Below are 144179 nucleotides of genomic sequence, written 5' to 3'. Positions count from 1 at the left end.
TATGTTGGAGGAAAAAGCTAAAAAATGTAAGTACTAAAACATTGATCTACCCAGGACCGCGTTTATAAATGGGCCTGGGCCCAGGGGCGCAAGAGGTTTTTTTTGTTGGGGGTGCAAGATACAGAAGAGTTTTTTGGATTTTGCCGCAATCATGGCTTTTGCTGAAATAAATTAACATGGTGATGTAATGGTGAGGGGGGGGGGGCGCCATCTACATGTACACTGCGAGGAGGGGGGGGGAGGGTCACTGCTCGATGTACGTACACCACTGCTCAAATAGAGTGTGCAGGGCCTCTTTAAAGTCATTTCGATAATACGGATAGTTTGATAATTTGGATGGGGTCCAGTCCCATTTTTAATCCCGATTATTGATGTTCTGCTTTGCCACTGAATAAGCACTTGCAACAGCTTGCCTCATCAGCTCAGGCAAGTATCATTACTGTACAACCACAGATTTGCTATTTTAATGTTAAAAGTAATGGTTCCAAAATAAATCTAGCTGAGTGCACATTATCTTTCCAGGATTATATATATCACCTAAATGTTGTTTTTTGAGCCCAAGAAGATGTAAAATCAATACGAATAACTGAGAGAAATAAAATTTGAATGTATTTTGAGACTAACATGGGATGTAAGTTATGCTTAATGGGATGGATTTTTGCTGCTGCCATATGAACTATCATTATCTCACCGCAGTCGAGAAACATTTTTACTACGAAATATTAAAGATTATTGTAGGGTTTCATTAAAACATCTCTTTGTGTTAGATTTTGAAATAGGTACATTCAGCTACAACATTCCTCTATATTATTATACTTTCAGGTAAGGAACTGAAAGATGTTATGGTAAAGGACAGAGAAGATATGGTGAGTGAAATTCAAAGTTTAGCATTTAAAAATGAGGAAATGCTTGTTAAATGTAAAGATATACAGGAAGAAATTGAGAAAATGAAACAAAACAAAATTCATTTAATAGAATCCTACAACTCAACCCTCAAGGAATATAAACAGGTAAGCTATTTTGCATGTAATATTTTTCTGACACTGATACTGTCTCAAAGATTTCTAGATCTATAAAAAATGTGACTAACCTTGGAGGAGATGTGACTTAAAAGTGTGAACTAGTTAGTAGCCAATAAATGGTAGAGTTATTTGGTCTTTGTTCATTTGTTTACAGCTTAATGAAGGTGTATCAATGATCTATCAAGAGTTAAATGAGTCAAAGAAAGTCAACGCTTCCCGTATACAGCAGTTAAAACTCAAGATAAACACAGAGGAAAATATGTAAGTGTGAAAATATTGCTTGCACTGCTGAATCATTTCTCAAGTATCATAATTGTATTTAACGAAGACATGACTGTAGTTATAACTTATAAACCTAAGATTTAAATTTTTTTCAATATAGGGACATATTTATTATTGAAGACATTATAGACAGTATAGTTAAAGGACATTTTAGGACATTTAGTAAGGACATTTAGTTAAAGGACATTTGCCTAAGATAACTATGTAATACCCCCGCCGCAGCAAACCTGCAGACTAAGCGAATTTCTATCTACTTGGCTGGAACTCCACAAAATTATTCCCTTAAAATTGTCAGATTTATTTACTATTTAAATACTGTATCATTAATTATAAGGAGTACTTAGGTTTGCTGCTACAGGGAAGGCAATAAGGTGTGTTTTAGCGAATTTCCCTATAGGGAAGTAGCTATTACCGTAGGTGGCACGGTAAAACCTAGGCCCGGGACCGATTTACTTTTTCATTTTGATGTCCCCAGAGGCCAAAAACACCATTCGTTCAAATTTTTATATATGTATATATATATATATATATATATATATATATATATATATATTAAATATTTAAGTAAATAAGTACAACTGAGCACCCTGTATATTATATTTTATAAAAAGAAGTGACATGTTTCGGACATTAGTCCATTTTCAAACTTCAAAATACATTAAACACTTAACTGTTGTTTATATTGTTTTTGTTTGTAAATAAATATAATTTATATATACAGATGATTAATAGAACTAGACAGGATTTGGAAAATCATTTTTGTTACTGATTTGATATACATATTTGATATATACACTCCACAAAATTATTCCCTTATAATCGTCAGATTTATTTACTATATATATATATATATAGATTTATATATATATGTGTCCGTGAACGCGATAACTTGAGTAATTTTTGTCCGATTTTGATGAAATTTGGTTTAAAGGTGTAATGCAAGATAAACTTGAATGAGTTCGCGAACCAGCATGATCGGACCATGGGAACGGGGTTTTCCGGTGGGTTTTATGGGGTAAAAATTGGTTTTTCTCATTTTTGACCCCCAAAACACAAAATTTCCCAATTTATCTCCAGACAATGTTAAAGAGCTTAAAAAAACAAATAATTTAGTATATCAAAGTGTTTTTGTACGGTTATTGGTAACGGAGAAAATTCAAAAAATTTTAAATTTAAAATTCCCATGTTATTCTTAAGGAGAATATTGAAAATGTTGTAGTTTGTTTGTTTATGGATATATTTTGATCAAACTTGGCAAATTTATTTATTTTATACTAAGCTATTAATATTTTACTAAAACACACTTTATTAGTTTCAGTTTCCTTGTGGCAGCAAACCTAGGTACTCGTTAAACGTAAATAGATTCAATTGAAAAATGAAATGGAAATTTGCTTAGTCGACAGGCTTGCTGCGACGGGGGTATTTTTATTAAAATATTGAAAGCTTAAGTATGAAGTCAAAATATTTTCCAAATTTCGTTATGTCCATAGACAAGCAAACTATAACAGTTTATTTATTCTCCATAAGAATAACATGGTAATTTAAAATTTACACTTTTTTGGAATTGTATCCATTACCGTTGGGCATACAACAATGCCTCAATATACTAAATTATTTGTTTTTATGAGCTCTACAAAATAATTTTGAAAGAAATTGAACATTTTTTATTTTTAGTGTGAAAAATGGGAAACCCCCATTTTTACCCCGTAAAACCCTGTTCCCATTGTCCTATACCTGCTGTTTGCCAACTCGTTTGAATGAATGTAGGTTTACTTGTTTATACCAAATTTCATCATAATCAGATTATTTTTGCTCGAGTTATCGTGCTAATGTACACTTATATAAATATATATGAATTTGACCAGATGGTGTTTTTGGCCTCTGGGGACCTCAAAACGAAAAAATAAATCGGTCCCGGGTCTAGGTCTTACCATGAGACCTACGGTAATAGCTACTTCCGTATATAGGGAATTTCGCTAAAAAGCAGCTGGAAATGTTGTGCTGCAATGTGAGTACTTATTAAACTTTAACAGAATAAATAACTTAGTAAATAATCTTGAGTTTTACAGTGAAGTTAACTATTTTAAGATCAGTTTATTGAATTTGAATACAGTACCTCCAAACTAAATAAATCACAATAGGTGTGTTTGAATCCAAGTACGATTGGGGATGAGTGTGTATTGGGTGAGATAATTTATTATATTGGGTAGTAATGCAATTTTTCACACAAACGTTTGATTTCAGAAACTGCAATCTTAAAATCAGACTGGAGAAAAAAAAGGATTCGATGCATGGCTTGACATCAAAAAGGAATGAGCTAACTAATTTGTCAAAGCAGCTGAAAGAAACTGTAGATGAAGCTGAGAAACGTGTTGAGAAAAAAGTTAGGGTGGGTAGTTTTAATCACTACTTAAAATGTGAACTTGTCTACATTTGCAACTAGCATATGTTTATTTGTAAACAAAATGAAGTAATTATTATAACTATAGACAGTGCTTGATTTGCGGAATGGCGTTCCGGTACCTCACTTTCGGAATGATAAAAATATTGGCATAAATAGGTATTAATCACCTTTAATAGGTTACAGTTCCGGCACCAAATTACAAATCGAGCACTGACCATAGTGTGAAAAAATCACAGAATCATTATTACAACTAATTTGTTAAGGGCTTCCTGCACAACGGTGCTGCCAGAAAGTTTTACCGGGGTGGGGGGGGGGGGGGGGGGGGGTGACATAGGTGGACATACCAGGGGCCAGAGGCCCTGTTGTACTCATTCTCATTACCCTGAAATTTTATTTACCAATATAAAAAAAAACTCTGGGGGGGGGGGCACGGCTACCACCTACATCTCTCTGCTGGAGCCCTTGCTCCTGCAAGAAATTTTGTTTGGGGAAGGAAGCAAACCGATAGCTTGGTTCAGAGTATGGGGAAATGCCCTTCCTACAAACAGTTTTTATAAATACTAGTGTACCCGTTGCTTGATAAGTACACACGCATATTAGAACAGAAACGGGGTGGATGATAAACATAAACAAATTATTTCACCAGCCCAACATGTTAATATTATTTGTATAAGATTCGGACTAGTTGCGTCATTTGTTTATGTGTATTATCCATACCAGCTTCTGTTCTAATATTCGTGGTATTACAGAAGTTATTTAAAATCTAAGTGAATTCAAAATAAATAACTCTCACAATACTCTTAGATTAATTTATAAGATATGACTTATTGAATATTAAGTTAAGTATGCTCTGGATGTACTCACTCTGATAGAAAAGCTCTTTTTAAACAATACTTAGGCTGTTGTAAATATTTTATAACGTTTTAGGAGCTGACCTTGTTTATTAGGGCTTTACAAAAATAAATGAAGCAGAAAGAAATTAGAGAAGATCTTCAATTAGTTTTTCCAAATTTAGAGATAGCATTAATGATATTTGTAAGCACAGCTTTAACCAACTGCTCGACAGAAAGATCGTTCATGCCTTTAAAAGACAACAAATTATTTAAAAAGGCAATCTTCTGAATAAGGACTTTTTTAACTAGCAGTCTTGAATATTGAAGGAGAACTGCTGAACTCAACTCCCTGGACTTAACTTGATCAGTTATTGTATAATTTGCTAGGTTAAAATCAAGGAGGAAAGTGTGAATTTAATTACTAACTTATCCCGTGCAAAATTGTATGTTATTCTGTAAAGAAGAATGTGTCATGGACATAATGCTTATAACGCTTTTCATTGAACACTTTTAATCAGATCTCCAGTACTTATCTTTTTAATACTTAATTTTTGTCGTTTTGATTAATTTAATTTTAAAATAAAAACAGATTTGTAAATAAAAGAATTTGTGATTCTTGTATTTCTGATCTGACTATATGTGTTATAAGAACCCTTGTATACTGACGTTTTTGTGTGCCATTTTCGCACAGCAAAACGTGATTATGCGTCTTATGATATGATACAACAACGTTGCATTCCATGTATCCACAACAAATCGCGTTTTGCATGATAACGGCAAAACAAAAACATCTGTAAAAAGGGCTCAACATTTTATTAGATTTGTTGATGCAGCACGCAATTGCCGATTACTATTCTACCAAATCAGCCGCCTGGGCATGTATTGGGGTAATCTTAGGTCGGGGAGCGTGTTGATGAGTGGTGGGGGAGGGGGCAGCAAACTTAGATAGTTAAATACGCCCCTGGTTTGGGTATCAGAGTTCGTTGCTTAGGCCTACTTGAGGAACCAGTCAGAACCTCACAGTTCATTATGCTGTTGCACACAAATTTACATGTTATTACGTTGCAAATCAGTTTGATATGCTTAAAAATGTCTCACAAACACTACCCCTTAATTGTTTTTTTATTAGCCGATGTGGTGGCAGTTCACTTAGACAACAGACAATCTTACTAATATTATAAATGTGAAAGTTTGTGTGATTGTTTGTTTATTTGTTTGTTTGTATGTTTGTTTGTTTGAAGTTCAATCACGCATAAACCACTGGACGGAATGGGATGAAATTTGGCATGATGATAGCTTACATTCCCGATTAATCTTACTAATATTATAAATGTGAAAGTTTGTGTGTTTGTTTGTTTGTTTGAAGTTCAATCACGCATAAACCACTGGATGGAATGGGATGAAATTTGGCATGATGATAGCTTACATTCCCGATTAACATATAGGTATATTTATTATCTCAAAAATCCTTTTGGGCTCCGCCCCAGTGGCTCTGCAGTTCCCCATGTTAACCTTATGAGTATTCATACTTTAAGGGAATTAAAGTATTTAGTCAGCTGTTTCAACTAAAAAAGTTGGTTCTATGACATACAAAAGATTTACCAACAGGGTGCAGCACTATAATTATTTTTGCATTTATGTAAACAGCTAATTTGAACCATAGACAAATAGAATAAATATAGACTGTCAAAGGAAGGTTCCGGTGCCCACCGCTAGGGTTTGCCGTGTGGTCACGGTGCACACCGCTGCAGGCGGGGAGCGCAGGAGCCGTAATTAACCCTTGCCAACAGACCGCCACTGCCCACCTGATCCACCACGGCTCGAGCGAACACCATTACCGCAACGATACTTGGATAGCCGCAGGTCTCGGTGGTGTAGTGGATAGCGCATCAAGCTGATAATACGGAGGTAGCCGGTTCGAAACCCACCGGAGGCATTAACTTTTTGACTCGATTTTTTTCATTATCAGCAAGTTTGGTTGGTTAGGTTAGGTTAAGCTAGTTTAATTTTATAATTTAAAAAATATATAATTGATTTTGAGACATTTAAAATTTTATTTTATGAACAGAGCTATTTTTGTTATTAGTAAACATTCATTCGAAATTTTCATTATCAGCAAGTTTGGTTAGTTTGGTTAGGTTATGACAGTTAAATTAATTTAAATTTAACCTACAAACGATACGTTTTGACAGCGACAGTGACAGTGATAGAGATAACAATTTCCCTATGCACGGTATGATGCGCTCTGCACGGCGCGGTGGTGGGCGGTGGCGGTCTGATGGCAAGGCTCGTGGAGCCGTATGCGACCAGCAGACGCTGCAGCGGTGTGCGCCGTAACTACACGGCAAACCTAGCGGTGGACGCCAAAACTTCTGCTAACCGCAGCACAGCTGACGGTCTATATTTATTCTATTTGTCTATGTTTGAACTAAGCAGCAATAACAAACTGTGATACACAATGAGAACTGTCAAAGTAGGATTGTTTACAGTTATTTTTTTATGTCATGAATAATTTGTAATTTTTTGTGAATTTTTAATAATTTATTTTTCTTTATTGTTTAAGTGTGAAGTGGTAGAACATTATGGTTGGTAGATGTGTAATACTATATAGTATACCGTTAATTTAAAGAAGCAAATTTGATCAAACTGTGTCCTCCCCCATTGCAAATGCAAAGCTTGAGGATAACTGCACTACGCATTTTAAACTTATATGCCAACCCCGTACGAAGGACGGGTACTCTGCTAGTATAACATATTAGTACAAACTATTTAATATTCTACTGAGTCCCCTAATGGCCATGGCATTAGGCAAGTAATTTTTATTGAGTTTTAATAATGTAATGTTCTAGCTGTGTGAATTGTTTCTTGGTTGGAGCTACAGGAGAAAATAAGTTAGTATCTCTAGTTTGAAGGTGCAAACCATTTTGGTCATTTTGGCAGCAGCACAGTCTTGCAAATAAAACTCGAGAGCCTGTTTTTATGAGAGCTATATTTTAATTTCCTAAAATTTTTGTTATAAATTATTATTTGTTTTTTATTTTTATTTAATAATGTGCTTATTGTTTGATTCCATAACCATAATAGGAGATTAAAATGTATAAAGACAAGAAACCAGTTCTTAGTGATCAAGCAAGAACTTTACGTGAAACGTTGAAGAGATATGAAAATGTTGAAACTGAAAATGAACATTACAAGAAAAGTATTTTGTATTTAGAGGAAGATATTAAACTTAACATCAGCAAATTGACCGAGAAAGAAAATAATGTTTGTGAGCTTAAGAAGGAAATGAAAGCTTTAGAGGATAAATTAAGTATATTGAAAGAGAACAATTCTGATGTTGAGAAAAAAATTGAAAATCTCAACTTGACCAAGAGGAATATTTTGGTTCGTGTAGAAGAAAATAAAGTTTTGTGTAAGCAAGAAAGGTAAATCCAATAACCTTTTAGTTGTTTACACACCTTTTTGTGTTTTGACATATAAAAAAAAAATTAATGGGAGTAAGCTAAGAAAGTATGTTTTATCTATGGCTAAAGTTATAGTTATTGACAATGATAACATTTATAAAAATAAATACAAAAAGCAGTTAGATAAGGGAATAACGATGTACATATTGTTGAACACTCATTAGGAATTTTAGCAGATTGTTTATACAAATCAAACATCATCGTCATATACAATAAATTATCATACAAACAAATTGCCCAAAACCTTTATATATTGTTTTTGTCAAACATTGTGGCCACAATTAAATCAAAGAATTGTAACACTGAGTGACAGGAGTACATATAAAACTGTAATAAATTAGGGGAAAAGGATGTGTATATTTTTATGTATTTAATTTCTTATACAGGGTGTTTTTTTTAAAACTTGCATCTTTATTTATGTAAAAACCGCAATAGATAGAAATATGCAGTTTGCGGGAATCATCTATTGACGTAGGGGGACCAATTGTTTTGAATTCAACGTTACATTCACATTCCCCCCTTTCCCCCCTGCCACCAACATATTTTTTTTTAAATAGCAAGGTACCCCTTGTGACATATCAAATAAAAGAGCATAAAAAAAGAAAATGTTTGATGAAAAAAAATTGAAAATCGGTTCATAAATTTGTGAGATATTCCCCCCCTCACCCCCCCGGAACTTAATTTTTTTTTAATAGCAAAGTACCCCTTGTGACATATCAAATGAAAGAGCATGAAAAAAAGAAAGTTTTTGGTGAAAAAAAATTTAAAATCGGCTCATGAATTTGTGAGATAATCACCCCCCTTTTCCCCTACCCATAACTTGTTTTTTAATAGCAAGGTACCCGCCCTTGTGACATATCAAATGAAAAATAAATTTCGCCAAAATTTTTCTTTTTTCATGCTCTTTCATTTGATATGTCACAAGGGGTACTTTGCTATTAAAAAAAAATTAAGTTCCGGGGGGGTGAGGGGGGAAATATCTCACAAATTTATGAACCGATTTTCAATTTTTTTTCATCAAAAATTTTCTTTTTTCATGCTCTTTTATTTGATATGTTACAAGGGGTACCTTGCTATTTAAAAAAAATAAGTTGGGGGCAGGGGGGGGAAAGGGGGGAATGTGAATGTAACGTTGAATTCAAAACAATTGGTCCCCCTACTTCAATAGATGATTCCCGCAAACTGCATATTTCTATCTATTGCGGTTTTTACATAAATAAAGATGCAAGTTTTTAAAAAAACACCCTGTATGATAAAGTTTATAATTTTTGTTATTTGCTTGAAAAAGTTTGATTCAGTAGTCAAACGGTTAAGACATTGTAAACCATTATCTCATATGGTTTAACCTGAAACCAGTGTCTGCATGAATCAAAACTCTTATTACCACCAAACAAGTTGTAGATACGTGGATACACGAGAAGAATATATACCCCTGCCGCAGCAAACCTGCCGTTCAGTAATTTGTATTGTAAAATCAGTAATTTATATTGTGTCAGTATTTACTTATACAGGGTGTCCCGAAGGTGAATCCAAACTCTGGTAAATGGTTCTTGGAGTAAAATAAAGATAAAATGAAGAACTTTATTTTTTTGTATTTTTACATTACATAAACAGTTTTATCTGTGTATTTTTCCAACCAATCTTGATGAAATTTTGAATTTAATATGGAAGAGCCCCCATGTTAAAATATCATCTTGGTCTAATTATTCATAACTATTTTTATTTTTGATGCCATTTCAGTTTTTAAAATTTAAATTATTAAAAAATGTCGTATCATATGAAATGATTTCAAGAATACTTTTTTTGCATTATAGTTGAAATATCTCAAATTTAGTTGTCAAATAAGGCAAAATAGGTGCAGCCAGTCTAGTTTAGCCTTTTTCTACCTGTTTTTTTAATCAGCAGTTTTCAATAAAAAAAAATTACAGAAAAAAATTTAAATTACTAAAAAGTAAATTAAATTTAAAAATTAAAATGGCCGCCTTATTGAATTGGTATAAGTGAATTTTTTCCACCATTAGTCTCTTTTACTTTAACATACATATAAAGTTTCATTAAGATCGGTTGGAACAATCCAAAGATAAAAATATCATTCCAACACTTACCATAAGTTTAACATGGGAATAAAATAAATCTAGTTTTATCAACAGTAAAATGTGATACTATACGTCAATGGCTAAACTAATTCCATCCGACTGTCTTGTACATTGCAGAGAGAGCAAGCTTAAGGAAAATGAAACTCTAAAACAGATCAATGAAAACTTGTCTGCTGAAATAGAGCAGCTCACATTGAAACTTACAGAACTACACAGTTTTAATGAAAATTCTCAAGTGAAAGAGGAAGAAATCAAACAACTAATCAAAAGCTGTAAGGAAGCTGTGAGAATAAATGAAGACAAGGTACAATTTATACATTTTAAAATCCAATTTTTTTTTATCTTCATAAAAGTTGGTAATAGTTTAGAAAAGTGTAAGTTGATAGTTATTTTAACGTAAATCAAATGTTAATTTGTTACCATTAAAATCATATCACAGATCTTAAAAAAGTTCTAAAGGTTTTGTTTAGGACTTTGGAAGTTTGATTTTTTAAACTTACTGTATGGTACTTTTTTTAGATACCGGTAAATTGTAAAATTGTATAGTGATGTAAGACGAGATAAAAACACCACTACCAAGAATTTCTAAGTTTTTACCTCTGTTTACAAAAGAGAAGTTAAAGATATTAAACAATTTTACTTTGCCTATTATATGGTCCAGGTTTTGTCATACAATGTTTTTTCTTTAAAAATGCTGTGATACTGTAGTAGGTAGTCTTATTGTTCCAAGTTTTAGAATTTGTAACTGATTGTTGTTTCTAAAGTAAGGCACAATGTTTAATGTGCAATACTTTATCAAATTTTTTACTTTATAGTTGTTAAAGAGCAAAGAAGACCAGATTAAGACAAATGAAGAATATAAAAGAACTATTGATGAAATGAAATCCTACATGGAAAAGCATGATTTTTTAATTATAGAAGGAAAGCCCATGCAGGAAGAACTCATGGAAACGCTAGAGAAGAAACAATGTCTGGAACAGTCAATCAAACTTCTTGATGAAAGTCATAATCAGACGATAAATAATATGAAAAATAGCCACATGGCAAAAATGCAGGTATAGTTATTTAAGTAGCTAGTGGGCGAAGTGGCACTTTGCTGCACACGAGAGAAATGTTTACGCACAAGCCGTAGGCGAGTGTGGAAAGTTTCTCGAGTGCAGCAAAGGCAGTTTACACTTGTGTTACACATTATGTTTTTTCTACAGTTACTATAAGGCTAAGCTCACACATTTGATTTTTTGATCGACCAATAAAGAAATCGGCAAAAAATAAATCGCCCTTGATTTATGTCTAGGTGCACAGGTGGTGATTTTTTAGTTGAGAAATTATTTTTTTTCGAGTGTGTTACAGCTATCCTAAAATGGACTTTGTTGAATTAACCTGTGTTTTTGCTCTTCTAATTAGATCAAAGATAAAAATGAGACCGTAAATATTGGGTTCAAGTAAGTCGGATACTTTACATAAACTAGACTGTTTTATAAACTGTACACTTGTTTACGTCATTACAGAGAAAAGTTCATTAACCTTTCCCGGACAGGCGAAATCGTGACATAGAACGGGAAAAAGTTATAGGAAAAAATAAAAATTAATTTTCCTTATTTGTGTTTTGTTATAGAAGTATATATAAAATAAACACAATGGAACACTTCTTACTGTCAAAATAATTTTTTACTTGTTTTTAACTATGCGGATATACCCGTTACCTGTGCGTGAATGAGTAGAAAAGCAGCGGATATATCCGCCACCCGTCTTTGATGATATGACCATGACAACGTTAGGCAATAAACAAAGAACAACATTTAAACAATAAATAAAGACAACGTAGTGTTGAGCGCGAAATGTCGAGGGAGGGTGCGTAGAAGAGGTGGGTGGAGCGCGGGAGAGGGGGAGGTGCGGGAGAGGGTAGGCACGGGAGAGAGGGAGCAGTGCGGGGAGGTTGCAACCATGGAGAGAGCAGGAAAGTGGCGTCTTGGTACCACGAAACATCTGATTACTGTTCAAGCACCTGCCAGTCTGTCTGAAGAGAAGGCGTATATATTCGCTTCCTGTCCGGATTATCAAAAACCATAAGCGGATATATCCCCCACTCGTCCTTTATCGCCAAAGACTTAGGCGGATATATCCTTCACCTGTCCGTGAAGAATTAATTACTATAGAATGTATGTTGAAAGTTTTGATAAACTGTTACTATTAGTTAAGACAACGGATCTTTAAACAATCTTTTTACAAAAATTCCTGTTAATAATATATGCTAATCCAGCTTTGATTTTGATTGAATAGGGGTAGGCCTAAACTCGGAAATAAAACTTACAAAAGTTTGAGTAAACATTAACATGTTTTAATGGTAGTAAAGATCTTATAGTTATTAAAATACAATGGAATATCAGTGACAGGCCGATTTTTTTGTAGACCGTGTGCGCAGACAGGTAACAACCTGTACGTTACAGATTCCCGGCCGACAATCACCTCGCCTACGAATCTGTAGCATTTTGCAGATTTTAAAATCAGCAAAATTTTTGATCGCCTAATACATGATGCACGGATTGGCCGATGAAATAACGCCTCAAAAATCGCTCGTGTGCGCCTAGCCTAAACCATATAAATAATTTGTCTTTCAAACACTGCGCAACATGTTTTTAGGTTAGGCTAAATCCAAACATTGAATGAAATGGGGAAAGCTGCACCGCGATCGTAGTCCTAATATCTTTAAGTGTTGCCAAATTATTTTTAAGCGTACACGGATTAAGTGCATAGTAAAATCACGCTGTTTCGTGTTGTTTGGTCGGAATGCTGGTGTGAGGAAAAAAAAACCTTTGGAAATGAAAAACTGAAAATAGAAATATGGTCTACAGTTTGGACTTCCTACTTACTTAAATTTTTTATCTTTATGATTCTTTTAGTTATTTGTTATTGTTATCAGTATATAAGTCATTGCTATTTGACTAATGTGTTTCCTCAAAGAGACTATTAGGGTTATATAAACTAATTATACCATACAAATAGCCATGCTTTGAATTTAATTTTACTCGGTTTGAATATCTGTGAGTTTAGTTCCATCAGCAAATTTCCCAAATAGGCCTAGGGAACAAGCTATTTTTACGTATTATCAATCTTGTGTTTTGAAAATTCTAGGAAATGGATAGTGAAATGGAAAAACACACATCCATAATGAAAGACATCCAAAAAGGCCAAGAGGAATCAACTAATAAGCTGAAAGAAGAATTAAAGGTAGAAGAAAAAGTAAAAACCGACTATGAAAATGAATTACGAGGTCTTAAAAAACAACTGAAGACATTAAAGAATGAGGAGGTAAGAGTACTCATCCTGAAAGTCAGAAATTAGATAGTGCAGGACCTTGTAAACAATCAAAGCGAGCCCCTACTACTTACTAAAAGTTTCCCCCCCCCCAACCACCATAATGTTGCTCATGCTCATAGGATGATACATTTCTGTGATCACAGCAACATCCGTGGTCATCTCTCATAACACGACAACAATGGTAATGATTTTTCAAATTGCAGCGACACTCGTGAGTAGGGCAGTATCTTGATCAGAGTTCAGTTCAGCAATCATGATTTTTTAATTGACACGACAACAGAAAAATAGAACAAGCAATAGGATTATTTGGGATTATTCCAAATCAAAATTTGGAAAGACTTAAAATATGTTTTCTGTATTTTTGCCCCTTTCGCACATGCCTAAGGCCGTCTCTGGTCCTAACATCCAAATAATTTCAATAAACTCCACAAATTGTTGAAGAAATTTTGGTTCACTGTCATAAAATATGTGTATCTATTCATGTACAGTATGTGTGAATAACTATTCCAAACTGATTTTTGTACCAAAGACCTTTGCAACCCTGTAAAACTGGTTATCTTTAGCTCAGATAGTTTTCTGTGAGTGGAGAGGAAAATGTTAATAGTTTAAACAGCAGAATTTAATCTTGGAACATTTGGAACTTCTTTATCCTCATAAAGAACGAAAACAAAAATGATTACCTTTTTGAGTTGTTGTAGTAAATTATTATATACCTATTATTAATACTCTACTAAAAAAGTTGTGATCTGTATGTTATTTTGTTTGAAAGAGCACTGCCTTTTATTTTGTATGCTAAATTCAGTAACCAGAAAGATAATAATAAGGTGATGACAGAGAATTTGTCCTCCAAAAAGAGGTTTAAAAAAATTAACAAAACAACAACAGATATCACCTAATAACATTTCCCCAGTAATGACATCTTTTTACAATAAGAACCCATTTCCAAACATTTGGTCTGTTCTTTATACACCAACTACTGTTGTTACAATGTAAAATGTTGCCAACCCGGGTAATGCTGACAGCTGGTCCTCAATTACTGTGCTTCCTTTAAAACAATCCTTAATGTTGGCTTCACTGGACGGAAGTTTGCTCTGTCTAAGCATAGATGTGTTTATTTGGACAACAAACTTTCACAGTAAGTTTTATGTTGTACATATAGGTTACTGTGATATCAAAGTACAATTCTAAGAAGAGTGGTATGTGATTAAGGTTATTTTTAAATAAATATACTGCGTAAAGAAATAATACATTATCAATTATTGGTTGCAGCTTATGAAACGAAGCAAAATAGCTAAAATGGAGAAAAGACAGCAAGCAATAATTCAAGAAATTAACGTCACTCGTGAGGATATTGCCCAAGCTGTTGCTGGAAAATCTCAGGTAATGTTTCTCGCCATTATGACTACATTTGTTTTTCCCATACCAACGTTTTCTTTCTAGTTCTAGTTTAAATTAATATTTAATACATTTACCGTACCTAAATCGTCACAATATTACCGCGATATTATTATCTCCGATAGGCAATAGCAGGATCGGATAATGCAAGGAGTCATATAAGCCAAGGTCATATTAGCAAAGTTCTACTGTTTATTATTCAGTGTCTAATTATACTGTTACGGACTTAACGGGTTCTCTACAATAAAAACTTGGCGATTTTATAATAACCATTTATTTACACTAAATATTCTCTATTTACAATAATTACAATTTCCCAACACCTAACTAACCCTACCTAACCTAGCTAAAGCCGAGATTATTCTAATTTACAATGATCTACTTACACCTAACCTCTACAGGAGTTATCTATATCTCTGTCACTACACTGTCACTGTCACTGCCACTGATCACTCACACCGGCTGGCGGTCGCTGCGATGATCCTCGGACTTGACCCGCTAGACTCAACTCAACTCAACTGCCGTGTGCCGGAAGACGGTCCCTTAGATAAGCTTGCCGTGGAACATTCTAGAGGGATCATGCCCCTTCGGACAAAGCTGTTTACAGATTGCCGTGGAAGCTGTAGAAGGTTCTGGGCCTTCTATTCACGTAGTCCGTTGACATGGGTCTATTGTCTATCACTGGTGCGTTCGGAGAATCCATGTTGACAAACAACCCTTTTGAGACGGTGCCTGGCTATTGTTGCGCGGGGCTCCTGACTTGTAACAATACTTATTATTTTCCCCTCAGAATTATATTTCAAACAAGTTTTTCATGACACACAGGATAGCTAAAAAGTCTAATTTGAGGTGCAGCTACTAAAGATTCTAACCGAGCCGTCCACTGTAGGCTTCCGCCACCCTTTGTTCTATAGAGATGTCTGCTCAGCCACTGAACCTAAACCCTAGAGTAGAAAGTTTAAACTTGACTACCAGGTTGCAGCACAAGTCCGCTATAGCTTTCAGCTGGTGTGTTGACTTACTTGCAAGGAGAGGTTTGGTTTGGTCATACTAATCTTGTATACCTGAAAGGGTTATTACAACATGTTTTTTACGTTTGCAGGACAGCACCAGAAGGTGGGTGGAGTCTGTGCCTCAGGATGAGTTTGAATTCAGCGAAGTTTAAAGAGTGTTTAGTTACAACTGTGATAGTGCTATTTAGAATAAGAATAATGTCATGGGTGCTTTAAGCAAAGTGCCTATTTTGCATGGATGTTAATATATAACTAATAGATTTATGGGTTAATAAGATATTAGAGAAGTTTCACTAGTTTAATTTAAAATATAGTCTATTATCTTAAAACTAAGAAGTGATATCATACAATTTGTTTTTGTTTTCTCTTTTGTAAGATTAGTTATGTAAGACTATTTATTTGTCATTCTAGCAATAGATTTGAAGGAAAAACTATAAATTAGTATGTCTTTGCAGTAAGATTAGTTTTTCTTTTAAATTACGTACTTTAACTTACTTTGTTTTGAAATATTTTTTAATATAATTTTTTGTTTTGTTTATGTAACTAAATGCTTTGGTCTGAACTCAAGAAACTAATTTGTGTTACATAGACCCAGTTGAAAATAACTAAGCATTAAAATTCTGTCTTTGAAATTTCTGTTTTTCATTTATATTTAATTACTAGCTGTACTTGCGGGCTTTGCCCCGTTTAACTTCGCTTTAAATTCGCTCTTTAACATAAGTATTCGCATAGCTCATTCACGTCCTGGTTGAAGTTCGTTCGCTACGCTCACTCACCTTTAGGTTGGAACTCGTTCACTGCGCTCACTTGCCTTCAGGTTAGCTCGTTCGCTACGCTAACTCGCCTCCAGGTTGAAGTTCGTTCGCTACGCTCACTCACCTTTTTGTTGCAAATTAGCTGTTGTCATAAATTTAAAAAAATATAATCGTGCTGCACCCTGTTGGTAATCCTTGTAACTTTTATGCTATTGAACATCATAGAACAGAACCAACTTGATTAATTAAAACAGCTGTTAAGATTCATTAATTCCTTTTAAATATGAAAAATCATAAGGTTAACATGGGGAAACTACAGAGCCACTGGGGCGGAGCCCGAAAGGATTTTTGAGATAAGAATATGCTTTAATGTTAATCGGGAATGTGAGCTATCATCATGCCAAATTTCAGCCCAATCCGTCCAGTAGTTTATGCGTGATTGAGCAACACACACACAAACACACACACAAACTCACTGTTAAAAGTCAAAAATGGAAAGAGAAATAGACTAGATAATGAGCAGAAAATAATTTGATTATTCACAAAAGAAAAGTTACTCAATCATAGTAAAATGCTACCAAACTATATTCCTGTAATCACAACATAACAATTCATTCAAAAATCATATGTCTCAAAATTATAAAAGTTCATATTTTCATAGCAGCTGGAAAAGACAATACAAAATATAAACCATAGATTATTTAAATGAAATGTTTGTATACTATATCCAACATTCTCCCACCTTTTGACTTGCAAAGTCAAAATATTAATTATTAATTCAGGTATCTTTGTGGGGGTATAATTTTTCTTCCTCTTTGTGTGTAAACAGGTTGATCCTGTTCACGATCAACACCTTCGGCTACTTGTTCATCTTCCATTTCGAATGTTTCATTACCATCTTGATTAATCCACAAAAAACGAAGAAAATCTCTTATCGCCCCTATGTACACCAATCTGCAGAAAAGCCTTCTCGATGTTGGCAACAACTCCATATCTGTGTAGTCTAAAACGATTTAATATGGACGGAATCAATTCAATTAGATTGTCACCTTTTTCTAGACAACTCGTTCAACGAGGGCTGATTCTTTTCTTTAGCAGATGCATCAAATACAGGTCTCAATTTCGTGGTAAGACTGTTTTCTTTTATCACATGTCGATGCGGTAGGTAGTGACCAATTTCCAAATCAGCATCGTTAACTTTCTCTATGATACCTAATTCCTCCCAGTCAGACAACACCTGTTGATATGAACTAAGATATCCACTAGAATTAAGTTTATTTGTAAGATTACTGAGTCTCTTCTGTGCTACTTTCAAATTAGTAGGTAACGGTGGGTGATCTTCAACCCATGGCAATTTGACCTGATATCTGCCATCATTTTCCACTGAAACAGATTCTACAAAATGTTCCATTGTTCTACTTTTAACTGAAGATTCACTCTTTACCTCCACTGGATCCTTGATTCCTAAAACATCCAAACTCCACAAATCTGAAATGGATTTATTATCAATAGGAGAAAGTAAAGAAATTACTGCCATAGAACTGGACCTGTCATTCCCTTCAACTGTAGTTCTTCCCATTAAAGTCCAGCCCAACAAAGTGTGCATCGCAACTAACCCGTTGGAAAGCAGATATCGTTTCTCAGTGTATAGTTTCCCGGCAACGTCTGCACCTATCAGAACTTCAATAGGCCCGTCTCCATCTGTTACATTAATTCCCAGTGTTCCAAGCTCAATGGACCAAGGACCAGGCTTAACTGCTGTAACATCGTTACAAATTATATCTTGATCAAAAACGTCAAAATTGCAGGCATAACTGTTATTTAAGTCACTTAGTCTAACCTTATAACACGCATGTTGAATTGCTTCAGTACTAGTGCCACCAAATAAAGCATGAACTAGCTTCTCCTTTCTGACTATGTCGTAGCCAAATTCCTTTGCTGTATTTTTCAAAATATAAGATCGTTGTGATCCCGTATCTATTAAAGCACGTGCTGTTCGCTCTCGATTTTGGTTTCTAATTTTTACTAAAAAGGTTTGTAAAAACACTTCTGTGTGAACATTGTTTGCTAGAGAACTTTCTTTGCTTGGTTGTTCACTCAATGAACTTCCTTCTGCAGCAGATGCCCTACACATAACAGCAGTGTGCCTCCTTCCACAATTGGGACATTTTACTCTAACTTTACATTGCGCACTCCTATGACCATACTTCAAGCAAGTAAAGCAACAACCATTTTTTCCAACGATTTTCACCTTCTCGTCTACTGTCAATTTACTGTCTTTACAGTTTTCAGCTAAGTGGTTAGAACCACAAAACATACATTTAGCGTCTTTAGTATTTAACTTATCAAACTTCGTTGGGTTAACTAAACCAGCAGCTGTCGGCATCATTTCAGTATGTCTGGCGTAACTAGGCTTAGGTCGAAATACAGTAGATTTACTTACTTTAGGCTGTAGTTTAGGTCGCTTACTATTTTCAAAACCAGATGCGGCTAGAGTAATCTTTTCTTCGTTAGCAACCTCCTTTTGCAGAAACTTCATCAAACCATCAAGTCTATCCTTAAGTTCAGCATCAACTTCATAGCCGGAGTGACGCTGCCAAGCTCTCAACAGTTCCTCGGGCAAACAAGACTCTATAAGAGGATATAACATAGCAGAAAATTTGTCAGTTGTTACTCCTAATGTCTCCAATGCTCTTAGTTGGGTTTCCAGTTTATCGTAAATGCAAGAAACTTCTACCTTACTGTTTAAATTACTCAGCACTAACTTCAAAAGTTCTCTAATATACACTTCTATGAGAAGGTCATCTCTACCAAAACGACTTTTAAGACTTTGCAAAGCTTTTGAATAGTTCCCAGCGGTAGCAGGATAACTTTTGACCAGCTGACGAGCCCTAGAATTAGCTAAAGTAGCCTGCACAAGATAATGATATTTATCAATATCGTCGATATTCTCGTCATCATCTATTCTTTTGAATTGTGCCCAAAAAGGTAGCCAATCCTTCAAATCCCCGCTAAACTTTGTGAATTCAATAGTAGGTAGCCTCAGCTTAGTCCTAACAGCAGTAGATTTACTCTTTACAGACCCATCGGAATTAGGTGAAGTGGCCCTAGACTTAATCAATCTACTCTGTACAGCTAAACTAATTCGATTAAACTTCTCTACATATTCATCTGCTATCCTAACTTCTTCATTTAACTCTTCTTCATCTGCTTCAGAATCAAGCAAGAAATCTAAAATTTCCCTGTCCAAAGTTTTTAGTTCTTCTATCTTACCTTCCAGAGAACTCAATTTACCCTGTATATTGTGTAGGTCTTGCTCATCTTTGCATAGCTCCTCATTTATCCCATTATAAATTCTGGTAAATGCTGTTCTGAAGGTTTTTCTTAGTTTCCTATTTCTTTCCATTATCTCAATAGTGACTATCTGGTTAAGAACTCATACAGTCCTGTCTAGGTCGCCAAATGTTAAAAGTCAAAAATGGAAAGAGAAATAGACTAGATAATGAGCAGAAAATAATTTGATTATTCACAAAAGAAAAGTTACTCAATCATAGTAAAATGCTACCAAACTATATTCCTGTAATCACAACATAACAATTCATTCAAAAATCATATGTCTCAAAATTATAAAAGTTCATATTTTCATAGCAGCTGGAAAAGACAATACAAAATATAAACCATAGATTATTTAAATGAAATGTTTGTATACTATATCCAACATTTGGTTCCCATGCCGGGAATCGAACCCGGGCCTTCTGGGTGAAAGCCAGATATCCTTATATATATAGATATCTGCTCATTATCTAGTCTATTTCTCTTTCCATTTTTGACTTTTAACACTCACAAACTTTCAGATTTATAATATTAGTAAGACAGTACTGATAATTGATGACATATATGTTAAATGAAAGTAGGTTGTAAATCAATTTATAAAGAGGAATTTATTCAAGATTCTATTTTGGATTCGGCACTTTACCCATCAATCCCACAATCTACGGCTAGCACAACATGTAGTTGTTACATCAATAAGAGATGGGGACGCCACCTCTGACTATTCATACAACTACTGTAGACATTCCATCCCCATGTAAAAGTTGTTGCCTGCTTTTTAATCAAAACCACCAACAGATTGATACACAAACCTGTTCAACAAGTCAAACTAATGGAATGACTTATTGTGAGCTATAGCAACTGTTATGACCTGTCAACGTAGTCGGTAAAAGAAATAAGGTACAAAATATAATTTTAGCACTCACACCGGAAAAATCAGATTTTCTCGAAAATGGCCCGATCGATTTTGATAAAAATTTAGTATGTTGTACTGAACAAAATTGTACTAATCCCATTTCCGTATATTTACTCTCACCGCTGATAAAGGTTGTTGACAAACTTATGGGAGGAAGTACGTGTCAGAATGCTGATACCGTTTATTTTATTAATGGTCTGTTCAGAGATAGCTATTTCCACTAGTTAAGCAGTATGATCAGAGAGCCCTGGTTGTAATATCCGGGTATTTTTGACAGAACAATTTGTTATTATATGATCAATACAAGTTTGCAAATTTTTAGCTATTCTAGTTGGTACATTGAAACATAAATGCAAGCCATAAGCACCAACTATATCACTTAACATTTTTTAATACTTGTCATTTTCCAATATATTTACATTCAAGTCTCCACCTAAAATTATATGTTGCTTTAATTTTTCCTACTTGCCAAACTTTCTAGTAATAATTCTAATTGGGTGCAAAATATTTCAAAATTATGTTTATCTGGAACTCTGTAAATGGATAGAATGAAATAGGTGGAGTATTTCAGGGTAAGCTCTATTACACTAAATTCAAAAATGTAAATCATAGCCAGATTTTCATAATCTAAAACAACTTATTTAGCTTTATCTAATAACGCTTTGCTAACCAATATACAAGAGCCTCCTTTCTCACCTTCCTTTCTAAAATAACCCGATACATATGACAATCCTGAGTTGTTTAGGAGTTCTTTATTGTCATCTCCTAACCAATGCTCAGACAATAGTAATATTTTATATTGACTATGGTACTTTGACAAAAAATATTTAACTCTTCTAACTTTTTGGCACAACCCTGGATGTTGTAATGAAAAATAAGCATGTTTATTTCCCCCCAAAAAAAACCGTTATCATTGAGATTACTGCATCCCTTGCTTACATTTATTTGCTTATCTCCCCTATTACTAATATTTACAAAAGCTTTTCCTGCTGTATCTATACATCCATCAACTACTCCCAGCACACCTTCTGGAATGTCCCTATGCACAACACATGACACTTTCACCTGGTAGATGTAGCCCCGGAGCTGAAGAAGGAGACTGGGCTGTGCACACCTCTGATGTGTTGCGCTCCATCGCCTGTTGTGGGTTGCTGTCGCTGCCATCAGTTGATCTTGACAGAGAACCATTCACTTCACTACACTGCTGTTGCTTGTGCAGTAGTGGCTCTGGCAGAGGAGGGAAGTTAGACAAGTCTTGAAGTGATAACTGGGTGGGTTGCATGATGTCTTTGGCTGCTTCCTCTGGGATTGGTGATCTAGTGACTTTGGAGCTATCATTCAAGGTAGGTTCGGCTTCACTCATATTCTGGTGAAAGGTTACTGCTGGGCTAGATGGGTCAGCATTGTAATATTTTGGTGAGTTTGATTTAGTTAGAGTAAGAGAGCTCTTAATTTAACTCTTAATTTGTTTTTTAAGTGACCCAGTTCATTGTTAAGGATTCTGACCGAATATTGACCGTGGTGGGCGATTAGGGATGGGTCACTAACAGCTATGATATCCAGCAGTGTGTGAGCAGTGGCAGTGTGATGTGTGGCAAGTTAAGGCGAGACGGTAATGTTGCAGGAGAAAAACACATTTGTAAGTATAGTTTGGTCATAAGTAAGTGGTCCCAGTAGATCAGTGTTAAAATCACCCATCACAATGACATGACTATAGCGAGGCAGCATAGACCCACCAAATGCTGTCCAAACTCCGCCAAGAACCCTATGTGAGGTGCTCTGTAACAAACACAAATCAAAAAATGTGTTTTAACACAAAATTCCAAAAAACAAATATTCAGGTCTACCCACTGTTTCTGAGCTTTAAAAGTACAAAGTGAGACTTAACATAAACAGCAACTCCTCCACCACACTTATGGAGACGGTCATTTATAAAAATGTGGTAGCCAGATAATTCAACACATTTGTCATTTAACAAACGTTTGAGCCAAGTTTCAGAAATTAAAATTATGTCTATTGAGGAATTTTGAAAGATTGTACGAAATTTGTCCATGTGACAAAAAAGAGATTTTGCATTTACATGAGCTGCCTTTAAGAAGTTGGGGAATGGAGACAGAGTTTGGCAGAGACGCTGAGATAACGGAGGACATAGAGAAGGACCAAGGTCGGGGCAGGTATCAATTACTGAACTGATAAGCATTGATGAGCAGGCTAGAGGCGGCACATGACAATGGCAGAAGGGAAGCAGCCGACACACTCGTACAACATTTGCACACACGCACACAATATGCCTAGACAATAGCATCTTAAAAGTTTCCTAGTAAAATAAAAAAAATAACATTCTTGTACAGAAAAAAACATCACCACTAATAAATAACAAAAATTTAAAATCCCTTTAAATCAACTAAATATACTCAAGTATTGTGTGTCTCTGAACGTGATAACTTGAGTAATTTTTGTTTGATTTTGATGAAATTTGGTTTGAAGGTGTAATACGGGATAAACTTGAATGAGTTTGTTAACCAGCGTGATCGGATGATGAGAATGGGGTTTTACAGGGTAAAAAATGGTTTTTCTCATTTTTTACCATAAAAACACAAAATTTCAAAATTTTCTCTCTAGACTATTTTAAAGAGTTTAAAAATACAAATAATTCAGTATATTGAAGTGTTTTTGTGTTGTTATTGGTTACGGAGTAAATACAAAAAATTGTAAATTTAAAATTCCCATGTTATTCTTATGGATAATTTTGTAAAATGTTGTAGTTTGCTTGTTTATGGACATATTTTGATCAAACTTGGCAAATTTATTTATTAGCAAATTTCCCCTAGGCTATAAGGAATAAGCTATTACCGTGGTACTCATGGTAAGACCTGGACCCGGGACCGATTTACTTTTTCGTTTTAAGGTCCCTAGAGACCAAAAACACCATCCGTTCAAATTCATATATATATATTTATATATGTGTCCGTTAGCGCAATAACTCGAGCAGAATTCATCTGATTTTGATGAAATTTGGTACAAACGTGTAAACCTACGTTTATTTAAACAAGTTCGCGAACCAGCTTGATCGGACTATGAAAACAGGGGTTTATGGGGGGTTTTATGGGGCAAAAATTGGGTTTTCCCATTTTTGACCCTAAAAACTTAAAATTTAGCATTTTCTTTCCAAACCATTTTGTAAAGCTTAAAAAAAACAAATAATTTAGTGTATTGAAGCGTTATTGTGCGCCTAATGGTTACGGAGAAAATTCAAAAAAACTGTAAATTTAAAATTTCTATGTTATTCTTATGGAGAATAAGTAAACTGTTATACTTTGCTTGTTTATGATCACATTTTGATCAAAATTGGAAAATGCATTCATTTCATACTAAACTATTAACATTTTACAAAAAAAAAAACACCTTTTTACCCTCCCTGTTGCAGCAAACCTAAGTACTCGTTAAACTAATGTTATTTACATAGGGAATAAATGTGATATTTTTAAGGAGACATTTTAGTGTAAATCCAATCAGGCAAATGGAAATTCGCTTGGTCTGCAGGTTTGCTGTGGCGGGTTTTTTTTAAATACTAAACTATTAATACCTATTTTATAAAAAAAACACACTTTATTAGCCTTTCTGTAGCAGCAAACAGGTGCTCATTTAACTAATATTATTTAAGTAGATTTAATTGTCCATATTTCAATTCAGGCAAATGAAAATTTGCTTAGTCTGCAGGTTTGCTGCGGCGGGGGTATTTTACAAATTACTCATAGGTCAGTATGGTTTATAACAATTCATTTTCCTCATAAGTGCTGTGGAGCTCCAGCTGACAATATTAGTTAACAATAAAAATAATAATCCATCTGTTATAACAAAAAAACTGTGTTTTTCCAATTCAAATTATCTGTCCAAAATAAATGTTTATAAACAAAATTAGATATTAATTGTCTATTAATAGTGTTCTAAAGATATATATATATATTAAAAATCATTCGGACAGGTTCAGGATGGCCTATTTAAAGGAAAGGATCAATGCTTTTGTGGGCCAACCTGTTGAGAAAAAGCGCAGTGATCATCGGTTGAAGAAAGCAGACTCATGCGAAGACCATCGAGCATGGGCACTAGATGAAGAGTTTAGGAGGCAACACTTCTTAAATGTAGTGAACAATGTGAGCATTTATACCAATAAATTAAAAAATGTTTGTGTAGTCTCAAATTACACAAATAAGAGGTCATAGGTTAGGTTGATTTAGTCTAGTGGTTTCCTCCTCAAAGGGTAGATGATGATCATTTTGGCAAGTATATCTTCAATTTTTCAGTTGTAAAGCTTATTGTGAAGTATTCAATTTCTTATTATTGCCTAATTTTAATTTTATTTTCCAGGCAGGTGCAGGAGAAGGAATCCAACCTGATGGTAATGAAGACGAGGAAAAATATAATCTTTTAGGCACAAGCCCCCCTGCCACTGAGGTTTAACCAGTATTATTTTTAGTTTATTACCTAAAGATAAAATATATATTTAAGTGCGCTAAGTTGCTATACTTTGCCAAAGTTTGAATTTTTGACACCTTATCATTATAACTTCGGTAGGAAAACTGATTTTTGGACAACTTAAATGAAGTTCATTTAAAAAAAAAGAAATTACTCCAAAACTTGATCTTTTTAAATTTTTTTTTAACTTAAATAGTTATGATATCAGTTAGGCTACATTGGATGAAAACTGACCAGGAATCAACATGAACAATGTATCATTTTAACACCAAATGTAGTAATTTGAATTCCACCTCAATATTCCCTCAGATTTTAAATATTTATTATCCCTTAAATGAGTCAGAACTATCGAACTATATAACACAACTGGAACACCAGGTAGATAGGAGATTTGGGATAAAAATCGCGCCGTTTCAGCAACCTTCCCCCACCACAAAGGGGGACTCGACGCAGATATGTCAGTTCCTCAAGCCGTGCACGAGGTTGTTAATACCCTCCTGGCCGTGCATAATAGGTTGACTACAATTAAAGTTATATATTCGGAATCTGCATTAACTGCAGAATCTGACAGTATAAATATAATCTTAGTTAAATGGTAATTCGAATTTTAACAACTAAAAATGTTAAACAAATATCACACCTTGACATGAAAAAGTTACTAAGCGAGGATTTTTTTAATTTTTTGGTCAGAAGCAAACTTTAAGTGACAAAATTGTAGCTAAAGAGATGATCTTCAGCATATAACCAAGCAATTTCAAATAAAATTTTCTAGTCGTGTGTAATGGAGTAATTAGTAATGCAAAGAGGTTATTTATATATCGCGCCGCGGGCCGTCCTCCCTGGTTCCGCTGATCTTTTTGTTAACGGTACTCCCAGAAACGTTTTGAGTACAATCAATAGTCATACTAAATACATTTTTAATACAGGTAACACATAAGTACATATGTGTTAGAACTGTGAACTGTGTTACAACTAAACTGTGTTACAACTAACCTCCTTTGTTTAGTTGTAACAAGGGATCTTTTAATATCCTGGTTTGTTGGGTAATTAATGAGAAATTTCAAATATTAAGGTTCAGAGCAATTAATTAATAAGGTCATAAATACTAAACCTATAAAGTATTTAATGTAAAGGCAATCATTGAAAAATAAATAAATAAACAACAATTGAATAGTAAATTTAAAAATCAAATTGTTGGGCTCGTTCCTTTGACAATAGGAGTATTTGTATAATATTGCAAAGACACGATTAGTAAAAAAAAATGTTTTTAGTGTTATTGCTATTCTGTATATGTTTTAAAATTCATATCATCACACATAAGAGAAAAGTGGTTGGTTAATAATACTAAACTGAACTTCTAAGAATATTATGTCCACAATCGTGCTTAAATACATTACACGTTGTGAAACAAAACTAATTTCTTAAAAATCTCTGTCTTGCACCTAATTTATTTTTATTACATTCATTCATAATGTTTCTCGTATTGGAGAAACAAACTGTTTTATAAAATAGTGTCCATATCAGTTTCATTAGTTTCAAAGCGTGACTTTCGTCAGAAATGTCATTGCTTGAAACATGGTTTGTACACAAATTTCCTTGAAATTTCGTGTATGCTGATAAAATGCATCTATTATTAAAAATTATTATTATTATAGGGAGGAATTAGTACACAATTGTAAATTGTATTACATTGAGTATTTCATTCAATGGAGCGGAAAAGTCGGTTTCATAGGGTTTCTTCAACTCAGCTGCAGCCCATATATTACCGGTATTAATATTTATCTTCTGCAAATAAATAAAATATATTATCACATCCATAGAATAGTTAAATTCTTTAACTTTTATCAAATATTAATAAGGTTACAATTTATTTAGCTTTACAATGATCGAGTAGCAAAAACATAAAGAGTTGCTGGAGTGAGGAGGTTGGTGCGACATAAAGTCAACCTCGTCGCGCTATTAATCACTCTACTAAAAACAAACTGCACACTTAATTGTAAATTGCTCGATCACATGTTAAAAATCAACTCTTAAACTACAACTTTGTCGCTTAAAGTTTTCTTCTGGCCCAAAAATAAAATACTTCCTCGCATACTAACTTTTTCATGTCACAATGAAGAAATTTTTGACTCTTTTTAACTATGGAAATTCTATTTCAAATCAAAAGTAAAAATTATTTATACCATTACATCCTGCATTTGATGCACATTACAAATATATAAACATTATTGTACTTAATCTTTGTTATTGAAGGCTAGGAGCGAGTTAACAACTTCGCGCACTATTCGATGAATTGGCTAAAATCCGCTGGGTCCCCCATGGTGATGGGGGAAGGCTGCCACAACGGCGCGCTTTCGTGAACACGTACCTAGCATTCCAGTTGTTTTATATACTTCGATGGTCAGAACCCTAGCCTATAGATACATTTTAGCAAGTTATCTATTCCAAAAGGCAACCGTCCAGCATTCAAGTGGGCCTTCTTTGGACTAACTATAAAATAGGATGATAGCTGTAAGCTGAGCTTATTTATGACAAAAACTTTGTGGCAAGCTAGAGATTGTCACTGAAGATAATTTACAACCCAAGTTTTAGCTAAAACCACACAATCATAAGACTGGAAAATCTCATAGCATTTGTTCTGGGGTGTCTAAATTTATGAAGTTATCCTACGTAGTAGTTGAATCTAGGTAGGTAAAATGCTTAACACAAACAACCTTCATATTTGTGTTCAAATTATAAAAATAATAACATCATAGTTTTGTTTTAGCTCGAAAAACAAATCGAAAAGCTTCAAGAAGAAAATGAAATACTGAAAAATATTGTAGCTGATAAAGAAAATGAAATTGATAATCTGCTAACACGAATCCACACAATGTCTGATGTAAGTATCCGGTTCACAATACCTATGTAAAATATCTTCAGCAGTTGAAATTTTTTACGCTGATATATTTGGTGCAAACTAATTGATGAAGAAACATGTCATAACATATCAGGTCCTTTCATATCAATTTAATTGGATCAGCTGATTATATTTATTTCACTCAAGCAATGAAGTAGGTTTTACTGTATTCAATTTTTTTTCTACAGTTGCAAGACAAACTGGACTTACTTGCACTGATTATAGGATGAAAAGTAGTTGATTCCTGTATTTACTTACTTTGCTGCACTCATTTTACTTTTTCACACTCCAGTATTTAAACTAAACAACACAAAATAGTGTGCTTTTATTAGGCAAGTAATAGGTACCGTAGGCAGGTATGCTTGAAAACAAGATGGCAACAGTGCAAAATCAATTAGCTGGTGCAGTGTTTATTGTCTTTCCTTTTGACTATTGATACAAGACTGAACTTAACCTATAAACCTATTGTTGTGTGTTAGCATAAACATTACAAACTACCAATTATATTCAGATGAGACAATTTCATTTAGGTTTGAATTTGTTAATTTGTGAAACTTCATTGTAAAAGTTAACCTGCATAACAAAATGTTTAAGACACTGGTTATTAAAAATTGGTTAAAAAAATGAAGAGGCGGGGTTATTATTGGTATGGTTTTTTTTATTAAATGATGGCGAATAAGTATTTATAGATTTTGAGTTTAAACGTTTAAAAACAATGTTATAGCTACCTGAATTGATATGTATTCCTGAATTGTTTCTTTATCATATGTTCGTCTGCTTGATAATAATATGGTGTTTTTCTAATTAGCCAAAAGAGCAGATCAGTGATCTGGAAAGAGACAAGAACTTATTGAAGAATATAATTGCAGACAAAGAAAACGAAATAGAACGGTTACTTTTCCGCATTCATGCCATGCCTGAGGTAAGTTGTATTGGAAAAAGATTCTGACTAAAGAATGGATTAAGACAAGACAAATGTAGAACCAGTTTATGATAGTAGTGCTAGTTTAAAATAGTATTATTAATATACAACTGAACTGTTGAACTATTTGTAATAATTTAAACTTTTCCAAAAACTGTAAACTATTTTTGTAGAGTAATGAAAAGTTGAAAACTAAACGGTTATTATGGTTTTAACTAAAAGAATAAAACTATTTAACTTAAGAAAAATAGGGTCATTTAAACATTTGTTCCATGTTTGATTCTTAATCAAGTATCTTCAATTCCAGGTTCAAGAAGTAAAAGACAATAATAATCAGAATATTATCGCCGACAAAGAAAATGAAATAGAGAATTTGCTGACTCGCATCAATTTTATGGCAGAGGTCAGTTTTTAACTCATTACATACAAAAAAACATTTTTTCTTTTGTCCTTCAAAGAAACAATTTTACTCTGAAAAATTAACTTTGTAGTAAAATAAATTGTAGTATTTATTATTATTTTATCAACTATAAAATGAGATGGGGACGCCACCTAAGTGCGTATTTTAACCCCAATATGATTGAAAGATAAGTGTAGAATGGAGTGAAAATGATCTGTGTATAGCTTTGTTACTGACTAAGATCAGCTGTTTCATTTGTCAGGATAATTTTTAATCCCCAATGATTATAAACAGCTTGGTCCAGGTTTTAACCATCAAAAAGCTACAGACTTTTCTCAAGATCGATCCGGCAATTTTTTGATTGCTAGGCGAGCACTATAACCACTCAGCTATCCAGGCAGTTTATTGAATGTAAACATGATTTGTTTGTACAATGTGTGATGCCTTTCACATCTCAAATCAGATTTTCAATGTAGGCTAATCAATTAAACTCTTGAATTTGAATCAATAAACTGTAAATATTTTCAGCTTGGCCTTGAGTTTAACGATAATAGAGCAGTACCTTATAAAGTGTTATTTAACTGCTAATTTTTCTCTCATCTGAATCCATTCCTTAACTTTTTTGCCTCCATAGGAGTCAAGTAACTTGATTCGCAGAGAAATAACCAATTGGTGCAACCTTGGGATAGGGATAAGCTCCTCTTCTGAGGAAATTAATATCCTCAATTTTCTACAAAATAAAAGACATCAGCTACTCGGTGGAGATTTTCATAGATCAATGATTATTTGCAAATCTGAAAATGTAATCAGAACTCTAACACAACTATACAAATAAATTGTTACAATTATATTAATTCATTATATAGTCGATATTAGCTTCCTAATTAAACTATTTTCAAATATATATTTCCTATTGACATATTTCTGTCATTTGATCATGAAAATAGTTTGCTAGTCTAAATGATGTTCTATATCTGTTATATTGTTAGACTATTTTCTTTCTTATTATGTTTGCATTCAACTTAAGGCACAGGAGGAGCCGAAGGTCTTGCAAACCCAGCTGGATGATTTGTTGGAGCAGCTCAACAAAAAGGACAAAGAATTGAAGAAAACAAAAGAAATGTTAAAAAATACTGAAAACATGCTAAGAGATTTACAAAATATTATTCAAAGTGTTAATGATGATCCTGAAAAGCAAAACAATGAACTAGATGATGTGATGAAAAATCTTTACTCAGAAATGCAAGACGAGAATAATAAATTACAAAATCGGGTTTTAGAGCTTGAAAACGCCTTACAAAATGCTAATTTAGAAAATGATAACTGTAAAAAATACTTAGAAGCAGCTCAAAATGAAATAAAAGCTTTGGCTAGTGGAGATAAAAAAGAGTACAACAAAATTATTAATGATTTAAGATTTGACCTAGCGCAGAAAGAGGATGAAATAAAAAATCTGAAAGACCTTATAAATATGCAAGAAAAGCAAGCCCAAGAAGAAGTTTCTGTCTCTCCAAGTAAAGTGTCAGAAATCAACAAACTAAAGAATTTGCTTGAAAATCACGACAAGGAAGTGGCTGTCTTACAAAAAGACTTGGCAGAAGAAAAGAAGAAAAGCAATTTACTACAGGACCAATTAAACCAGTTAATTGATGGAAATAGTAGTGACTTAGCAAACCTAATAAAAGAGTTGAACAACGAGAGAGAACTCAACAGTAAGCTACAGATAGATTTAGAACAAGAACAAAACAAAGCTAATGCATTACTCAATGAACTTGAAAAAGCCAAAAATGATCTCAAGGAATATCAAATGAAACTACCGGTTCTTAATGATGATCTTGATTCTGATAAGTTATCAAACTTACCTCTTTGTAGTGAGTGGGAATCCAAAGTAAGAGAATTGGAAATCATGCTGAATAATGAGAGGCAACTTAATGATAAACTTACAAAAGATTTGCAGAATGAAAAAAGTAAATTGCTGAACGCAGCCCCAACAGATGGCAATGAACAGAAGTCGAGTTTAGCTGTTACTGATAAAGAAAGTAATTTGCAAGATAAACCTGGCGATGATTTGACAACAATATTAGAAGATAAGGTCAAAGAAAATGCCGCACTTAAGGAGGAAAGTGAAAAATTAAAGGAAGCTAAAGATAATGACAATAAGTTAATAAAACTTCTCTATGACGAAATAGAAAAGCTGAAAAAAGATAATAATGACCTTAAGGTTTTAATTGAGGATTTTGAAAAACAACCCCTTCCTAAACAGGATGTGGCTGCTGAGTTCCAAGAACTAATTCAGCAATTGGATGATTTGAAAAAAGAAAACAAGTCTCTTAAAAGTAAAATAATGGCTGTAGGAGTTGGACAAGAAGAAAACAATTTAGGGCAAGATGAACCTAAGAGTCTAAATGATGAAACTATCAATGGTTTAAGAAACAAACTTAATGATTTGTTGGCAGAAAATGATGCTCTTAAAGGCAAAATAAAATCTTTAGAGGATCAGACCTTACCAATTTTAGAATCAAAAACATCAAAAGATGAGATTATAGCGAATTTACAAAACAAGCTAATGGCTTTAGAAGATGGAAATAGGAAACATCCTAGAGAAGAAAATACAAGTTTAGAAGAAGAAATTAATAAGTTAAAACTTAATGCTGATATTGAGAAAAAAAAATGTGAAGAACAAGTCTTAAACAAAGACAAAATCATCGAAAACTTGGAAAAAGATTTGAAAAAATTACAGGAAGACAAAAATATATCACCGTCTGAGAAAACTGCCATCATACCTTTTTCAACTATTGATGAAGGAGGAACCAATGAGAAAGAAGCTCAAATCAAAGAACTTAAAGATGAAATAGACATGCTCAAAAAGAACTTAAATCAAATCAAAGAAGAAAATAATAAACTATCAAAAGACAATAATGAGCTAAAAGATAAAATTGCAAAGTTAACTGATAAGGAAGATACAGATTTACTTCCCTCCCCAAGCCCATCTGTAGATAACAAACAATACGAAAAAGAAAATTACAATCTCAAAAAAGAAATACAGAACTTAAGAGACCAAATTGAAAAGCTAGAGAAAGAAGTTAAAGACAATGAAACACTCTGTCAAGAGACAATGAAATTTATTGAGGATAACTCTAAATTACTAACTCAGGAAAACTTAGATCTAAAAAATTCAAATATGAAACTGGAAGATAAAATACAAGTTCTGGAAAATCAAGCCAAAAATTTACTATCAGGAAATGATAAATCTGTCTTTGAAGAACTTTCTCAAGAAAACAAAGATGTTCGGGATGAAAATGAAAATCTTAAAAATAAAATCAAGTATTTAGAGGATGAGCTGAAGGATTTCAAAGATGAAGTAAAACAACCAGAACTCGACAAACTGGTTTCAGAAAACACTAATCTTCAGAATGAAATAAAAAAGTTAAATAATGAAATCAAATCTCTTGGTGGTGAAATAATTAACTTAAAATCAAAGGAAGAAAAGCATGGTCCTTTGGAACCTGATAGTTTAAATACCCTACAAGATGAAAATAATAAGTTGAAAGGTACGATTGAAACCCTTGAAGACAAAATGAAGGATTTGAAAATTAAAGAAGATGAACTAAGTAAGCTTGCTGCAGAAAATGCTGGGTTACAGGACGAAAATTTGAATTTAAAAGGAAAAATCAAATCACTTGAAGACAGTATTGACAGTTTGTTAGCAGGGAAAGAAGAAGATTGGAAAATAAATCTTACTGAAGAAAAAAACAATCTTCAAAATGAAAATGAAGGGCTTAACAAAAAAATAAAAACCCTACAGGATGAAATAAGAGATTTAAAGGCAAAAGAAAACCAACCTGGGCCTGATCAATCTGAAGATATTATTAAATGTAAGAATGAGGTCATGGATTTGAATAGTCAAATCAATTATCTTGAAAACGAACTAAAAATGTTGAAGGCAGATCGAGAAATACCTGATGCTCAGGAACTTAGCAAGCAAAATGCAGACCTCAAAGAAGAAATTGCTCAATTAAAAGGTAAAGTCACATCACTTGAAAATCAAGTGAAGGATTATCCACAGGGACAAAATGAAATTTTGACTGAAAATCTTTCTAAAGAAAATGCTGATTTGAAGGGTGAAAACAAAGAGTTGAAAGATAAAATTATATCCCTTGAGGATGAAGTCAAGGATTTGTTATCAGGAAACAATAAGCTTGAGAACATACTGAAGGACAATAAATCATTACAAGATCAGAATAAAAATCTTGAAAATGAAATAGCAAAACTGAACAACCAAATTGCATCTTTAGAGAATCAAGCCAAGGACAAATCGCTAGATAAACATGAAGAAGAACTTTCCAAGGAGAACAAAGCTCTAAAAGACGAAATAAAGTCATTAAAAGATAAAATAGAAGATTTAAAAACCGAAGCTCAAAAACCTATTTCCGATAATCTTATTAATGAAAATGCTGATTTGAAGGACAAAAACAAAATTTTAATGGGTGAAATTAAATCACTAGAAGATAAATTAAAAGATTTGTTGTCAGGAAAAGATGAAAGTATATTTGAGAATCTATCAAAGGAGAATACGGAATTACAAGATGAGAATAAAAAACTTAATGCCAAAATCAAATCCTTAGCAGACGAAGTAAGAGATTTTAAAGCTCAAGAAAAGAAAAATGAAATATTAGTCGATGAAAACGCTAGCCTTCAAGATGAAAATAAAATGTTAAGAGAACAAATAAGTTCTTTGGAGGGTAAAATACAAGCTTCAACATCTAAGGAGAGAGTACCTGTACCAGAGAAATTTAAAGACATTTCTGAACTTCAGATTGAAAACAATAATTTAAAAGACGCTTTAAATACTCTTAAGGGCCAAATGAACAGTTCCCTTCCAGAAAAAGATAATGCTTTGTATGAAGATCTCACTAAGGAAAATACTGCTTTACTGAGTGAAAATACTAAATTAAAAGCTTCTATTGATTTACAAAGAGATCAAATTAAATCTCTTGAAGATGAATTAAAAAATCAGAAACCTGTGATCAGTAAACTCGAAAAAGAAAATAATGAGCTACGTAAAGAAAATGACCAATTAAATGATAAAACAAAAGCTCTTGAAGATAAACTGAAGAGTTTGCCGTCAAAATCTGATGAACTCACATCTGAAGCACTTTTGCAAGAAAATGAAGTCCTGAAGAAAGAAAACAAGAAACTGAAAGAAGATATCCAGAATTCAAATGACAAAATTAAGTCTTTAGAAAATAAAGTCACAGAATTAGAAATTGGAGGAAGAAATCTGGAAACAAAAAATTCTGAGCTATTGGACGAAAACAAGAAACTATATGAAAAAATTAAATCTTTAGAAAACCAAATCAAGGAATTACTATCAGGGCAGGATAAAACCATGTTTGAAGCACTTTTAAAGGAAAATGCTGAGCTTCAGAATGAAAACAAGAAACTAAAAGATGACATTAAATCCTTTTTGGATAAAATAAAATCCCTAGAAGAAGAATCAAAGAGTCCCAAGATAGAAATTCAGAACTCCAATCTTGACAAACTGGTAAAAGAAAATAATGATCTTCAAACTGAAAACAAGAAACTAAATGATAAAGTAAAATCTCTTGAAAGTGAAATAAAGAGTTTATTATCAGGCCCGGATAAAGCTATATTTGACTCGATATCCAAGGAGAAAAATGAATTACAGAAGGAAAACAATGAACTTAAAGATCAGATTAAAAGTCTAATCGACAAAATAAAAAACATGGAATCAGATCAATCAAATGATATAAGACAATTAAAATCTGAGTGTAAAAAGCTTTCCAAAGAAAATGAAGAATTGAAAAATAAAATTAAAGAATTGGAAAAGAAAATATCAGAATGTGAAACACAGAGCACTGATGGGGAAAATAGTGAAGCTATAAAGAGCAAGTTGAAGTCTATAGAAAAGGAAAAAGAATCTTTGAATAGCAAAGTAAATGATCTCAAAAAAGCATTGGCTAGTGAAAAAAGTGAGAGAAAATATTGTGAAGATGAAAATAATAGACTTTTAGATATGTTGAAAAATTCCAACAACAATAGCTCAGAAAATGAAATACTAAAATTTCATAGGATAAATAATGACAAATTGAAAAAAGAAAATGAAAAGCTGAAAGAAAAAATTCAGGACTTGGAAGATAAGTTTATAGAAAAATCCAAAGCACCAAAAAAAACTAAACAATCCAAACAAAAGCAGAAAACTGAGCCGTCAGATTCCGATAGGAAATTAAGAGAAACTGAGAAAGATGTTGATGAAAAAGAAGTTCTTGACTTGAGAAAGAAATTGAAAGAAGCAAATGAGAGAAACGGTGAACTAAATGAGCTTAGAAATAAGCTAGTTGAGTCTGAAAAACTTATCGATGCTCTGAACAAGCAGATTTCAAGACTAAACAAGGAAAATCAAGAGCTGAGCAAACTGAGACCATCCCTTGAAGGTAAAAATGTAACAGTAATTTTTATTTTGTTTGTATTGTAAAAATATTAAAACAAAAATGTTAATGTTAATGTTAATGTTTTTATAAAGAAAAGGGAAGCAAAATAATTAAGATTGTCTTTAGTTCTGAAAAGTAGTCAATGGATTAATTACTAGTTTCTTATCATATGAAACATTATGAAACCCGACTTAAATTCATGACTATCTATTTCTTGGAGTTATTTTTTTTGTTGTTTGAATGTTTTTATGTACTAAAAATAGGCAGAGGCCGCAAAGGCAAAATTGTTTGACATCTTACTACTTACTAACAAATTATTTTTAGAGGTCCCTTTATAGTTTATTTGACCTCTTTTACGCACATGGCGTTACGATTTATCTAATTTCCACACATTTACTATGTATTTGGGTGCATGTCAAAGCTTGGTGAGTTTAAAATTTTTCATTATAAGGTGGAGCCCTCCCTTTAAACGCCTTAAAGTGTTTTCCCTACAGTACCCCACTGTAGTTAATTACGTAGTTATTATTATTTTATGGTTACTCATCTAGGGAAAGTATTGTCCCAGGTTCACAAAATGTAACTAATACAACTAAACCTAAAACATATTCATACATTAATTACAGAGAACAAAAAGTATGAGGTATACCAAAGATATCTTGATGAAGATACAAAGAAGTTGAACCGGATTTTACAAAAAGCAATTCAGTTGGGATTAAAGGTAAGGAATACTTGGTAAGTACACTCATGTATTGGTGAGCCCTAAATACAAATTGAGTGAATTTTCAATGTTTTGTGAGTATTTAATAATAAAATTGTTTATTTTGTTTGAATCTATAACTAAGCCAGCAGCGCTGGAGAAACTGGATAATGAAAGTATCATAATCAAAGTTTGTAAGACAAGTTCATACAGTAACACATACTAGTATACCTGTTGCTCGAATTCGAGCAATTGCGAAGTATTACAGATGTTATTTTAAAACGAATAGCAGTAATAATTTCTGATGACTTTAAACGAGTCGACTGAAAGATTATGGAAATACTTAGGATGTACATAACAGATTGATATAATCAACATTTCTTGTAAATATCTTCATTTTTCAAAAGCTGATCTTTGTTTTTTTTTACGTGTTTTCTACAAATATTTCCCACTCATAGCCGCATTAGGCTGTCCATAATAACGATTATAAATTATAAATTAAAAAAAACATTGTTTCTATTTTTTCTACATGGTGGTGGTGTTCTATGACTTTCCTATGTTTCCATAGTTTGCAAATCGGCTCTTTCAATGATTGCTCAAGAAATGCAGCACAGTGTTAATTCAGTTTATTTTTAGTATATCAAAATGTCCAGGCTTTCTCGTTTCTTTTCATTTTAATATTTACGCCAACCCAAATTCAAATAGTAAATAAATATCTCATTTCAACGAAGTCAGTAAATGTTTGTAGCACATGTTTCCATTGCAACTAAGACATTAACAGCAATTAAATTATCTAGCTGATCATAATCTAAACAAATATATTCTTCATAAGGATAACATGGGAACGTTAAAAGCCACTGGGACAGAGCCCAAGGTTTTTGACAAATTTAAGGCCAGTTTGCAAATCTACACACCAAAGACGAACATTTTGGTATAAAATATGTGAGGTTAAATCTTAAAACAAAAAAGCAAAAAAAAAAACAAAAATATATGAGTCAACATGTTTTATGTTAATTTTATATTGTAAGTTAAATGCCATTGTTTATTATGTTATTTTGATGTAACCAATACATGTAAATATGTCTATATTTTGTTCAATAAACGAATTATTGAGTTATAGGGTCGAGTTTGCTTAAATATTTATTATGGACTTTTTCTTGTCACTTGTAAACCTAAATACCTGTTATGTTTGGAATTTACCAATAATTTTAAATTATGAGAAAAAAACTAATTGGTTTGATTATATAGCAAGCTAAATCTCGAAATAATTAAAAACTTGCCGGGTTACAAACCTAATTACAGCCTAAGCCTTTTAGTCAAGATAGTTTATTCTTGGTTCCCACCACTGATAAAATTATTTGAATTTTAGTCTTTGTATCTTGAAGAGCTGGAATATGTCCATGACGCTTTGAATAAATCAATGTCTGAGCGGAAAAACAAACCTTCTAGTCCGTGCAAAAAATCACCTGAAGAGATGGCCAGCAAAAGTATGTTTTCTGAGAGGTCTACCTTACATTTACAGTGTATTTTTAGAATATTTTTATCAACAGGTTTTGAGCAATTACTTACAAATTCATGGATGTATTACATAATATGTTTAACACAAAAGGTTTACCTTCATTTTTACTATAGCATTGAGTGTTTAGTTATGAGGGTTAATGTAAAGAACATTTTAGCATAAAGACCTAAGATATCAATACCAAACTTTATTTACAAAACCACAGCACTTCATTCTACATTTCTATGTAATTCCCATTGTTGTTGATACACTTTTTGTAACGTAGGACCAGTTTCTCTATTCCGATGTTATACACATCAGCCTGGAAAGATTTGTCACCGCATCTTTAAGTTGATCGTCATTTCCAAACCGTTTTCCACCCAAAATTCTTTCAACTTTAGAACAGATGAAAATCACTACACTGTCAGGGAAAAAATTTAGACACTCGAGTTTGGAGCTCTACAGAAAAGTAATCAACTACTTAGAAAAAGACAGAGTATATCTAAATTTCCGTTGTTTTATTCTACGTATCCCTGTGAAAACAACATTTTTTTAGCTAGTTTAGAATTTTTTTTATGACAGACAGAATGTAAAAAACAAAAACCCCCTTTTTTAGAGTATCAAAAACCATCTTATGACTTTGAAAATTCGCACAATACAAACTGAACGTCAGAACCTCATCAAACTTTAATACAATATAGATATATATAAAGACTATGGTTTCAGAACTTTTACTTCATGCAAAAAGTTTTTGCTGTTAATTTTCTAAGTTAACTTTTTCTCAAAAACGGCAAACGCTAGAAAAAAGTTGAAAAAGCTTGTTTTGAAGGTGATAGTTTTGGTATTTGGAATATTCATAAGGTTCCACCACATTGTTACGCATATTATTTATATCAATTAACATTCAATTTGGATGATGTAGCGGCCGATTAGGTCACTTCCAGACTACCACCGCCTCTGACCGGGCGCTTACCCCGTACGTTGCTTTATTGAACACCTGGACACTGGGCAGGGGATGGGCTGTTAACTGAATATTTACTATGATCTTCCCAAACACTCGTGCACTTCTTGATGTACTGGATATCACTTCTCCCTCACTTCTAAAAAAACATATAGCACTCACTGACTATCATAGCATATTCCGAAACTGACAATTTACATTTGGCACCTATTTCTAGCGATGTGATCACAACTAGAATCGGGGACAAACTGAGGTGAATTAATGGTATTTTTGGGGTGGTAATACTTTGGATCCTTTTAAAGAATGCAAAACATGATGTGTCCTGTGAGTTAGCCGTCAGTGACATATACTGTGTGAATCACCTTACGCTCGGGGTCCATTGTGGCGACGCTGCACTGGATTCCTGAGCAGGCGATGGCTTCTGCACCCTTTGCAGGTGCAAGATCATACAGTTACATGTTAATTATTTATATAAATAATATGCGTAACAATATGGACTATACATTAATATATATATGCAGTATAAATACATTAAATACAAACACAATCACCTTCAAATCAAGCTTTGAAATTTTTTTCTAGTGTTTGCCGTTTTTGAGAATTAGTTAAATTACAAAATTAACAACAAAAACTTTCTGGGTGAAGTAAAAAATTGTATTGAAGTTGGATTAAGTTCTGACGTTCCCAGTTTATATTGAGCGAGTTTTAAATTCATAACATGGTTTTTTGATACTCTAATACGAGGCATGTTTTTTAAGTAAGTACCGTTTTTAAATTTCTCCGTTGAAGTGCTGCGATTGGCATTTTGGGCACTTTCACTATATATGTGCATCTGTTGGCAAGCCCTAGCCGGAAATTCGACAACATTCGGCCGTGTTTACATCCGGTATCGAACATTCAAAATGGTGCCGCCAATTGAGACTGCCGCCGACTGTGAAGTGCGCGCTGTAATTAGAGTTTTAAATGCTAAAGGTATAAAAGCCATTGAAATTTATCAACAGCTTAGTGAGGTGTATGGCGAGAACATTTATGAGTGATGGAATGGTACGCAGGTGGGTAAGGGCCAGCGAACACAGAAGGGCATCTAAAGACGGCCCCACCAACGTTCATCATGAGCAACGCACTGGGCAGCGTCACTGTCCCCAGTACCCAGTGCGTTTACTCATGATGAACGTTGGTGGGGCCGTCTTTAGATGCCCTTACCCACTCGTGTACCATTCCATCACTCATAAATGTTCTCGCCATACACCTCACTAATCTGTTGACATATTTCAGTGGCTTTCACACCTTTAGAACATAAAAATCTAATTACAGCGCGCACTTCACAGTCGGCGGCAGTCTCAATTGGCGGTACCATTTTGAATGCTCGATACCGGATGTAAACACGGCCGATTTTTGTCAAATTTCCGGCTAGGGCTTGCCAATAGATGCACATATACAGCGCAAATGTCCAAAATGCCAATCGCAGCGCTGGAACAGAGAAGTTTAAAAACGGTACTTACTTAAAAAACATGCCTCGTAACAGGGGTTTTTTTACCTTCCGGCTGTCATAAAAAATTTCTAAACGAGCAAAATTTTTTTTGTTTTCACAGGAATACTTAGAATTAATCATCAGAAATTTACATATACTCTGTGTTTTTCTAAATAGTTTTGTTACTGTAGAGCTCCAAACTCGAGTGTCTAAACCGTTTTCCCCGACAGTTGGTGCTAGGTCAGGGCTGCAGGGAGGATGACTAAAGATTTCCCACTTCAGACTTTGGAGTTCTTGCCGTGTTCATGCTGAGGCATAAGGCCAGGCATTGTTGTGAATTAAAAAAAACTTAAGCTGACACCATTCCACGCCTCTCTTAATTGTTTTGAATGGCGTGATGAAGTCGTTTTAAGTACCGTGAAGAGAAGGAAGGGTCAAACGGCCGCGCACATAATCACAGTAGTGGAGGATCTGTGCTGCGTGGGATGCACATTCGTGCTTTACAATATGGATGACCCTCATATATTACTAATATTTCTTAAACAATGGCTGTTCATGGGGTTTTATAAATAACACAAACAACAGACATACCCGCTGCTCAAAGTCTAGTTTAAACATACTTAAAAAATTCTTTGAAAAACATTCTCTATTTCATCCTGCATAGCATGCCTTCAATTGTCTCCAATTGTCTAAACTAAACTATCTTTTTAACTTGATAAGAAGATTAGCTGCTACAAATCAAAAGTTCACTATTAGTTGCATTACTATTGTCATGAAGCTTTATGTAAAATTTTTTTCTAAATATTTTACTTTAAGTACAGACAAATCAAGGCCCAAGTGTTTTATAAATATTATAAAATTTTAATATCATTTACGTATCAACACTATACACAGGTTGAGACCAAGTCTCCTTCAACACCTAGAGTTACCGGTTCCAATGGCAATGTGATACAAGATTATAAAAGATTATGATCTGAGAAATACTAAAAAGAACTCTAGCTTGCCTGTTCTGCAAATATCAACTGTGTTTTTCAAGTATCAACCACCAACGGATTTGTCATAATAGTTTATGTATATTAGCTATTATCTTTTTATTTGTCTGTCCATGATGTTTTTGTAGTCTATTACCCAAAGTGCATTTTGCCAGTATGTGTGGCATCTTTGGGGGTAATCTATTATCTCCTTACATCATTCTGACTGCTACAGAGACTTAACCTGCTGTAAATATTATAGACATTGGTGTTAGTGATGTAATAACAATAGAAGATCCCCTTAATATGTCAAACAAGCTGGAGAAATGTACATAGTGTGATAGACTACAACTTCTAGAACACAGAAATATTATTAACTAATTTAAGTTGTTAAATCTGTGGAAACCTAATAAAAGAAATATTATGTTCAGTCGAAGTGCTAGAGCAGCAGATTCTTTCTCTGATGACGAGACTGGAGAGATATCGACAGCACAGTAGTGACCAGGAGAGAAGGTTGATAGATTATTCACAGAAGGTTCAGAGGCTCACCACATCCATAGGGCTGCTGGAGATGAAAAACGACAGTGTGATGAATGAGGCAAAACATCTCAGGTGAACATGCAGTTTTTTCTCTTTCCATAGTGTCAAAATATAAAAAAATTTTAATCTAAAAACAAAACTTAAAAAAAAAATTTGATAAGTTCACTCAGATTTCAAGTGTTATCCCTTCCGCTTTGCCGTGTAATGATACTCAAACTTGTTATTTTACAAGCAGAAGTCAATGTTATTGAATCCCAAAAATGTTACTGAATAGATGTGATTTATGTCTAACCAATTAATACATTAGTTCATCCCTGTGTATTTTGGACAAGACATGCATGTTGGCCAGTTTGATGTCTTTGAGGAATCGGCAGATACTTGCTTTTCTAACCACCAGGAACTAATTTTTTTCTTAATCATCGACACTGAACAGATTAAATTAAAAAATTGTATGCAGAGATTGTGTTTTATTTATAAAAATAAGTCATACAAAGTCCCTAAATACCTGATTCTCAATGACATAAAGAAATTATTTCCACAAAAGTTTACCGTAATAAAATGTTATTTTCCATATTGATTCAGTATGCTTTGTTTTGACTGTTTGTTTTTAAAACTGAATTGACTCTTTTTCAGGGAATTATTGATTTATGAGAAGGAGAAAGCAAGAAAGTTAGAAGAAATGCTTAAGAGTGTTTTGGACCACTGTAAATGTACAAGAAAGTGGATGTTACAGCAAAACTATCCGGGATTACTTAAAAAATGAGGTATAGTTTACTAAACTATCTGTGAATGTATTCATGCAATCCAAAACTTTGCTGTATGGCAAATGACTGTCCCAGTAGTCATCTTCAGTCTTCTTCAGTACCTACTTGATGTCAATTGGTCTCAAAAGGTGTCAATGAGGAATGTTGTTCTTGACCAAGAGATATACATGAATCATCTTGACAAGCTTATGAGTGGCTTAGCCAGTGGGAGGGCCCACCATACATAAATAGTGTCCTGCTTGGGTGGAAGCTTATGAGTGGCTTAGCCAGTGGGAGGGCCCACCATACATAAATAGTGTCCTGCTTGGGTGGAAGCTTATGAGTGGCTTAGCCAGTGGGAGGGCCCACCATACATAAATAGTGTCCTGCTTGGGTTGAAGCTTATGAATGGCTTAGCCAGTGGGAGGGCCCACCATACACAAATAGTGTCCTGCTTGGGTTGAAGCTTATGAGTGGCTTAGCCAGTGGGAGGGCCCACCATGCACAAATAGTGTCCTGCTTGGGTGGAAGCTTTTGAGTGGCTTAGCCATTGGGAGGGCCCACCATACTTACCATACCTGCTTCTTTTCACACTAGTAAAGAGGAGGCGAACACACAGATTTATTGCATTCTATTTTGGTTAAGTATGTACAGTATTGAATCGTGTTGAAAGACCGTAAAATACATCAAACAACATAACCTAAACAAGGACATTGATCAAGAAATCGAAACATTCGTCCTACATCAAATGGTTCAGAGTCATCTTCATCACCAAAAACTTGCATGAACTGTTTCCATTAATAAATGATAAAACTCTGTATTTTTTCTGTCCACTGACTTGCACTAAAGACTCTTCTTACAATAAGGTAAAAGAAACTTAGAACCTTGTTTAAACATCACACTGTAATATTTATCTAAAGTAGATCATGTGCGTCCATCTAACCTTTTTACAAGGGGGGCGGGGCTGGGGGTACCAAATAACCACTGGGAAGAGGGGGCCAGGAACGTTTAGAATTTAGGTAAAAAAAAAATTATTTTAAACATTTTTGTACCTACATTTGGGCTGTCAATTTATTGTTTTATGTATATTTTTTTTAATTTGGCAGCTTACTGCTGTGACCACTGGCACCCCAATTGGTACTTAGAGAACTTGTGCGGTACCCAGCACAATGCCTTCATTCGAGTCTATCTCTAGCCTCTTCCTTTTTCCCCCAATCTCCTTTTCCACTTTGGTACAATCATCTCACCCTTGGTCTTCCACGGGGTGTTCTGCCTCCTGGTGTCCTCTCCAGAACTAACTTTGATAAGGAGTCTTCTTTTCTCATGGCATGTACTGCCGATCTCATCTCACTACTCCATACCTTTTTTTTTGTCTTAGGTGCCTAGCGTCCTAAGACTACTCCATACCTCCACTACAATATCCGTGTCTTGAAATAACTCATTCAGTTACCAGTGATTTAACCTCCATTGTCCATCCTCACACGTTGGTTCATATACTTGTTTTTAGCTTAATTTGTTTATTTTTACTGAAATTAAAATTAAGATCTTCAAGGCTAAGGCCCAAAAGTCAAATTTCCAAGGGAAAGAATTATTATATAGATGTGTAATAATTTTTTATTCAAATTTTATAATGTGTGTGTATTTTGTGTTTTAAAATATTTCTTTTTTTTAGGAGATCATCTGCAGTTGTTTGAAATTCAAATTAAAACCCAAAATCAAATTAATGTCTTACAAAATCTGGCATTGAAAGAAAACTATGTGCGACAGGTTACGGTGGGTTAGCACTTAATAGCAAAAATATATTTTTCCATAAATGTTAACATTGTATGTGATAAACTAATTTGTATTTAAAATAAAAATATATCTTTTCTCTGGTGTTTTTATTGATAATACTATTAGATGAGAAACTTTACCTACTTCAGGATACCTACTTTAGGTCATTGCCCATCACTTACATTACAGATGCTTTATTCCACAACCTCTAGGTCCAAAACTGATCCATACTTTTATTCCTGACAACTCTTTTAAAGAAATATTCTACAATTTGGATTAACAAATTCCAACTGAGCTAGATATACAAGCGGATGTTGTACTGGCACAGAAACTCTGCTAGAAAATTGCATGTACAATCACAATCCCCAATTCTCCTAATTCAAATTGTACTAATGGCCTTTAGTACCCCCTTTAGTTAGCCCTTAGTACAAATGGCGGCCAAGTCTTGCGATTCTCTCATTTAGTGTTGCATCCTGTTGTATCTCTAGCTCAGTGTTACAAAGAGTCTACCGGTACCTATAACCATGGAAAGATGTTTGTAGGGGTGAGACCTGTATATGTACGTGCCTCCAAAATCAAGTCCTTTTCATATTTTCCTCACTCGTTTTAGCGAATTTCCCTATAGGGAAGTATAGCTGTAACAGTAGGTGGAATGGTAAGACCTAGACCCAAGAACTTTTTTATTTTGATGACCCTAGAGGCTAAAAGCACTATTCGTTCAAATTGTTATATATGTATACTAGCGGAATACCCGTGTTTTGCTACGGAAACTTTGAGAATGGTTGAAATTTGTAATAAATTAGTGTTTAAGTTCCAACAGAATTCAGTCAACAATTCAGCTACAACCTGTTTTGCTCCAATCGATGTCATATTAAAGTAGTTATTATAATGTCTCACCCGGTCCATAAAGTGTGTATGCTCAGGGTGGTTGCTCATGACCAGACTGCATAAAGGTTTAGGTAGGTGCTGCAAAAATGCATTGAAAATAGTCATCTTTAAATGTATAGTATAGCATAGCTACAGTCAGGCTAGACATAACGAATAACATGTCTTATATGTTCATTTATGAGGTGTCAGCTCTGTGGATTACCTAACAGTATGGGAATATGTGATTTAACAAAAAAAAAATCTTATAAATAAATATGATAATTTTTTAGGCGAAACATTCGGGCGAATGTTCGGCGATAGTGTACTGGTAGCATTACCAAAAGGGTGCAGCACTATCATTTATGACAACATCGACAACAGCTAATTTGCAACCAAATGGTGAGTGAGCGTATAGCGAACGAACTTCAACCAGGGGCCCTATTTTTGAAATGGTTGACAGTTGAGTCAATCGTCAGCACTCAACTCAACCAACAACATGATTTGGTATTTTTGAAAACCAACAGTTGGGAAGCGAGTTGGGAATCACTAGTTGAGAGACTCGTGGTGGAAATGTAGAGCATACGACCGTCAAAAATTCAGATGACGTCATTTTGAACCAATCACAATGCAGAGTTCTTGCGGACTTCGATTTAACCTCTTCTTACTCTAAAATCTGGCAGCTAATCTCAATCTGCCATATTTCGAGACACTGAGGTAAACTGTCAACTCCGTTCTTGAGAGATTGAGATTGAGGTTATGTCTTGCTTAATCTTAGTGATTGCAAAGTACCTTAACTTAAGTAATAAACTAAAGTAAACTAAATAAAGTAATAAACTTAAGTATAAAAAATAAAATTTACTATGGATGTTTGTATTAGGGTGTAGCTAGGCCTAGTTATAAGTTTAGGCATAGGCTGCACTTTACTTTAGGTCCTACACTCATCCTAAATACATTATTATTTGCTTTCTTCGTCTCTATTTCGGAACACATAACCTTATTTTAGTTTCCTTCATCGGTTTGTTTTATGTTAATTTTAATTGTTTTTTATTTAAGTTAAAGCGGCTATTTGCCATTGCACTGGAAGCATATCGTAACTTAAATTAATTTGATCCCTTTATTAGGTGAATAGTATTGAAACAAACTATGATATTGTTTCTCTCTACCACAATCTTTAATACCTTAAATCATAGGTCTAATAACAATAATTATCTTATAATAAGTTCAATTAGTATGCCTAGTCTATTTCAAACATTCCAACAAGAATAAAACCCTTGATTAAATAGTCTAGTATTGACACAGTAAATAAAATTAAAATGCGATTATTCTACAGGAAACAAACGCATAATTGGGTGCTAATACATTGACAACAAATACATAACCTCTAAATCGCAATTAGTAAATTAAAGCAGTAACAAAACAATATGGCGTCGTCTCAAAAAGAGTAATTTTTTGCCGAAAGAGAGGAAGAAGAAAGTGCAGTCAACCTCCACTCAACAGCTCGATAGGTGTTGAGTAGTTTTGGTTGTATAAGTCCACCGTCAACCGTTTCAAAAATACGAAACGATTGGAAATAGAATGACTCGACACTCAACTCAACAGTCAACCATTTCAAAAATAGGGCCCCAGGACGTGATTGAGCCATGCGAATACTTATGAAGTTAAAGTTAAACGGGGCAAAGCCCGCGGGTACAGCTAGTAGAGAATAAATGTGATATTTTTAAGGAGGCATTTTAGTGTAAATCCAATCAGGCAAATGGAAATTTGCTTAGTCTGCAGGTTTGCTGCGGTGGTGGTATTTTATAAGTGTTTTGATTTTGTCCTATGACGCCAAGTACGATCCCGGGATTGTTTTTCACATTACTACTAGTGGTTGCTTCATGATCACTTAGATAAAATCATTAAAATCCATTGGTGATTTGGCGGGATTTGAACCCGGGACCTCAGGGTCCGAAGTCCCATGCACTAAGGCTCTAACTACTAGACCAGATCGCTCCCCCGTATTTTTTATAGTAGCCTGTTTTTATACTATATTCGACGGTTCTCTGCTTTGTCACCACATTCTTTTACTACTGTATACTTCGCAGAATTTGGTTGGTTTGGACTGACAACCAAAACCAACTTGGTTTGGTTGTCACTTGTCACTCGTCAGTCTGACCTGACGTCTGTTTGTTTCTGGCCTGGCGGTTGGTTGTTATCGTCTCCAAGGGGTTGGGTTTTGCTGTTAAAATACATCTTTAAGATTTAACAATTTGTTTTAATAACTGCTGCAGTTTTTTACTTTATGAATATTATAATAGGCCTAAACGAATAAATCGATTTTATATGGTTTATGAGAAAATCATAGAACCTGGATTGCCATTAGCATGATTCCGTTAGAATACCAGTCTGCATGTAATCCTGTAAACTTTGTTGCTCAGGTAAGGCCAGTTTATTTTATTCGGTGGTTAAGTTAGAGTTTGTTGATTGTAGAATTATTTATTTTACTAAAACAACATTTTCTCAAAATTGCTTAATTTGTACACACGTCTATGTTTTTTGTTTACTTACAAGAAATAGCCTAAATAATTTACCTAAAAACTTCCAACCTTGGATAAAAAGGAATTTTATTTTGAAAATAACACAAAGGCTGCACTTTACTTTAGGTCCACAACATTTTACTCAAAATTGCTTAATTTGTACACACATCTAACTTAACTTATGTTTGAACTAGGCTATTGTAACTTTGGCGTTAGGTTAACGCTATTTATTTTTTTTTTTACATACAAGAAATAGCCTAAATAATTTACCTAAAAACTTCCAACCTTGGATAAAAAAGACTGGCACAAATTTTTTATGTTGTTGAAGCGTTTAAAAGTTAAGCCGGATCAGGTGCACCTGAGGCACCTATAGGCCTGATTTATATGATAGGCTAACTTCTATTTTGTACTGAAACCTACCTACATCCTTAAGCAATAGGGTCTAGGTGTATGGCCCTGCGGAGTGGGATTTTTCAGGGATTTTCTCCCTAATCCTTGTAGGCCCTTGGGGCATTACAATTTTACTTATTTTTTCTTAGGTAATCCTTGAACCTCATTGGTCCGTTACAAGTGCGGTATAGTAAGTCTACAATGCGGTAAAGTGAATAATTTCAATTCCTAACTCTTTTCCCCTCCTTTTTGGGTAAGTTAGTTATGCGCAGGCTACAAGATTTAGCCTACCGGTAGCCTAAGTTTACTCAGTTTAAGTTCGTTTTGTCTGGAAATGTTTTCTACGCAAATAGAATTTTTTACCTTGTGTAAGGTCCAAACCCTGGTCTTGTTAATTGAGCGAAGCGAGCGAAGCTCTTTGGGATCAACTTCAATGCAAACAATATAACACCATCACTCAATAACGGCTGAACACATTTCAGCCAAACTTAACAAGACTACTTAGACTAATAATGAGATGGTTTGTAAACAAACAAATTTCAATTAGATAATGCTAATGCAATTTAAAACGAACTTAAAATTTAAAATTTTTAACATTGGGCTTATGGGACTAAAGTAGCTATGACAGTTTTTTTGTTTACAAGAAAAATGTAAACAAGAGAATCATAAGGTATTTCTGAACTTTCTATACTTTTCTTTTAAACGATTTTAAACCATTCCTATGATTTTAATAAACAAGAAAATGCCGTTAAAACATTTTTTTAAGGCACGGAATTCACTGAAAATCGAGAAAATATACTGAACTACTTTCTCAATGCGCGGAGCATAAACAAGGAGCGGAGGGATACGGACCGGTGACTACTTTCTTGGGAACCTATTTGTGTTGCCAGCTGATTAGAAACAGCCAATGTTAGAAATCAGGATTTAATAAGCGATATATCGAACCGCATCGAAATCGGTATCTAATCCGATAATACCTCATAGGTTATATTATGTTTAATTACATCGACGGTACAGTAAGTTATTACACTTATTGATAAAACGCAGATTGAACACTGATTTAGGCATGTGGGGAGGTAGGTCGGGGTTTATGAGTATTCGTGACTACATTAAGTGTTTTGAAGTAAGGTTAGATTAGAAAGGTATAGTGTAGGTTATAGGTAGGCGATCGGGTTGTTTATTTGTGTTGCACCATATAATTTTTTAACTTTTGGAATGGAATAGTTGGTTAAGGTTAAACGGGGAAACGATTTCAAAAATGCTTGCATATGGTCTTAACTTAACAAACCATCTACAGTATTCTAGCTTTGACTTTATATAAAGTCAATGATTCTAGCAAATTATTACATACTGACAAAAAGAAAAGAGAACATTTGGATTTGTACCTTTGACCATAGCAAAACTAACATATAATTATGGAATGTGAAAAGTTGTATATCATTATATACTATTCTGTAATATTAATAATTGTTCGGCAAATCCTCATTTTAATGGCTCGGCTGAAAATGGAATCTGCATTTTGTGAAACAGTAATTTGGTAACAATTCAGTTATTTCAAATGTTGATAACAGTAGCCCATCCTATACAAATACTGTTATTTGATTGCCAAGCCACGGACTATACATACGTCCAGTTACAACCGTTGATAAGTAAACCTGGGCTTATAGAAGTACACTTTTAACCACGGTATGGATAATTGTCTAGGCCTGTCCAGAAGTAGGCTACTAATTTCTAATTATATTATCTACATTGTATATTTAAGGCATGTCTTCCCTACTTATTATATTATTCTGTTTTCACTTAAATCAGCTGAATGCGATTTTACTTATTACTTATGTTTAGGCCTACATTCCAGCCATTTTATGTTGCACGGTTGAATTTAAATGTCAAATTTCCCCTCCTGTTGTTATACTTTAATACTCGTTTTTTTATAGTTACTGTTTTTTTTATACTTAAATACTTTAACCGATTGTAAGGGTGAAAAATGTAGCCGTTGCATTTGAATGTTAAATTACCTTTCTCATTTTTATACTTTACTTTTTGGATGTTAATATCAGATTCCAACTACTGTAATATTTTCCTGGTCAAAACTACCATAATGCACTTCTCGAAGAGGTAAATTTGAGTTATTATAATTTTAATCTTTAAAACCAGCATTAGTAAATAAATCTATTGACCTTTTTACATTTAGTTACTTATACAAATATCAAATCACGTTTGTTCCGCTCAACTGGCTTTCACCTCTCTGAAAGCAACCCTAGTATATTTTGTCAACCCAGGGTGTCCACATTCTGGAAAGTCAGGGATAGGCTAACTTAGTCATGGAAAAAAATTCTGGTCATTGAAAGTCATGGAAATCCCCAATGATAGACGGATTTGAGGGGACTTTTCAATGCTCTAGTGGGTCTAGTCGGCCGTAACCCCGACTAAGTTATCGTAGTATTTTTCAGGATTTTTCACAAATGTACGGCAATTCAATTTATTACAGTTGTACAGTTATGATTTTTGAATTTGTATTTAGTTCAATACAATCTGTCCCTACTCTACTACGGTTGACCAGGTTAGTTCGGATAATGGACCTTCAGATCGTTCAGACAGATTCCTATAACCTAATTGACCTAAATGAATAATTATGAAAGTGTTAAAAACATTTCAAGTAGGCTAACTTATTCCCAAACTAAAAATATACTCTGGCCTTAAGTTTAATTTTAAGTTAGGCTTACTATATTTTATTCATATTTTGCACCAAACATGTAGGTACTTAAGTTAAGTCAAATTATCTTTTACTTTTAATTCTCTAATTTAATTTGTACATGTAAGTTAACCTTACTTTTACACACCTTGGCATATAAATCTACCGGTTTGCTATTTAATCAATTATATGGATTTTAGCGATATCTGATCTGCAGATCTGTACTCATGAAATAAAATTGATTCAATCTTTGTTTAAGGGTGCGCTCTACCCCAGACGCGTAACCAAATGCAAGGGTTTGCAAGATTACTGTTTTCACCTGTTACGTTGAAAGTAGGATCAAAGTTAAGGTCTCATATTAAAGAGAATGAAATTTTCTATAGTTCTGCGTTTCATTATTTCATTTTTTTTTAATACACACCTTATAAACTTGATTTGTAGGACATGAAAAAAGGTCCTTTCAACTAGCCATAACTTATTGAAAAAACGTGATTTGAAATTTTGAAAAACGCAGAACTATAGATTGGCATTTGCACTACTATAAGCAGTTTGGTAGCTATCATTATTGGTTAATTCGAAAACAGTAATCTTGAAAACCTCTGGAAGCGCTTCTCGCGGCATTACCCAATGGTGCAACATAGCAACTGAAGCCCGAGCTGAGATTTCCCAGCTGAGGTAGAGCGCACCTTAAAATCCAGGCAGTAAGTTACCTTATTAAAAGTAAATTTACGGGAACTAAGTTAAGTTTTTAAAACTTTTGAATATGGCTCTAATATTTATGCTCGGTTCTATTCGCTTCCGTTTTGGTGTGGGCTGAGGTATAATGGAAACACAAATAAATCATTTTAAACTATTGGGTCAGTCCTAGTTCTCCACTCCTCAGTTCCCGACACCTGTCATCTCTGTCTCTTTGATTTGTCTTTGAACAAAAGAAAAGTGAACAAAAAGGCTTAAGTTACACGAACAGGTCTTTTCGGTCTTGTGATCCGGGTCACTTGTTCACTTGAATGACCTTTTGGATTCAAACGGGTCTTGATCAAACAACCCTCCTCTATCTAGGTCTGTCCACGATCTCACTTTGGAATCGAACCTGCTAGGCCTACATTCGAAGGCGAGCACTATAGCCACTCAGCTACCCAGAAAATTTAGGCTAGTTTAATAATAATTTGTTCCATTTTAGGATGCTTGCAAACCACATTACCATCATGGTTGTGAGAGCAAGAATGATGGCAATACATTCCAAGAGACGATGGCAAACCAGAATACAACAGTGGAGACTGATTGCAGCAACTTTGACATTGTCAAAGCCACCCAGGTAAGGATGATTTCATTAGGTTAATTATGATTGTGTACAGTACCGGTACATTTTTCTTTATTTGCATAATTCAGTTTTTAGTTCTGCAAATTATCTTGTACAACTTAAGCTGCATATTCTAAATAACTAATTAAGTAGGCCTATCACCTAAAATTTGGCATAAAATCTGACAGTGGTCTGTTAAATATTCTAATTTTAATTAACTTGAATGTGATCTGTCTAAGAAAAATTCAACCAATTATTATGCCTTCTGGTGGGTTTAACATTCATATTAAGATTTTAATACACACATTAACTGTCGCTAAACACGTTCGCTGCTGAGCGGTCGAAATCAGCCGGTGCTAACTACGCGCCGGGTACTGCGCGGTCGGACGTTCCCATGATTTAACTTTGAACAGTCAGTGTGAGCTCAGCCATTGACGTGGAAACTTAATTGTTGCCAGCTTATAGCTTAGAATGCGAGCTTTATTTTGGTGTAGGTTGGTACTAAAATTTCCCGTAAAATCCCGTCTGGCAATGCTTTTGTCCCGGTTTTGGAGATTTTCTCTCTGCAAGCCACATTACAAAGACACTGGCTACGGATCCAGTCAGTGCAGCTACTTTTGGGTGTTTCAATGAACCACATCCACTCTCAGGGTAACGCAGCACAATCACCGCTGCTCTTTTGTGTCGTCAAACTGAAATATTTAAATACCAATTGCGTTTGCTGATTTGGTGGCACACCGGGGCTTCGCCTGGGCCTTGCCGCCATTGGCGAGGGCTTGTTTGATATATGCCGCAGTGAACGTGTTTAATCAAAGCAACTATATATTGGGTAACTTATAGTATTTTTAGATAAACACTAAACAGGTAGCAAGAGAAGGTTTCTAGGTACTAATTACGTCTGATATAGTGGCCTTTCAGCCTAAAGAGCCATGTAATTAAAATTAGAGGCTCTCTCTATGAATTTTAAAACCCGGGAAAATCATTAGACAAAATTTCCAAAGTAATTCAAGTACGGTACGGTACATTTCATTTATGTATTGTACAGTACGGTTCGCTGGAGCGTTGTCGACAGCTGGTGGAGGCTGGGTACGATGTGAATCAGCCTGACAATGAGACAGTCACGTTGCTACACTGGGCTGCCATCAACAACCGTCTGGACATCATCAGGTACTACGTGTCCAAGGGAGCTGTGGTGGACGCTGTAGGCGGAGAACTTCTAGCCACCCCCCTCCACTGGGCCACCAGGTAAGTTATGTGGTATGGTCTTAGGTTAGTTTTTGTTTTAACTTAGAATAAATTAAATATGTGAGTGTTTATCAGTCTTGTCGTCGCCCTAGTTTTTGAATTTGGATTTAAATACGGCTAAAGCCCCTTTTACTAAAAGGTTTTTTACCCTGATCGACTCTTTCAAGCTGTTCGGCAGTGTTTTCGGGCATTCAGCTGAGATCAAGTGTAGTGAAACATTACAATAGCGCATGGAATAATAACCTAATATCTACTGATCTAGCTTTTTTAACTTTCTATATTAACGGTACCCGGTATCATCAAAATACTTTTTGCCAGTCCAATTCAATAATTTCATCTACCTAGCTTTCCATTGTTTAAAGTCATTTCTTTGTAGGTAGTACTCTGACAATCTCAAAAGTAAATAATTTATATTTTTCGTAATTTTTATAGGCTAAAAAGTCATACGTTTCTGTCAACTTACATGCTTACAGCTTGTTTAGGTTACCGGTATGGTATTAGTCTTACTATCTTCACTGAAATTTATCATAATTAAATGAACATTACATGAACATTTTATATGTTACTTTACTGCTCTCCGACTTTTCCAGACAAGGTCACATTGGCAGTGTCACGTTGCTGATGCAGTATGGTGCTGATCCTTCGCTGAGGGACGGTGAGGGCTGTTCCTGCATCCACCTGGCTGCCCAGTTTGGCCACACGGCCATCGTGGCCTATCTGGTGGCCAAAGGTGTCAATCCTAACATGCAAGACCGCAACGGCATGACTCCTTTGATGTGGAGCGCTCATAAAGTACACAGGTTGGTTAGTTAGGTTTTTAAATTTATTTCTAATTGGCTGAACATAGAAATAATTCTTTTAACTAGGCCTAAATCCTTAGAGCAAGTTACAGTATTAAAATAATATTTAAATTTGAAATGAAATGTGAAGGTCCTACGAACAGTGCCAGGTTTAACATCATGGTTGACTAGGCTGTGGGCTAGTGCCATAAGATAACATACCCCTGCCGCAGCAAACCTTGCAGACTGAGAGAATTCTAATTTGCCAGATTGGATTTCCACTTAGATCTATTTCAATAACATTATGTTCAACGGAATACCTAGGTTTTCTGCTACAGAGAGGTTAGGAAAGTGAGTTTATGGGGTGAAATATTAATAGCTTAGTATAAAATAAATAAATAAATATATCCATCTACAACAGTTTTTGGCCTCTGGTGAACAAGTAGCCTATATCGGTCCTGGGTTCGGGTCTAACCGTGCCACCTACGGTAATAGTTAGGCCTACCCACCTATATAAGGAAATTAGCTAAAAAACCTGCAATGTTTAGTGCAGACACAAATTTTTAGAACAAAATGTGAATCTTTACTAGGTACCTATCTAAAATTAATAATTCTTTGTAATCGCGAGTAACAATGATGATGTTCCTATGATCGCAAGAGATCTTCACGATTTTGCCGCGATCGTGGGGAAGTTCCACCTAAGGGGCAGGAATAAGGGCTCAGGTCAGTTTGGTAGTCCCATTTCTGTAAAAATTATGGTTCAAAAGTTATTGTAAATTATGTTGTTTTCCCACAAAAAACCCATAAAAAAAACTAATAATAAGACTTTAGAAAAAAACCCGGTTTTGATTTAACTAAACATGATTTTATGGTCCTTAAAATTTTAAACATTTTTTCTTTTTTTAAAAATTTGTATTTTTAATGGGGATTTCCCATAAAACTTCCTCTTAAATAACAGAAAAATAGGATTTTCTCGAAAATGGCCTGAACAGTTTTCTTAAAAATTTAGATGTTATAGTAATTTAAACTGTGAACAAAATGGTACAAATCCCATTTCCGTAAAAATTACGGTTCAAAAGTTATTGTAACTTATGCTATTTTCCCATAAAAAGCTAGAAAAAAATCTTATTTATTTTGAAAAGCTGTTTTTGATCAAAATTAATATGTTATGGTTAGTGATGGGCCGATTCCAGAATTGGTCGATTCCGATACCGATTGCGATTCCAGAACTTTGGTTTCGATTCTCTATTCCGCACTCGATACCAATAACCGTTATAGATTCAATAACACATATATTTGTGCTTCTCATGATACCTATAAATAAAGGAGCAAGTTATTTTTTTCATTTATTCTTAATACAAACATAACTTATCTGAATTACTACATAACTTAACTGAATTGAATAAGGTCATAGATAAGGTTAGCCTATAAGAAAATAAGATACTTCAAGAAGACATAGGGTACATTTTAACATATTTTATTAAATTCAATTGAAACAACAAACACCGGTTTAGGTAGGCCTAAAATTTTCACTAAGTTTTATGTTTGCATAAGCATTCGTAACTAGGGATGGGTTGATTCCGATTCTCGATACCTTGATAACTTCGATACTGTAAAATATTATATTTACTCTCACCGCTTACCCATGATGTAGGTTGTTGACAAGCTTATGGGAGAAGTTTTATTTCCTTAATCACTTAAGTTTTGACCTTTAGTATGACCAACCTATAGGCCTACTAAATGCAAAATACTGTAAAATTGAAATATGGATATTTTGTTTTTTTTTTATAAAAAAAATGAAGTACCTAGGTAGCCTATTCTAAAAATTTAAAATAAGGTACCGATGGTACTGGAACCTAGAAACGATTTTGGCTAGGAACCGGTACTGGTACCAACTTTGAAAAAGTCTAATTTTTATGAGATTTTTTATAGAGATAGTAAAATGTACAACTAAGCCAGTGGTTTTATGGCCTGTAGATCAACAAAGCAAAAAAGTGAGGTCCTCATTGCTTTATGTGTATCAAATATCTCTTGTTGTTGTTACAGTTTAGATCCGACCAGACTACTGTTGACGTTTGGGGCCTCCACCACCATACAAGACAAGTACCAACAGAACACTGCGCTGCACTGGGCTATCCTCTCTAAAAACCACACGGCTGTTAGCACTCTAGTCATGCACGGAGCTAGTCTCGACATCGCTAATGCACAGGTCAGGCTAATAGTAGCTCAGTGAGCTTGGCATGGACAAAAATAACTAAATATATTATTAGTATAGGTTCTCGCATCCACCGTTGGGAGTGCTGTGTAGTTACGGCATACACGCTTTAAGTAACTGCACGGCGCTCCCAGCGGTTAACGCCAGAACCTAAGCTAATCGCAGCACGGCTGACGGTCTATATATCATTCTTTTTGTCTATGGCTTGGGTAGGTAGACTACATGTGAAAGTTTATTTTCAGCCGAATGGTGTTTAAGTGTGATGGCAAGATATACAATAAGAAATGAGTTTTTTTACTCCCTGTAGCTTGAAATATTCTTTATAGGTGATGGCCTGATAAGGCAAAAAACAAAATAGAATAACAACAAAATTAATAATCACACTTAAAAGTTGTTGTTAATATGTTAATATTATCAAAGTAAAAATTTAACTCAAAAAAGGTTTGATTGTTAGAAAGATCTTAAAGAAAATGAAATAAACTAGTACTTTATTTCTGTTTGTAACAAGCACAGCATTAAATAGCCTAGATAAGCATTCCAATGCTTGTCAAAACTGTCAACAGTCAATTGATTTGAACTATGTGTTGTTGAGTGCTGGAATTCAATGGGATAAATGCAAGTTTTTCCCCATAGATCATAATAAAACACTTTAAAATAAGTATTAGTTTTAAATACAAAATACCTGTATTATGCCAGGAAAAACCTTTGAAAACATATTTTGGCTGTATTCAATAGAATAAATATATTACTCAAATAATCTTTAACCATCTAAATGAGTATCCTAAATATCTAATAAATACAAGTTGTACGCCTATTCTTAAAAGTTATAAAAATTTACAGGAAGGCACTATATTTTTCTGTTCAAATATTGACAAATTCATAAATTGTTAATCATTAAATAATAATTTGTATCTTGCTAAGTGGTAATGTAAAACAGTTCTACAATTAAGTCTACACTAAATCATCACATTGTAAACTGGTTTATGCAGTAAATAAATTAAAATAGTTTAATTAGGCTAATTAAAAACTTTTAATTCTACTATTTAAACTTAGGCCTAGTATTAACTCGAAAGGAAAGTTAGTAGTTGTTGTAAAGTCAAAAACAATCCTCATACATGAACTAAGTAAAGTTCTATAGTGTTCCTAAATACCCCCGCCACAGCAAACCTGCAGACTAAGTGAATTTCCATTTGCCTGATTAATTTGCAATTAATCTATTTAAATAACATTAGGATTAACAAGTACAGTACTTAGGTTTACTGCTACGGGAGTGTGTGTTTTTAACAAAATATTAATAGCTTAGTATAAAATAAATAAATTTGCCAAGTTTGATCAAAATATATCAATTAACAAGCAAACTACAACAGTTAACATATTCTCTATAAGAATAACATGGGAATTTTAAATTTACAATATTTTGATTATTCTCTTTAGCCAATAACAAAAATACTAAATTATTTTTTTAAAGCTCTACAAATTGGTTCAAAGAGAAATTAGGAAATTTTATGTTTTGTGGGTCAAAATTGAGAAAAGGCTATTTTTACCCCATAAGACTCATGACAACAGTCAAACAGGTCAACAGTCTCAGGTTGGTGTTTTAAACTCATGTTCCCATGGTCTGATCATGCGGGTTCAGAAACTCATTCAAGTTTATCCTGCCCTACACCTTCAAGCCAAATTTGATCAAAATCGGACCAAAATTGTAACTCAAGTTATCGTGTTCACGGATGTATATTTATATAAATCTATATACTGTATATACATGTATAAAAATTTGAACCAATTGTGTTTTTGACTTCTATGGACATCAAAATGGAAAATTATATTGGTCCCGGGCCCAGATCGTACCGTGCCACCTACGGTAATAGCTACTTCCTATAGGGAAATTCGCTAAAAGAGAACACTATTGTCGGAGCCACGTAAGTTTGCAGTTGGTAGCAGCCAATCACAAGACAGGGCTAGTGCGACGTTGCCACATCGCCCATTGACAACACTTATTAAATATACAAAGCAATATTTTCAAATCAGCTGGTATTATATTGGTTATATTTGGCAACACCGCACGGTTCTTATTGGTTCATTCAAAACCATATGGTAAATAGGCTCCTCCCTCAACTGCAAACTTATGTGGCCCCGACAATAGGAAACTATTTCTTAAATTTAATTGGCTTGTATCCGTTGCAGATTATAAAACGACCCATATTAGTTTCTGATGGGCAGCCGAGGACGAAAAAAATTAATACATATATTTTTCTATTCTAGGGGGAAACTCCATTCTCGTTGTTGAGTTCACCAAAGGCCTCTTCATGGGTCGGCAAGAAAGTTCTAGAGAAGGTTGTTGAACATTCTGGTGCTCACACTAGACAGAACTTCTGTAGAAGGTTCACCAGTGATAAGGTTAGTAGAGAACCTTAATCCAACTCGATAGTTTAAAACCTATTTACTGTAACTTACAGTAGTTTCGCCTTGTTCCTTCACCAAACCTCTATTCCAATATTTCCTTATAGTTTGATGAATAAAATATCCTCCATATTGTAGAACACCTTTATCAAATCATGGGATTACTGACATCTCATAGTACACAAAGTCTTCTAGAAGTCTGCAGCACATTTAATTGCATTCCAACTGCGACAGTTTCTGGTTGAAAAAATTATTAATACATTGGACCTTTGTAATTTGGTATGACTGTTGGTATTGTGTTTGATTAACAGTAGTATGGTGATGAATTAGTGTTTGGCACTTTGTCTTTTGCTTCTTTGGCCCTTGGCAGAGGTCGTGTTTTATATACAGTTTGTTTCTTAATTTCAGTAATATAAAACCCGTTTGACCAAATAATACGATTTAATCATAAACAATAACTTTTCCCCTAGTTATATAACCAAACAGTAAAGCAGAAATTAAGAAATTAAATCTAAAATAATATAAACAAAAATTCGTTGACAGTAGCGCCCAGTGTCACCGTACATGAACCGTACACGAAAAACGAGCTTTAAAATTTATAATGAGATAAGAAATCTACTTGTGTTGGTTAGTCTATGATTAAATACTCTGGAAGTGCACTGTATGAAAGAATCTTTGCAGGAGAGTTTTTTCATAATACCTGTTTTATGTTACAGAGGATAAGATATTGGTGCATGGTGGGAACACCTTTCCTAGCGTTCTACGCCATCGGGGTCACTCTACAAACGAACCTACCTTACCCAGTCAAAATAGCCATCCTAGTCATCGGTTACATCGGCATCTATTTTGCTGGCAGATACGTTTTTGATGACAGGCTTATGAATCTTCTTCCAATGTCTGTGTACTTAGCTACTAAGGTAACTGGAATATTTAATTTGATTTAATTAAATACTCTTCATTCACAACAATATATCTGAACAAGAATAGTGTACATTAAAATTGTATTTTAAGGCAAAGCCACATAGTTTATTAACGAGTCTTTAAAAAAAGATAGATCTCATCTAGCTTACTAGTTTAGTGAAGTGACTAGCTTTGTATTATGATTCCCAAAATCCTACAAATTAAATCAAGATTTCAAGAGTGGATTTTTAGTGTCCCAGAATTTATGATTTAAGGGCTAAATTATTTCGTCAGAAAGTTAGCGCTAAATATGTTGTTTTTGAATAAAAATTGTGGCTTTGATCACAATATGATGTCATGTAATGTTACAGTTCTGGTTCTACGTGACCTGGTTGCTGTGGGTCGCTCCTGCAGTTGACTTCCTAGAGTCCCTGTTGTTCCTGTCCAGCTCGCTGCTTCTCTGGCACTTCTTCCTCAAATCCTGGAGAGGGGATCCTGGGGTCGTGGCTGCCACACAGGATCAGAAGTTCAGGGTCAGTCACACACTGTTTCTTTATTAACAATGTTGACTCTTGGTCTAACTCACTCGGTAACCTGACACTGCAACGAATAATTGATATCTACAATCCTGGAATTTTTGCGTCGTTCCAGCAGTGTCTAATCTGATTTTTTACAGTGAAAGGAAGTGATTATAGGGTAGAATAAGTACCTAACTGTGCTTGAATACTGTGTTTTGTAACTTATCAATATAACTTATGTACTAGATTTTATCAGTATAGGTAGGCCTAATTGAATTATAATACAGGTATTATTTAGTTTTATGATATTCAGGCCTACAAAAAACTGCTCAGCTGTACACAAGAGTTAATAGACCAAATCACATAGTTTTAGCAATCAATACAAATTTCCTTAACTGATTAATCTTAAGGCCTAATAGTCACATCATACCGAATAAGTCGATTTTTCTTAACTCCTGGAATATATTTGTTATTAATCTGTTTATATTTGTAATCCTACATCTTCCTGATCCCATATGTGTATTGAGAGTCAGCTGTATAATAATGGCAATCCATTGTTAATAATTGTATATTAAGTACTTTAATGATACATGTTTTGCCAAACAAAAAAGTATTTATCCTATCACAGAGTTTTAAATCCTAATAACTAGATTTTACCTAATAAAGTTGTTATCTAACAGTGATATAAGTGGTAAACAAGACGGATATGGTCAGATTGAAATTATAACAGCAGTTACATTCTATATAAATTTGACTAAGTTGTAATCAATAATTCTCAATCAGACCCATTTTCTTGCCTTTCACTCTAGTGGTATGTTCTGATTCATTAATTATTAAGTATCTACTTTTAAGAAGTCATAGACAAATGTTTCAATGTTTTCTGTTGTTCAGACAATAATTGAGCTGGCGGAGAGGGGAGGATTTGAGCCGCAATGGTTCTGCAGTTCCTGCCTTGTGCGTAAGCCAATCCGCAGCAAGCACTGCTCAGTGTGTAACCGCTGTGTTGCTAAGGTAAGTTCTAAACTGGGGAGGATTGGATAACTAATTTAATTAATTTTTTAAGCGTTGAAAGTTAAAAAGAGTGTAAGTAACAAAGATTCTGTGATTGAATTTAGGCAATTGTAATTATCCGTAAAGATAAAGTAATGAAGAAAGTTAGTTGTGTAGAGAGATTTCCTAAATTATTGATGGACAGGTTTCTGAAATTTGGGGAAATTTTTGGGAAAACATATTTATATTTTTGGGTTGGATTACATTTAATAAGGTATTTTCTTGGAACGGGATTTGTTCCAACGCCAGCAGTTTCAACGCAATTTGAAGTGACTGATGTTTCACAATCACGGGAGAACTTAACAATTTTGCCGGTATGGCAGGTAATGATAATGAGTATACAGTTGTGGATGTTCATCATTTTGCCACTTTTGAGGAAACAATGAGGAAGTCTTTGCAATTGTTGGAGATGTTCACAATTTAATTGATATGACGGGTGACGATGATCATGTCTCTATTTCATCGCAAGAGATGGCTATGATTTTGGCGCTATTGCAAGAAACGATGGTGATGTGTCCGTAATTGTGGGAGACCATCATAGTTTTGCCATATTTTGGTTGATGATAAAGATATCTTAGCCTTTGTGGATGATAACAATGATTGTGCTGCAATCAGAAATCATCACAGATTTGATAAATAGCCAACAGATTACAAAACTATAGTTACTAAAAAGCTAATGTACTACTCTTCTAAAGTGGTAACATCAGACATGCTTATAGTTTTAAGATTTTTGAATACCTTTTTTGCAATGTATACATATGATTGACAGTTTGACCACCATTGTCCGTGGGTAGGCAACTGTATTGGTGCTCACAACCATCGCCACTTCATGGGCTACCTGCTCATGTTGCTGGTCATGTGCGTGTTCCTGTTGTATGGCTGTACACAGTTCTGGCTCACTACATTATGTGGTATTATGATTGACAGTTTGACCACCATTGTCCCTGGGTAGGCAACTGTATTGGTGCTCACAACCATCGCCACTTCATGGGCTACCTGCTCATGTTGCTGGTCATGTGTGTGTTCCTGTTGTATGGCTGTACACAGTTCTGGCTCACTGCTGTGTGCTTTGACATGTCCCAGCCAAGGCCTCATTTCTGGACCGGTGAGATTTATGTGATATTGTAATAGAAAAAATTATATTGTGTAGTAGTATGTTTTATTTTAGTGTAGTAATGAGTATGTATTATCTTCACTTTCATGATGAAGTAAAACTACTTTAATCTGACATCAGAATTACAAGTTTAGTCACTGTGATCATAGACATACCCGAGGGGGCCCTGCACCCACCATGAGGGGAAGGAAGATTAAAAAAGTTATGCTATTTTCTGTTGTACTGAATAATTGAGGGAATGCACAAGTTTGAAGTGCAACACTGGTTAAAATGCAGCTCCCCTCTTTCCTGGGCTCTTCAGTAAGCCACCCCCCCCCCCCTCCCGTACATTACTCTGGCAGCGCCCTTTATATCCTTACGGTATCCTCTGCAATCAACAGCCACGACCATCTTCAGCCATCGTGGCAATACGATTATTACCCATTAAGATTAAGATTCTCACCCCAAGAGAATCCCTAAATCCTGCCAAATTGGGCAATACAAAATTTCTTGAGAAGTTTCAAAATTGTTTATACTTGAACATCCCCATTAAGTTCCCTCCATTATGTTTACTACCTTGAACAAATTCACTAGTTTTTGTGTGACTAGATATGTACTGAGGGTTGTATGTTTGACAGTTGACCTGATAGACTCAGGTATGTGGCAGTATGCTCAGTGTGACTCGTGGGTGGCCTGGGTGGCTGCCAATGCCTTCCTTCACTCCATCTGGGTGGCTACTCTCTTTGGCTGTCAGCTATATCAGGTAAAGACTTTGTTGTATTGCTGGTTAGTGGGGTCTTGTTGGGTTAAATACTGTTACATACAGACATATCCTTTTCCGTTACAGTTATCATTTCCAGCTTTTAGCGAATTTCCCATATAGGGAATAAGCTATTACCGTAGTACTCATGGTAAGACCTGGACGCGGGACCGATTTTTTTTTTCGTTTTGAGGTCCCTAGAGGCCAAAAACACCATCCGTTCAAATTCATATATATATATATATATATATATATTTATATATTTATATATATATATATGTGTCCGTCAGCACGATAACTCGAGCAAAAATGATCCGATTTTGATGAAATTTGGTACAAACGTGTAAACCTACGTTTATTCAAACGAGTTCGCGATCCAGCATGATCGGACCATGGGAACGGGGGTTTACGGGGGGTTTTATGGGGTAAAAATAGGTTTTTCCCATTTTTGACCCAAAAAACATCAAATTTAGCAATTTCTTTCCAAACCATTTTGTAGAGCTTAAAAAAACAAATAATTTAGTATATTGAAGCGTTATTATGCGCCTAATGGTTACGGAGAAAATTCCAAAAAATTGTAAATTTAAAATTCCTACGTTATTCTTATGGAGAATAAGTAAACTGTTGTAGTTTGCTTGTTTGTGAACATATTTTGATCAAATTTGGAAAATGTTCTTACTAACTATTCACATTTGACAAAAAACAGTTTTACCCTCCCTGATGCAGCAAACCTAAGTACTTGTTAAACTAATTCTATTTAAATCAAGAATAAATGTTATATTTTTAAGTAGACATTTCAGTGTAAATCCAATCAGTCAAATGGAAATTCGCTTAGTCTGCAGGTTTGCTGCGGCGGGGGTATTGGTATCATCTGGTACTCTCCATCTTCTCATAATCTCCACAGTTCCTCTTCCTCTTCTGCCATCTCTTCACCTCATCTATCCACCTTCTTTTAGGTATTCCTTTCCGTCTCCTTCCCTCCATCACCATCATGGTTTAATACAAACTCGTAAGATTTACACATACTTTGAAACACTTTACAACCCTGGTTTTTTAGAAACAGTGTAATTTACTCACAAATTTTCATATGATAATTTCAGATCCATCCCTAGGCAGATATATTTATGGTAAATATTGGTAAAATGTGGTAAATATTTTGATTTTCAAAAAAATGACACAGTTTTGTCATTTTTCCATGTTTCATTGGATGCTCAAATCATATTATTAACCCAAGTGAGGAAGTGTATGATATTAGTGTACTCACTTTTGTTCAAAATGTCTGGGTTGCCAAGTGGTCATAGCGTTCACCTTCAAATCTGAAGACACCTGGTTCGATCCCTAGTCGATTTTGGACCCAGATGCCATTTGTGACTTCTATCGATGGTGTTATAACAAAAGGTTGATTTTTAGATGTTAACAAGACAGAGATTGGAATATTCCCTTACAAAAAACGCTAATGGCATTAAAACAGGAAAAAAATCACTATGTTATCATTTTAATTTGTTCTTCCACTCTGAACAGATATCGGTGCTGGGTATGACAACCAACGAACGTATGAACGCCGGCAGATACCGACACTTCCACGGCACCCCTGGCACAACCAGGAGCCCCTTCCACCGCGGCAAGTGCCAAAACATTGTAGACTTTGTACAGTGGCGATGCTTTGGACTCTTCCGTCCCGATCCTACTGACTGGATGACCAGGTATGTGCAATAGTGCAGTTCAATGAGTCATTCGTTGCGTAGTTGAATCATGCGTAGAACACTGTCAATTATTAAACCAATGCTCAATTGAAAAAACCTTTATCATTTTGCAAAGCAGTATTTTGGTTAGTAAATGTTTTAAATTTGTTTGAACTTGGATTGCATTTCTTGTTTTTTAGCCACAAACTTTACAAAACTGTTTAAACAATACATTAACAACATTTTTAAATCCGTTAAATATTATGAAGATGTTTATATTGCTGTTGGACATGTATTTTCCCTACAGCAGGTTGAGCTTCAAAGAAATTATGCACATGATAACTTAGGTGGTAAATTAAATTAACAATTTCCAGGTATCACGTTCGCAGTCCAATTGAGCAAGAACCTCTTCTCAACAGCAAGGACAATTTCCAATATGTCTAACCGACCGTGGTTTGTTCATTGTTTTATACCGGCTGTGGGAATTTATTTTGTATCTACGTCGGCTGACATTCGATAGCCTAGTCTTATTTATTAACATTTAGTTAGATTATACCTCTTTCATATGTGATTTAAGTATAATTAAAACAATGCAGAGAAACTTAGTAATATTACTACATAGTCTGGTTACAATATTTTATACAAGCATTATGATCAATTTTCATATCAAATAAATCAATAATATAGATTAAATAGATTATTATTTTTTAAAGTTTAGAGAATGTATTTGTTAAGTGTTCAGATGGTTTTTAAAATAATCATGGACAACACCCATTAATCAGTATTTTGGTAAAAATTACAAAATAATTTCACTATATACATAATCTTTTAACACTATAATCATATAAAATAATGTAAAACAATTATTTTTTCCTACAGTTAACTTACCTGACAAAGCAGGCTTCCTTGCAATGATTATAGCACGCAAAGTAGCTAATTGCTGCATTCACTTACTTTTACCGCACTCATTTTACTTGCCACTCTCCAGTTTTCCAACCAAACAAAACAATAGAGTGTGCTTTTATAAGACATCTAATAGTGTATGCTTGAAAATAAATTGGCAACACTTAAAGATACTACGATCAGCTGGTGCAGTGTTTCACAGCTTTTTAGTATTGATACTACGACTTAACCTGTTGTTTCATGTTAACATTCTATTGTTGTTCAACGCTTGGATTTAACCTTACCTAAAATGTGTTGTTTAGTGTTTAAAAGACTTAAAGATTGATATGATTTGTTTATAGTAACTGTAGGAAAACTATAATGTGTAACGTGAGCGCAAAGTCCTACTTTGCGCATTAGTTACAAAAATAACTATTATTTTTATATTCCAGTACAGTGGCATAATTAAGTTTTTTTTATTGAAAGTCCAAACCCTGGTCTTGTTAGTATTTATTTTTAGTACTTTTCTATTATATCCAGTAATGTATTATGTTATGTTCTTGTTAGTTAAATAACTATTGAATACTTAAGAAAAGTTAGAAATAAAACCATTACTGTCTAGTCTACTTTGGTCCAGTTATGTCGTATTTGGAAACATTTTCTCTAAATATTGTTGACGAGGGATTCTTTCCTCCAATAGCAATTTGTTTACCATTTCTTGCTTGTTGGTATTATTTTGTACATATCAGTTTTAATTATTTATCTAAAAAAATAACAAGATTTTAATCAACTTTTGCATAGAGGCTCTGATTTTACCTTTTTTTTGTGAATATCAAGGCAATTATGAAATCAAATAGTTTAATAATTTAGTTTTGTAATTAAATTGAACATGCTTCTTTATTTAATCGTAATATTCACATGCATTAGAAAGGAAAAATATTGCTTTATGATGTTGTAAAAATTATATTTTAAGAATTATATTGTTTTGTATAAACTGCATTCTTCCTAAGCACAATAAGTTTTATTACTGTGCTTTGGAACACTTTGTTGACTTTGTTATTTAATGTTTATTTTACTTTAGGATATAAATGCTTGTGCAAACACTTAACTTGTAAAGCATTTAACGAAGAATTATATGATTCAGTTATTTTACTTGATGCGTAACTTATACGAATAATAATGTAATATTCCAGTTACAATACGTCTAAATATTCTATGCGCTTTGTATTGTTAGGCTGAGCACCGTGATCGTTAGTCGTTGAGTTTTGTAAATAAATATTCTTGTAATTTATTGCTATTTGTACAGTAGTAGTCAAGTATTGTATAATACTCGTCTACAATAAATATTGTTCCTCTAATCTAACTACGAACACATTTGGCTTTTGAACTTTCCTAATAATCATTGTCTTAACATTTGTAATGTATAAAAACACGTTTACTGCACTCGTTAGCTTTAGATTTGCAACTTAAATTGTTAAGGTGTTCAAGCTTACTCCATGTTATCGCTGTAGTTTAGTGTTATGAATTTGGACGACTCAGTGGCACACTTGTATTTAATTTATTAGCTTTAATGATTTTAGTACAGTTTAATTTATATTTATATGTCAGGTCTTGTAGATTTATAATTTGTTTATCTAAGAATATTTCTATGAATTTTTTTTTATTGTTTATTCTGTTTAGTTTTTAGAGTAATCTACATCTGCAAAATGTAAAAATCCACTTAGTATTTCATATTTAAATACCAATATTTAAGGCCTAATAGATTGAAGGTATCAGTAAACAAATAAACTACAACAGTTTACTTATTTTCCAAAAGATTTGATTATATAAGATTAACGTAGGAATTTAAAATGTATAGTTATTATACATTTTATCTGTAACTATTTTAGAAGTACCATGCTTCAATGTGCTAGGTTATTGGTTTTCAACTCTACGAAATGTTTTTTAAAATAAACTGCAAAATTTTAGATGTAGAGGGTTAAAAATGAGAAAACCCAATTTCCACCCTATAAAACCCCGCTGCTGATTTGCGAACTCACCCAAATTAATGTAGATTTACTTGTTTTACAAAATTCATCGAAATCGGATGATTTTGATTCAATTATCGTGCTAATTAACGGACACATTCATTATGAATTTGAACGGACTGTGTTTTTTGGCTTCTGGAAGCATCAAAATGAAAAATTAAAGTGGTTCTCGGTTTAGGTCTTACCAAGAGACCTACGGTAATAGCTAAATGAGAATTTCACCAAAATATGTTACATGATAGTTGATATTTGTTTTAACATTATTGCCACTAAGATTAATTCATTATTCAGTAATGTTCATTATTCACTCTATGCTTATAGAGTTTAAAGGTTGATTCACATTTTTGCGCAATATTTTCATTTTGGTACTAATATCTTTTCAAAAACTAAGCTTTGCAAGCCTTGCAATGTATTCCTCACTTCTGTTACAATAAAAAATACCAAAAAAATGAATTAATGATTCGGGTTTTCTTATATGTTATCTTTGTAATGTGGCAAACTTGATGAATGAAGGAAATATATTTAAACAATTGGATTACTAGCTGTTGGTGTTTCATAATAATCTTTCAAATTATTGTAATGAAGTTGAATTTTTATAAAATTGTTAAAGCTTTGATGTGTGATATGATTCATAATTTTTATTTATAGCATTGACTCGGGATTCTGATGTTAACATCTCATATGTGGAGCAGTTGCTGTTAGTTTTTTTCCTCTAAGAATGAAAGCTTAAATGTTAATTAATCAGTCGTAGTCTGTACAAAAATGATGTTCTATTTTATCTTTAAATTTTAACTTTAAGGTAGTTGAAGGAAAATAAATAATGATATTGCTGATCATAAGAATTTTTTATAAAAAAGAACGTAGTTGTGTGAGCCAGTCACAGAATGTGTTCGTGTCTAAAATTTTATTTGATACCTTATCTTTTGTTGCTGACCAGGTTGATGGGTCATAACAGTTGCTATAACTCATCATAAGTCATTCCCTAAGTTTAACTTGGTAAACAGGTTTGTGTGTTTGACTGAATTTAGTAATTTAGATCAGCGCAATCTGTAGGTGGCTCACATCAACTATGACAATTTTGATAAAAAACCTGGCTACAAATTTAACATGGGGATGGAATAGGTTTATGTTCAGTTTTGGTTTGGCTAAAGGTGTCAAGACTGGTTTAAGCAACTGACCATAGGCCATTAAAGAAATTAAAATTGAGAATTGAACTTAGTGTTTTTTTATATTTTTTTTACTGATTACAACTTTAACATGAGAATGGAATGTATACTTCCTGGTAGGGTATCTACAGGGTGATCAACTCAAGGGGACCACCATTGAGATATCGGAAATGGTAAGAATTAGAGAAAACTTTAAATGGGGGAAATTCTTTTATTTTTTGTTGCAGTTAAAAGAAGTATGAATTTAGTTTCTTTTTAATTCAGCCGCCATTTTCCAATATGGCGGCCAACTTTGAAATTTCTTTGTATTATATAATGTTTGCGGATAGAACATGCAATTAAAAAACTTTTTATTCTTGAGATTTTTTCTATAAAAAGGCCCTACTTGTTTAGGAGTTACAGCTTATAAAAAATTACTTCCGGTAAACATTGCATCATGTAGTTCATCATAAAATATGTAAAAATATTCATTATATTATTTCAAAAATGAATGGCAGCATATTTGAAAAGTGGAAAACGGTGTATTTTATGGTCTTTTTGGTATGTAGATGCAATTTTAAAACTTATTTCTCGTAGCATTTTTGCTATAAACCTACTCGTATAGAATCTACATGATGCAAAATGTATACCGGAAGTATTTTTTTCTTAGGCTGTAACTCCTAAACAAGTAGGGGGCTAGCTTTATAGAAAAAATGTCGAGAATAAAAAAGTTTTTAACTTGCATGTTCTGTCCGAAAACTTGATAAAATATAGAATCTTTCATAAAAATTTCAAAGTTGGCCGCCATGTTGAGATATGGCGGCTGAATTTTGAAAAACTAAATTCATATTTTTAACTGCTACAAAAATAAAAGAATGTCCGCCATTCAAAGTTTTCTGTTTTCTCTAATTCCTACCATTTCCGATATCCTAATGGTGTCCTCCTTGAGTTGATCACCCTGTATAGTCAACATTACTAGATTCATACCTTCTGTTGATGTAAGTATTGTTATAAATACTGATAATAATATTGTGTATAAATTGTAAATATTAAAGGAATAAATATTCACTCTATTGTGTATTGAAAAAAGAAAATTATTTACCTTGTGTGTATTGCTTGTTTAGTTTAAGAAAGGTTTAAGTTTTTCTTTGTACAGTAGACTCTCTCTTATCCGGACACCTTTTAACTGGACTACACTCGGCGGAAATGACATCTCTTTAACCGGGCAATTTTTATCAGCACATTGGCTTAACTGGACTAGATCGGCAGGAAGTGGGCAGTACTGAAAAGACTGTTCTCTTGGGAAAGATTTGAGACCAGTGATCACGTGTCTAAATACAATGCTCTCCTAAATTTAAGTGGAATATCACAGTAAACAGTCCGTTTTAACGAGTTTTCGGGGACGTCAGTTTAACCGGAAAACCCATTATCCGGACTGGCCTCGGTCCCGAGGAGTCCGGACAAGAGGGAGTCTACTGTATTATGATTAACAAAACTATCTAGGCTGAATTATAATGTAAATGTATTTTTGAAAAGGAGTTTTTAAACTTTTAATATAAATTGGATAAAAACCAATCCATTGTTATAGTTACAACCTGGGCATTTTCTCATTGGCAGATAGCAATCTAAGTAGGCCTACACTCTAAGTCACTGATTGAATATTACAATCATCTGGTTTGGAGTTTAGAGTTGGACTTCTGTCCTTGAGTTAGGGTTTGAATCCTGACTATCCCCTGTTTATGTGATAACAGTGTGCTCCACCTTTAGATCCATTTTATTTTATGTTCATTGAAAAAAAAAAATTTATGTTATGTTTATTTAAAAAAAAATTATGCGTACAAAAAATTTGTTGTATAAAACGGGTTGAAATCAAATTGCTGCCAATCCAGAAAATAAAATTAGGATACGTTTTTCAGGCAAGGAAATTTTTTTCTGTGTTGTAGAAGCCCCTTCACTAAAAAGCCATATGATAATAATACCAGTCAATTTGTTTGCCCATAATGTCAAACCATTTTGATACTAAATTTAAAAGCAGTTTTTTTTAATAAATCACAGATGGTTTTACACATTTACTTCGAGCAGGCCCGTGGTTCGTACTGTATGTGACAAGCTATGGGCCCGAGAGGTAGTTGTGCCTGCCCCCCCATCGGCAACATTTGATATAAAAATCATAAAATGAAAATAAAATATGCATTTTACGATTTTCACGCACATCCGCAGTTTAACAAAGATAAGGCTAGTTTTCATGTGCTCACTTTTGATTGTTACTAAAATTTGCAAAGTAAAGTAAAATATAGAACTTCAATTAAATACTGTTACTTCTATACAAATTATTTTTATTTCCAAGGGTACTTTTTCAAAAGTAAAATGGGTATAGTTATACAAAATTACTAACTTTGAATACAACAAATTTTGTTTTTATTTAAGATGTTACTACAAACATTTACAACGCTAAACACTCAACACTTTACATGACTGGTTTTTCTAATTTTTTTGCACGTTAACGACATCTTCAAAGTTCATTATTAAAATTACATAATTTTCTGTACACCAGCTCTTTAATGGTTCAGTATAGTTGGGTTGTTAACCTAAACCGTCAGTTCCTGCAGGCAAAGTTTTAATTCATTTCAAAAACACTTATTTAGGAATTTTATGTAACATTTTTCATTGTACAACACTTTTTTGCAGCCTTATTTCTAAACTCACTGCCACTTTTTTGATAATTTCATAGAAAAAGCGTGTGATTGTAAAATAAAGGATCTCATCGAACATAAATAAAATAATAAACAAAAAACACAACAACTTTGTTCACTAGTCAACTGATAATACGTTTCTCACCCAATTGTACAAAAGGAACTGAGTTTGGTTGTGATAATGATAAAATGATATTAAACATGAATTACAAATAAATATAAGATGGAACAAGTAGAGACATGCAAGCAGTGGCAGTGATGAATGGGAACTGAGCATGAAAAGGATTCTACTGTCGCACGATTTAAAAATTTTCTGTTGCTTCACCCCCCCCCCCCCCCCCCCCACCCCAACAAAACAAAAACTCTTGCGCTTCTGGGCTCGGGCCCATTTATAAACGCGATACTTTCTTCAAGAACACTCCTCGAAAAAGCCCACATCCATATTTTTAGGATAATAATAATATTTTATTGACGATATTCTTTTGGCACTGGATATTGAGTGAATCATATCTCAAAACATCAAAACCAGATATGATCTTGATTGGTATCAGAGATTGTGAGTTTTAGGATGATTTGGTGTGTCAGCCTTATCTGTTTGGTGAATTTAGTTCAAGCCTCATTTCCATCTTGGGCAGAAATTGTTTCAAGAACAAGATTTTGTCTGGGGGAAAACGCTCACGTAAGTATTATATTATGTTTTACTGTTTTACAGTAAATTTCAAATATAAATATTAAACTCATAAATAGACAACTTATTTCATTAATAAAAATCATCTCCAGTTTATACACAAAAAAGAAACTAACAGACAGTTTGTATGAATAATATTATGAATAGTATAAAATTACAAAAATCAACAACAATTTGTTACCAACTATGTAGCTAATTTGGTGATATTTTGTGTTGCTAGCCTAAGGTTAGTGTTTCAGAATGAACCAATTTGGAGAAGAGATTTTATCCTAGCACATACAGTATGATAAACAAATTTTAGACATCTAAAAATGTTTGCGTCTTTCTTATAAAAATGCCACTAGTGTTTGTACTCAAACTAAAAGAGGTTATAGCCATATTGATTAGGGAAGAAGAATTTTTAGTTAATTGAGTTTTAAGTCAAACAAGTCAATTTAATCATTAGTTTATTTTAACAATATTAAGGCAATATCATCATTAAACAAGTTTTTTTTTTTTAACCTGAAAGTATTAGGCATTTATAATATTAGGTGGTCTCAATGGCGGGCAAATCCAAGATGGCCGCTATCCTCCAATGACTCTTACATTTTTTATCTTCAAAACAGTGAACTTTATTAAATTAAATTACATAGTTTCATTGAGTAAAATGTGCACAATCTCCAACAAAAATGGTTTACATTAAATTTTTTACTTTTGGAGTATACTTTAATAGAAATTGTATCTCAAATTTTTGTTGCAGTGTCCAGTTAATGTATACAAGGATTTTGATATGTGCTGTAAGCCGTTAGTTTGTACAATAGTTCCAAAAACTTGCACTCCGAATTTTTTCAACAGATATTTCAACATCTCAAATTATAAGGACCGACGATGTTTGTTACCTTCAAAACAAATTTCCTCAGTCGAGTCTTCAAACCAAACCGATTCTTCAACTTCTTTTGTGGCTACTACTGAAAATGAAATTTCAGAAACTGCTAGCAATGAATTAACAAAATATGACTTTCCGGAAAGAATAACCAATGTTACAGATATTTTAAAGGAAAATAATACAACTGGTACAACCGATCTATCGGATAGTAACAATAACCAAACATGGCTTCCAAGTGAGTTTAAAACAGGATCAGAAGATGAGTCTGAAGACACATCACTGGACGAGTCGACCCAGAACTCGTTACTTGACAGTATGTCGTACTTTATAGACAGCAACAATGAAGTCAGACAATTGGTCAAAAGGTTTGTCTCAAACGACTCTACCAGTGATTCTCTATCCATCTCTTCAATATCACTTGAAGGAATGAACCACACATTCCAGCAAGATGAGTTTTCCAATTCCTCAAGCGAAAGTGGAAAAGAATCTGAGTTACAAATTGATAGTACTAAATTTAGCGAAAGTTCTGAAAGTGCGTCCAAATCTGGTGAAGTTTACGATGCAAATGAAACAGGTTTAGAACAAACGGTGGAAAACACTACTGCGGCAAAACAAAGGTATGTTTCTACAAAGACACAAATAGTAGAGTCAGAAGGAGATTGGCATTCTTCTGACATGAAACCTGACTCTCGACAAAATGTGTTCAAGATTGTTACTGTTCCGCCACCACAATGGTTTCAAACGGGTGCTGAAGTGGTTAAACTCAATCTCTCATCTGAAATCAGTGAATAATAATGAATGGTGTTCATTAACAAAATTAAGTAACTGTCTAGTTCATCAACTCATTTTTAAAAAAATCTCGGGCCTGTTTCTTCCTTTCTTGGTTGTCTAAACTATGATCTAGTATTTTTGATACTATACATACTGTACCAGACATAAAGAATGTTCTAATTCTGCTAGAGGCAGCCTTAAGTGTAATAAATTAAGTGACTAACGAGAACATTGTTAACAGCATTTTTTTTAACAAGAAAAATGAAAATTTAGATCTCTGAGAAACCGTGCTGAACCGAAGAACATTGGAGGTTCCCTTACTTGTATGGTTCCTGAACTGGGCCACCAAAATCCACTATTAATAGTGTAAATAGTATTTAAACTACAAAGTTTAGTTTAAGTTTTCTTTCTTCCTTCCTTCTATAAAATTTTTATAAGAAGAGGATGTGATTACAGTAAATATCCAGGATTCTATCTCTGGCTGCGCCTTTGTAATGCAGAATAAGATGGTGAAGTGTTAAAAACAACAGTGAACAAAAAAAAGTGATATGATATTCTCTTGCTATGTAAACACTATGTGCCTTCTAGATAAAAGAAAAAATATATATATAGGTTCAAATGATTTTTTTAGATCACTTTTTTTAGATCATTTAGAGTTTTTTTTTACCACAAAATAAACAAAAAATTACAATAATTTACAATCCTTGCGAAAACATTTCTTTTAAATCTTTCCAAAGTTCCCATTTTTATCAAGAAATAATTTTATGTGACCCAAGTTGTGGTGAACTATGGTGACTGTAAATCACACTTTGATTGAAGCATTTTGCCTTTTATATTTACTTTTTAATGCTTGCCAATTTATGGAATAATTTTGTTTGAAAACAATTGTTTCATTTGTGTAAGAAATTTCTAAAATAGGGTACACCATGCAAGATATTTAACATTACACACAAAGTGACAATCCCGTTTAAATTATTAAAAACCTCATAATCTTATATGGTTTTTTCACAACTTATTCTTTATTTCATACTTAAGTTTTCAAGAGCCTACTATTTTTTTTTATAATGCATGTAGGATTTTGTTTAGTCTGCAAAATACAGTATATTAATTACAGTATTTTGCGTTACCTCTTGAAAGAGGCATTGGTTAACCACAGAAGGATTTAAGTCCAATACCTCTTACAAAGAATCTTAGATTACCAAACCAGTCAAGCAAATCACAAAGATTTTGCAAGTAGATTAAGTATTTATTCTAAGTATTTTTTGTGCAAATAGATTAAGTTTGTATTATAAAGTAGATCATATTAATAATTGACGAGACACCTTACTGAAATGAAATAAAATGTTTATTCGTTATTTATATTTACTAAAATGTCCTATTATAAGCATTTTTATGTAACACATTAATAATTGATTTGACTATTTTCATGCATTCATATAGGTTACCTATAATACTTACAATTAAGAATACAGTATACACTGCAATATAATTTAAACTCAATGGTTTTGTGAAACACAAAATGCAAATACGTTGTTAGTTTTTTAATGGGTTCGAAATTATATTTGCTTCTGGCACTAACTTTAAAACTTTTATTCAACATGATAATTGTAAATCACATTACAATAAAATTAATGGTTAGCCAATGCTTTTATTAGTCCATAATATACATCGATCCCTTGCAGAAAAGTTTTCTCATTTAGGAATTCATCGTTATCATGCAGAAGAGTCGGGGTGTTATTCATAGGAGAGAAGCCAAATGCAGAAATTCCAAGCTAAAACAAAAAAATATGAAAAAGCTGGAGGATATAAAAAACTAACTTGGATATTCATTTATTCAGTACTAAAGAATGATTTGCTGATAAACAGATGTACTATAGTTCGGCCACTTAGAAAGCGACCTCCTCTAGCATTGGTTTAGCATTAGCACGCAAGTCGCTTTCTAAGCGGCCGAACTATACAGTAATTTTATTATTTTTATACACAACCTCATTGTGGGTTTTAATGGAATAAGTACAATCAGTGGTAAATTACAAATAAATATTTTTACTAAAACTCACTTTTCTCAGAAACCGGCTGTCAGTTCCTCCCGGTGTTATTATTGGTTTTAAAGTAATTTTCCTGAAAAAAAAACAAAGTAAGTGATTAACATATATGTGCTGTCCGTCAATTAGTCCTTTGTTTATCTCACATTGCGAATAAACAAGCTAGTTAAAATCTAAGACCAATACCATGTTCATTACTTAATGCACTAAATATTTTAGCCAGTTCCCAACCGTATATGACGAGTGATCAACAGTTTCCAACGAAACAGTGATTATAATTGAGGAAACCTTGCTTACCTATCAGCGTGTTTAAGACTATCAGGGTTTACCATTGTACTTGATAGTCTTATGTTCCCTATCAGTTCTGACAATCTCTCATTCACTCTACTGCCTCAAGCAAGACTGATGAAAAATGACCACAGCCAGCAAACACCATGGAAAAATCATAAACATCAAGCAAATGTTTACGATCCCTTCCAAACTCCCTTCACCATGCAAAAGTTTTATGTTAGAACACTTTACTTTTCCTACGTCTGTCAAACGATGATGTACTGTTCAATAGCAGTGATGCCTTGCCTTAGACAAGAGAATTCTAATCACAAAATGTGATTCGTACTTACATGCGTAAACTTTCCTTCACATGGTTTTCAGCTACTATGACTAGACTAATCCTCATAGGGGTTGGAACCAGCTAGTTCAGTGGATAAAGTAAGTAACAAAGGGCTTGTCTGTGTCTTAGATATGAATGACATCCATTGGTTGTGACTCGTTAGGGCCCTTAAATTACTCTGAAGTATGTTATTTGGCATATTATTGAACAACGGCTTGGTTACTCCAGCTACCAATCAGACCTAAATGTTGATACAGAAATAGAATCCTAACACTAATCCACAATTAAATTGATTCAGGGGTTTTTACACGTTTCAGTACAACTACAATCATAGGCTATGGACTTCCACTTTTGTTATCATGTATATTAAAACGAGACAGGTTTTTTATTTAACGATTCTGAATCAACTACTTGACAGATTTTCATGATTTTTATGTTGAAAGAAAGATAATTTTGTGAACTAGGGAATGTCGAAGCCATAATTTTAGTTTAGGGTTTCAGTTTTTAGAAACTAAGTTTAAAATTTTAAAAAAGTCTAGCAGCCGACGCTAACATTATACTCAAGCTTTTGGTATAATACAATTTGCTTAACGTAACAGATGTAAACATTAAGCGTTTTCGACACAAATGCAGCATTTGGAAATGATTTGGCATTGAAAATGAAATGACATACGTAGAATTGACTTATTTATACTATGTGTAATGAACTATTGATACTTTCATTTATTCGGTAAGAGGATGAGAGTTTATTTAAGTATACAGCAAAATACTAGATGTTCTTATTTATTTTTTGAGCAGTCTTCTTTGACGAAGATGGTCAATGTCACGTATCTTTTCTGAATAAACCAAGTTCTTAACGTAACCCCACAGGAAAAAATCCAGTGGTGTTATGTCTGGGCTTCTTGGAGGCCATGCTATCGGGCCAGCTCTCCCCATCCATCTTGCCGGGAAACCGAAAGGGCCTCCAAGAAGCCCAGACATAACACCACTGGATTTTTTCCTGTGGGGTTACGTTAAGAACTTGGTTTATTCAGAAAAGATACGTGACATTGACCATCTTCGTCAAAGAATCGTAGCTGCAGTAGAATCAGTGACACCAGATATGTTAACTAACACTTGGAGAGAGATCGAATACCGGTTAGATATCTGTAGAGCTACAAATGGGTCACATATCGAGGTGAACTAATGTCAAAATAAACTTGAGTAAACCCTCTTTAATTTCATGTATTAGATATAAGAATATGTATTCTCTACAATAAACAATCGTTTATCAAAACTAGGGAGTTATTTTTCGGACACCCGGTACCTATTTAGTTTATTTTAGTGCAATATAATTTGTTATAACTAACAGCTGGTTGAATAAAAAAATATTCTATAGAACTATGAGATTAGTTTATTTACTCTGTGATTGTGTCATTGATTATAGGAAATAAGTAAGATTCTATAACCATTGCTGTATACGAATCGAAGCTCACGAATCTTCAAATGAAAGTTTATGAAAATTATTTTACTACTCGACTTTTTGAGGAAAGATTGGGAAAATAACAATGAAAACATGTTTTAAATTATCTTGGCAGCTTTTTATTTACTATGAATTTTGAACTGCTTAAACTATGCTTGAATTAGTAATAGACACACTATATACAGTTTTAATATACTACTCGATTCCCGTACGTAGGACGGGCCAACAGCTTGTTAAGTAAAAATTGCAAATACGGACAATGATATGAGGGATGTTTTAATTACCAAAGAAGTTGAGCTATTTAAAAAATCATAAATACCCAATAGCAATTTTACTCAAGTGTTTAGTAAATTGAATAAAAAAATTAATTTACTTGCATTTCATCGGCAGCTTTTCTAAACGCAGTCCACCAAGGGTTAGTGTCGTCTATCCTCGTGGGAGTCACCATGGGTTCTTTACTCTTGTACTCTATGGTCACCCCTTCCCCAGCCTCCCTACAGAACCCATCCAGCATGTCGCTGATCTCTTGGAAGTCATTATCGTTTGAGAGACGAATATCAAATCCCAGTGTGATTTCAGCTGGTACAACGTTCATTTGCACTCCTCCCTGTGTGAATTATAATTAAGTTTGTAATTAATCCAAGTGATTGAATGTTGTCTGACATTTTTATTTGTTACTAGATGAACCGAGAGACATTGTCCTGTCTTTTATATCAATACATTAATTTTTATTTGTAGCATAAAGTAAATAGGATCTAATTCAAGATGAATGAGATTTTAGTTGAAAGTTGAAGTAATTGAAGACAACACTGTTAAATCCAATGAAGAAGATGCATAGGGTCAGAGAAAGTAGTGAGTGAGGCTAAATTCCTTCTTGGATATAATGGCCATGAGAGTGAAACAGTTAAAGTAAGTACATATTTTGCTAAAACTGCATTGGTAATTCAGTAATTCACAATAGGCCTACTATAATGGTCATGTCTGACTACACTTTAAACGTAAGAACATGATAGCTTTGTTTAAAAATATAGAAAAATGTATAAATACCCCCGCCGCAGCAAACCTGCAGACTAAGCGAATTTCCATTTGCCTGATTGGATTTACACTAAAATGTCTCCTTAAAAATATCAACATTTATTCCCTATTTAAATAGAATCAGTTTAACACATACTTAGGTTTGCTGCAACAGAGAGGGTAAAAGTGTTTTTTATGTAAAATGTTAATAGTTAGTAAAAAATAAAAACATTTTCCAAATTTGGGCAAAAAATGTTAATAAACAAGCAAACTACAACAGTTTACTTATTCTCCATAAGAATAACATGGGAATTTTAAATTTACAATTTTTCAGAATTTTCTCCTTAACCATTAGGTGCATTATAACGCTTCAATATACTAAATTATTTGTTTTTTTAAGCTCTACAAAATAGTTTGGAAAGAAATTGCAAAATGTTATGTTTTTTGAGTCAAAAGTGGGAAAAACCCATTTTTACCCCATAAAACCCCCCCTAAACCCCCGTTCCCATGGTCCGATCATGCTGGTTCGCGAACTCGTTCGAATAATTGTAGGTTTACACGCTTGTACCAAATTTCATAAAAATCGGATCGTTTTTGCTCGAGTTATCGCGCTAACGGACACATATATAAATATACAGGGTGAGTTTTAATTGTCCCCCCCCCCAACTTTTTTCTACATTTTTTCAAATATCAATCCCAGACCACTTCCAAACATTGTTGGGTAGTAAGTACTACATTTTGACAAGGTGGCCATTTCCGGCCGCCATCTTGGATCCGCCATATTGGATCCGCCATATTGGATGCAAAATTTTTTTTTCAAATGTAAAGGTGGGGTTGTGACCCATAATTTCGAACTAAATTTTTACCCTGATTACAATGCCGCAAACCGTTTAAAAAAATCTTGATTCATTCTAAAGTTATGAGGGCTTTTTAAAACTTTATTTTTAGCCCATTTTAACATTGTGCATTTACAAACTAAGACCATAATCTCAAAATAGTGCTAGATAAAGATAAGTATACACTACCAGTAATTGTCGACCTATTTTCACTTGGTTATGACTGATGTATTTTGTTCAGCCGCCATCTTGGATCCGCCATTTTGAAATGTGATAAATTATTTTAAATATGAAGGGGGTGTTGTGACCCATCATTTCGAACTACTTTTTTAAGCTGAAGACAATGCCGCAATCCATTTTTTGTTATCAAGTTTTATTTATGAAATATTGAAATCTTTTTGTTAAAAATGTCAATATTTCAAAATCAAAAAATGAAAATGAAAAACGGATCATGGAATTAAGTTCAGCTTAAAAAAGTAGTTCGAAATGATGGGTCACAACACCCCCTTCATATTTAAAATAATTTATCACATTTCAAAATGGCGGATCCAAGATGGCGGCCGAACAAAATACATCAGTCATAACCAAGTGAAAATAGGTCGACAATTAATGGTAGTGTATACTTATCTTTATCTAGCACTATTTTGAGATTATGGTCTTAGTTTGTAAATGCACAATGTTAAAATGGGCTAAAAATAAAGTTTTAAAAAGCCCTCATAACTTTAGAATGAATCAAGATTTTTTTAAACGGTTTGCGGCATTGTAATCAGGGTAAAAATGTAGTTCGAAATAATGGGTCACAACCCCACCTTTACATTTGAAAAAAAAATTTTGCATCCAATATGGCGGATCCAAGATGGCGGCCGGAAATGGCCACCTTGTGAAAATGAAGTACTTACTACCCAACAATGTTTGGAAGTGGTCTGGGATTGATATTTGAAAAAATGTAGAAAAAAGTTGGGGGGGGGGACAATTAAAACTCACCCTGTATATATATATATATATATATATGAATTTGAACGGATGGTGTTTTTGGCCTCTAGGGACCTCAAAACGAAAAAAAAATCGGTCCCGGGTCCAGGTCTTACCATGAGTACTACGGTAATAGCTTATTCCCTATATGGGAAATTCGCTAAAAGTTGAGGCAAATGGCTTTCTTTAGTTTTCTAGGACATCTCTTTTAGGAAACCACACTACGAATATCTGGCCTGTGGTTTGCATGAGATGCTCTATGGGCCCGACCCGAGGGATAACTGCGCCTGCCTCCACTCTTCATTGCATGGTGATTGCAGGGCCGTCCGAAGGGGGGGGGGCAGCCGTGGCTGAGGGGGCGCCGCGCAGCGGCTATTCGTATTAAAACAGTATTAAAATATGGGAATGCGACTATTACTGGGGGGGAGGGGGCGCCACGGCCACGTTTGCTCCGGGCGCCGCCACCCCTAGAGACGGCCCTGGGAGATTGTTCTATTCCTCTTGCTCCCAACAAACCTTTTAATCTCTTGCAACCTTGGGTCTGGGCCCACAGGCCCATTTACTAAAGCGGCCCTTGACATGCATGATTGAGCATGGTAAATGGAAGCATAAATGGTAAATGAATGTGTTAACCCTTAGAGTGCCAGGCGAGAAATAAAAGTAACGCTCAAAAAATGCCAATGATTTTTCCCGAAGGTCGCGCTAAAAATGCCGAGCGCGATCTGGCGATTTTTAGGTTAAAATTTCGTAAAAATCGAATTCTCGATATTTCGACCAACGAAAATCGATGTATCGCATCTAGTAACTTTCGACTCAATGTTAATATATGGGTTAAAAGAATCCGAGTATCCATTCGGTTGTTATGACAACTGTTCGATCATTACGAAACGTCCGGTCAGCCGGACGTTGGCACTTTTGGCTCGTTCTAAAAACGTCCGGTCGGCCGGACGTCAGCACTTTTGGCTCGTTTTAAAAATGTCCGGTTCCCCGGACGTTGGCACTCAAAGGGTTAACTGCATTGTTAGGTATAGATAAACTCTCATCTAGAGGTTGATTCAAACTTTCCATTTATGCATCTTCTCTTACACTGACTTTGCAATATTACATAAGCATCAAGGTCTATCCAGCTGTTGTGAGATCTTCTAATCAACTGGAGTTTTTCAACTCTGCGATGTAAACTTACGTTGAGAAGAGTGAGGTTGACAGTAGTGATGTCACTGACACTAAGTTGAGGATTGGTGTCTAGCTTGTCCTGCTCTCGTTGTCTCCAGTCCAGGAACCTCTCAATGATGACTCTCGTCTTGGCCGCTGCTGTATCTCTTACCATGGCCGACCCGTGACCCGTGCTTCCTCGGCAAGTCACCACAGGTCCTGCAAGCAATTGTAGCGAGTATTTTCCAGTATTGGTGAGCTACTAATTTTAGGATAATCAGTATATTAATGTTTTTTTTATATTTTACATTTTTTATGCAGTAGAATCATTTATTACCATTAGATTAGAATCATTTATTACCATTAGATTAGATTCAAACTATTCTGAGACACTGTGTATTTTAAGACAGGCAACAACTTTTTTTACTGGCCATTTACAGTTGGTTCTAAGTCAGGTGACCATATTTATAAAATGACTAATGATAAGTTTATGTCTTTTAACAGGGTCAGGGGTTTAAGTGGTGATCTTTTGGTGGAAGACAAAGCAGAAACACAACAAGGTCAGATATGACGGGTAGCAAAAGAATGGCGGATAAACAACATACTTGTTTACAGCAAATAATTTTCAATACCTCTATCCTTGAAATATACTTAAATAGTAGAACCTCAATTACTCGAACCTCAATATCTCGAATTCCTCAATATCTCGATTTTTTTTAAATCCCCTTGAAATCCACATTAATCATAATGTTAAAAGTACCTTTATAAGTCGAAGTTTCTAAATATTTAACCTCAATAAGTCGAATTTTAACAACTTTTGAACAGTAACATTCTACCTCTATAACTTGAATTTTCCCGTCATCGAGCCTCAGTAACTCGAAGTTTACCTTTATAAGTCGAAGTTCGCATGAATGTGCCTCAATAATTCGAAGTTTTGCCATAACAGTGCAAGTCAGTTGTGATTCCTGTCGAGACGTGAAAATCAAACTTCCTGTGTTTGCTTCCCGTGTCTGTTTGGCTAGGCACTGTAGTCAGTGTAGTTTACCCGTTTTGCCAAAGTAGATTCAGTACTTAACTACATTACGATGCATTTTGTTTATTATTTTAATCACACTAGAATTTTCCCTTTAAATATTACTCTCTACAGTCTACATACTTTTTGTATGTACAGTATTGTACCTATTCAGTATTTTTGTTGTTACAGTACCTAGCTTGTTTTTACAGTACATATAAAGAGGTTGACTAACGTTTGCTTTAATCAAACATTATACACAGTAAATGTAGTTCCGTGTATGGATGATATATACTGTATTATTGTTTTGTACAGTATTTAAACTATTTTTTTTTGTCATTTAACATGTTTTTTATGTACTTTATCAAACTTATTGCCAAATAATAAATACAGTACTTTATGTGCATTCAAATTGTTTTATTTTGCTTCCAAAGTTACTCTTCAGTAAGTTACGTATAAATACAGTTTGAGTTCGATTATTAAGGTTTAACATGTATAAGTCGAGTTATAAAGGCCATGACGTAACATCACTGTCAGACCCCAACACCTCAGTATCTCAAACTTTTTCATATGGAACCTTCATAACTCGAACCTCACTAACTTGAAAAACTTGATAACTCGAATTTTTATCATAACCCCTTCAGATTCGAGATATTGAGGTCCTACTGTACTATCTGTTACCCACTGGCTCCACCCCGTTTACTACATAAGTATTAATAAAACTATTGATTGGTTAAGTTAAGCTGAAATAAACAAAACAGAATACAGTAATGGTAATACAAACAAATAATAACAGCTGAGGTATTTTTAACATTAGGTACATGGGAAGTTCCCTTTGGAAAGCAATTACGACCTTAAAGGGCAAGTTATGAAATAATGGATAATTTAGCGCAAGGTTTCTCGTCATGACGAACATTTTAAGTATATGGTTTATAGGGGTGTGACTTGTAGTTTTCTCAAAAGTTCATGGGTACTTTTGGCTTTATACAGGGTGATTGATATTTGTGCCAGCCGTTTTATTCAAAAACCAAAAGAGATATAAAAAAAAGTTAAATGGTAAGTGCCTTGGACTTTTTATTAAAAAAATTGTAGTTAAGTCGAAAAAATTATTTTAGCCGCCATTTTTCCAATATGTCCGCCAACTTTGATTTTTCTTATGGAACACCCTGTATTTTATGATGTATTCTGGTAGAAAATGTAATTTTAAGACGATTTTATTCTTGTAATTTTTTTCATAAACCTAACCGTTTCAAAGATAATAATGGTTTAAGTTGTGAAATTTTGAATGGTTTTCGAGCAAAACAGCTGGCATGCTTGCTTCGAAACTCTTTCTCATGCAGAAATTTCAAAACTTTAACCATTATTATCTTTAAAACGGTTAGGTTTATGAAAAAAATCACAAGAACAAAATCGTCTTAAAATTACTTTTTCTACCAGAATACATCATAAAATACAGGGTATTCCGTAAGAAAAATCAAAGTTAGCGGCCATATTGGAAAAATGGCGGCTAAAATAATTTTTTTGACTTGACTATAATTTTTTAAATAAAAAATCCAAGGCACTTACCATTTAACTTTTTTTGATAACTCTTATAGTTTTCGAATAAAACGGCTGGCACACTTATATCAATCACCCTGTATAGATAAAAGGCAAAGCCCTCACTGATTCACTCATCACTAATTCTCCCACTTCCCATTTACCTAGGAGGCTGAAATTCGGTACACCGATTCTTTGGGCATTAAATAGGAAAACTAAGTAGTTTGTATTCTGATCGGGTTTTCGGGCTCCGCCCCAGTGGCTCTGCAGTTTCCCATGTTAACCTTATGATTTTTCAATTAATGAATCTTAACAGCTGTTTCAATTAAACAAGTTGGTTCTGTTCTATGATGTTCAATAGCATTAAAGTTACAAGGATTACCAACATGGTGCAGCACTATAATTTTTTTTTTATTTATGACAACAGCTAATTTGCAACCAAAAGGTGAGTGAGGGTAGCGAACGAACTTCAACCTGGAGGCGAGTTAGCGTAGCGAACGAGCTAACCTGAAGGAAAGTGAGCGCAGCGAACAAGCTCCAACCTAAAGGTGAGTGAGCGTAGAGAACGAAGTTCAACCAGGACGTGATTGAGCCATGCGAATACTTATGAAGTTAAACGGGGCAAAGCCCGCGGGTACAGCTAGTACTTAAATACATTAAACTCATAATATGTTCAATTAAATAATAGGTAGTGCAATGATTCATGTCAAGGATTTGCTCCTGACTAAGTGATGAGCCAAATCATAAATTATAATAATTTAAAAGTCCAAATATAATGCCATCTAGTCCTAATTAAGTTATTTAGAGCTCAAGGACAGAGCTGTTCGGAAATAAAATCTTAAGCGCTGAGTCCAGTTTCCATCAAAGACTTTAGGGCCCAGCGCACACGGTGTGACTGTTTTACAACTTTCGTGGCAAACCAGTTGCGCGTGCAACTGTTTTGTGATCTCGGCAATGTATTGCAGTGGGCAGCCGCACACGACGCAACTGGTTGTATGCGATTTCAAAAAACGTTTGAAACCAGTCACATACAACCGTGGGTTCGACGTTGCAGTTGCGTTGCAGACTTCAGTTTCATGAGACCACGGGGTATTTTTGTGGTGTTTGGTGGCATTTTGACGGCCGTATAGTTTTTTTAGTCTTTATTTTTATGTTTTTAGTTTTTATAATTTCCTATCCGACTAGCTCTAGCTTCTACAAACAGCCTAGTACTAACATTCTTGCTCAAATAAGGGTGAACCCAATGCTCTCTCAGTACCCTTCGCTGTCTTCGGTATTGATAATAGCTAAATGTCTGAGTCTGACATATTAAGCGCACTTAAGGCCTTAAAACAACGTAACTGCACTAAATTGACACTCCCCTGATTGCACAATAGACGCAACTGTAGTTGTAAAACAGTCACACCGTGTGCGGACAGAAGCTTTGTTTCAGTTGCAAACTGGTTTCAGACGCAACTGGTTTGCAACAGTTGTTGTAAAACAGTCACACCGTGTGCGCTGGGCCTAAGGATTTCAGCATTCAGAATCATCCAGTGATCTTCAGATTACAAGCTTGAAAATTTTGGGTTCTACTGTTGTAGCACAAACAAGTTTTAATAATAGGTACCGGTACATCGCATAATATATTTATGACAAAATTACATACTCACTCCATATTGTTCGTTCTCCATAGTAAACATAAAACGCATCTTCAGGACAGGATCTAGCTTCGTCAAGTGAGCAGCCAATGTTTAGGCTTCGGAATTCTGGAGTGTTAACAAACTTACGCATCCCGCTATCTCCTTCCTCTTCATCTACCTCAAAACAATTTGTGATGAATCTTATAAAAAATAGACACAAATATTACTAGGAAGTGAATTAATAATTGAATTTGCTGGATACATTCAGCAAAGCATTAATTAGGTAAACAAAGGTTAAACTACAACATTGGAAAAGAGTAAAGCTACCTATTTCTGGGAGGTATTAAGAAAATGTTTTTACGAGTAATCAGGTGTTTTAATTCTTAAGCTTGGTGCTGGATGGGTATTTGGTATTAAGATATTTCCATCAGTTACATCAAATCTTTGACTATCAATACAGTATCCAATAGTCAATGATAAAATATTAGTCACAGAAGTCCTTTAAAATTAGGAAATTCTTATGGTTTTCCAAGGTAATGATTCAAACGTGGTCTTGTTCTCTGGATTAAAAGACATCTTAAGAATTTAAAAAGAAGACTCCTACCTGACCACCCAAACATAATTCCTACCTTCTTTGTTCCTACTTGTCTTTTTTCAGACATTAATCGTAACAATGATTAGCCAGTTCTGTTATCACCTCAAAACTGTCATTTAAACTTAAGCATTAACCCAAAGATAAATTATATATTATATATATTTATATTATATATATACATATATATATAATATTATATATATATTATATATTTGCCATTAGCTGTTTGGGCTATTAATTAACAGCTGTGTCTAAGGAATGTCGGCCTTAGTCACTAACAAGACTACAAGATCGCACCACTCATCTTACACTCATCTCCATTCATACTTGGCTTAAAATACCTACATTGTATGGTTGCCATTTCATAAGAAAGTAAGTATAAGTATAAGTAAGTATAAGTAAATTGTTACTATTCTCAACAAACATTTGTACCTGGTACAAAAGACAAGTGTACGGTTCGCTTCAGTGCAACACCATCTTTTTTTAGTCTCCTTATTGCTTCTAGATATTGTATTCCAATACTTTTCATGTCCTGTGCTCCTCTTCCATAAATATTTCCTTCCTCGTCCTTTTCAGCAGCAAACGGGTCATGGGTCCAGTTTTCCTGGATTGAAATAGTAAAAATATTTTTCTGAAGTTGAAAGGGTAGCATCAGAAGTCTTAGGGTATAGATACTTTATACTTCTTCTGCTATATGTCTGAATTAAAAAAAATAAAATTAACTCTTCTTTGTTTATAAACTCAATTTAATTTGTATCTTGTTTTTAACCATCCACTTTATTGCACCGTTGCATAAGATATAGACATCTGATTTTTGGCTTTTGAGAGAAGAATGGTTGTCACGTTGTGAAACAAATTACACCAGTTTATTTTTAGTGTGTTTGTGTACAATGTTCATTTTCTAATCTTCCTTATGTGCATTACGATTTAATTTTAGAGAGTCTCACTTGATGCAATTCTGACCAAAATTGCCATTGAAGAGTCATAAAACACTTCTTTATGAATGGTTTAACTAAGATTTTATTATTCATCTACACCAAACGAAGATAGACACCTGAAAATTTTGTTATTTTTTTAAGGAATTGATAGCCATGCATTGTGCCGTCCACATCTATATTATTAAAATAATTTGTTGGATTTTTGTGTCCAGCAAATCAATCAATAAATATTTATTTTCATAGGCATATTGGGTATCAATTTAAAGCTTATCTTCTATGGAGTCTACATCTATTGGATTTAAATCCACAAGGAGAAGTCATTTTGCAGATACAAACAATTATTCGAGGGCCTAGAGAAGCAACAGACTTCTAGACCACGATATCCAAGAGAGAATAATTTTGATGAGACTTCGAGATCTTACATTGTGCAAGACTGTAATGAGAAAACTTACAAAAGAAACAGAGAACACGTCTTACTAATACCTTTGACTATTAATACAATAATTGTATATCTCAAAAATCCCTTCGGGCTCCGCCCCAGTGGCTCTGTAGTTCCCCATGTTAACCTTATGAGTATTCATATTTAAAGGGAATTAAAGAATTTAGTCAGCTGTTTCAACTAAAAAAGTTGGTTCTATATACAAAAGCATTAAAAAGTTATAAGATTTACCAACAGGGCGCAGCACTATATTTTTTTGCATTTATGTAAACAGCTAATTTTAACTAAGCAGCAACAAACAACTGTGATGCGCAATGAGAACTGTCAAAGTAGGATTGTTTACAGTTATGTTTATGTTTTTAATGTCATGAATAATTTGTGATTTTTCAAATTTGTAATACTTAATTTTTCTTTATTGTTTAGGTGAAGAGGTAGAACATTATGGCTATGGTAGATGTGTAATACCATAGTATACCGTCAATTTAAAGAAGCAAATTTTATCAAACTTTGTCCTCCTCCATTGCAAACGCAAAGCTTGAGTATAACTGCAATAAGCAATTTAAACTTATATGCCAACCCCGTACGAAGGACGGGTACTCTGCTAGTACTAAAATAACTCAAGAACAAAATACAATTTTATGTATTAAATAATATTATATTGTACACACTACTATGCCATTTTCATTTATGAACAATCCTATCACTTAGGTGATGACCTTCTCCTAAACGCAGGCTTCCCATTGTTTTGTATACAGTCACCTTCGCCTGATGAATAGAAGCAAAGTCTTCCCGGATACACTGCTTGAGTTTAGGGATGGTTCGAAATTTTGAAACAAACACTTTGCTTTTTAAGTATCCCCACAGCCAACAGTCAGACGAAATTTAAGTCTGGGGATCGAGCTGACCACAGCACATCACCAAACCAAGAGATCACTTTACTGGGAAAGAGTTCACGCAAAACTGTCATTGAATAATTGGATGTATGACAATTGCGCCGTCCTGTTGAAACCATGTGTTGGTCATGTATATCCTTCCTAACATTCGCAGTTGTGGAACCAAAAAATGCCTCAGTATTTCCACATAGCGTTCCGAGTTTACAGTGATAGGGGGTGTTCCCACTGTCGTCCTCAAAACTATATGGTCCGATGACTCCAAACAGTGCCACACCACACTAGACAGTAACTTTCTTTTGACGTGATGTTTTACCAAACATAACCCAAAAATGGCATAAATTAAGCAATCGGTCACTAGAACAATGAGGTCTCTAGCTAGTATAACAGCTGACTTATTACAAAACAGAAACCGGCAGGTTTTTTTGGTGCACCCTTTAGTAGAAATTGATACTCACAGGGTAGGCTGGGACCACGTCCATGTGTGAGTTGAGCAGCAGGCTGGGCAGTTCAGGCTGTTGTCCCGTCCATGTCACTATCACTACAGGGTGTCCGGGAACACAAGAGTGGACCATCCATAACAGACCCAACTCTCGGGCTTGGCGCTTGATAAACTCAACACACTCGTCTGAGGAAAGAGAAAAGAGGAAAATAAACTGGAGCCTATGATTCGTGTCACTATGCAGGATGTTTCCATTTTAACCTTCGTTTGAGAGAGTTGTGTTAGAAAGATTTGCTTTACAGTAATTGAGTTTTGTTTAGATGAAAAAATTCTAAGAAATACAGTATACTCTTATGGAAAATTTTTGTTTCTGGTGCATGTTCTGTAAATAGCTTGGGACCTATTTAACACATTCACTTATGGGTGGTCCGAGACTACATACATACAGAGGAGTGTGACGTGTGGTGAGGAACATGTTATTTGGAATGAGTTTGGTTAGTATTTATTTAGTTAATAGTTTAGTCTAGTTAATATAAGTGTTAATATTCAAAATGAACATAATTGAGATGAACAATTGACATATTTACTCTTAATTTATTTCATACACTTGCTTGATATTAAATGGCATAAATTAATATTGTGGTAAATTCTCTTACTTGATGGTTGATACACTTTTGATCATTGATGGAAGGAGACATCCCATTTCCATGTTTAAACTGTATAGCTAGCTTTAGAGTAAAACAAATCAATGAATGTATTTTAATTCATCATATGATAGAGTGTGCTCCGGTCACTTGCTGTTTTCTGTGGTATACACCATTTTAACCTTATGAGCTCCAAGCTGTGATATATTGGGCACCAGTAACACATAACCAAACTTCCTTTTACAACTATCCATGCAAGTATAGCTAAACAAAAACGGCTGAAAGCTATAGTTCACATGCACTTTCACCTAGGAAAAAAGTTTAAAACTACTAATCTTGGGCTTTGAATTGGACCAGTCTTGTTAGTGTGGTAGACCAACGGACAAGAGAAATAATCAATAATGTTGATTTTTTTGCCAGCGCTATTTAAGTCCTGTTCCCACAGGCATCCACACATATCTAACTATGTCCTTGATGTATTAATATTCGCACACTGTACACACCAAAGCTACATTTGGCTGCGTAGCCGGCGAGCCGCCGCTGTTTCCCTCTCCACCCAAGCAGCACCACCAACTCACTGATCAAGACCATCACGCACCATCCAAAAGGATAAGAATAGATAAATCCTTGATTGGTGTCCTATTCAACACCATGGTGTGATCCTGCGTTTATTCTGCCATGGATGGAGAATAATGTAGAGATACTGAGAACGATCTGTTGCTGTTAAATTCAGCCTCCTAAAGACCTAAGTCTAACTTATAAACATGTTAAACCACCGAACATCTTCTGGACGTAGGTACCGTTAGACCTTTTTAAAATGGATCCAGCCAATTAATCGCAGAAGAATTTGGGGAGTTCCACCATCTAATACTAATGGATGACCTAATGAATGATGATAAAAAGACAGTGACAGCCCAGGGCCCTAGTGTGCATGCGCATATTCGGCGATGTATTATTTTCAGCAACGTCGCTCGCGAACTAAAAGAACTACGAATCAACGGGCCGGTGTGAACACTATCATATAAATGACATTGAGCTACGTCTTCCGAAGAAGTGGTAAGACGTCTGCTGGCGCCTGTGTGGGCAGAGTGGTGTAAAGCTTTCTCCGGCTGGAAGAGAGGACTTTATAGTTTGGAGTTTGAGCCTGTCTCTATCGGGTCTGTTGTACAAGACTCTGTCTGCGGCAGAACTTGATAGGAGGATTACTTGGGTGGAAGTTGGGATGTGTGGATTATTTGTCAATTACATTACCCACAGAGAAGTTCCGTGTATTACAATACTGGTAATTGTCAGTTACCAATCAGGCATTTTCTAAATTTTTTCCCCTAGGGTGCTAAGCACGAGAGCCCGGTATTGTTTTCACATTGCTTTGGCTAGACCTAGGGGTTACCACTTGGATAAAATCTATTGGTGGTTTGGTGGGACTTTGCTCAAATTTCTTGTTTTGTCTTCAAAGAAAAAAATATCCTTTACTAAATTTATCCTTAGAAACTGGTTCAAATGTTAATGTGGGAGTAATTAATTGACAGCAACACATTTTTTGTGTCCAGTTTCTAAAATTTACTAATGAAAAGTAGCTCCTAGCATTTTGATTTTAATTAAAACCATGGTTTTTTGTTCCAGATAAATACATTGTGCTAAATTGTAAGTTATGGTACCTACCATAGTTCACATCAGGGTGGACAGATGGTATTCTGAGATATTCTCTAAAGTTGGTAACAGCTGGGTGTTCATTCTCCACTTCACTCTTGCCAACCGAACAGTGTTCCATGTCAGTTGTACCAACTGTTGAGCATTACTGAGTCACTATCACATCAAATTACTTGTTTACTCATTATAACTAATTTAATGGTTATTTTGATAAGCTCTGAATAATGGTGTGTTGTTGTATAACAAGACACTACTATATTTTATCTTTGTAAACAATATAGAGTAATTACACTTTGGTGACATGACAAGATTATTTTCCTTTTGGATGCTTCACTTTGCAGTTTTAGCTTTGATTTTCCTTTAAAGGATTTTTGGCATGGAGTTATCAGCATTGGAATTGAGGAGGGAGAAGGCTGCAAAATTTGGTTTTGTCATATGGTGTTCACTGGATTGAAAAATAAGCATAACATGGAAGTAAATAAGGGACTGAGTTATATAATATTGTAGTACAGCAACAAAGAAACCTCAAAATATATTTACCACACTGAAGTTCTCGTCTTGTGATCTTCTTAAGTCAATATTTCCAGCTGAGTATGCAAATAGTTATTTTTCAGTTTCGACTTGGTTGTAAAAAATTTGAACAAGCTAAGAGAAGAAATTTATTTGATTTGAGTACCTAATCAAAACTTATTCAAACAATAATATGTAACGAACAATGTATTGAGAGAATAAAAATTTATTAAAAACCAATGAGTTTTATTACTGGTAGTTAATATACTGCCTAGGGATTTGTTGAAACAAAATTTATATTGGTTTTATGTTATGTATTGGTGTATTGGATAATGTAAATTCTATGTGAAGAATAAACATTTAATTTCATTTCATTTTGAGTAAATATGAACAGTAAACATTTTTTGCAAAATTAGATGCAAAGTTAAAGTCGCAATTATAGTTTTAGTTTTTACTGAAAAATTTAATCTTCTCTGTGTTTCTGTTTCCATCAAAAACAATTTATTTGTTTGCCTAACAAAATTAATTAAATGTTCCCAGCAGTTACAAAATACTTAAATTCGTGATCAACGCCTTACTTACACTCAATCTTCTTCAACTCTCTTGCGGAAAACTTATCTGACTAAAAAGGGTGGATTTAAATAGAATTAGATGCACTGGTAAAGTAATAAAACTGCTTTATCTTCAGATAACCTAAGTTAGGTTCAAACAAATAATAAAACCCTTGCATAACTTGAGTTGTTGAAACAAGCGATGTAACTCTGTAAATTATAACTTTTATGTTGTTAACATCTATAACTTAATTTTACTTTGTGAATTTGAGGCTACATCCACTGATAGTGAAAACTTAAAATTTGTTTCTTTTTGCTTTAGAAAATTAATTGAAACATTATTATTAGCCTTGGATAGTGTAGTAGAAATCTTATTTAAGGACCAGATGTGATTTTTATTAAAAAGAAATGCAATAGTTGATTGATTGAGCCTCAACTATATACTGTGCCACTGTTGAAGTAGTATTATTTCTTTTGGGTGTTTATTTTACTATAGTTTATAAGGTCACACACGAAAGATGATACAGTTATCATGTGAGGAAAGGTTGCCCTTAATAAAGCCAAAAGGGCAGTTGGTGTTTAATAATAGCATTGTATTTTACAAACTCTGGCCGTAGCTCAATTCAACTAAGTTATGTAAATACCCTTCTTGGTTTTTTATTTAAAACCTTTACCCTAAATTATAGTATCCGTTGCCACTCAGTCAAAAAGTTGGAAATAAATAAAACTAAGTGAAGGAATAAAGGCAAAATTACAAAATAATTAAATGAAATAATAGTTCCAATTATATACAGTTTATTGCATTTTTCATTACACTTATCATGTAAACTACCTATATTTACAAGTTTAACTAAAACTACTTAACTTAAGTAGTTACAAAAAATACAAAATGTTAAACATGTAATACTACAAATTTTCATGTTTATTACAACTCTGTACTAAAAAGTTATATAGTTGTAAACAAACGTGTTATATGAATTGCAATGTTTTAAAAACATACCTGTGTTTTTAGAGGTAATTATTATATTTTGTCATTACATTTTTTAATACGGTCATTAAATGTAAAAATAAACCTAAATATCTGGTATAATAATAATAAAACATTATTATAATAAAATAGTTTGGTTTACTAAAAGTAAATACTACAATATTCATTTGTACCTTGAGTAACATAGGCTAAAGAGGTAATACAGTGCCTATATTAAGAACATGTATACAAACAAGTCATACAAAAAATAAGAGATCAGATCAACAAAAGTAGTTTGTGATACAAAAATATCTCACTTAAGACAACAATAACAGACAATAAGAACAAAAAATCTTATTTGTTAACAACCTGGCAGCCCTACTAAGCACCAGATAAAATAAAAGGATTAGTTTCCTATTTGGTTTAACTACCATATATTCTTTTTCTACATATTCAAAAATATTTTCCTTCGATTGGTTTCAACTTAGTACACTTAAGTTACTAATAAAACAAACACTCAAAAATAGTGTTACATAATACTTTGAGGACTCTCATGAATTCAGCCTTTTCAGTGCATTATAAAATTCATACTAGTTATGCATGAATACTAAGTTATACATAAGTTATACAGTGTTTCCATTCAAAAATAAACTGTCAATCATTAAACAATAATAATTAATAATATAATCCATAAACATGGGTTTCATACAAAGAAAATTGCATGGAGACAAACTTGTGTCTAGTTTAGAATGATGTTATAAAGTAATTAAATAGCATACAAAGTGCTAATATAACAAAAAATCTTGTTTTCCCTAACTATCAAAAGCTTTCAATTTACAAATACACAGTGAATGTATGAAAAATTAATATATCATTCATATTTTTTATGTTTTGCAATTCACTGCTTGCATAACTGTCTAAAACTAGATTTATGAATTTGTTCAGTATCTAGTTAACAAAATTGATAATTGGTTTTCAGTATCAACAATAATTAAATAGCATACAAAGTACTATTATGTTAAAAAAGAACTTCTTGATACTTTTTAAAATTTGGAATTATATACTTATGCAGTAAATTTAAAAGAAAATTATTTATAAAATTTACTGCTGTTTTGTATTTTTTTTTATATTGCCATTTAAAACTAGACAACAATCTCTTATTTTACAATTTTCAATGGAAACCACACAAAACCAAACTAAATCAACTAACATATTTCTTCAAAAGAAACATTCACATTTTCGCGTAGAGAATGGAAAATATGAAATTGTATCTCAACAACGGTATTTACACCCAGAAGCATAAATGAGACACGGACTAGTGTAAGATACTGTACAGTTTAAGCTACAAACTACGCTGGAGCTGTGGCTTAGCTCCGTCAGCTTGCCTTGTGTGCCGCTGCTTGCGGAGGAAGCTGCGGCAAGCTGCTGCTGTTGTTGTTATTGTTAAGGTCTCCGGATCCTCTGGCAGAACTGGTCGGCGGAGTCTGTCAACAGGTTAGAACAGGTTTGAGATTTTATCTATGAAAATGTTCAAAATTATTTTAGATAACAATTACGGTAAGTAAATAATGAGAATTTTGAATTGTTAATGATACTATTTCTTTCTTTTAAACTTGCATTTGCCCATCCACATAGGCTTCAGACCTATGCACATGTGTATCATGCAAGGACTGAATTACTGTGCTGATAAAATATCAGGACATTGGGATCCGATCCCAGGATACTACTAGACCGTCAAAAACCACTTAGGACATCGCTAAACCGTCTCAAACCACCCAGGACATCGCTAGATTGTCGCAAACCACCCAGAAGATTGCTAAACCGTCTCAAACCACCCAGGACAAGATTGTCGCAAATGAACCAGGACTTTTCTAGATTTTCGCAAACCACCCAGAAGATTGCTAGACCGTCTCAAAACCAGACAGGACATCACTAGTCTGTCACAAACCATCCAGGACATCGCTTCTGTCAAAAACCACTGAGAAAATTGATTGCTAGATCGTAACAAACCACCGAGGAGGTTGTTAGACCGTCGCAAGGGATTGTTTAAAACTCCCAGTACGGTATTTAAAGTCTGTTTACATGAAAGTTCTAGCATAACAAAACTAACCCCGCTACAGTAGACTCCCCCTTATCCAGACTTCTCGGGACCGAGGCCAGTCTGCATAACGGGTTTTCCAGTTAAACCGACGTCCCAAAAAACTCATTCAAACGGACCATTTGAATGTATACTGTATAAGCCAATAATGATTATTACATATTTAGACATGTGATCACTGGTCTCAAATCTTTCCCACAAGAACAGTCGTTTCAGTACCATCCATTTCCTGCCAATCCAGTCCGGCTAAACCGATGTGCTGATAAAAATTGTCCAGTTTAAGGGATGTCATTTCCACCAAGTAGTCCGGTTAAACCGATGTCCGTTTAAAAGGTGTCCGCATAAGAGGGGAGTCTACTGTAATTGCAATTTGCACAATCCTAAGCGGTTTAATTTTTTCTCTATAGGTTTTTATCAAACTATTTACAACTCCATCAATTTTTCCCAAATTAACTCTTCTCCTTAATACTTATAGCAAAATATTTTATAACATGCTCAAAAAAGGTTTGTAACCATCTGAAAGGCAATAGGACCTTTGAACATCAGGAACTTTAGCGTACTTAGGGAAAAATCCCATCTATATGAACCAGCTGTGAACAGTTTTCATTACAAATACAACATAGTTGGACAAGCCAATCGTAGAGTGTATTGTAAAAGTTCTATTTTCTCCCTCAATTTTGTATATTTGATAGTTGGATATGGCATTAAATATTCTATAGTTTACAATAAAGTAGCCTTTTCAGTTTTGCCTAGTCAAAAAGTTGTCGTATTCTAGAGAAATCATTAATTTACCTCAGCCTAGAGGCCAAAAACACTATTTTTGTTCAAAACTTATTATATAAATACATATATGTGTCCGTGAATGTGATAACTTGAGTATTTTGGTCAGATTTTGATGAAATTTGGCTTGAAGATGTAAGGCTAGGATTATACTAGGACGCTGGCGTCCGGGATGCTGGCATCCGAGAGGCTAGCGTCCCACCTCGAGCCGAAAAATGACGTGATTTGTGTTGGGATGCTAGCCTCTCGGACTGCCATTTTATTTCAATGTTTAGTCACTTTTTGTAGCATTAAATAACATTAGGTTTAACGAGTATCTACCAAGGTTTTATGCTTTAAGGGGGCTAATAAAGTGTGTTTTTTTTAGTAAAATACTGTATTATTAGCTTAGTATAAAACAGATTGGCCAAGTTTAATCGAACTATATCCATACACAAGCAAATTCCAACACTTAACAACATTTTCTATAAGAATAACATGGAAATTTTTAATGTACTCTTTTTTTAATTTTCTCCATAACTAAGTTAATAACAGTACAAAAACACTTAAATATAGATACTAAATTATTTGATTTTAAGCTCATTAAAATTGTCTAGAGAGAAATTGTGAATTTTTTAGTTATATGGGTCAAAAATGACAAACCCCCTTTTTTAGCACATAGACCCCATTTCCAAGGTATGTTCATGCTGGTTCGCGAACTCATTCATATTTATCCCACCCTTCACCTTAAAACCAAATTTCTTCAAAATAGAACAAAAGTTACTCCAGTTATCGCGTTTACAGACATATATATATAATATTTAAATCTATACGAACGGGTGGTGTTTTTGGCCTCTGGGGACATCAAAATGAAAAAGTAAATCGGTCCCGGGCCTAGGTTTTACCATGCCACCTACGGTAATAATTTTGAGCTTTCGGTGGCTTTTTTTAGCATCCGACGCTAGCATCCATAGTATAATCGCCCCCATTTGATTTAATACCCCGCTAGCGTCCCGGACGCTGGCCTCTCGGACGCCAGCGTCCTAGTATAATCCTAGCCTAATATGTAATTTGTAAATGACTTGAATGAGTTCCCGAACCAGTAAGATCGGTCATAGGGGTTTAAAATGTTCAAAAAGTGTTTTATTTTTCTCAAATCTTTACCATAAAAATATAAATGCTAATTTTTTATTAAGACCATTGTGCAGAGCTTAAAAAAAATAATTTTGTAGGCCTATATTGAAGCATTGTTAAACAATTAATGGTAGGTAGTGGAGAAAATTAAAAAAAATTAATAATGTAAAATTCCCATGTTATTCTTATGGAGAAAAATAAAATTGTTATGGTTTGATTGTTTATGGATATGTTTTGGTGAAATTTGACTAATTTATTTATTTACATACTATTACTATACATACTATTGTACTACTATTAACATTTGGTTAAAACAAACTTTTTACCATCCCCGTAGCAGCATACCTAATTACTCGTTACTCTTACTCTTACTCCTGTGGCCATTCGAACCCTAGAAGGGTTTTAGCCTCTCCAACTAGCCGCCTCCATTCTTCTCTGTTGTGCGCCATCCCCAAATCTCCTCCTATCTTCACCAAATCACCCTTAACTTGGTCGTTCCAGCGCATTCTTGGTCTTCCCAAGGGTCTTGTTCCACTTGGTCTTCCTGTCCAGATTTTCTTTACTACTTTCTCTTCACTTCTTCTTATGATGTGTCCCAGCCCTCCTGCTTCTTGCTAAAGCTACAATATCTGGTTCTTTATATAACTCTCTCAGCTCCCTATTTTTTCTGATTCTCCATGCATCCCCCTCTTTTACAGGTCCGTATATTCTCCGTAGTATTTTGTTCTCAAATGTTATTAGCTTTTTTTGAGATTTTTTTGTCAGGGCCCAAACTTCGGATCCATATAACACTACCGGTTGTATCATTGTTTTGTAAATCCTTTTTTTTGTGTCTTTTGATAATATATTGTTTTTCAAAAGCTTTGTTAAGCTCCAGTAGCTTCTATCACCAGCAGCAATTCTGTTTTGTATTTCAATATCTTCCAAGTTAGTGTTAGATATTGTAACTCCTAGATATTTAAATTCTTTTGTCTGTTTAAAATTGTAGTTAAAGACTTTGAGGGGGGATGGCCTAATATCCTCTCTTCGACTTATCTTCATATACTGAGTTTTGCTTTCATTGACTGATAATCCTACAGTTTTTGCATGTGTCAAAAAATGTTCTGTTAGTTTCTTTAGATCTTCCTTTTTCTCAGCAATTATTGCTACATCATCCGCAAAAGCCAATAAATTTATATTTCCATTTATTTTTAATTACTCGTTAAAATAAAATAAATAAATAAAGTTAAATCTACTGTTATTTAAATAGGGAATGGGGGAGCGATCTAGTGGTTAGTATCTGGTCTAGTGGTTAGAGCATGGAACTTCGGTTCTTGAGGTCCTGGTTCAAATCCCGCCTAATCACCAATTGAAATTCGCTTAGTCTGCAGAGGTTTGCTGCGGCGGGGTATTTATCCTAATTCCTAACTAGCGCAAACTTTAACGCGTAAATGTAATGTCTAGTTCATATACCACTCACCGGCAGCGGGTTGGTGCGCTGTTTCAGTTGCGACAGAGAAGAAGGGTTGTACGCCATGTTAGCAAACACCAGTCTTTCCTCGTAGTCATACTCGCACAGAATCTTGTTATCACATAAGTAGAACCTGTCTCCGACACAGAACCTAGAACAGAAATATTGGTAGGTCCTAAGTATATATGTTGCACAGTTGTATGCTATTATAATAGTAGGTGAAATCTGGTTGTTTCTATGTAGAGGGAGATTTCCAATGCCAAAGAGTTCCCCTGACCTGATAACTTAGACTATACTATATTTCTTTCTAGATTTACCTTAATAAAGTAGGTACAGCAATGGTCAATGTATGTATGTATGTGACACATACAGAAATACCCCACAGATATAAAGGTTTTTTTTGCTTAAATTTGTTCTACATAAAAATAACATCTACAGTATACAGAGTGCCCTGTAAGTAAATACAAAGAATCCTTTCCAGCATTTTATTCACAGAGGAAGACAGTTTTTTGAGTAAGGGTATTTTTAATTACCAAAACAATCACTTTTGGGCTTATTTTAATCCTAACCAAGTTTCTCAAAGAAAACACCCGTACAGTTTTGTGTCAATGTTTGGTTAAGGTTTATTGGAGATGTTTTGTTAGGACCTGTATTTTTGCCAAATAGACTGAACAAGGCATTGTACTTGGACTTTTTGAAAAATATTTGTCCTGAACTATATTGATAATAAGTCAGGAGAGAGCTACAATGTGGTTTATGCAAGATGGTGCTCCGCCACATTCTACATTAGATGTCAGGAATTAAATAAGACTTTTAGAAATAGATAGATTGCTCGTGGGGGTCATGTTGCATGGCCTGCCAGGTTCCCAAACCTAAACCCACTCGACTTTTTTTCTTTGGAGCTATATAAAATCATTGACCAAACCCCACTAGAAAATAATCAAGAATTACAGGAAAAGATAGTGAATGGATGTACATTACATATTGGGAAAATCCCAGGAGTGTTTTGAAGGGTGAGAGATTCTATGAGAAATCATCGGCTTGAGAGATGTCTTTAAATGAATGTGTTTATATAGCCTATAGTTCTGTGTTTTTCAAATGATTTTAGCTTTTATTTTCTTGTTGTCTTTGTTATATTTAAGTTTAGTGAAGATTCCATGTTATAGACCATGTTATACTATCTAGAATCTATGACCCTTTTTTTTTGTTAACGAGGTCTATTGTAACATATGTTATTTAATGACCAATAAAGATTTATGATTTATGATTTAATGGTGGATACTTTGAGCACTATTTTAGGGTTAGGGATTATAGCTTTGGTGTTCTAATTTGGTGACTGTAAATATTAGTTATCTTTAGTCTTAAAGCGTTCCAAAAATACCATGCTGTGCATTATTACGTTATATTTTATTTAGTTTTAGGTTTATTTTTATAATTTGTGTGATCCATCTTACTCTTTCAAAAATTACCTATAAGGAATATGATTATTAAATAACTTATTGAAAAACTCTGTATATGAATACTTATCATTACGTTTATTGCATTAATAACCAATCATCATTAGGGAACGATAAATGAAAAAAGTTGCATCTGTTAGAGGTGGCTGTGGTTGGGCCCATTCTACCCTAAAATGTTATACTTAGCTATTTGTTTCAAAACAACAATTTTAGCTGTTTTAGTTAATGATTTGTTATCAATGCTTTTGTTTTGAAAGTAATTGAAGACTTCGCCAACATAACATATCATAGCTTTACCTTTACCAACAATGGAATCATGTGTGCAGTCTTTGTTTCAGTTTATGGTTTAGTTAAATCAGCTGATTGTCACAGAAGTTGTCAGGGCACCCTGACCTATGTACATAAAAAATCTTGATTTCTCATCTATTTATTATCTGATCTTTATGAGTTTGTCTTTGATAGGGAATTATACATGCTAATTAAATAATGATTTAACTTATTCATTAAGTTATTAGTTTTTTCCGTCATTTCAGTTAGCACAATATTGAAGTGGCCGTCAATTTGGAACGAGACAATATTAGAATAGGTAACAAATTTACCAAAGTTAGTTCAATACTACCTAAACTAAATATCAAGTTTTATAAATATACCCTAAAATTTATTTTTAGGTAGGCTATACTTTTAATTTAAAAATACACATAGGCGAATATCTTTAAATTATAAGTAGGCCTACTGATGCTACTATTAGTAATTAGTTGTACATTTCTATTCTATTGAGAGGAAGAAAGCACCATGGTTCATAAGTTGTCACATTAAACAATAATTTCTGTATCAAATACACTTTTCAATTTAAGATCTGAAATAAAACTTAGGTAGGTCTACTTAAAATTCACCCAATTTCTCTACAGACACAAATTCAAAGTTTCGAATACCTTTTGTAAATACAGCTACAAACAAATAACACAAATAAGTGTATAAATGTTAATTTAAACTTTATATTAGACTGGGAGCAATCTCGACCAATGAACTGTAATTTTATTAGCTCCGATCAACAAAGTTTGGCAATCACGGACTCACGCCGAACTGCAGCAGAATTGCCTATCCGTCGCCGGACTTCTTGATTTGTTATTTCCCTTGAGGTCCCCTCAATAGCTGCTTGTCTAGATTTCAATTCGACTGATAAAAAGGAGTATTCTTCATGTATTTTGAATCTAGTTTTAGGCTAAAATTCACGAATTAAACTTGTTTTCAAAATCGAGTCCAAAAGTTCAGAAACTTTTACAGTTTTGGTTTCCTATTGGTAATGAAATTGCTTGAATATATTTCATTGATAAAAGTACCAGTATTTTTAGTCTATTTTAGTCTTTTTAATCGTACGAACATTGATGGATTTCCGGTCAATATAAAGATCCTTGTTGTATACATGGATAATTTTAAACAAAACTGTAGATATTTCGTTAACTATTAACAAACTCTTTTAAATCAGTAAATGTAGAAGGGTTTTCATCAGCCGGAATTCCTAGAAAACAAACAAATAAATTTTTAAAAATAACACCGGCTGTAATATGTTTTGGATAATTGATCCAGGGAGATAGTAAGTCCACAAATAGGACCTTGCCTTTCAACAAACCGGTCAAGTGCTAGTTAATAATTTTAAACTATTTTTTATTATTAATTTCGATTCTAAAATTTTTATTGTGCAATTTGTGTGCATACGATTGGGTAAATAGTTGGCGCTGTACAATGTAATTTAATATGTAATCGAAAGGTTCGAAACATGCAGTACAGATACATTTGCATAATTTAAAAGTAAGATAAAACAATAGATTTTTAATATTTTATAATAGCAAATAAATTACTGGGTAAAACAACAATATTCACAAACTAAAGATACCCTTAAATTTCAACCCCTCAATAAAATGTATTTTGATATAAATCCAGGATTTCAAAAAGCCAATCCCCTCATAAAGGGGCAGGTGGGGCCGGACTTATGGGAAATTCGCCCGTTACAATGTCGGCATGTATATTTCAAAGTAATATTCAGCATGCAAGGAGAAGAAGATTGCTTCCCGGTCGCGGCTGACAAAAGTGATTCCCGGGCAATATTAAAGATGGCGCCACCGGTTACAGCGCCCTCGGGAAATCAGGAGCGACGAGCAACGCTGCCGGACACTGCACCGGGTAGTATACCTCGTCCCGTCATGGACAAAACGTCCATGCACAGAGCATATGAGTAGTATACCTCGTCCCGTCATGGACAAAACGTCCATGCACAGAGCATATGAGTAGTATACCTCGTCCCGTCATGGACAAAACGTCCATGCACAGAGCATATGAGTAGTATACCTCGTCCCGTCATGGACAAAACGTCCATGCACAGAGCATATGAGTAGTATACCTCGTCCCGTCATGGACAAAACGTCCATGCACAGATCATATGAGTAGTATACCTAGTCCCGTCATGGACAAAAAGTCCGTGCACAGATCATATGAGTAGTATACCTAGTCCCGTCATGGGCAAAAAGTCCGTGCACAGATCATTTGAGTAGTATACCCCGTCCCGTCATGGACAAAAAGTCCGTGCACAGATCATATGAGTAGTATACCTCGTCCCGTCATGGACAAAAAGTCCGTGCACAGATCATATGAGTAGTATACCCCGTCCCGTCATGGACAAAAAGTCCGTGCACAGAGCATATGAGTAGTATACCTCGTCCCGTCATGGGCAAAAAGTCCGTGCACAGATCATTTGAGTAGTATACCCCGACCCGTCGTGGACAAAACGTCCGTGCACAGAACACTGTAGTATACCTCGTCCCGTCATGGACAAAATGTCTGTGCACAGAACATTAGTACCCCGTCCCGTCATGGGCTCGACGTTCGTGCTCAGAACACTGTAGTGTATCTCGTCCCGTCATGGACAAAACGTCCGTGCACAGAACACTGTAGTGTATCTCGTCCCGTCATGGACAAAACGTCCGTGCACAGAACACTGTAGTGTATCTCGTCCCGTCATGGACAAAACGGCCGTGTATAGAACACTGTAGTGTATCTCGTCCCGTCATGCACAAAACGTCCGTGCACAGAACATTGTAGTGTACTCGTGCCGTCATGGGCTCGACATTAGTGCACAGAACACTCTATTTTATCCTTAAGTTAACTAATTTCTACTTCTAATTGTGATATTAATAAAACAATACACTATTATTCCAGAAATATTGTAGAAAATGAAGTCAAGTTAAATGTTTACCTTGTTTTGTAGGTGTAATTATTTTCTTTCGATTAACCCAAGTAGGTAGATCAAATGAATTCAAATAACTATCTATACAAAATCGCACCCGAAGCGAATCAACTACACGTACACAACAGTATTGTCGATCGTTGTCATAACTTAAAGAGCAAGAGGTGTTTTAAAAAATATGGTCGGCTTGTGTGTACATAAGTGATATTAGTTGGTTTATTAGCATGGCCACATGCGAGGTTGCATGCAGCCTTGTTTACACGTCGGCTGCCTCGGCCAGGCGGTCACTGGAGGACCATTGCTGCTAATCCTTCACTCGCTAACTGGCCTCCTGCCCCCCTCAAACGTTCGCCGACAGTCGAAACAGTCACGAACACAAATTTACCTTAAACGTTGTTATTTAATGAATGTGTTTCCGCTCTGGAATAAGAGTGAATAAATTAACTCTCATTACCATAAGATAATATCAGTGGGTGTTAATGCTGCTGGGCACGAGGGGAGTTCCAGTTTGAGCAGATCAATTGCGAATTTTAATTTTCTGAGGTTGATTGTTTTGAGCAGTTTCACGAACTATATAAGTAATGATAATATTTGCGTTTAGTTACGGTATTGAGAAATGTGTTCTACTAATATATTATGTTTCGCCGCATGTATCTTCACAATCATACCTTATTATTTCTACAATGAAAAACAGTTTAGGAATGTACGGTTGTTTTAAATTTGGTAATTCATATTTTAGTGTACACTATATTCATCTCGATTTATTTAAACAATCAAACTTAATTTAAAATTCCATCATACCATCATTGTAGCCTCCTTAAAACACAAACGTAGCCCAAAACTGAGAAGACATTACTTTTACAAAACCACATGAAACCGAACAAAAGCACAAAACAATACTAACTAGTATAGCTTACAAAATAAAAGCTAAATAAAATTATGAAAACGCTAACAAACAACAGCCCTTTCACAAAACCCATGTTACAAGTTTTTGAATCAACACTCAAATTTGTCCCACGAAGAATTATAACACAATTTTTAACAACAGTTTCACAGTTCCAAATTACCTTTCCGTAAACCTCTACCTGAATGCAAATAAAACTCGCAGCAAAAGCTGCAACTGTGGGGAATGCTTGCGACATGACGACAAGGGGAGGGGGCTTTGGATCTTCATTAATAAGTTAATTAATTTTCTAGACGGTGGGGTCTAATCTAATTAAAACGGCTTCTATCTGTGTAACAAAGAACAGTGTAGCGGTGTATACAACCGGCATTGCTTCAAAACACTGTTATTACTGTTTTGCTTGACACCGTAATGCGTCACGATTTTTAAGTGTAATTATTTTTAACTCTTTGACACTCAGAGTTTCTTTCAATGCTTTCCCTTTTCTGGAGCCAGTCATTTTCTTTATTCGTAAGGAAAGTATGCTCTCGTTAAATACAAATGTACACTCAGAAGGTAGTTAGCAATAAGGTTGGTTTAGGTGTGCTTCTCTCACGCAAAGCGTATCTTAGACTTATGCCGCATTTGAATATTCTACAACACCCTTAAATGTAAGTATTCTTATCAATCCATTAAATCTTGAGAATGTTTTACATTGTAAGCGTCTCATATTGTAAACTGTTTTTATTCCAACAGAGCTATTGCTGAAAAGAGAGTTTTTTAACGAGCATTAATTTGACAGAGTTGATGGTCACGAATAATCAGTCTGAATTACAATTCGAACAATAATAAAGTAGGTAAATATTCTATGAACCAGCCTTGAAAATATATCCACTACTTTTTACGCACAATGCTTAAATTGAAACTCCCCCTAACACTCCTAAATTACAATAACTGAACAAAGATTTAGTTGTACTTATTTATTATCCCCTTCGTTATATAATTTCAGAGTCATTGTATGAGCAATGTTTGGCTTCTGATCAAGAACTTCGGCCTTGAAGATACGGGTTCAAATCCTGTCAAACGCGATTGCCTCCTAACCTCCACCTTGGCATATCTATCAAACAAAAATGAAGGTCAAGTCGAGAAGACCTTTCTATATGAACTCCCTCCTCCCTCCACTAAAAGTCACGCTAAATTTAATTAATTTCAGTGTCTGACCTAGCCGTGTCGGTCGTAACCTAAAGTACTGTACATTAGAACAGATCCATACGTCCACACATAAGGGTGCAATATATTAAAGCGAAGATGAGTAAATTAATGGTAGATAGCCATGTTACTGACTAAGATCAGCGATTTCTTTGCACCGTTAAAAGCCAATTTATCGATGACGGCTGTGCACTTTTGAACCATCAAAAGCTTCTGATTTCAAGATCGGACTGGAAACCCATACAAGACGAGTATGGACATAGATAGCACAAGACTGGTATGGATCGACATAGTTAGCACGAGACGAGTATGGACATAGATAGCACAAGACGAGTATGGACATAGATAGCACAAGACGAGTGCTATATCCACCCAGCTTCTCAGCACATGCCACATACACAAGTCCATCTTTGGGCATTTTGACACTTTTCCCTCATTTCCCTCGTCAGCTCCACCCTGTGAGCAACTGTAGAACATTACCCTCGCCCTGTGAGCAACTGTAGAACATTACCCTCGCCCTGTGAGCAACTGTAGAATATGTCCCTCGCCCTGTGAGCAACTGTAGAACATTACCCTCGCCCTGTGAGCAACTGTAGAACATTACCCTCGCCCTGTGAGCAACTGTAGAACATTACCCTCCCCGGCTCACCAACAGTAATTAACAAGACAATACGCAATCACGCGGCTGTCGGTCAAAGGAGACTTGGAAGTGGAAATTAAAGCTGTCTCGGAGCGGAGACGTTTAAACGTGTCCTGTGGAGGACGTAAATAATAAAGAGAGAGACAGAGAGAGGGGGGACATCTGTGGTAACTAGGGGGGGGGGGGAAATAACGAGGGGTAGCTCTAATGAGGCCTCTAGTTAGCGTGGGGAATATAAGCACTCATTTAAGCTATGGTCCATACCGCCACCCCGCCCCATCTTCGTTACCTCACACTTACTAACAAGGGATCTGTAGGAATTACTTTTTGTGATTTGTGTTTTAAAATGGATGAATATTTTTCGATTTGAATTTTACTAGGTCATATTATACAAAATAACAAAATTTTTCTTACAATTTTATGTTTTTCAATATTCCTCCTTATAATCATTAAAAACATTTCAACAAGAAAAATACTGTACGTAGACGGATGGGTGGTTTTCGTTATAGAATGTAGAAAAAGTCTACAAAATAAAACAAATTATTGCCCACATACGTTATTCAAAGGAAGAACACAATAATGTTGATCTATATGAAAACACTCATACTAGAAAAGTAAAGTATTAGGCTAAAGGTACTAAAACTATGATAAATAAAAAAATAAATGTACTGAAGAATTAACAAATTTAATCCTTTTATTGTTCAAACTTCAATAAAACCCGATCACTAGCCCAAAAAAATCAAAATGTTTTACATTACGTAGATGTCACCATTGACTTTGGTAAAATTTATGGCATCTATGGTGTTACGTATGTCGCTCCTCAGAGTAAATTTGACATTGATACAAAAGTCTTGTAAGGGTGTTTTCATCCAATGGTGTTCTGGCATTTAAATAACGAGCAAGCATTACGATAGCCTTCTTGCGTGTGGCCGCACAACATGTAGACCCTTGTAACAATATCTGACCAATGGCTGCAGTTAGGGCTGTAGTAGTCGTACCCCATACGTACTACTAAATTACATCCAGCTGAATACAAAAATATGGCAATACTTATGAAATCGTTATTCTGTTTTATAAAAAATATTTAAAAATAAAAGGGTTTTCTCAATGCAAATAAAAAGTAGGAAAAAATGTATAAACAAACCAATATTTTACATGATTGTTTTAAATCGAGAAGTTTTTCAATTCCATTCTAGGATTGTGGAGAGGTAATTGATAAAATGTTGGGCCACGACGGTTATATATATTGTCTACAAAATAGCGATTTGTAAAGTAAACTAGAAAAGTGTAACAAAATTATGATAATCTATACGCTCATCGGAAATACTCTCTTTGTAATCGAAAATAATAGAACAAAGTAAGAACTTAACGGTACAACATCAAAACTACATCCTAATTTTGTCAAGTTAGGTGAGTGATTACATAATCTTCTTATGTGTTTAATTGTTTGAAAATTGATGGGGGTATCGCAACAGCATTCAGAATATTGCAATTGTTTGTAGGTAACTAAAACAAGTAACAACACTCATCAAGGCCAAGTGTCGTTTGCGTGATCATATCCGGCTATTCCAAGTAACCAACAGAGAACCAAGAACAGCTGCAGTGTTTAAGAGGGAAGTCATAAATCCTGTACATAAACACAATTTGCTGAGAAGCCAAAACACATGTAGAGGACGGTACAAATAATGTTGACTGAAGACTGAGGACGGTCGCCGCCGAGTCTGGGTAAATATTATGTGGTACTAATACTCCATATCACAAGACTGTGTGACTGTGGTGCCGCCCTCGCCCTCATATACCGGTGATAAGATAACACGCAGTCGCTTGATATCCGTCTACGACTGTCCGGTTATGTCTCTAGTGGAGCTGCCCACATAAGTTTTGTTCATGGGCCACGATAACTCGAACCTCGATATCTCGAATTCCTTGATAACTCGAATTACGCCCCCTTTCATCTTGGAGATATTGAGGCCATACTGTACTTGGGCCTTGTGTGTAATGTACGAAATGAGGATGTATGACGTAGTGACGTCAACAAAATCCATGTAAATTGAACCTAGTGTACGTTTACACGTTACTCAATATATTAGGGAATTTTCCAAGCTTTATTTCTAACCCAAAAGATTTACAATTACCAGAAAAAGTGTTTGACACAAAATTTTAAACGTTAAATAAATTACAGATTAAATTTAGAAAAAAGATAATTTACTACTACAACGTTGGTCAAGCTAAAGTAGGATAAAGGAACATGCAATTCCATCACAGAAGCAACTCTCAAAACGAATTGGCAGCTGTTAAACAAAGCCTACTACGAGAGCCAGTGGCATTGTAGACATCATTACTGCTAACTACAGTATCATATCTTGGACTGAAGCTCGTACAAGACTTAACTAGGGATTTAAACGTTCCACAGACGGATTGTGACTAACACAAAATAGCTTATGCCCTATATAGAAAATTTGCTAAATGAGAGTTTATAAATTTAAATGACGTATTTCAACACTACTTAATACATTTACACATACTGTAAAAATTTTGGAATTCGTCAAGGCTGTATGATGATATAAACTATTTTACTTAGATTTCGTCGAATCACGTCAGTCATCAGGACCAATGGGAGATTGATGAAAGTTTTTCAAATATATAGTAATTGTGTACAAGTGTAGCCTACATTAGTTGACTTGGTGTTTTCAGTTAACTATTTAATATATTAAGCTTATTACTGTCTTCTATATATTTTCCTCTTTGAAGATTTTATGTTTTATTTTGGAGTAACATAACTGAATTACATGGACGAAAAATATTCAAGTACAGTTTGTTCAATTATCTTTGGCCTTGAGCTCATGTTTAATGTTTGAGTATTTAAATGTTACCAAGCAGTCAGCCAGTAGACTTACATTAATTATTCATTTTTATTATAAATCATAAAGCACAAAGTGGCAGTTAACTGGGCGTATTAAACCGCAAATGAATAATATGGGTGCATATGAAGAGTGAAATGTTAGAACTAAAAACGAGATGAGTAAAACAAGTGCAACTGTTATGAATATTCAAAACTTATTGTGTATCTATCTATCTATATATTAATAGGCAAGCATGTTTCTTTAAAACCTTTTTTCTCAGCTCGTGTGCATCGCAGAGAAAATCTACGCATACGGTTAGAAAGATATTTTTCTGTAGGTGTGCAGAAACCCTTTAAAAATTAAAATAGGCTCATAAATAAGCACAAAACATGAATTTGAAATTTTAATAAAATTAACATAGGCTTTATGGGTTGTCATGCTGGTGACAAAATAACAACGAAATATAAACAGAAAATCAAAACAAATAGAAGAAATGCCAATCACATGTTTTATTTACAGTGTGGGGTGAAAATAGAGAAGTCTGTACATTATATATTTTTGGTCGAGTTTCGACCACTGGACGACCTCTAGTCTATATATTAATAGGCAAGCATGTTTCTTTAAAACCTTTTTTCTCAGCTCGTGTGCATCGCAGGGGAAATCTACACATACTGTTAGAAAGATATTTGCCTGTAGATGTGCAGAATCCCTTTATAAATTAAAATAGGCTAAAAAATAAGCACAAAAAACGAATTTGAAAACTTCAAAAAATTAACATGGACCAACTGGGTTGCCATGATGGTGACGAAATAACAACAAAATGTAAACAGAAAATCAAAACAAATGGAAGAAATCCCAATCACATGTTTTATTTACAGTGTGGGGAGAAAATAGAGAAGTCTGTACATTAATTATTTTTGGTCGAGTTTCGACCACAGGACGACCACTAGTTTTAATAAAACACCACACATTTTTCAACGTAAATTATTTACCTAAAAATACAAATAATAATCATCGGTTAACCAGAGATTCAATACAGTGAAAACTCGAATTTATTAATTTTCGCGTCGTTCACGTTATTTCTGATATTTTCTGCATGTTACCAAGGTTTGTAATCTATCTGAACCGATTTTGTTTGTTTTCCCAGAAGATAATCAATTGCAAGTGCACGTCTAGTGAAGACCGTGTCAACCACTCGGCAGTGACGCTACGTGCGATTGAATCGCTTGGTTTGTTACGGTTGCCATCACCTGTCACCTGTCCGTCTGTCTTCCAACAAGTAAATGCAGCTGCATTTCAAAACTTACACAAAGGAAGATTGTATTGTTATTCTAGCAGGAACAAATGACATCACTAGTTCAGTCATTCGAGCGCCAATAAATCCAGTTTGTCAGTATCTGACAGAGGCTCTTCCCAAGTTTGAGCACACAAATCTCATTCTGTCTACTATACCTAACAGATACGATCTAACACCAGAAAGCCCTGAAAATAAGTTTATAAATGACACAAATTTAATGATAAGACGTATGCTCGCAGATTTCCCTCAAGCTAAAACTCTTGATCTGCATCTCCTCCAACGCTGGTACCACACTCGACATGGCCTGCACTTGAACAGTAAGGGGAAAAAGTGTATAGCCAAGCAAATAATAAGGCTAACTAATGAATTCCTACATGAAAATAAAACTAAACAAAACAACGCATCTAATACATTGCCATCCCCTGTAGTAACACGTCATGTTGCATCTGTTTGTTCTACTAAAGATGTTAACCATTCGAATGTGGTATCTACTGAAATACCCGATAGCCAAATTCAAGTTCTTGAAGGAAATATGGACAGCGTTATTTCGGAAAATCAAAACAAGTCGTCTGTTGCTTTCGCCCACTGTATATCGGGTGATTTTGGAGACCAAAGACAGATGAGCCAAGGAGTGGCAGTCATCTTCCGCAATAGGTTTGGTAGACCAACAAAAGCGCAATGTGTGAGCAAAGCTTTGGCTTTACAAAACACTCCGAATGGGGCACTTGTTTATAGTCTTATAACTAAAAATAGATAATGCGAAAAACCTAGTATATCAGACTATGCGGAGGCACATAATCAGCTCATAACAGATTTCAAAAGTAAGAACCTGCAGGAACTGATTTGTTTTCCCCTGGGATGCATACGTGACCAGATTCCTACAAGCGTGTTTGCGAAACATATTGTTCAGTTTCACCGCAGCGCAAAAGTCTCAGTCAAAGTTATTGTGGATGATGAGCGAGCTACCAGACATCTCAGAAGAGGACTAAAACACAATGAGTTTGTGAATCAGCTACGAAAGGATATTGCTGAGGAGCTAAGGAGGTACAACATCTCAACACCACCTACCACCAACATCACAGCAGGGCAGGAGCAGTCACAACCACAAGCATCACCATCGCCACTACCTGCATCCACAACAGTACAGGATGTCGAACAAGCGTCTGCCAGCGCTGAGGAGTCTGCAGAAGAATACAGTGGGGGAGGGATCAGTGAAAAAGTCTCTATCAGTGAAGTGGGGAGTGCAAGCCCTATTGTAGTATTTCCATCCGAAAATAACACACGGGACTCCACTTTAAACTCCCCGCTCGTGCTAGGGACGGAAAAAAAATAACACCGCCCAAAAACATTTTTATCAATAAAAATAACAATAAAATAAAAATATTCCATCAGAACATTCAACATTTAGCAAGCCGCATCGAACCACTAGAAATTATTTTAAACGAAAGTAACCCCGATATAGTAGTAGTTTTAACAGAGCATAAATTAAATCAAAATGAGATATCCAGATTGCATGTAAATAAATTTAAATTACTTTCTCATTACTGCCGCACCACCACGACGGGAGGTGGTGTTGCCATCTTTGCGCGTGGAGCTGTGAAGTGGAGTCCAGTTGTTATTCCTGAAGTGTTATCCTTACATGAAGACAAACAGTTTGAGAGCAGCATGGTTTGTTTTAAATCCGATACTGAATCATTCTTGTTGGTTGCAGTTTACAGATCACCAATTTCTAAAGTTCCAATTTTTTTAGACAGGCTAAGTAAGCTATTAGATATTGTACTAGCTAGGAATAAATATGTTATAGTGGCTGGTGACATAAATATTAACACATTAGGAAATGATAGGAATGCCACGGATCTAAACTCCGTTCTAGTTAGACATGGAATGCAATATCTGGTTGATTTTCCCACAAGGGTAATAGGGCCCTCGGAATCTGCAATAGACAACTTTTTGACAAATATTCCCAAATCTAATCTAAAAATAGAGGGACTGGTTACATATCTATCTGATCATGATGCTCAAATTTTGACCCTTGATAAATTAACCAAAAAAACATGGAAAAACGAGTCACTGAAGTATTTAGACTATAACCTATCTGATGAAAATCTAATTAATTTCAAAATATCATTACAAAACGAGTCCTGGTTTGAAGTTTTTAATGCAAACTGTGAACAAAAATACGAAACATTTTATAAAATTTTCAAATCACATTTTATCACAGCATTTCCAAAACAAGTAATAAAGAAAAAAACTAACAGTAAAGAGTGGTATACTTATTCATTAAAGGAGGAATTCAACGAAATCGTGGAATCATCAAAATTAGCTAGATTATTAAAAGACGAAAACTTGTCTAACCTCTGTAAAACAAAAATGAAGACTTTTAAAAAATCGGCAAACAAAACTAAAAGATTACACTACGATAAAAAAATAAATAACTCGGATAATGTTATGAAAACAACCTGGAAAATTATAAATAAAGAAGTAGGTAACAAAGAAAATAACTTAGTGAATGACATGACCATTGCGTACAAAGGAACAACTATTGCAGATCCCAGGGCAATATCTAATGTACTAAATGACTACTTTGTAAGTTTATCTGGAAAGAATGGTTCTGTAAACTGTAATAAGTTGTTAGATAATCACTAGCCAGTACTAACAAATTGTGTCAAATATAAAACATTATTTCGATGTGAACCTGTTTCATGTGAGGAAGTAGAAAAACTGATAAACTCTTTAAGTAACAAACCTTCACGTGGGCACGACGAAATTCCCGTTAAAGTAATAAAATATACAAAACAAGAACTAGTTCCAATTTTTACTCATTTAATTAATTCATCTTTTATATCCGGTCATTTTCCAAAATTATTAAAAGTTGCTAAGGTTGTGCCTATTTTCAAAAAGGGGGACCCTCAGTGCGTAGAAAACTATCGACCAATATCACTTTTGCCAGTTATTTCAAAATTATTTGAAAAGGCAATGAAAATTAGGCTAGTGTCTTTTATAGAAAATAACAACCTTCTATTGAGTGGCCAACATGGTTTTCGCTCAGGCAGATCAACAATTACAGCTGCTTCAAGTTTTTTTGAGAGTATAATAAATTCAATTGATAGCCACGAAAATGTTATAGGAATATCAATGGACCTTACGAAGGCTTTTGATAGGGTATGTCACCAAACTCTAATACTCAAACTAGAAGATATGGGAGTAAGAGGTCACATTTTGGCGTGGTTCAAATCATATTTATCGGAAAGAAAGCAATACGTTGAAATCATGTCTAATAAAAATAATTGGCTGGTAAAAAACAGATCAGAAATAAAACTTAATCACTTTGGTGTCCCTCAGGGTTCAATACTAGGCCCTGTTTTATTCCTTTGCTACATTGATAAGATTCCAAATGTTCTGTCGTGTGTACCTTGTGGAAATATGTGTTTATATGCTGATGACATTAACTTAAAAATTACAGGAAAAACAGTAGAACATATCGAAATAGATACCTTTATAGAACTTGCAAATATTAAAAATTACTTACTATCCAACAATCTCAAAATAAACAAAAGTAAAACTAATTTTATATCATTTTCAACTAAGCAATGTAAAAACAAAATAGAACCGTTGATTATTTTGGATTCCGATGAAATCAAACAAGTTGAAAAAATAGATTTTTTAGGTTTAAAAGTTGATAAACATCTATCCTGGCAGGACCACGTCGATCATGTTTGCTCAAAGATAAATTCAGGGATATTTGCTTTGAAAAAGATGTCATATCTATGTAATATCAATACTATGAAAACAATATATCATTCTCTTGTCCATAGCCACATTTCATACGGTATATCTTTATATGGAGCTACAACTAAGAAAAATCTTAATCGAATCTTAAAATTACAGCAAAGGGCATTAAGAACAATGATGGGACTAAAAAATGATGAATGTGTTAAAATTCATTTCAAAAATTTTAAAATATTAACTGTGTTTGCCCAATACATTTTTGAAACTGCTCTCTTAGCGAAAGAAAGTATATCAGATAACGCACAATTATGCTACAATACAAGAGGAAAAGCCCTAAGAGAAAATAGTCGCAACCATCTTTTATTTTCAAATAAAAAGCCCACCTGTGCCGGAAGAAGATTTTTACGGTTTCTTCCAAATCATTTAAAACCCATTGGCAACACAATCAAATTTAAAAACAAATTAAAAAATTATCTCATAGAAATCGCTCCCTACTCCATTAAAGAGGTGTTTCCCCAATTAACCTGATTTTATTTTTAGTTTCTTAGTATTATATAAATTATTGTAATTTTAGCTTATAACTTTATTTACTAGGTTAGGAATCTGACACTATTCGATGTACAATGTACAATTGTTGAATAAAGATATTGAAATGAAATGAAATGAAATATTACTAACTAAATGACAAAACAAAAATTGGTGCCTAAATCGACTTTTATGTAGGCCTAATCTAACTTAAAAACAAAAATATCCTTTTGTGTTTGTTTTACTTTGCTCAAACAACTACAAATCAAGTGTAAATGGCAATAAATGAATTAGCCTACACATTACAAAACACAGGATTTTGCACTATAATTTATACGCTTTTTATCTAAATAATATATTTATTTCATATAATAGCTATTTTATTTGTGTTACTATTGTTTCGCGTATTTAATGACTATATCAACCACAGAATCCAAACCAGAAAGTTGACTAAATCATCATTGGTGCGTAGTACTCAATCTATATAAATTACAAATCGTGTTAAGATGCCAGTGAAACAATTACACATTAAGAAAACCTTTTAACCACGGTAAATTGGATATTTTATAAGTATTTTTACTACTTAAAAACGTTCACATAAATAATTTGGAAAATAAAATACACACTTCGTTTTCAACACTTGTTAATATTCTAAATTTTTGTTTTGTACCGTTCCTGACTCCAGCTACATGCATCAGTCTATAAGTTTTGCATAGTAGCAACTTGCAGAGACCATAGATATATTATATATCCATGGCAGAGACGCGTGGAACTAGGATGACTCATCGCTCTCCCCACCACTTATACGTGCAACGCCGATTTTCGGGTGGCTTCACCTCTCTCGCCCGATGCCCTCTCTATTTCTTTTCTGTGCTCTCTTGGTTCAGCTGGGGCTAGCAGGGCAGAGTAGGGTACAGCTAGGGCTAGCGGGCCAGGTTACGATGTACCCACAGCTGTACCTAACCATACCAGAAATTTACAACTGTATTCTGTACTTCAAGTACTACAGTAGCAGAGTACTTAGTTCAAATTAGCTATTTTTATAAATGCAAAAAAATAATAGTGCTGCACCCTGTTGGTAAATCTTATAACTTTTTAATGCTTTTGCATATCATAGAACCAACTTAGATAGTTGAAATAACTGACCAATGAATTCTTTATTTCCCATTAAATATGAATACTCATAAGGTTAACATGGGGAACTCCAGTGCGACTGGGGGGAGCCCGAAAGGATTTTTGAGATAAGAAAATGTCTATATGTTAATCTTACTTCAATTTAAGATGTATTTCACCAGTTATAATTATCTAATCCTATATATTTTGGTCTAAGAACCCTCAGTGAAATACCGGCTTTCATTAATCTATTATTTACTCAAAAAATTCCATGTTGATGGCCCCTGGATTACTATGAATGACTATAATATTGTGGTATAATTACCTTGTCAAGTAATCCAAATGATGTGATGTTAGGCTAAAAACCTACATGTTTCGCCGTTAATACGGCATCGTCAGGGTACAAACACAGTAAGACATTGCTGTCACACGCATACAATAAATAAATAACATGAAACGAATTACGAACATAACATTTAGATAGGCCTATCACACGACGCGGACGGTCCCGGCGCAGGTAGTAGACTAGTGTGACTAGTGACTAGTCTACTACCTGCGCCGGGACCGTTCGCGTCGTGTGATAGGCCTATCTAAATGTTATGTTCGTAATTCGTTTCATGTTATTTATTTATTGTATGCGTGTGACAGCAATGTCTTACTGTGTTTGTACCCTGACGATGCCGTATTAACGGCGAAACATGTAGGTTTTTAGCCTAACATCACATCATTTGGATTACTTGACGAGGTAATTATACCACAATATTATAGTTATTTACTCAAATCGGACGAGTTTCAAGTTAACGCAAGGTGAACAACCTACATAAAAAAGATTTTTCATAAGGTTTTTTCTATGACAAAAAATTAATGGCTCCAGTATTGTTCATGTTTCTTATTTGTTTTAGACTCAAAATAATCAGTAAATTGTAGACTATAATTTGAGATGTTGTGCTGTTGATCGTTTGAATCAGTTACGTTCAAGATACTGTATTACTCAATCAATAATCATAAATTTGATTATTTCTCGGATATTATATTTACTGCAAAGCAGCATGGGTCCTCTATAATAGTAGTGTGTTATTTGAATAATCTAAAATCTGTTCACATTGATTACATAATGGATGTTTTTAAATTAATCTAATTTTCTTATCTAAAAATCTTTAACTTAATCCGAGCAAAGCTCGGTCTCCCGGTACTAACCTTGTACTAACGACACAATTATTTTAAATCTTCTTAAATTTGTGTGTTTGTTTGAAGTTCAATCACGCATACCTATTAGTTGGATTGGGCTGAAATTTGGTATGGTGTTAGCTCACATTCCCGATTGACATATAGGCATATTCTTATCTCCGAAATCCTTTCGGGCTCCACCCCAGTGGCCACGGAGTTTCCCATGATAAACTTTTGAGTATTCATATTTAAAACAAATTAAAGAATTTTGTCAGCTGTTTCAACAACACAAGTTGGTTCTATGATATTAAATAGCATTAAAAAGTTATAAGGTTTACCAACAGGATGCAGCACGATTACATTTTTTGGCATTTACGACAACAGGTAATTTGAACCAACTAGCAACAAAAAAGCTGTTATATACTATGAGAACTTTACTTTTTTCTGTTGTTTAGGTGCACTGGTAGAACATTATGGCTAAGATGGTAGATGTGCTCTATAACATACCGTAAATTAACCCTAGCAGTGGCCAATGTTAGAAGTGGGGAATGGCCAACCCATTTTGGCGATTTTAAATTCGTAAATATTCAACCGTACAAGTGGATAGACGAATAAAGGATAGGGTCCTGGTAAGCCACCCTTTGCATCCGAACCACCATGCCTATCAGAAGGGAAAGTCATGCGAAACAGCCCTGCATGCGCTGGTTAGCAAGATTGAAAGTGCTATCTGGAACAAGGAAATAGCGGTGGCTGCATTTCTTGATATAGAAGGAGCTTTTGACAACACTAGTACTCGCTCTATTGTATCAAAGCTGGTGTCAAGAAATGTGGAAAGCACTGTAGTGAGGTGGATAGGCAACATGCTCGAAAGTAGGAGAGCACAAGCTTCTCTGTGTGGGACGGTGAGAGAGGTCAAGGCCCAAAGAGGGTGTCCACAGGGTGGCGTCTTGTCACCAAATCTGTGGAACCTGGTGGTCGACGATCTCCTGTCCGAGCTCAATGCACAGGGCATGTACGCTCAAGGATATGCTGACGATATTGTTGTACTAATAACAGGAAAATTTATGAACACTTGCCTGAAACTCATGCAGAGGGCATTGTCCATAGTGGAGAGGTGGTGTAACCAGGAAGGTCTGAGGGTCAATCCAATGAAGACTGTAATGGTACCATTTACAAGGAAGAGAAATGTTGATATCGCTAGAGTACCAACTCTCTTCGGTAATCAGATCCAGGTTAAGAGGAGTTCAAGTACCTAGGAATAAGGCTGGACGACAAGCTCACCTGGAACAGCCATTTGGCACATACGTGGGTTATCCAGAAAGTAAAGAACGTTTCGTTATGACACCGCTAGGCGCACGCCGATCTCGTACATTTTGGTATGTGCGTACTCGGCAACTCAGTCGGCATCCAGCCGAGACAATTGGAGCATTCTAGCGCTGCCCGTTTTTTCACAATTTCAACTTAAGATGAGCGCTGCAATAAAAAATCCCACCAGTTAAGGGTTGCGGTCAGTGATACGGTTTGTGTTGGCATTAAACTTAAAATCGATAGACATTTATCGCCAAGGGTATGAAGTTTAAGGAAAAAAACGTAATGATTGAAAGTTCTGAGAAAATGGTGCATTCAGATTAAAAATGGCCGATCTGACGCTCATGAGTCATGACGAAGCGAAGGGCGGACACCCGAGCATTATGACTGATGGAACTGGTCGCTAAAGTTGATGAAAAGGTTCGCAAAAACCGCCGATTCCCGATAACGGGTCTTTCGCTTTGTTGCGTGACAATTTTAAACAACAAAGTCCGTGAAAATTGAGGAGAAGTTTCGGTTTTAAGTGTTTTCCAACAAAAACCGTATCACTGACCGCACCCCTTAACTGGCGGGATTTTTTATTGCAGCGCTCATCTTAAGTTGAAATTGTGAAAAAACGGGCAGCGCTAGAATGCTCCAATTGTCACGGCTGGATGCCGACTGAGTTGCCGAGTACGCACATACCAAAATGTACGAGATCGGCGAGCGCCTAGCGGCGTCATAACGAAACGTTCTTTACTTTCTGGATCGCCTAAGTATAACGCAACGCTCTCAGACCGCACTTATGATGATGAGACGGGCTGTTGGGAAGATCTGGGGTCTAAGCCCACAAATGACTAACTGGCTAGTGGCTATACACTAGGGTTGCAAGACCGATGATGGTGTATGGCTCGGTGGTCTGGTGGACCAAGGTAATGCAAACTACCGCTGTAAAGAGACTACAAAAGATCCAGCGAGTGGCATGCCTTAGCATCACAGGAGCCATGAGAGGCACTCCAACTGCAGCCCTGGAATTAGTGCTAAACCTGCCACCTCTCGACATCATTGTGAAAGAAGAGGCAAGGATGACAGCCTACAGAATGGCTTGCAGTGGCAACTGGAAGTATAATGCCTCCAGTGAGCACACAAGAATTGTAGACAAGGTGCAGATGAACTCCTTGGAAATGCTACCAGACAGGATGGTGAAGATCACAGATCTAGAAAAACCATACAATGTCAACATTGTTGACAGGGATGCCTGGGACAAGGGTGAACCTGAATACATGAAAAGGGGGATCACTTGGTATACGGATAGCTCGAAAAAGCCAACGGGCACGGGGGCTGGAATATATGGAGTCAGACCCAAGGCGCAGTTCTGCGTAAGTTTGGGAAAAATGGCCACTGTATTCCAGGCAGAAGTTGTTGCCCTGTCTGAGTGTGCGAGAGTGTGTTTGAAGCGCTGTCTTATAGGCCACACTGTATACATGAACTCAGACAGCAAAGCAGCACTAATGGCACTTGACAGTTTCGACTTTACCTCCAAGGCTGTATGGGACTGTCATCAAGCCATGAAAGCCCTGGGAAAGACCAACAGGATCATCCTTAGTTGGGTTCCAGGGCACAAAGGTATTGCTGGCAATGAGGGAGCTGACAAGTGGGCAAACAAAGGAGCTGAAAGCCTGCTCATGGGTCCAGAGCCGACGTGTGGCATTGCTTACAGCACAGCACGGAGAGCTGTTCGCCAGTGGATGGGCATAGAACATCGAAGGAACTGGGAAAGAACAGAAGGAAATGTACAGTCAAAGAGAATGCTGAAGGCACCTACAGGTGCGATAGCGGCAGATCCCTTGGGCTGAGTAGGAAGACCCTGCGGAAGGTGGTTGGCTTTATTAGCGGCCATTGGGTATTCCGTGGACATTTACACAAGATGGGAATTCAACTTGAAAGCCTCTTATGTAGGAAATGTGGAGAGGAGGAGGAGACAGCATTCCACGTGATATTTATGTGCCCAGCCCAACAAGGTCTGCGTATGAGATCCCTTGGCCTATCAACTGGAGATCAAAGGGAAGAACGGGTCACTATAGTGAAAAGGATCTCACGGTTCACAAAGGACCTGGGATTTGACAAAGAATGAGGACCTGTGAATGAGGGTGCACAATAAGCTGTTCTAGCTGCGCTGCAATCCCATAATTACTTAAAGCCTAGCCCTCTTAAAAAAAAAAACCGTACAAGTAAACCTAGCTAACCTTAAATTCATTTTGTTCGGGAAGAACAGGAGAATCTATAAATAGTAATATAATAATGATTTAGACAGTGTATTTTTCGGTAAAGTGAAAAAAATAAAAAAATAAAAATTCCTTTTTATGAAATTTCAAAAGCAGCCTCGGTTGTAAAATTTTTTCTGAAGATTTGTTATGGGAAATTCATTATGTACATTTTGTAGACAGTCTAATTCCCTACATAGAAATATATAACACTAGCTGTACCCGCGGGCTTCGCCCCGTTTAACTTCATAAGTATTCGCATGGCTCATTCACGTCCTGGTTGAAGTATATAAATAAAATAATGTTAAAATATTTTTGCGATTTTGTGACAAAAATTCATATTCTTTAGTATAAAACTTTTATACCAAATGTTTTACTTCAAACCAACATAATCATCTTGTAGTGTATTCAATTACCTACATAAAAATGTGTAACACGTTGGGTAACAATTTTTGTTTTTACTGTTTTTACCTGTTAGGGACATAATAACATAATAAATAGAAAACCGCAAAATACAACCGCAAGAAAAATACAACCTTTTATAGGTAAACACAATTTCACACTATTCAGTAAATATTCATGCATGATAAAATGCATGAAGATTACTGTTATATATACACACACATTTCTCCAACACTACGAAATAATAACAAATTTAGTAATAAATCGCGGATAACACGAGAGCGAAAACTCACCTGCAACAACACGCAATGGCGAATACAAGGCACTTTGTGTATGAGACCTTGACAGTAGTGACGCTCTTTCGTCTTCTTCCTGAGAGAAAATGGAAATAACCCTGAGCGCAGGGCTACCACTATCACAAGCTACATTTCTTCCTCTTAAAAATGACACATTATAATTAATTATGACTAGTAATAATAACTTACACTGTATGTAATTCGTATTTTCCGTACTAGCGTATTACGCTGGTTGGCCATTTTTTTCTAAATTTCTAAAACAGCTGTTTTCATAAAATTGTACCTGTTGTGCAATCAATATTTTGTTCTAAATATCAATATACCACAATGAAGATAAAATCAATGGCCATCCAGTGGTACCACCCGCAACATCCCAAGACGAAAATTACTTGAGCAGGGTAATGCAAAACAAGTCGTGTTTTGACAGTTCCCAAGTGTCAGCTGCAAAAGGCGTGCCACGCCTAAAATTAATTTGATTTCTAATCATCGTGTAATTGTTATAGGGTTTGTTTAAATAATAAAATGAAAGTTCAGAATGTGATCTTTGGAATGGTATATACATCATACATCATGGTATACAGGGTGGTAAAAAAGTCCCAGGACAGTTAAATATTTTAAAAAATAATGCAGATAGAGCTACAATACTTGGTAAAAAGTTACAGGGCATAAAACTCTATTTTAACACATATTCCATGATCCAATAACTCTTCAGGGGGACGGCCCACAAGGAGTCGGAAGAAAATCTTAAATAGAAGCATAGGTCAATATGCACATCAAATTAAAGGTCTTTTTTAGTAGAATACAATTCCGCAAACCGCACTTCAAAAGGTTGATCCTGCGCAAAATGACAGTTGTTCAAAGATTCATTTAATTTACATTGCTATTATACGCTTACTCCTCAGGGGGCACAGCCCTAGGAATCGGAAGAAAATTGTTAACACGCATAGGTCGATATGCACATCAAATTAAAGGTCTTCACTAGTAGATTACGATGCCGTAAATTCAAGCTCAAAAGAATGCCTGAGTAAAAACTGGCAGTCGTTCAAAAATTCAAAATGGCGGATTCAAGAAATCTTTGAACATCTGCCATTTTGCGCAGGATCAACCTTTTGAAGTGCGGTTTGCGGCATTGTATTCTACTAAAAAAGACCTTTACACTCGAGTTTTCCTGTACACGTAACTCGGTGGTACGTTGATGTGCATATTGACCTATGCTTCCATTTAAGATTTTCTTCTGACTCCTTGTGGGCCGTCCCCCTGAAGAGTTATTGGATCACTGATTATGTGTTAAAATAGAGTTTTATGCCCTGTAACTTTGTACCAAGTATTGTAGCTCAATCTACATTATTTTTTAAAATATTTAACTGTCCTGGGACTTTTTTACCACCCTGTAAATTGTTAACCTCAGAGTTGATTATAAGCGGTTTTTTAAACAAATTTTGGCCCATACTAGCGTTACGCTGGTGGCCATTCTAGGCGTCACGGCCAATTGTCTCAAACCGTGCTAACGCAAAGCCAAGTATAACTGCAATAAGCATTTTATACTCATACGCCAACCCCGTACGGAGGACGGGTACTCTGCTTGTAACTATTTTAAAACATTTAATTTTAGATGATTTTGTAGCAGCTGATTATTAGTGTTATTATATGTTTAATTGTTTACAATCTGGAGTTCCAAAAATGTAATGTTTGGAATCTGTCTAAAATTGAATACATTAGAAGACAGAAGCTTCAATAGTTTCTTATCTTTCCGATCTTTCTCGTTGGAAGGTCCAGTAGCTAATCACTCAGCTACCTAGAGAATGACAATGGAAACCAGATGATGTAATAAGTTTTAAAACATTTACTTTTGTTTTGCATAGTAGGCCTATAGCAATTAAGATGTTGATGTTTATAACTTTGCAGGTGTTGCATGGACTTCCTTCAAAAGTTCAAAGATCTCCAACCACACTCGGAGTTATGACAGAGTTCGTCTCATCGCAGATATGAATATTGTACAGCGTTTGTTGCAGCTGGTACAGCTTTCCTCGTTTAAGAATTTTGTCCCCTACTTTACAGCCTTTATTGGCTCTGTAATCTGTGCTGCCATGCAAGAGGTAAGCTATCATGCATTTTTTATAGCTTTAAAAGAATCAAACATTCCTTATAGAGACTGGGTTTTAAGTTTATGATGGGATTTTGACAGTGGCTTTAAAATCCTTCCAAGGATTAAGTTTTTCCTTGGTAAAACAAATAGAAATGGTTTCTGAAATATTATTTACAATTAAAAAATAATTATTAAAAAGAATCTAATTATAAAACAAGTTGTCTAAAATGTATATAAATACCTGATGATCTTGCATGAAAAAAGTTGGATTAAAATTATAATCCAGGATCCTGATAACTGAGGTAGGTATATCCCATACAAAATTGTTTGCAATTCTATTAACATTGAAAACGATTTCTGCAAATGGGATAAAAACCCAAGATTCTCTTCCCAAAAAGCTCTCTACTAGATTCAAACCCTACTTCAAATTCAAATTAATTCTGTCAAAAAAAAAAAAACATGAATCGTCCAATTGTATTTTCCGGCTGGGGAAAATGCTTACTAATAAAAGTATTTATAAATCTAAGGCCATGCTAATCCCCAATACTCCATTAATAGTGGATGATGACAAAATCCAAAATTTAGTCAATCATCTTTATTTAGTTCATGTTCTTTTATATTTCATTCACAGGCAAATGAAAATCGAATAGACCTACTTCAGAAAACAATGGCCCAGCTTTTGAGCTTCTTGGTGGAGGCAAGCCAAAATACTCCAGGTATTCCAAACTCTACATTACGGTATCTTACTTTTATTTCAATGGGGTTTTTCATTCATCCTGATTGTGGGATGAGAACGGGATGAAATTTGTTTTCCAGTGAATCAAGGAAATCTTAAGATGGTTTTTAGCCCTATATAATTAATGAGGTTTATTGATGAATAACATTAACTCATGTTTTTATGTTGTAATCTATAATATTTGTAATAACAAATTGTATTTGTAAATAAGGTTATTTGTTTATATCGATGCTCACTCTGTTCAATTGGCAGACATGATGCCGCATACCTAGTAATATACTAGCTGTGTGCCCGTTCTACGTACGGGGATCTTGTAGTCAGTTGATACCTTCTTATATCCAGAACAGCAGTGGTTTGCATGTTAAGTGTGAATTTTTCCAGATGTGCAGGCAAAACTATTTTAGGAATACACATCCTCAATACTAATGTTAAAAGGTCACAAAACAGGTGTTGTGTGCAATACCTATTAAACTCATAGCTCAATAATGCCATCAACTTCTACCCAAGCCGGACACCGTTTATTTAAGGTGGGCGCCTCCTGCCAGCTAAGCCACACATTATTGAGCTTAGTATGGATAGCCAAGTGTGGGATTTGAACCCACACATGTAGACGACAGTGTAACCCCAACTGAGCTACCATGCCACCATTGGCCGATTTCAAGAAGTGCCACTATAAGCACACTAGCGCTTGCAGGTGAGATTCAACAAACTAACACCCTGAGCTATACTCAAGCTTAGGTTTTAAAAGGTTGATTTACTGTTTCTTTGAGAGTCTTGCTATTTAGTGGTTGCCATGGTACATTATTTTTAAACTAACGCTTATAAGTTATATGTTTAAAATTAATTAAAGTGTGTTTGTAATAACTCTCGTTTAAATTAAGGCGTGTTGCCACCAAGAAGAAATTAAGAAACCCATTATGATATGTGTACATGGAATTTCTACAAACATTTGTGTCATATTTGGATTTAGTTTAAAATAACATAATAAGATATTTTTATCAAAAACTCTAGAGAATTAAACTGAGAGCTAAGTAGGCCTGATATGACGACCAATTCAGCATGTATTGTGCAAATCCAGCTGTGATGTATGTATGTCCAGGCTCCGTACCTACCCTGGGTGCTGCTGAGATTCTCAGTTCTGCTGGACAATCTGTGGACCTCATGGGGATGATTGTCGGGTGATGCTATTACTTCTTAGGGATGTCTTGCCCCACCAGAACGGAGGATTTAGAATTCTCAAGACCCCTCAGATCTTGTGAGTAGCACTTCACATTTACTACCTACTTGATGTAGGTTGATTAAAATTAAACGTGTGACATTAGACTGAGACGATTTTTGGGCTGAATGTACTTTAAATTTACTCACTTATACAGTTTTTCCAGTTAAAGGGGCTACAGGTAGGACAGTATAGGGTAATGCGGTTACAGGTTAGGGTAGTACCGATAGGGTTTTGGGGCTGGTAGGGCACTTTAAACTATTAGAGCTACTGGAGGACAGTGTAGGGTACTGGGGCTACAGGTTAGCTGGGGCCAGTAGGGCAGAATTGGGGTACAGCTGGTTGTACCAGAGCAGGGTAGGGTGCAGCTGGGGGGTGGGTAGAGTACAGCTGGGGCGAGCAGGACAGCGTAGGGTGCAGCTAGGGCGAACAGGGCAGTATAGAGTACAGCTGGGTGTAGCAGGGCATCGTAGGGTACAGCTAGGGCGAAAATTGCAAGGTATAGAGTACAGCTGGGTGTATCAGGGCATCGTAGGGTACAGCTAGGGCGAACAAGGCAGTATAGAGTACAGCTGGGGCTAACAGGGCAGGGTTTACAGCTGGAGACTGACGGGCAGGGCATCGTGGGGTACAGCTGGGGCCAGTAGGCAGGGTGTCTAGTAGTCGGAAAAATCGGGAAAGTCGGGAATTAGTATTGAATTTCAAAATGGTCTTGAAAAGTCGGGATTTAGTCTTAAATTTGATTTCAAAGTCGGGAATTTTCATGATTTTGCCGCGATCGTCGTCTTGCGTTTACGTAACTGCAAAAGCCAATGATGATGTCTACACGGCCTTGGGAAATGTTCAAGATTTTGCCGCGATAGTGGACGACGACGATGACGTTTCCGAAACCACGAGAGACGACGATGACGTTTCCGTGACCGCGGACGATGACGATGACGTTTCTGAGACCTCGGGAGACGACGATGATGTCATTGATGCCTACATGGCCGCGGGAAAGGTTCATGATTTTGCCGTGATCGCGGACGACGACGATAACGTTTCCGTGACCGCGGGAGATGACGGTGATGTCTAAACAGCGGCGGGAACTGTTCATGATTTTGCCGCGATCGCGGACGACGACGATGGCATTTCCGTGACTGCGGGAGACTACGATGACGTTTCCGTGACCGCGGGAGACGACGATGGTATGTGCTCGGCTGCGGGAAATGTTCATGATTTTGCCGCGATCGCGGACGATGACGATGACGTTTCTGAGACCTCGGGAGACGACGATGATGTCATTGATGTCTACATGGCCGCGGGAAAGGTTCATGATTTTGCCGTGATCGCGGACAACGACGATAACGTTTCCGTGACCGCGGGAGATGACGGTGATGTCTAAACAGCCGCGGGAAATGTTCATGATTTTGCCGCGATCGCGGACGACGACGATGGCGTTTCCGTGACTGCGGGAGACTACGATGACGTTTCCGTGACCGCGGGAGACGACGATGGTATCTGCTCGGCTGCGGGAAATGTTCATGATTTTGCCGCGATCGCGGACGATGACGATGACGTTTCTGAGACCTCGGGAGAGGACGATGATGTCATTGATGTCTACAAGGCCGCGGAAAATGTTCATGATATTGCGGTGATCGCGGACGACGACGATCACGTTTCTGTAACCGCTGCAGTCATAGATGATGTCTAAACGTACGGTACGTGGAACATTTCATGATAAAATACCCCCGCCGCAGCAAACCTGCAGACTAAGCGAATTTCCATTTGCCTGATTGGATTTAGACTAAAATGTATCCTTAAAAATATCACTTTTATTCCCTATTTAAATAGAATCAGTTTAACACATACTTAGGTTTGCTGCAACAGGGAGGGTAAAAGTGTTTTTTTATGTAAAATGTTAATAGTTGGTAAGAAATAAAAACATTTTCCAAATTTGGGCAAAACATGTTAATAAACAAGCACAATACAACGGTTTACTTATTCTCCATAAGAATAACATGGGAATTTTCAATTAACAATTTTTTGGAATTTTCTCCTTAACCATTAGGCGCATTATAACGCTTCAATATACCAAATTATTTGTTTTTTTAAGCTCTACAAAATAGTTTGGAAAGAAATTTCAAAATTTTATGTTTTTTGGGTCAAAAATAGGAAAAACCCATTTTTACCCCATAAAAGCCCCCATAAACCCCTGTTCCCATGGTCCGATCATGCTGGTTCGCGAACTCGTTCGAATAAACGTAGGTTTACACGTTTGTACCAAATTTCATCAAAATCGGATCATTTTTGCTCGAGTTATCGCGCTAACGGACATATATATATATATAAATATATATATATATGAATTTGAACGGATGGTGTTTTTGGCCTCTAGGGACCTCAAAACAAAAAAAAAAATCGGTCCCGGATCCAGGTCTTACCATGAGTACTACGGTAATAGCTTATTCCCTATATGGGAAATTCGCTAAAAAAAACCAAATTTGCTAGTTAGAACTTCTTATTGCTGCATTATTTCTTTACTTGAAAACACCACATTATCATAATACTACTTTATGACAAAGACAGGGGTTGGTGTAGTATTATTCAGAAAATTTGGTTAAGAGGCGGCAGGAGTCAGGTTGAAAATCGTCAATCTGCGACTCCTGCATTTGTACGGTCCGCAACCCGCACGGCTAGTTTCTGACCTTGAGCCTATTGATCGTAACTTCCATGGTTAGAGCAGTGTTGAAAAATGGACAGTTCGTACATTTCTAAATGGTGCAATACTGTGGCCGACGCGACGGGTCGAATGAATCTGTCTTTTTACACAAACAAACATTCGGCATGCAATTCTACGCTAATTTTTAACGTACAAATTTAATTTATACGTTTTAAAATTTAATTTTTTAGTTTTAAAATGTATGTAGTGCGTGCGAGAAGCCGGTAATTATTACTATATTATTTTGGTAAAACTGAATTAAATTTGAAATTTTACGTTTATGCAAATATGCAATTTATTTCATAGCTTTATTTATTTATTTATTCATTACTTTATTTATTTCATAAATGAGATACCATAACTAATTGTTGTTTTTCCAATATATGTTTTATTACATTACGTTAAAAGTTCTTCTATGGAATTGAGTTTTCATTTACACTCAATTTATATAACTGAGTTTAAATAATTTGATGGAAATGGGTATGGTCAATTCAATACTCATGTTTTCCTTTAGAAAACTATTTATTTCGGCTTTACAATGTAGTTGATGTTAATGAGTCTTTAAAAAAAAAAATCAAAACAAACATGTATTAAAAATAATTATATGTACAAAAATGAATGATCATTTTACAAGCTATGATGACATTTAACCATCGCTTTTGTTTGTCTTCTTAGATGCTTTTTGCTTTTCCTGGGCATTAACAATATACGACGGATTTCGGATTTCCATTGATCTGCAATGGCGGGGATCAATTAATTCAGGTAGAATGCAATTGAGATAAAATCTCTCTAACTTAGGGACCATGTTATTTTGCCAGAACTCATCATCTCGTTCGATTTTTTCCATTTTTATTCCTTTAGTTGTCCACAGTACAAACTGGCAATAACGTCGTTTTGTAATGCTCAACTGGCCTTGCATTTGGTAGTAAAAGTCATGCCCCTTATTTATTTCACCAATCGTTCCATCCTTTTCCTTTTTCCAAAATGTACATTTTCTGGAGATGACTGCTTCATCCGGTGTCAGGTTTTTGCATGAAGATGGGCATTTGATCTCAATCAAGCCATCATCGTCGATTAACCCATCAGGAGATGCCCCTAAAAAAGGTTTTTCGTCGTCGATAAACAAGCCGCATGGTTGTATCGTTTTCTGTAATAAAGAAGCAGCTTCTTCTCTGGCCACCGGTTCATTTTGGCGGCCGTAGGCCATTGACTCACAGTCAAAAGTAGAGTATAATAATTGCTTTACCAACGAACCACAACCGGTCGTTGGTTTCATTTTACATACACGCCCAAAATTAGAGGCGGTCAATAGGTTACGGCGTATTTCGAGCCACTCTCCACTGTCACTTTGTTCGACGGTGGCTCGCTCGATTCGAATTCTTTCCTCTTCTGATCGTTGAAGTTTTTTTAGAAATTCTTCGGTTTCCATTTTCATTGTTTCCTCGTCGATGTCCGGCTTTTGGGCTGCTACGCCATAATCCGCATCGCTGTTAGAGCTCACCTGAAACAATGTCTTTCTTGATTTTTTCTGTCCCTGTCCTTTCTCAACCTTTCTTTTTCTTTTCAAACCTGTACTTTTGGTATAATATCCAGGGCTAGCTTTGTACATGTGCTTGTGGAGTACGTAGTGGGTGTTTCCTGTATTATGTTGAAGAACTGCCGCTGAACACCGTCCTTGGTACGATCCTCTCATGGCGAAGTTCACCCGTTTTCCTCCTATGTACTTAGCCACGATCGAATTGTAGTGCTCAACTGCATTAGAGGTTACATCCGTGATCAAACTCCGTGAATGGCGGCTCAGGTCACGAATAACATCACAGATTAAATTATACAATCCAGCGGACACTAACTGTGGAACAAAATTTCCTTCACTATTTACATCTTGCGCTTCCTTTGTACAAAAGTATCCCCTTTCTCTACAATGCTCATGCTGTCCAAATACATGACTGGGTACATTCAAAATATCCAGCCTCAGCTGTTTAATCTTTTCTACGTTTGGCAAATCTTGTTTCTTCCTGTATTCCTGGGCTTTTTGGACAGCCATTCTACAACGGAAAACGTTTTCACCCAATTTTTTCCTCATAAGGATACTGTTTTTGTTTTTGTTCGATGTAACTGCAATTTGCCTTAGCTTGTTGGAGAAGTTTCGCAGCAAATGGTTCTTACATTCTATTTTTTCAACAGTAATACTTTTATATGGTCTGCTCTCTCTAATCCTTTTGTATACGCTACTGTCGCCGTCTGCGATAAGACGAGCGTATCTCACTCCATACATCTCTTCACTACGTTGAAAGCCGTCTGCGATGATGGCAGGTTCCATGCTAGAAGAGCTCTGGGTTGACTCCCAGTTTTTGTAGCAGGTATGCTCTGTTGGCTCCTTTCCTAAAGATGCAGCTCGGGAGCATGGAGTGCAATATTTATTCTTCACTCCCATGTACAGCACCTTTTTTGTATTGTGGCCGACAATAGCCGCCTGTAAATAAAAACCTTAGTAGTACACATTACATACACGCGTTAGTTGCCAATTTTTTATAATAGAGAATTATTTTCTTTTGAGAACAGATAAATACCCTCGTAGCAATAAACCTGTCACACCCAATTTGATGTGATGGAGTGAAAGGTGATTATTCGCAAGCCCATGTAGCACAGATGGTTGGGCCAACGTTGGTAAATTGTGGAGCCACACAGTTGGCCAACGGTAGAAATGCCATCACTTTGAACTGTTTTCCAACCAACCATTCTCCAACAATGGCCCAACCATCCAAAAATACTGATGGCCAGGGACGTAACTAGGCTATTCAGTACCCGGGGCAAACACCTATTTTGGCGCCCCCCCTTCAATTGGACTGAACCCAATTCCTTACAAATCTTCTTAAAAAATGTGTGGTGTGTCCATCGGTGCAATACATTAATACAACAGTATTTAGATCTTAAAATGCTTAACCCCAAGTACAAAGTATTAAGGCCTAGATACTGTATAGGTGGTAAATAATTGAATGCAATATGGTTCGTATTTTCAAAGACAAATATTTTATTTGAAAACGAAATGATTCACGAAAATAATATTGCTAGTAACTAATAATATTACTAGTATTGCTAGTGTTGTGTTTGTAGTATGTGTGTGTGTGTGTGTGCGTGGTGACTGGTGTGAGGGATGGTGTGCGGAGGGGTAGGTGGGTTTCGGGAGGGGTGTGGAAGTGTTTTGACGCCGCGCCGGCGCCGTCCTAGTGACTCATCGACGACAGACAGATAACGCAGTATGCTTATCCTCATTCTCGCACCGTACAAGTTCATACGTACCGTTATGATTCGTAAACAGTAAAATAACAGTTATATAGCATTTATCATTCACCCCCCCCCCCTAGTTACGTCCCTGCTGATGGCTAACTAACCATAACAAAACTGATATCCAACCAACCGTTTAATTTAACACAAAATAATGAAAGATTTTGTATGAAAAGCTTACGGTAATTATTAGTTGAGTAAATTGATTAAATATTTCGTAAAAAAATTCTAAAAAAACTAGCACAACATTTGTTTGCCCAGACGGGGGGTCAAACCTACTTACCACTCCTGACAGTGACGAGTAATTAGATCTGTAGGACCTTTTGCACCAGCTGCCATCAGCAACGACAGTGAGAAGCGGCGTGCCATCTTCGTCAACCTCTCCATTTTCTACTGCGTGTCTTGCTTCTTCCTGTGCTGCTTCTTTCATTTCACACTCAGCTGTAGCTACCAACTCCGAGATTACCTAAAAGGTAGTTATATAATTAAATATTAACTATTGTACATATATAAAAAAAAAATAATAACTACAACTTAGTAACGGTCTCCAATATACGACGTTATTGTAGCAAATGGCAAATCTTGAATAATAATAATAATTTTACATCAAATAAAGTTAATAATAGTGATAAACAAACAGCCGTGAAATGAATTATATGATATTGGATAAAGGATTGGTTAAACTTTTTAACTTACGTTATATCCAAAGCAAATAAGTGGACATACAGTAAATGTTTCCCTAAAATAATTTATATTTACCTTGTCCTCTATTTTCTTAAAGGTTTTGTTGCTCATCGGGGGAATGTCCATTGTGGAAAAAACTTCCTCTAATTGAGCATGGCCCCCACCTGTTGCCATAGTTCCACTAACAGCACTTGTATTTACATCCATCAAATCATTTTTCTTTGTTTCTGACCAAATAACCTTTGTTATGTTGCACATGGAACATTTAAATACAAAACCACTCTTCAGTCCAACTCTCTTTTCCCGCAAAAATGTCAAATCTTTGAAACTACAACCTGTAGGACTATGATTATCTAATTCTTTCACTTGATCGAAAATATCTTTAATTGTCACTATTCTACGACCACACAGCATTGAGACGTGAGAAGTTTCTGTTGCGTCTTTCTCCCCATCGTGACTTGGTTCTTTCCTGAAAATACAAGAGATATGATGGTACAATGCTAATGCGTCAAACGTCAAACTGACAAAAAATATATGTTTTTTTAAGTTTGGACAGTAAATACCTACTACAAATTATTGTAGGCCTCATTTAAAAGTCCCTCTTAAGTCACAGTGAAGTTAATTGAATTGCACATAATTATTTTTTTGAATTACAGTACTAATACCACAATAAGTCTCCTATATAGTATCCAGGCATATTCTAAAATCAAGACTAAATATTATGCATACTTACTTCTTATCATCAAAGTATTTTTTTAAATAGGAAGGCAGCTTCCGCTTTTTCGTCCTCGACGGGAACTTCTTCAGATGACCCATCACGGTTTGATAGAAACAACTCAATAATACTGACACTGCCAAAATTGTTGATCTTCCGATGTAGACTTTGCTAAGTGTGGGTTTATACTAAAATTTGTATTTTGCGCGCCTTTTCTTTCACATCGACGCTAGTGCTATCTGTGTGGAGAACGCTGAACTGTTACGCCGCCCCGCGCTGCGCGTGAGGGGGTTGCAGTTGTAGAGTTATTTTAAAACAACGAAAAACATTGAAACCAATTCACTTTTCAAGAAAACTAAAAAGTAGTTTTAAGACTGAATATATAAGGTTACTTGTAAGCCAAATTTCACAATTTTACGATAACGTTTACCTACTGTAACATTGAACTAGTTCTGTCAAATCCTTATGGAAAATAATATTTTTTATTTCAACAAAAACAAATTAAAAAAATTTTTTTTTTTAATGTTTTTGCATGCTACACGTAGGTTAAGTTATGCTTTTTAATACTACTTTTTGATCCATGCCAAATACGCAATCGTTTAATTGCAGTTAAGTGAAAAGTAAATTAGTCCCATGTTAAATAGCAGGCCCTGCCAGTAGCGTGGTGGTTGACTCCTGCCGCCTCTTAAGCTATAAAAATTGGTATCGGTATCAAGAATCGAGAATCGATACATTTTGGTATCAACATCCACTAATTGTTGAAAAAAACTAGTCTTGAAAAATCTGGAATTAGTCTTGAAAAGTCTGGAATTAGTCTTGAATTTTATAATGAAAATAAACTAGACACCCTGAGTAGGGCATCGTAGATTACAGCTGAGGGCGAGCAGGGCTGGGCAGCCACAGAATGTGCTAGTGACTAAATTTATATTTCTAAAAATTCTATTTCCTACCTTATTTTTGTTGCTGGCCAAGTTGATGGGTCTTAACAGTTGATATAGCTCACAATAAGTCCTTCCATTAGTTTGAATTAGTAAAAAAGATTGTGTATTTGACAGAAATAAGCAATGTAGATCAGCACAATCTGTCGGTGGCTCACATCAACTACAAACATTTTGGTAAAAGAACTGGCTAAAAATTTTAACATGGGGATGGTATGTCTGTATTAATAGTCAAAGGTATAGCATAGTAGGTTAGTTACATGAGTAATGGGTTAGATTTTACTGTTTTTGGAAATTTTGAAATTTTATAATTTATTTTATGTAATTTGGTTTTTTGCCAGTCTTTATGGGGATGTATCAGTAATTTTCCATAGACCAGTATTTTTTAACCTCTGCAACCTAAACGTTAGCAGGCAGCGAATCCCGCCAAAATTCAGCAGTCAGCTGTGACATAGCCTCACTTTCAAGCCAAGTCTGGTCAAACATACTACCTTACGGAATTTGCATACGGGAGGGACTCTGGCTAAAGGTGTGGTGACGTCATGTGGCTAATGTCTTCTCTTGAGGCAACACGATTACCCTAACGAGACGATGTGATTCCAGCGGCGTTTGTGGCATAGTTGATAGCGTTTCGGTCTGGTGTTCAGGAGGTCTCCAGTTCGAAACCAGCCGGGGACATTTACTTTTTGTCAAAGATTTTGCTTTGAATGTGACTACTTCTTAAACTGTACATCTTTTGTTAGAATTTGATGCATTTATAATTTTATTTATGAACAGAAAGTTTTATTTAAGTAAACCTTTTTTTTTATTTTTATCTTAATCTTTTTTATATTATCAGCAAGTTTGGTTGGTTAGGTTAGGTTATGACAGTTTATAATTTTATAATACTAAATTTTAAAATTAATTTTATAATTAAAGATTATATGTAAACATTCATTTGATTTTTTTGTTAAATATTTTGTAATATTATCAGCAAGATTGGTTGGTTAGGTTAGGTTATGACAGTTTAATTTTATGATTAAAAAGTTGATTTTATAACTAAAAATTATAAATTTAATTAAAATTTTTTAACTTAGCGGTTCTAGCGGCGAACGCTGACACTAATAGAAATGTTAGCCATAGTCCCTCCCGTGTGCCCCACTGACTGACCTTACTGCCAAATTTAAACTAACTTTTCTGTATTTACCCTAAAATAACCTCATCCACGATTAGGTTTAGTCAGAACAACTGTTTATGTTAAAATCATATTTTATTGACACCAGTTTTATACAATTGATAATTTAGTGTGACCACACAGCTGCAAGACAATTGTAGAGGTATTTGGAGTGGACAAATCATGAAGTTCTCGGTTGAGTTGAATCCTGGATGTTGTTAAGTAGTCCAACCGCTCCGATGTTTGTCAAAGTTTCAGTGTCTCACGGAGTTCCGACCAGAGAGCAGACACTATCTCTCACTCCCTCTCCATATGTGTAGTTATATAACATTTCTCTGGTAACCGGAACAGCATCTAAGGACGCCAAGGAAAAAAAGGTGTCATCATCCATAGCTTGAAACAGGATATATGTGCTAAAAAGAACCAAGTTTCTCAATGCATTATGGATCAACCCAACATGGTCCCAATGCATTGTGAGATTGGTTAAAACTTTGCTATCTATTTTGCAGATATGTTAATGCAACCATAAAATAACTTCCAAGTTCCACTATTTCAACAGTTCTTTAGGATATAATCTTGAAAACTCCAAAATAACAGTAATAGATATTAGGTTATTTAACTAGTAGGCCTGATATGTTGAGCCATTCAGCATGTATTGTACAACTCTAGCTGTGATGTTTGTCCAGGCTGCTGGGATTCTCAGTTCTGCTGGACAACATCTGGATTGTACTAGTTACTACTTCTTAGAGGATGGCTTTCTCTACCAGAATGGAGGATTTACAATTCTTAAGACTCCTAAGATGTGAGTGGCCCCTTATAATTTATTTATTTATTTATATTTATTTAAATGATAATCACAATCATTATGGTTTATGGGGTACAGGGGCTATGGGGAAGGGCGTAGAGGTTACGAGGTAGGGTAGCATAGGGTACCGAGGTTACGAGAAAGGGTAGCATAGGGTACCGAGGTTACAGGTTAGGGTAGCATAGAGTAACACAGGCTAGGGTAGCATACAGTACCGAGGGTACGGGATAGGGTACAGAGGCTGTAAAGGCAGTTGGTGGTAGGGAGGGTAGCATAGGGTACAGAGGCTGAAAAGGCAGTTGGTAGGGCAGTGTAGAGTAGGTACAGGATACGGGTAGGGCAGTGAAGGTTTAGGGGCTTAAGGGAGAGGCAGTGTAGAGTGCAGGGTAGCTAATTAAGGGACAGCGAAGTGATACAGCGAGGGCTACTGATAGGGCAGTGTTGTGTGCATGACTAATGGTAGGGTGCAGGGCTACTGATAAGGAAGTGTTGTTTGCATGACTGGTGATAGGCAGTGCTGTGTGGGTACAGGGCAGGATAGGACAGGATAGGGTATGGTATAGCCAGGGCCAGCTGGGCAGTGTAGGGTACAGCAAGAGCCAGCAGGGCAGCGTAGGGTAGGGTACAGCCGGGGGCGAGCAGGGCAGGGCAGGGGTATAGCCAGGGCCAGCAGGGCAGCGTAGGGTACAGCTAGGGCCAGTAGGGCAGGGTAGGGTACAGCTAGGGCCAGTAGGGCAGGGTAGGGTACAGATAGGGCCAGTAGATCAGGATAGGGTACAGCTAGGGCCAGTAGGGCAGGGTAGGGTACAGCCAGGGGCAAGCAGGGCAGGGCAGGGGTATAGCCAGGGCCAGCAGGGCAGGATAGGGTATACAGCCGGGGGCGGGCAGGGCAGGGTAGGGTACAGCTAGCGCCACTAGAGCAGGGTAGGTACAGCCAGGGCCGGTATAGCAGGCTAGGGTATAGCTAGGGCCAGCAGAGCAGGGCAGGGTAGGGTACAGCCGGGGGCGAGCAGAGCAGGGTAGGGTACAGCTAGGGCCAGTATAGCAGGGTAGGGTTCAGCTAGGGCCAGTAGGGCAGGGTAGGGTACAGCCGGGGGCAAGCAGGGCAGGGCTGGGTATAGCCAGGGGCGAGCAGGGCAGCGTAGGGGTACAGCTAAGGCCACTAGAGCAGGGTAGGTACAGCCAGGGCCAGTATAGCGACCAGGGTACAGCTAGGGGCGAGTAGGGCAGGGTAGGGGACAGCTAGGGCGAACAGGGCAGGGTAGGGTACAGCTAGGGCCAGCAGGGCAGGATAGGGTACAGTCGGGGGCGGGCAAAACAGGGTAGGGTTCAGCTAGGGCCAGTAGGGCAGGGTAGGGTACAGCCGGGGGCAAGCAGGGCAGGGCTGGGTATAGCCAGGGGTGAGCAGGGCAGCGTAGGGGTACAGCTAGGGCCACTAGAGTAGGGTAGGTACAGCCAGGGCCAGTATAGCAGGCTAGGGTACAGCTCGGGGCGAGCAGGGCAGGGTAAGGTATAGCCAGGGCCAGCAGGGCAGGGTAGGGTATAGCCAGTGCCAGCAGGGCAGGTTAGGGTACAGCCAGGGCCACTAGAACAGGGTAAGGTAGGGTACAGCCAGGGCCAGTAGATCAGGGTAGGGTACAGCTAGGGCCAGTAGTGCAGGGTAGGGACAGCCAGGGCCAGTAGTGCAGGGTAGGGACAGCCAGGGCCAGTATAGCAGGCTAGGGTACAGCTGGGGCCGAGCAGGGCAGGGTAGGGTACAGCCGGGGGCAAGCAGGGCAGGGCAGGGTATAGCCAGGGGCGAGCAGGGCAGGGAAGGGTACAGCCGGGGGCGAGCAGAGCAGGGTAGGGTACAGCTAGGGCCAGTATAGCAGGGTAGGGTTCAGCTAGGGCCAGTAGGGCAGGGTAGGGTACAGCCGGGGGCAAGCAGGGCAGGGCTGGGTAAAGCCAGGGGCGAGCAGGGCAGCGTAGGGGTACAGCTAGGGCCACTAGAGCAGGGTAGGTACAGCCAGGGCCAGTATAGCAGGCTAATGTACAGCCGGGGGCGAGCAGACCAGGGTAGGGTACAGCTAGGGCCAGTATAGCAGAGTAGGGTTCAGCTTGGGCCAGTAGGGCAGGGTAGGGTACAGCTAGGGCCAGTAGGGCAGGGTAGGGTACAGCTAGGGCCAGTAGATCAGGATAGGGTACAGCTAAGCCCAGTAGGGCAGGGTAGGGTACAGCCAGGGGCAAGCAGGGCAGGGCAGGGGTATAGCCAGGGCCATCAGGGCAGCGTAGGGCAGGGTAGGGTACAGCTAGGGCCAGTAGATCAGGATAGGGTACAGCTAGGGCCAGTAGGGCAGGGAAGGGTACAGCTAGGGCCAGTAGGGCAGGGAAGGGTACAGCTAGGGCCAGTAGGGCAGGGAAGGGTACGGCTAGGGCCAGTAGGGCAGGGAAGGGTACAGCTAGGGCCAGTAGGGTAGGGTAGGGTACAGCTAGGGCCAGTATAGCAGGCTAGGGTGTAGCCAGGGCCAGCGTAGGGTACAGCTAGGGCCACAAGAGCAGGGTAGGTACAGCCTGGGGCAAGCAGGGCAGGGTACAGCCAGGGCCAGTATAGCGACTAGGGTACAGCTAGGGGCGAGTAGGGCAGGGTAGGGGACAGCTAGGGCGAACAGGGCAGGGTAGGGTACAGCTAGGGCCAGCAGGGCAGGATAGGGTACAGCCGGGGGCGGGCAGGGCAGGGTAGGGTACAGCCGGGGGCAAGCAGGGCAGGGCTGGGTATAGCCAGGGGTGCAGCTAGGGCCAGTATAGCAGGCTAGGGTAGGGTACAGCCAGGGCCACTAGAGCAGGGTAGGGTAGGGTACAGCTAGGGCCAGTATAGCAGGCTAGGGTGTAGCCAGGGCCAGCGTACTACCCTGTACGTAGGGGCGGGCAGGGCAGGGTAGGGTTCAGCTAGGGCCAGTAGGGCAGGGTAGGGTACAGCCAGGGCCACTAGAGCAGGGTAGGGTAGGGTACAGCCGGGGGCAAGCAGGGCAGGGCAGGGTATAGCCAGGGGCGAGCAGGGCAGGGAAGGGTACAGCCGGGGGCGAGCAGAGCAGGGTAGGGTACAGCTAGGGCCAGTATAGAAGGGTAGGGTTCAGCTAGGGCCAGTCGGGCAGGGTAGGGTACAGCCGGGGGCAAGCAGGGCAGGGCTGGGTATACCGCTGCCCTGCTCACCCCTGGCTATACCCAGCCCTGCCCTGCTTGCCCCCGGCTGTACCCTTCCCTGCCCTGCTCGCCCCTGGCTATACCCTGCCCTGCCCTGCTTGCCCAGGGTACAACAGAGCAGGGTAGGGTACAGCTAGGGCCAGTATAGCAGGCTAGGGTAGGGTACAGCCAGGGCCACTAGAGCAGGGTAGGGTAGGGTACAGCTAGGGCCAGTATAGCAGGCTAGGGTGTAGCCAGGGCCAGCGTAGGGTACAGCCAGGGCCAGCAGGTCAGGGTACAGCTAGGGCCAGTGGATCAGGATAGGGTACAGCTAGGGCCAGTAGGGCAGGGAATGGTACAGCTAGGGCCAGTAGATCAGGTTAGGGTACAGCTAGGGCCAGTAGGGCAGGGAAGGTACAGCCAGGGCCGGTATAGCAGGCTAGGGTACAGCCGGGGGCGAGCAGGGCAGGGTAGGGTACAGCTAGGGCCAGTATAGCAGGGTAGGGTAGGGTACAGCCAGGGGCAAGCAGGGCAGGGCAGGGTATAGCCAGGGGCGAGCAGGGCAGGGAATGGTACAGCCAGGGGCGAGCAGGGCAGGGAATGGTACAGCCGGGGGCGAGCAGAGCAGGGTAGGGTACAGCTAGGGCCAGTATAGAGAGTAGGGTTCAGCTAGGGCCAGTCGGGCAGGGTAGGGTACAGCCGGGGGCAAGCAGGGCAGGGCTGGGTATACCGCTGCCCTGCTCACCCCTGGCTATACCCAGCCCTGCCCTGCTTGCCCCCGGCTGTACCCTTCCCTGCCCTGCTCGCCCCTGGCTATACCCTGCCCTGCCCTGCTTGCCCAGGGTACAGCAGAGCAGGGTAGGGTACAGCTAGGGCCAGTATAGCAGGCTAGGGTAGGGTACAGCCAGGGCCACTAGAGCAGGGTAGGGTAGGGTACAGCTAGGGCCAGTATAGCAGGCTAGGGTGTAGCCAGGGCCAGCGTAGGGTACAGCCAGTGCCACTAGAGCAGGGTAGGGTAGGGTACAGCCAGGGCCAGCAGGTCAGGGTAGGGTACAGCTAGGGCCAGTGGATCAGGATAGGGTACAGCTAGGGCCAGTAGGGCAGGGAAGGTACAGCCAGGGCCGGTATAGCAGGCTAGGGTACAGCTAGGGCCAGTAGGGCAGGGAAGGTACAGCCAGGGCCGGTATAGCAGGCTAGGGTACAGCCGGGGGCGAGCAGGGCAGGGTAGGGTACAGCTAGGGCCAGTATAGCAGGGTAGGGTAGGGTACAGCCTGGGGCAAGCAGGGTAGGGTACAGCTAGGGCCAGTATAGCAGGGTAGGGTTCAGCTAGGGCCAGTCGGGCAGGGCTGGGTATAGCCAGGGGCGAGCAGGGATGCGTAGGGGTACAGCTAGGGCCACTAGAGCAGGGTAGGTACAGCCAGGGCCAGTATAGCAGGCTAGGGTACAGCTGGGGGCGAGCAGGGCAGGGTAGGGGACAGCTAGGGCGAGCAGGGCAGGGTAGGATACAGTTAGGGCCAGTATAGCAGGCTAGGGTAGGGTACAGCCAGGGCCACTAGAGCAGGGTAGGGTAGGGTACAGCCGGGGGCAAGCAGGGCAGGGCAGGGTATAGCCAGGGGCGAGCAGGGCAGGGCAGGTTATAGCCAGGGGCGAGCAGGGCAGGGAAGGGTACAGCCGGGGCCAGTAGGGCAGGGTAGGGTATAGCCAGTGCCAGCAGGGCAGGTTAGGGTACAGCCAGGGCCAGTAGATCAGGGTAGGGTACAGCTAGGGCCAGTAGTGCAGGGTAGGGACAGCCAGGGCCAGTAGTGCAGGGTAGGGTACAGCTAGGGCCAGTATAGCAGGGTAGGGTTCAGCTAGGGCCAGTAGGGCAGGGTAGGGTACAGCCAGGGGCAAGCAGGGCAGGGCTGGGTATAGCCAGGGGCGAGCAGGGCAGCGTAGGGGTACAGCCAGGGCCAGTATAGCAGGCTAATGTACAGCTGGGAGCGAGCAGGGCAGGGTAGGGTACAGCTAGCGCCACTAGAGCAGGGTTGGTACAGCCAGGGCCAGTATAGCGACTAGGGTACAGCTAGGGGCGAGTAGGGCAGGGTAGGGTACAGCTAGGGCCAGCAGGGCAGGATAGGGTACAGCCGGGGGCGGGCAGGGCAGGGTAGGGTTCAGCTAGGGCGAGCAGAGCAGGGTAGGGTACAGCTAGGGCCAGTATAGAGAGTAGGGTTCAGCTAGGGCCAGTCGGGCAGGGTAGAGTACAGCCGGGGGCAAGCAGGGCAGGGCTGGGTATACCGCTGCCCTGCTCACCCCTGGCTATACCCAGCCCTGCCCTGCTTGCCCCCGGCTGTACCCTTCCCTGCCCTGCTCGCCCCTGGCTATACCCTGCCCTGCCCTGCTTGCCCAGGGTACAGCAGAGCAGGGTAGGGTACAGCTAGGGCCAGTATAGCAGGCTAGGGTAGGGTACAGCCAGGGCCACTAGAGCAGGGTAGGGTAGGGTACAGCTAGGGCCAGTATAGCAGGCTAGGGTGTAGCCAGGGCCAGCGTAGGGTACAGCCAGGGCCAGCAGGTCAGGGTACAGCTAGGGCCAGTGGATCAGGATAGGGTACAGCTAGGGCCAGTAGGGCAGGGAATGGTACAGCTAGGGCCAGTAGATCAGGTTAGGGTACAGCTAGGGCCAGTAGGGCAGGGAAGGTACAGCCAGGGCCGGTATAGCAGGCTAGGGTACAGCCGGGGGCGAGCAGGGCAGGGTAGGGTACAGCTAGGGCCAGTATAGCAGGGTAGGGTAGGGTACAGCCAGGGGCAAGCAGGGCAGGGCAGGGTATAGCCAGGGGCGAGCAGGGCAGGGAAGGGTACAGCCGGGGGCGAGCAGAGCAGGGTAGGGTACAGCTAGGGCCAGTATAGAGAGTAGGGTTCAGCTAGGGCCAGTCGGGCAGGGTAGGGTACAGCCGGGGGCAAGCAGGGCAGGGCTGGGTATACCGCTGCCCTGCTCACCCCTGGCTATACCCAGCCCTGCCCTGCTTGCCCCCGGCTGTACCCTTCCCTGCCCTGCTCGCCCCTGGCTATACCCTGCCCTGCCCTGCTTGCCCAGGGTACAGCAGAGCAGGGTAGGGTACAGCTAGGGCCAGTATAGCAGGCTAGGGTAGGGTACAGCCAGGGCCACTAGAGCAGGGTAGGGTAGGGTACAGCCAGGGCCAGTATAGCAGGGTAGGGTTCAGCCTGGGGCAAGCAGGGTAGGGTACAGCTAGGGCCAGTATAGCAGGGTAGGGTTCAGCTAGGGCCAGTCGGGCAGGGCTGGGTATAGCCAGGGGCGAGCAGGGATGCGTAGGGGTACAGCTAGCGCCACTAGAGCAGGGTAGGTACAGCCAGGGCCAGTATAGCAGGCTAGGGTACAGCTGGGGGCGAGCAGGGCAGGGTAGGGGACAGCTAGGGCGAGCAGGGCAGGGTAGGATACAGCTAGGGCCAGTATAGCAGGCTAGGGTAGGGTACAGCAAGGGCCACTAGAGCAGGGTAGGGTAGGGTACAGCCGGGGGCAAGCAGGGCAGGGCAGGGTATAGCCAGGGGCGAGCAGGGCAGGGAAGGGTACAGCCGGGGGCGAGCAGAGCAGGGTAGGGTACAGCTAGGGCCAGTATAGCAGGCTAGGGTAGGGTACAGCCAGGGCCTCTAGAGCAGGGTAGGGTAGGGTACAGCTAGGGCCAGTAGATTAGGATAGGGTACAGCTAGGGCCAGTAGGGCAGGGAAGGGTACAGCTAGGGCCAGTAGATCAGGTTAGGGTACAGCTAGGGCCAGTAGGGTAGGGTAGGGTACAGCTAAGGCCACAAGAGCAGGGTAGGTACAGCCTGGTTCAAGCAGGGTAGGGTACAGCTAGGGCCAGTATAGCAGGGTGTACAGCCAGGGCCACTAGAGCAGGGTAGGGTACAGCTAGGGCCAGTATAGCAGGCTAGGGTGTAGCCAGGGCCAGCGTAGGGTACAGCCAGGGCCACTAGAGCAGGGTAGGGTAGGGTACAGCCAGGGCCAGCAGGTCAGGGTAGGGTACAGCTAGGGCCAGTAGGGCAGGGTAGGGTACAGCTAGGGCCAGTAGGGCAGGGTAGGGTACAGCTAGGGCCAGTAGATCAGGGTAGGGTACAGCCAGGGGCAAGCAGGGCAGGGCAGGGGTATAGCCAGGGCCATCAGGGCAGCGTAGGGTACAGCTAGGGCCAGTAGGGCAGGGAAGGGTACAGCTAGGGCCAGTCGGTCAGGGTAGGGTACAACCGGGGGCAAGCAGGGCAGGGCTGGGTATAGCCAGGGGCGAGCAGGGCAGCGTAGGGGTACAGGTAGGGCCACTAGAGCAGGGTAGGTACAGCCAGGGCCAGTATAGCAGGCTAATGTACAGCTGGGGGCGAGCAGGGCAGGGTAGGGTACAGCTAGCGCCACTAGAGCAGGGTAGGTACAGCCAGGGCCGGTATAGCGACTAGGGTACAGCCGGGGGCTAGCAGGGCAGGGTAGGGTACAGCTAGGGCCAGTATAGCAGGGTAGGGTAGGGTACAGCCAGGGGCAAGCAGGGCAGGGCAGGGTATAGCCAGGGGCGAGCAGGGCAGGGAAGGGTACAGCCGGGGGCGAGCAGAGCAGGGTAGGGTACAGCTAGGGCCAGTATAGCAGGCTAGGGTAGGGTACAGCCAGGGCCACTAAAGCAGGGTAGGGTAGGGTACAGCTAGGGCCAGTATAGCAGGCTAGGGTGTAGCCAGGGCCAGCATAGGGTACAGCCAGGGCCACTAGAGCAGGGCAGGGTAGGGTACAGCCAGGGGCAAGCAGGGCAGGGCTGGGTATAGCCAGGGGCGAGCAGGGCAGGGAAGGGTACAGCCAGGGGCGAGCAGGGCAGGGAAGGGTACAGCCGGGGGCGAGCAGAGCAGGGTAGGGTACAGCTAGGGCCAGTATAGCAGGCTAGGGTAGGCCAGGGGC

General features: G+C 36.5%; 5 protein-coding genes across 5 annotated transcripts in view; 3 read left to right on the top strand and 2 right to left on the bottom strand.

The window, feature by feature from the left end:
* LOC129003991 (myosin heavy chain, clone 203-like) overlaps nt 1–16159 on the top strand; it is a 17654-nt gene extending 1495 nt beyond the window's left edge. The window contains exons 2-11 of the mRNA XM_054432361.1: nt 1–26; nt 823–1010; nt 1177–1283; nt 3549–3693; nt 7626–7966; nt 10219–10405; nt 10917–11156; nt 13234–13410; nt 14689–14799; nt 15917–16159. The exon at nt 1–26 is cut by the window's left edge and continues 177 nt beyond it. Of these exons, the coding sequence (XP_054288336.1) occupies nt 1–26; nt 823–1010; nt 1177–1283; nt 3549–3693; nt 7626–7966; nt 10219–10405; nt 10917–11156; nt 13234–13410; nt 14689–14799; nt 15917–15979 (1585 nt within the window). The 3' untranslated portion in view covers nt 15980–16159. The remainder of the gene's footprint in view (nt 27–822; nt 1011–1176; nt 1284–3548; nt 3694–7625; nt 7967–10218; nt 10406–10916; nt 11157–13233; nt 13411–14688; nt 14800–15916) is intronic.
* A 1468-nt stretch (nt 16160–17627) lies between these two features.
* Nucleotides 17628–19988, bottom strand: LOC129003983 (uncharacterized). The gene has a single exon (XM_054432351.1). The coding sequence runs from the start codon at nt 19986–19988 to the stop codon at nt 17628–17630; it is 2361 nt and encodes a 786-aa protein (XP_054288326.1).
* Nucleotides 19989–24813: 4825 nt separating this feature from the next.
* LOC129003975 (putative leucine-rich repeat-containing protein DDB_G0290503) lies at nt 24814–42191 on the top strand. The gene is made up of 8 exons (XM_054432338.1): nt 24814–24982; nt 25197–25283; nt 28072–28185; nt 29012–29125; nt 29433–29528; nt 30553–35980; nt 38060–38161; nt 42007–42191. The coding sequence occupies exons 1-8, from the start codon at nt 24821–24823 to the stop codon at nt 42189–42191; spliced, it is 6288 nt and encodes a 2095-aa protein (XP_054288313.1). The 5' UTR covers nt 24814–24820.
* A 5492-nt stretch (nt 42192–47683) lies between these two features.
* On the top strand, nt 47684–70157 carry LOC128994196 (palmitoyltransferase Hip14-like). The gene is made up of 13 exons (XM_054418579.1): nt 47684–47915; nt 52277–52411; nt 53442–53641; nt 54232–54441; nt 56467–56629; nt 58898–59032; nt 59752–59952; nt 60307–60468; nt 61345–61464; nt 62431–62608; nt 63235–63359; nt 64878–65059; nt 65413–70157. The coding sequence occupies exons 1-13, from the start codon at nt 47862–47864 to the stop codon at nt 65480–65482; spliced, it is 1935 nt and encodes a 644-aa protein (XP_054274554.1). The 5' UTR covers nt 47684–47861; the 3' UTR covers nt 65483–70157.
* Nucleotides 70158–77614: 7457 nt separating this feature from the next.
* On the bottom strand, nt 77615–93087 carry LOC129003966 (aminoacylase-1-like). The gene is made up of 8 exons (XM_054432329.1): nt 93055–93087; nt 91975–92097; nt 89685–89854; nt 87392–87563; nt 86395–86538; nt 82229–82416; nt 78597–78830; nt 77615–77761 (listed from the first exon to the last, which is right to left on the bottom strand). The coding sequence occupies exons 2-8, from the start codon at nt 92081–92083 to the stop codon at nt 77615–77617; spliced, it is 1164 nt and encodes a 387-aa protein (XP_054288304.1). The 5' UTR covers nt 92084–92097; nt 93055–93087.
* Nucleotides 93088–144179: the final 51092 nt, after the last annotated feature.

This window comes from Macrosteles quadrilineatus, unplaced genomic scaffold (genome assembly GCF_028750875.1).
Source record: "Macrosteles quadrilineatus isolate MER2022 unplaced genomic scaffold, UCM_ALF_1.0 Scaffold_1__1_contigs__length_201487025, whole genome shotgun sequence".
In the NCBI taxonomy this organism is placed as follows: Eukaryota; Metazoa; Arthropoda; class Insecta; order Hemiptera; family Cicadellidae; genus Macrosteles; species Macrosteles quadrilineatus.
Note: the sequence above shows the minus strand (reverse complement) of the source record. Positions and strands in the feature narration are given on the sequence as shown.

Coding starts and splice junctions, on each gene's coding strand:
- LOC129003983 (XM_054432351.1), bottom strand. CDS start 19,988: ATGGAAAGAAATAGGAAACTAAGAAAAACCTTCAGAACAGCATTTACC.
- LOC129003975 (XM_054432338.1), top strand. CDS start 24,821: ATGGCCTATTTAAAGGAAAGGATCAATGCTTTTGTGGGCCAACCTGTT. Junction 24,983..25,196: donor TCTTAAATGTAGTGAACAAT/GTGAGCATTTAT, acceptor TTTATTTTCCAG/GCAGGTGCAGGAGAAGGAAT. Junction 28,186..29,011: donor GAATCCACACAATGTCTGAT/GTAAGTATCCGG, acceptor TTTTCTAATTAG/CCAAAAGAGCAGATCAGTGA.
- LOC128994196 (XM_054418579.1), top strand. CDS start 47,862: ATGATTCCGTTAGAATACCAGTCTGCATGTAATCCTGTAAACTTTGTT. Junction 53,642..54,231: donor CCCCTCCACTGGGCCACCAG/GTAAGTTATGTG, acceptor CGACTTTTCCAG/ACAAGGTCACATTGGCAGTG. Junction 61,465..62,430: donor GTAACCGCTGTGTTGCTAAG/GTAAGTTCTAAA, acceptor TATGATTGACAG/TTTGACCACCATTGTCCCTG.
- LOC129003966 (XM_054432329.1), bottom strand. CDS start 92,083: ATGGAACACTGTTCGGTTGGCAAGAGTGAAGTGGAGAATGAACACCCA. Junction 82,417..86,394: donor TGGAGAACGAACAATATGGA/GTGAGTATGTAA, acceptor AATTGCTTGCAG/GACCTGTGGTGACTTGCCGA. Junction 77,762..78,596: donor AAGCTGCCGATGAAATGCAA/GTAAATTAATTT, acceptor GTAACCCCACAG/GAAAAAATCCAGTGGTGTTA.